The sequence below is a fragment of the Macrobrachium rosenbergii genome, chromosome 25 (genome assembly GCF_040412425.1).
Source record: "Macrobrachium rosenbergii isolate ZJJX-2024 chromosome 25, ASM4041242v1, whole genome shotgun sequence".
Classification (NCBI taxonomy): Eukaryota; Metazoa; Arthropoda; class Malacostraca; order Decapoda; family Palaemonidae; genus Macrobrachium; species Macrobrachium rosenbergii.
This window is the reverse complement of record NC_089765.1, coordinates 4,865,433-5,009,611: the sequence shown is the minus strand read 5'-3', so window position 1 is coordinate 5,009,611 and position 144,179 is coordinate 4,865,433. Positions and strand designations below refer to the sequence as shown.

At 38.7% G+C, this 144,179-nt stretch overlaps 1 protein-coding gene and 1 pseudogene across 1 annotated transcript; both read left to right on the top strand.

Moving 5' to 3' along the window:
• Positions 1-48,092: 48,092 nt before the first annotated feature.
• Positions 48,093-68,901, top strand: CCT6 (chaperonin containing TCP1 subunit 6). Its single transcript, XM_067126787.1, has 11 exons — positions 48,093-48,309; positions 55,949-56,012; positions 59,009-59,188; positions 59,429-59,638; positions 60,162-60,379; positions 63,751-64,006; positions 65,530-65,709; positions 66,177-66,285; positions 68,205-68,376; positions 68,563-68,662; positions 68,792-68,901. Exons 1-10 carry the CDS (start codon positions 48,173-48,175, stop codon positions 68,630-68,632), a joined length of 1,596 nt encoding a protein of 531 aa, XP_066982888.1. The 5' UTR covers positions 48,093-48,172; the 3' UTR covers positions 68,633-68,662; positions 68,792-68,901.
• Positions 68,902-79,557: 10,656 nt separating this feature from the next.
• LOC136852287 (uncharacterized) lies at positions 79,558-140,977 on the top strand (annotated as a pseudogene).
• Positions 140,978-144,179: the final 3,202 nt, after the last annotated feature.

Genomic DNA, 144,179 nt, shown 5'->3' with positions numbered 1-144,179 from the left:
CCTGAGTGAATATTATGGCAGAATCATACAGAGAATATGAGATAATGTTGGTGTCCAACACAGACGAGCACTGTTAATCCCGGTCACAGAGGAAGTTACACAAATGAAGACAGGGAGGCTCCTAGGACTTCTGCATGCAGATGACTTTCTGTTAACAGCCAAATCAGAAAAAAAAAGTGGTATACTGTTTGAAAAATGAAAGACTGGCATAGCAAGCTGAGGGCTGAGAACCAAAGCAAACAAAACTAAGTTTACCATGATGGGAATGGAAGTTTAGGACAAGGCATGGTCTGAAACCTCAAGAAAATTGAGGATGAAAGTATACAATGTGTAAGACAGTGGGGGAAATTCTTCGGACATCTAACCCCATGTGTAGAAATAGACAAAACAGAAATTTTAATAAAGAAAAAATTATTTTCTAAATACTTACCTATCTATTATGATAGCTGTATTTCCCACGTCAGGCAGGAGGGCGATGGTAGGATGTGAAAAGTAAAAAATCAATAGGTAAGTTTGAACCATCCCTTTCAGGTGGTTTGAGCATCTATAGTTTTCCCTTCAGTTTTTTCTTGTCCACATGGATGGGGAAGGATACATAATAGAGGTAAGTACAGTATTTAAAAAATAAATTATAAGAATTTCTTTTATTGAAATGAATCTTACCCCTCTATTATGATAGCTAATTTAATTCCCCAATTCAGCAAAAGAGGTGGGAAAGGCACAAAGACAAATTTAATATCCCAAGAAACCATAAAATTCCACTGGGAATAAGAAGCTATTTACCTAATGATTAGCATTCATCTGCTGGTACAGCACTGTTGCCAAGTGAGGACTAATTCATTGCCAAGTGAGGACTAATTCATTACTTAGCAAGACCTCTGAACAATGCTGGAGGTTCCTTGCTAGGGATACCACTCACACTCCGGTGCAAGAGGGACACAAGGCCTTGTGCTTAGGCCAGCAGAGCAACAACAGTAAAAGAATGAAGGCTCTCAACTAATACAACATAGGTACCTTCATACTCCCCAAAATTCGACAATTTCCTAACTAAATAGGAAAGGTTAGAGTACAGCTATCCTAATTGTTCAGGATATGAGTCCCCCTGCTGTAATGCAGGGCAAAAGAGCTCTGCACAATTCATATTGGATTTCCACACCTCGCAGATAGTGCAAGGCAAATACATTGCGCCTCCACTGCGCCACACTGACAACTTTCTCCAGAGAAAGGTCTTAAGGAAATAAAGTGGTCGCTACCGCTCACACATCGTGAAATCTTACTTTAAGCTGATGGTAAAAGAATCGAGTCTAGATTCGAGTGCGCTTTTCTGACCAGAGCCTTGAATATTCAAGACATACCATTCTTGACAATGGTTAAGGCTGACAAAGGGAAGTCAGGTTACCCAGGAGTGCAAAAAAGGTTGTTGACATTTCGCCTGATTTCCCCTAGTCTTTTGCAAATATATAGTGAGCACTCTGACTGGACACAGAGAAGTTTCTTCCCCATCTGGTATCAAAGAGGACAGACTGGGGATCACAAAAGAGCAAGGCAGAGGATGAGTTAAAATCATTCTGAGCCCTGAAAAGGGGGTAAAAAAAAAAAAAAAAAAAAAAAACTGCTCCTTGGGTAGTAAAGCCAAGGCTAACAAAAACAGTCTTCACTGTCAAATCCTTAAAGAAGATTTTGCTCAAGGGCCCAAAAAGGGGTATGCATAAATACTTAAGCACCACATCCAAATTCCAGCTTAGGGGTTAATTTGAAGACTTGGGAATATCAATTTGGTAGGAGCAGATGGCCTCATTAATATCCATGTTAGACAAAATATCTATGCCAGTATGCCTCAATACAGAGGCTAACATGGATTGATACCCTTTAATGGCTGGGACTGAAAAATGTCTGTTGTAGCATAAGTAAAGAAAGAATTTTTAATTAATGTTATTCACAGAGGTTCGCGTGCAGGAAAGCCTTCTAGTGGAGCACCAAGCCCTATATACTGCCCATCGCCTTTGATAACGTGCATTAGTCAACTCCCTTCTGGGGTTAAGGAGACTTTCTGCATTCCTTTGAAAAACCCCTTGCTGATAAGAGATGGTAGTCTCTCCAAGCAGTCAGCTGAAGCATGGGGGAGGTTTTGGTGAACCTCATACCTCCTGGCTGTTTGAGAAGACCTTTCCTTGGTGGCAGAAGCCTTTGGCTATCTACTAACAGAGGCAGGGGGTCTGGGAACCATTCTCTGGGTGGCCACCTAGGGGTCACTAAAGTCGTGCGTGAATTCACAGCTATACGAAATTGTGCTAGTACTCTTTGTATCATAGCAAAGGGAAGCAGAGCATAGAGGTCTAGATAAGACCAGTCTAAAAGCATTGCGTCAACTGCCCATGCCTGAAGATCTTGAACTGGAAAGCAGTACACTGGCAAGTGACTGTTGGACCTGGTGGCTAACAGGTCCATTAGAGGAGTGTCCAATACCTTCCACAGGTCCTTGCAGACTTGTGGATGCAAGGTCCATTTGGAACACAATTTGGTCCTTCTGCTCAGTTGGTCTGCCAAAGTTCATTTTTTATGCACAAACTTGGGTAGACAAAGAACTTGAAAAATGGTACAAAAGTATAGAAGAAGCTATAAAAATCATATTCCCAAAGCTAAATACACTACACTTCCATACCCCATTAATAGTGAAAGTTAAAATTAATGCAATGGAACATCACCCAAAATACAGTACTTATAACAGGTTGGAACAACACATTAGTAAGATATGTATCACTACAAGAACAGTTATAGCCGATTCACTTAAGGTAGATTCTTGGGCCTACGAGACGTTTGTTTGGCGGCCTCTGACTGGCTGGTACTGGGAGGTATGCAGCTCGCTCACAGTTTCATTTTAAGGTCTGTAGCTCAGAAAACTTGCAATATGTTTATATTTCTTCATTTATCTCATGTTTTACACAAGATAGGAAAGTTTTGGTCATACCATAGGATTCAGTATTAATTTTACAACTAAATCATGATTTCCTGAATCAGTAAGATAAAACACAAAGGAATTACAACGAGTAAAAGTGAAGAGAAGCATTTCATTCTTTATACCTGTTTTTACATATCGTCGGATTGTGCATCATTCATGCGATCAAGATAAAACAAAACTTGTGATTTCATACAATAAATTCACCCTGAATACCCTGGTGCTTTCAGATTTTAGATGCATGTGATATGTGAAGAGAAAATGAAGAATGTCGTATTATGTTGCATCCGTACTTGACTCAGTTTGGCAGTAGTGCCGAGAGAGGTACGGTGACCTGCAAACAGCGAGAGCTTTGAGGCCCCGTTGACAGTTGCCAATTAGCGATATGAGAAGTTTGCAGTTTCGACAATATTTACCGTATTATTATGTCATTACATTTTCTGTACATAAACGCATAGAATTCTCATTATGAATGTCGAACTTTTTCCCTCCAATATCATATATGTCCATATGTCTGGACATATCTGATAAGAAAAAATGAATAATTATATGGATGCATCTGGATGTGCTGGCTTCAATTCAGTCTAGATGAGAAATTTGCATACTGTAGGCTACATGATAAATAACAGGCTAAATAATTATGAGTTCATTATTATGGCCGCTTGCTTCTCTAGTCAATAACACGAAAAGCTGATGGTTTTTATATGTTCATTCAATGAACGAAAATACGTCTTTTTATTTCTTACCATAAAATCTATTGGCGATGTAACGAATATAAAATTCTGTCTTTTTCAAAATTTGTTTGAGCTGCTCTTACACCAGAACGTTTATTCCTCTATATGCATGTTATATTTGATAATTGTGCAGGCCTGTTATTTATCATGTAGCCTACAGTATGCAAATTTCTCACCTAGACTAAACTGAAGCCAGCACATCCAGATGCATCCATATAATTATTCATCTTTTCTTATCAGATATGTCCAGACATAGGGACATATAAGATATTGGTGTGAAAAAGTTCGACATTCATAATGAGAATTCTATGCCTTTATTTACAGAAATTGTAATGACATAACAATACGGTAAATATTGTCGAAACTGCAAAGTTCTCATATTGCTAATTGGCAACTGTCAACAGCGCCTCGGCTTTGCAGATCACCATCTCTCGGTTTCTACTGCCAAACTGAGTCAAGAACGGATGCAACATCATAAGACATATTCTTCATTTTCTCTTCACATATCACACACATCCAAAATCTGAAAGCACCAGGGTATTCAGAGTGAAATTGTTGTATGAAAACACAAGTTTTATTTTATCTTGATCGCATGAATTTTGCAAAATCCGACGACATGTAAAAACACGTATAAAGAATGAAATGCGTCTCTCTTCACTTTTGCTCGTTGTAATTCCTTTGTGTTTTATCTTACTGATTTCAGGAAATCATGATTAAGCTGTACAATTAATACCGAATCCTATGGTATGACAAAAACTTTCCTATCTTGTGTAAAACATGAGATAAATGAAGAAATATAATCATATTTCAAGTTTTCTGAGCTACAGACCTTAAAATGAAACAGTGAGCGAGCTGCATACCTCCCAGTACCAGCCAATCAGAGGCCGACAAACAAACGTCTCGTAGGCCCAAGAATCTACCTTAAGTGAATCGGCTATAGTACAAGAAAACTCAAGATTATATCATCAAAATTGGGAAGACCTAATAAAAAATACACAAACACAGTACAATAATCCAAAACAATTTTGAAGTTCCATTTCAGGACTGATGGGAAGCAAAACTAATGCACTACCTTACATAAAGCATAGGAATGGATAAATATATGATAACCATGAGAAAGAAGTATTGCACAAGGCCTACTGGCAGGAAATATTCCAAACAGCAGAGGAGGATAACCAAAATTTCGACAACCAACACGAGGCAGTAGCTAATGAATTCATTTAACACAGACACACAACAAATTCGCATCATGCAGCAGATATTAGCAGACTTTATGAAGACTGTCCACTAACAAGGAAAATAAGAGTTATGGGAAATGAAAACAATTATTAAAAATTTTAAACACAAGGCACCAGGAAGAAGTGGAATTAATAAGGTTATAGTTCAAAATTTACCAGACAATGCATTTGAAAAATTACAAAAGATATACAATTGGGCTTTCTCAATGGGACATTTTCCAATTATATTCAAGAATGCAATAATGACTTTGATACCCAAACCATGAAGATACATGTCAAGTAGAGAATTATAGACTAATATCATTACTGGAAGCACCTGGTAAAATATTGGAAAAAACAATAACAGATTAGTGATGTTCCTAGAAGGTAATCAGTTGCCCAATACAAATCAATGTGGATTTAGAAAAGGAAGAGGAACCCAAACTGCAATAGCAACACTATATGAAAGCACTGCACTATCACAAAGAAGAAAGTACCTATGCAACCTAGTATGTAGGGATATAACCAAGGCATTAGACAAAGTGTGGATACAAGGACTTCAATACAAAATATGACATCTCAACATTCCAGGCATTTTTTAGAAAATACTATGCAACTTCATTAAAGATCGAAAAGCAGCAATTAAGTCACAAAATTACGTAGGAAATCCATTCCCGTTACTAACTGGAGTCCCACAAGGATCTGTACTAAGTCCAAGATTATTCATTTTATATTTGTACATCAGATGTGACTTCACCACCAGAGTACTGTGCTGATGTCTGTTTTGCAGATGATATAACTCAAAGAGTTATAAACCCTTACAAGAAGAAGGGACCCAACCTTGAAAAATCAAGTAGCACAAAAAAACAAAGGACCAAATTGAAAGAATAAATAAATTTGAAAAGAAGTGGAAGATAAAAACAAAGAAATCTAAACTCCAACTAATATCAGTATCTGCATACAAACCTGCACAAATAACGTTAGATCAACGACCAGTGAATTTTACTAAAAGCACAAGAATACTAGGAATGCAATTCAGACAGAGGAATATCAGGACGTGTATATCAAGACATGGAAGAGAAAGGTTTAGGAACATGAAAACGAAATCACAGTTTTAAAAATTAAATTGTATTTTTCCCAACTATACAAACCTGAGGTCCTTTATATTAGGAATTACTTACAGCGAAGCTGGACACGACCGTTAAACTCTTGAACAAGGTGGTTAGGCAGTAACTACCATCAGGTAGGCGAGAATACCAGCCTGCCCGGATGTAAACATTTCAGTTTGCCTTTCGGCCCAGGTTCAGATTGAGGGGTGGCATAAGGCGGGCATAAAAACGTAATGTAAAGGACCTCAGGTTTGTTTATTTAGGAAAAATACAATTTACTTTTAAAAATTGTGATTTGTTCCTACACGATATACAACCCATTGGTCCTTTACATTAGGAAGACAAGGTGGTTAGGCAGTAACTACCATCAGGTAGGCGAGAATACCCGCCTGCTCGGATGTAAACATTTCAGTTTGCCTTTCGGCCCAGGTTCAGATTGAGGGGTGGCATAAGGCAAGCATAAAAATGTAATGTAAAGGACCTCAGGTTTGTTTAGTTATGAAAAATACAATTTAAGTTTAAAAATTGTGATTTGTTCTGACACGATATACAACCCATTGGTCCTTTACATTAGGAAGACTCACTGGTTGGAGGAAGGAATCTGAGTGAGTCTCTTAAAACTGACTGGAGTTCTGCACACCTGGGCTACTCCTGGTCATAAGAGTGAGGAGTACTACTGTGCCTTTGACATACTGATCGGAGTGTAGGAACTGCAAGATTAAATGTCAGATACTGGACCTTTTCGTATGAGTGAGGAAATGTAACTCATATATATAGGCTGGGAAGAATCTAAGAGTTGGGGGTAGTGAGGAAAACCTGAGATAGGGTTTTCTTTATTGCCAGTCTCTCCATCCTCCCCTTGCTAGAGGAAGGAGCGGAATTGCTTCTATGATTCTAGAATAAAAATAGAACGGGTGCTCAATGTGTAGTCTTGCCACATTAGACACCAGTACCAGCAAGTGTCGGTTCGAGTCCTATTCTCATCCCAAAGGAGGAGAAGTAGGAGGATGAGGAAGGAGGAGGAAGAGAGTCCAGTCACTCTCAGTATCCTTCTAACTTCCAGACCAACACCATAGACAAGATGCTACTTGTCATCTTGAAGGAGCCGGGTAAGAAAACACAACTTGTTGAACAGCCACCACAAGCCCAAGGAAAAAGGTTCCAAGGGCCTGTGGGCAGGACCAAAGGAAGAAGATAAGTGTGTGGTCTATGAGACCACATCTTGCTTCCAGACTGACAGAAACTTCCGGAATGCGAGGGATGGACCAAGCCATTGACTTTGTGAGCTCTTGGGTGGAAACTACCGGTATCGTCATCCCCAGCTGCCAAGTACCTCCTTCGATCGCTTCACAAAGCCAGGTGAAAGATGTGTCCTTAGATACTTCTTCCTTGGGAGAGATAGTTAGTACTAGCGAAAACATCGACTACATCCAGGTTAGGAATGTCGAGCCTTTTCAGATGTCAATGGATCCGGAGTCCACTTAGAACATCCGAGGAGGAGTCGAGGTATTGATCCCCTTCGCCTGTTCTTCCATCTTCTACACCAAGGCCATAAAGATATGAGTGATGGTCCTAAGAGGGCACATCTCTGTCCAACGACTCTCGTAAGGGCGCATGCAGAGCACGGGACAGGAACCTAAATGAGTCACATGCCACCCAGGGAGCAGTTCCCTAGGACAGCAAGACCGAAGAAGCTTCTCATCCATAGCTAAATCCTGACTGAGGAGGAAAAGGCTACTTCGGATAGAAAACCAGGTCGCAAGGGCCTACGTTCTTCACATCTGAAACAGAGAGAAGCAACCCTCGGCGGAGAAGACAAGGAAGTACAGACTTGAAGAGCGACTCTGACCCGAGAAGTAGTTCCGTCAATGACACCAACCAGTGTAGACGGATCCAGTCCCTGGAACAGTGTTGCAGAGGACTTCAAGAGATATCCAGCTATATCCGTTGCCGCTCGGTGAGAAAGCCTATGCTTGCAAGGAAAGCTGGAGGGTCTCCCAGTCCTGAACACACGGGAATGTACTGCCTAAAGAACTGCTTCTTGTGTAGCTGCTACAGGAGGTTGGGCCAAGAACAACTCTTCTCAATGCCTCGGAAGCAGAGCTATCAGGTCAGTGAAAGGCGAAGTCTTCCAGCATTTGTCTGTAACTCAGGGTGGGCAATGCTTGTGAAACCTTAGCAAAACAGACAAATACGGAGGGAAAAACGTAGATATCGATGTTTCTCAAAAAGACAGAATACCTCACCTAGCAGCCACTGGGTCTGGTACAAAGGAGTGAGAAAACTACCAACTTTGTTGTGCCGGGAGGCAAACAGAAAGACGCTAGGGATCTCTCAGTCGAGCAGTCTCTTCGTGAATCTTCATGAAGAAAAGAGTGTTCCGTCCCGATCACTCAAACCCGAGGCCGAGCTCACCTACCAATACATCCCCACCGGGAATGTATCTGGCTAACTGAGCTACCGAGTGTGCTAAAGAACATTAGAGTACCAGCAAGTGCTGACAGATGAAACAGGAGGATAAAACGATTCCCTCGTTTGTCAACTTATGCCACTACTGTGGCTTTGTTGTTCAATGAAACCACTGAGTGTCACAAAACTCATCCTGAATTCTCGTTAGGCCAAAAGGCTGCCTTGAGTTCAGGACGTTGTGGGGAAATACTAATCATCTCGGTCACACACCTTCAAGACAGTCTTACAGGTGTGCACCTATTCCTTGATTGGTGAATCCGGGAGTAGACAGAAGATGTGAGAAAATACAAGCATAATCGAAGGTTCCTTCAATCAAGCATCAGCCTAACTCTTTCCTCATACTTCAAAGAAGAAAGAAGGATGGAGGACTGGCAGCAAACCTCCTTCATTCTCCACCATGGGGAAGCTTCTGCAAGATGACAAGATATCAAGACGATTACCTCTAGCCGGGCTGGCATTTCCCGAATTGGGAGCACGGGAGAGGAAGCAGGATGAAGTTGACGAAAAGAAACGCGGAGACCCAAGGGAAACAGATACTTCTGAAGAAATCCATTCCCAGGTCTTGGCAATGTCACTGCCAGCTCCAGAGACTCGATAAGTATCATTTCATCCAGGAATCTGCAGTAGGAGAACTTCTGCTAATTGACACTTCTTTCTCTCTTCCCTTTTGCCCTCCTTCCTCATGGAAAAGAGGGTGGATAGAGACAGTTATGCACACTTTCCCAGAAGGGAAGAAGAGGGCTATGTTTCCGCGATCTTCTTCCGAAGCCTGGGACTCCTAGGAGTTGAAGAGGGCTGGCTTGAACTCAAGGTCGAGCCAAGATGACTAAGACCCAAAGGTCTTGGCCACTGTCCAATGGATAAGACGGTGCCCCGGTACAAAACTTGATTACTGCGGTATCTGGCAAATCTCTGAAAGAGAAAGGCAGAGCCAAGTAAAGGTTCGTTCCTAAGGGTCAAGCCAACTCAGGACTTATGAAACTGGAGATCTGAATGAGGACAAAGTCCTTCTTCTTAGCACCCAAATTACCCACAGATTGCTGTCTGGTATAGGAAGACCCACACCCGGACAGGACCAGTCTCCAGAGGGCAGGGTTCTCTCCAGGAATGGTTGTATTCGAGGAGACTAAGGTTAAGTATACCTTAGTTTAACCAGACCACTGAGCTGATTAACAGCTCTCCTAGGGCTGGCCCGAAGGATTAGACTTATTTTACGTGGCTAAGAACCATTTAGTTACCTATCAACGGGACCTACAACTTTTGTGGAATCCGAACCTCATTTTGCCAAGAAATGAATTTCTATCACCTGGGAAGAGCAGAAAGCTTACTTGAACAATGCCAAGAACCCAATTTGGAAAAACAGAGCAGGGCAAAGCCGAGCCAGTCTCGCAAACGCGACCAGGGGCTGGGCGGAGCGAGGAAGCCAAGCAAGCTGAGCCAAGCAGAGCCAATCGAGCAAATGCAATTGGAACTGGACAGGGCGGAACTCGTCTGCAGTGAACTAGCACTAATTTCCCGAACTCTAAAATCCTTCAAGACCGAGGTCCCTCAAGAAGAAGGTTTAAAGGGGAATTCTGTCTGCTATCCTACATGCTCGAACCCTAAGGTTCAAGACATGAGGATGAAACCAAGCCAAGCAACCGAAGCAGCTGGCAGGCAGTAACAAGACACTCGGGTTTCAGGACCTTCTCTCACCCTGTGCCTCTCCCCAGGAGAGAGCTCATGATTCATGAAATTCAAGCAACCTACGAGACTCCCAAAAATCAGGAGGGGCTACTTTCAGTTTCCTAAGAAACCAAAAAGAGCCAGGCACAGAACCAGTCTTAGACGCAGACTTCTAAGACTGGCAACGAGGGCGGCCCCCGAAACACGAGACCCCAGGAGAATGCGAATCAGTTCCCACCAGAGGGTGGGAAGAGCCAATGAGAGAAACTTGCCTCCCAGGAGAGAGTCAGTCCCGCATGACTCCCGAAGGGAACCTCTTCCTTGCTTCTTCTGGTGTTCGAACCAATAGGATCCAGACACCAGGGTGGGAACTCGACCAAGCACTGCTAAGCACTCAGGGAGTGCTTGTAGTGATGGCAGGAAGAGCCGAGGCACCTAAGTGCCTCGGCCCCTTCTCTCGTACTGCTCCCAAACTGGGTTGGGGAGAGTACTCTCCAAACCAGATCAGGATACTCAAAATTCCACAGAATCTCGAGCACTCGGAGTTGCTCACGAATGAGCGCCCGAAGCAGTGCCCATCTGGAGGCAGAACCTCCAGAACTGGGAACAGAAGCGCAAACCGAGGTCTACGCGTCCACGGCTCCTGAAACACAAAACCCAGGGGAAGCGAATCAGTTCCCGAACCCAAAAGTCAGGAAAAGCCAACAAGAAACCCACTGCATCCTCAAAAGGAGGCAGTCCCTATGTCCAAAAGGACATCAAATGGGAAGGAGCATCCTTCTTCTCCTTCAGCCGACGTAGGTCTATCCGGTTCCCAGGACCCCCTCGAACTTTGGGAGAGGAAGGGAAGAGGCAGCAGAAGACGAAATAGCAGGTAAGCTGAAGAAGGCGGCAGCTACCTCCACAGGGTGACTTCCTTCACCTTCACTCTGACATCTATAGGATGGTGGACACGAAACATCATTACGATGTTTTGTGTCCGCCATCCAGGGCAGCTAGGCAGGATCACAACGGAAGCAGCCAAGGACACGACCACCAGGAGAAGCAGCAGGCATGATTAGGACAGCCAATGCAGGAGCTACGGAAGTAGTTCGGAAGGCAGGAGCTACAGCAACGGCCAGACAATCAGGACGACTGCGGCGGGAGACCAGGAGCGATAACACAGGAAACACAGCAGGAGCAGATGGACCACAGATACACAAAAGGCAGTGCCACAGTATACATAAAGGCCATCAATGACAGCGATTGATCCACATCGACGGGAACAGTCATGACTTGGATCTATGCCATTCCAACCAGGTACTGTAGTCGATCCCGAAGCAAACACTGCATGAACATCTGGACTCTTTCAGGCAAAGATATCCTAACTGAGATATCCAGCCAGCCAACTACTGCTGTTCCAGCGATGCTCACTGTCAACCTGAAAGAAAAAACAAAGATGATTAGATGAGGGAGACTCCTCTCGCTCCAGGGGTATCTGCCCTATGCAGCGAGAGGAGGCCCCTGAGAAGAGGTCACCCAACCAACCGGCCCATGAGCAAGCAAAGAGGGCAAAGGTGAGTAAGCAAGAACCTACAGGCAAGAGAAGGAAGGAGGGGAAGCCACCAAGGGTGTCGTGGAAGCGAAACTTACCGACGACGTCCACAACCTCCCACCCTCCCCCTCCCACAACTCTTCACAGAGCAGGCAGCGAAAACAACACTCAGCACAAGTAGGAAGGAAGTAGTCAAGCCCTTGTACAAGAAGAGCGGGAGCCCAAGAAGGGGGACGAACTTGTTACGTCCCGATCAATGAAGGGGAGCAAAGATATTACGTCCCAATCTAATATATCCAAACATACTGGGAAATGCCTTCAGTATCTAAATAAAGGGCTACTGGAAGAGAAGTATTACCACTCAGTTATACCCCTGTAAATACACCCTTGGCCATCAAACCCAAGACACAGGTGCAGGGAAACGACAGCCTATGCAAGGCTATCACAAATCATGGGTTCGTATATTAATAAATATCAAACACATGTAATATATACACAAAATACAGAAAAATCCCACCGTGATAATTAAAAGCTTAATGACAGTCAGGCAAACAGATCCAAAAACACGTCTGGAACGCATGACAGCCGAAAGAAAACTGGGATGTTAACATCTGGGCAGGCGGGTATTCCTGCCTACTTGATGGTACTTACAGCCTAACCACCTTATTCAAGAGTTTAACAGCCGTGTCCAGCTTCGCCATAAGTAATTCCTAAAAGTATAATAAGACCAATAATGGAATATCTACCAATACCCACGTGTTTAGCAACCACTTCCAATATAAGGTCATTACAAAAATTCCAAAATAAGATACTAAGGTTCCCAGTGAGAAACAATCAAGATGATGATGATCTGAATATAAAACAAATACACAAAAAATACAAAGTAGAACCAATTAATCCGAGAATGCAAAGACTGGCAACCAAAATATGGAGTAAACTAGTACAATACAATCATCAATTAATGGACGAAATGGAAGCAGAAGAGAGAAACTACCTAAACACAGACCACAGATGGTGGAGAAGAGAATCATCATATATTGCATCGTGATGAACCTCAACCATTATACTATTAAGAAATCTCTTGTGAGAAACATAAATTACAGATTTTACTATGTAAATATCGTAAAATCATTATTATAACAGTTAATATTAAGGTTAAAATAAAAAGAACTGCAACTTTATCTGAATAAAATTACACTATTAAAAAATAAAATTTAAAATATATAATCTGTATGATTCATTGTCAATATAGTGTAAAATCATTTTTGTAATATGTTAATATTAAGATCACAATAAGAAAAATTGTACCTTTATATCTAAATAAATTTGTGGCCAAACTTTACATCACTCTTACTAATACTGTACTTACCTTTTTGTACTATTCCCTACCATGGATAGCTAGCTAACTGCCCTCATTCTTCTTTCACCCAACTTACTCCATTCAAGTAATAAAAAGAAAAAAAAAATTGGGTAACAGAAGGATCTTTCTTTCCTCTGACCAAGTGAGAATGCAACTTGAAAGGCATAACAAAGCTTCTGGCTTTGTGCCTCGTTGATCGCTCAGCTATGTCAGCATTGGTGAACTGTCTGAAAAGAGGGCTATCTTTTGTCCAGTACTAATTCCTCTAATGCTAGCAGGGCCTGCCGATATCCAGTTATCGGCGCCGATAAGCGCCAAAAATTGCCTATTTTTGGTTATCGGCGATTTTTGCTTATTATCATGCTGTCAGAACAGAACCCCCACCGATAACTGGGGACTTTCTACCTAAAGAAGTCCAACTGCCATTCACTAAATCATTAGTTATTCCCTCATTCACAGTTTTCACATAAGTTTGTCCATACAGAAAATTCATTCAAGGCCAATGATAGGACACTGTACAGCTTATAACAAGATCTCCAACTTCCTAGCAATTTTAGTCCCTAGAGACGGCACCTTTCAGCATCTCTCAAATTCATACACACAAGTCTTCCGTAGGCTTTATAAAACAAAACAACTGCGTGACACATGCAGTCAGACTACCCCTTTCCAACTGTACTAACTTCACTTTACCTTCAGAGTATCCTTGATATAGTTCAATTGCTTCTTGCAATCGCAAACCAACACACACAAAGCCTCCAAACCCCACAACACAAAATGGTCCTCACAAGCCCATAGACCAGAGGGCAAACTTCAACAGGGCAAGCTTCAAAAGGTAAACTTCGGAAGGGGGAAAAGTTTGTCGGCTGACCTACCACTCATTCACTCCTGAAAAGACGAACAGAAAAAAAAAAACTTTTCACAACAACCAACCACATCAAAGCACAAAAACAAAAAAACAAGCACACAAAAACACACATCAAGGCCCAAAAACAAAAAAAGCAAACACAAAACTAAACAAAAACATTACAATCGTTCACACAAACCATCGCCTTCCCGGAAACCTACCACATTCCCCCTTTCCAGAGAAGGTAAACTTCTTTACCCTTTTCGCACTAAAAACTCCTCACAATACCCAAGAACCGGACCCTGATTGCGGGTTCATGGTCTCTGTCTCCTATACTCACTTTCATTCTCTCTCTCTTGTACTTCTTATCTCGGACCACTCAGACTTTCTGGATTTGAGGCCGATTCTATCCCCTCAATACCTGACAACACACTCGACATCTCTTCCACATCATCTTCCATCACTCTCATCCTCTGATCCATATCACTGGGAATCTTCCCAACCGCTAGTCCATTCACTCCCAAACTCTCCCTCATTCACACTCACCTTCTCCACCTCCTCACTCAACAGAAAACCACAAATACTGTAGGTTTCCTCAGTACCCGTTAAATCCAACCCCTTTATCAAATTTTCCCTTCCTTCATTTGTGGTCCTACCAGCTATCAGACTAACTCCTTCTGGATCCCAAACAAATCCTTCAAAATCATATTCACCATTTTCAGTACTTTCCCCAAAACAGGATAGCAAAGGTATTCTCCCCAATTCCATTTTCTATTCCTTTATAGATTTTTCCTTTCTCCTACATTTTTTCCTCATAGCAACCATTATACTTGCATATCTCCCAAGAACCTATTGTCTTCTTCTTCTACAACTTCCCTACTTTTCTCTCATGCAAAGAGTTCTACTATCAGATGGATTTTCATGTATTCCAGGGGTTCTCTCCACCTCCTCAACTGACTATGATGTGCTCGGATTTCCTCCTTTTCTCCTTCTTCATTTTCACACTCCACCACATAACCCATTTGACTACATCCTTCCCACCACATATAGTGGTCCTTCATACTTCTCTCACATTTTACTTGCAGCTATTCTTCCCATTTCAACTATACTTTTAATACTTTATCCCCCTACCTTATAACTCTCGAATCTTTCATTTGCTTGACTCCACATCTCCTGCTCCTCCTCACTTAGACCCCACCTTGTTTTCCACAAACCTTTCATAATTCATCACATTCACTCGAAGACATGCCAGTGCTGTTACGAACAGACACATTATACATTGACATATCCTTACCCAAGCACAAGTCCCATGCATTCTCTCTCTTAGTCATCATTTGTAACAGCTCACCTTAAGTCCTAATGGTTCTATCTACTAATCCATTAGTACTAGGCATGCAGGGAGTCGTCAGTACCTGCTCTATTCCACATTCTCTCAACTTTTGTTCAAACAATCTTCCAACAAACTCGGGCTCATTGTCACTCAACATTCATGCACCTTTCTTACACATGCAGGCAACAAACTCACACTGACCAATCTCGCTACATTTGACTTGTCTTACTCTTCACAGATACACAACTCATGAACTTGCTTTTGTGATCCACCATCACAACTGCTCCCACATTTCCTCTTGCAGTTAGTGAAAGAGAAACAAAATCAATAGCCACTAACTCAAATGGCTCTTTCATACTCAACATCAGCACATACGGGCTTGTGTATATTCTCTAATACTTTCCTCTCTGGCACTCCTCACACAGTCGCCATGTCCACACAATTTCTCCTCAACTATGGAAAAACATTCTTTCTTTCATACACTCAACGAACTTAAACCTTCCCATACAGCCGTACCTATCATGTACTAACTTACACATTCCCACAGGCACCACTTACCAAAAAAATAGGCACATACATCAACTCATCTGACCACTCTCTTGAAAAGTACACTACTTATTCACACAAAACAAACCTATCAGCAATTCTTTTACAGTCTCTTAAGACCAAAGGCCACAACCATAGCAGCACCTTACCGTTCACACAACCTCTCAACTCACTCACAGACGAACACCCTCACTGTATCTTTTTAATATCCTCCAAAGTCAGTAAGTCACTGTCACTCTTACAGACTTCTACCACACCCTCATCTTTACTCTGACTCATACCAATCATTCCCACAAACTTAGCCATACAGACTCTCGTTCTGTATCTTCGCTACTACTAACTCCTCCCTCAACAACAACCGCTTCTCCACATCCACAGTCAACTCATTTATCCTAAAAATCTATCCCAAATAGGAAACAACAACGCATCTGTTTGTCTTCTAATACTACGAACTGACACTACTTCCAAATCTCCTACTTTAACCTTTAATTTTACTTCTTCCCATCCAGCTATCCTTCCCGTTATTCCTTTTATTGGGACATTTACAATCCTAACTATATCCAATTTCATTTTCTCAACGTCTCTTACTACTTGCGCATTTACCAAAGAAATTTGTGCTCTGGTATCAACTAATCCACAATACTGACCCTCATTTATACTAACCCTCACTATCATCTTGTCATGCTCACACTGATGCTTCCCTTTTTCACACAAACAAACTTCTTTCTCATCTTCCTCTTCATCATCCACTTCTAACGGCACACATGGTTCTGCTTCATCTGCTTCCTCGTCACACCGTCTTTCATAACTCTTTTTCTCTACAGCCCAATTGCCATGTACTCCACTCAAACACTAAGTGCAAAAAAAAATGATCACATCCTTTCATTCCTTTCTTACGGTACGCTATTGGTTTGTCACCACCAAAGTGCACACAAACACACACACCACCACTTCATTCTTACTGTAAACAACACCTCTTGGAATGGAGCCACACCTGGACACATCATTGCTTTCAAGTCCTTCTTATACTGGGTTACATTCGACATTCCCAAACATCCTTGTCTCTTGCAGACCTCATCTATCACCTCTCTTCTGAGATCATTTACACTAGCAGGCACTCTCGCTTTCAATCCATCACTTACAAATCTTTCAGCCTGTGCCATACACTTTCCAACTGGGAACCTCCATCTCCTTTACTTTCATGGGCAACCATCAACCCCTTCGGCAGATACACTCACTCTCTCTGTCACTTCCCCAGGCAATCTGGACATCATGTCTGCAATCACATTCCTTTTACCCGGGGCATACTCAACTGAGAAATCAAAATCACTCATGTCCTCCAACATTCTTCCAATCCTTCCATCCACGTCTTTCATTCTTTGCAAATACACCAACGGCTGATGATCCATTCTCACCACAAATTTCCCCCCCCCACATAAAAACAGCCTCAACACTTTCACACAAAACCTCAATGCAGCCAACTCTCTCTCAACCACCAATTACTTTCTCTCAGCCACACTGAAGGCCTTGGACACATGGGCCAGCACTATCTTCTCTCAACCATGTTCACAACCTGCTCTTGCATCAAACATCCATCCACTGATGTACCACTGGCATCGGTATACACCTCCAGATTACTTGCATTTGGACTAGAGTCCAGATACGCCAACTCCACATCTTTCACCATCTCTTCTTTCAACCTTTCAACATTCTTTCATCCCACTGTAATATGGTACTCTTCTTGCAACCAGTCCATTCAGTCAGCAGCTTAGATATGCCCGAACAATCCCTCACAAACTCCCTTCCAAACTCACCAACCCAAGAAACCCATGCAACTCACGCACTGTCCTGGGTCTAGGGGAATCTCTCACTTTCCCCACAAACTTTTCATACTTCGTAAGCCAAATGCACTCACCGCGTGTCCCAAAAACTCCACTTCTTCCATAAACCACTCACACTTGATTACTTTCACTTTCATGCCCACTTCTTCCAATTTCCGCAACACCGCATTCACCAACCTCTTATGCTCTTCCACTGTCTTAATCATCACCATAATATCACCCAGAAACACCACCACATTCTCACGAGGAAACTCACTCAACACCACATTCACAGCCCTCTGAAGCGCAGCAGGTGCATTAGCTAATCCAAAGCTGATAGTGCTTTTTCGATGTAGAAAAGGTGGTTATCGGCCAGGAATCTTCAGCCACTGGCATCTGGTAATACCCTCTTACCAGATCCATCTTAAATACTTCCATCCCATGCATGCTGTACACACACTCTAACACTACACACATGGGGAATCGATATTTTACTGTCACCTCATTCACTTTCCGATAATCTATACACAATCTTAACTTCTCATCTGGTTTTCTTATGGGTACTATAGGGCTATTCCATGCACTGTCACTTAGCTACTCATACTGCTGCTCAACCTCTTTACATTACTGAGGCTGGGAAATGACTAGGCCTTAGGTAGATCGAGATTTCATCAGTCTGTTGGATCTTAAACTCTGGTAATCCCGCTGTCCTGAAATTTTCATCACCCTGACTTAACAAACCTCTCCTTTCCCACATCATCTTGTACACCTCTTGCTTCTCCTCGTTACTCAACTTCTCATTCAACCTCACACTATCCTTCAACTTTTCACTTGTTCATCCTTCCAACTTTTCATCACCGACCATCACTTCATACCCATCGACATACCTACTATCACTTAAATCAACAATACTGCTCAAGGTTCCTAACCTATCTTTGAAATGTATTCCTCTCCATCTCTTCTTGCTAGTATTTCCATATACCTGCACACAAACCTTTGGATCTTTGACATCCAGTATCCTATCAAATACATGAGCTATTCCCTTTGTCTTATAGCAGGCAGCACCTCCATCTACCATTAACAATGCCCGTAAGTCAGCTATCTCAATGACATTCTTCCTCCATCCTACTTTTACAATGACCACGTTGCCCACTTCTTTCGGCAGTTTCACGTCCTCAATGGCGTATAACTCCACTCCAAAAATTACCTTTCCCTCTACTTTACCGCCTTCCCTGACATATAATTTCACACTGATTTCTGTCCCCATTCTTTTTTCGATTATTCCCCTATCTGGACATATCTTTATTCGATTCCTTTTCAAAAAGCCATACCCCAACAATATATCATACTTCTCACTGGCCCCTAGACAACACAAAAGTCATCCTCCTCCATCTTTATGCCAGCAATTCTAACTCTCTCTAAACTTGACACCTATCTTTATCTCCAACCCTCCAACACCCTTAACCACTACAGTCTTCTTTTTTTTACTAAACACTCCTTCATTCTCTCATACACTTTCTTATACGCCACGTTTCCTCCACAACCAGTATCCGCCAGCGCTCTCAAAACCACTCCTCCACATTCTACCAACACACAAACAATGGTTCCATCTTTTTCCAGACTTTTCACTTACACTCAACAGGTCTATCCCTTCACACTAGAGGATTCACTACAGTAAACCCCCTTTACATCTAGTTTCCCTGACCCACACTCTTACTTTTACACGACTCCGTTGGATGTCAGTCCTTTCCACAACTCTACAGTGACTCCTGGGGCTCTCACACATTATGGCAAAATGCCCCTTTCCTCCACAATTGCCACATCTAGCCGCATTCGGATTCCCACTCCTACCACTCTGGCAGTTCTTTATTCTATGGCCTGCCTGTCCACAACCAAAACATTGCAATTTTTTCACTCTCTGGCAGTATCTTATCATATGATCATCCTCACCACAGCCAAAACAAGTGCCTGTCGACCACCTACACATTGCTTTCTAAGGCCTACTCTCCCACATCTATAACAGGGTTTTTTCCCCAATACTCATCCTCACTTGAGGCCCACTTACATTCCCATTTAGTCTACTCCCACTTAAGTATCGTCCTCCCACATTTACACTTCTGTATCTTTCTCTACTTCAGCTCCCACTCATATTCCAGTTATTTCCTCCTTTTTTATGCTGACCACCTCTGTCTCTGAATCTCTCATCTCTCTGGTATTCCTCCAACAGCTTTCTTAAAACCTTAATGTCTTCGCTTACTAAGGCATCCTGGTATGGTCTGCCACTTACTACATCCAATCCTGCACATTATTTCTTTTTCTCCTTCCTGATCATTCTGTAAATCTTCCAAGATCTCCAACACATCTTCCCAATTTACACTTCTTCCAGCCCATTTCTTATTATCCTCTCTTTTCCCATTACAGTCCCTACGTACTTCTTCTGGTATGGTAGCCAAAGACTTTTTCATCAACTTTTTGTTCTTCTCTATACCTTCATCCCAGAACTTCTCCTCGCCAACATTTCTAACCAATGTGCATATAACATTATTTCCTCTCCTGGTTTCACTTTTGCTTCCCCAAAGTGATTATCTCCTTAAAAATAACACTCCCCTTCATTCTATGCCCTCGTTTGATTACTCTAGACTTCAAAACTTCATAGAAAGTCTCGCATTCACACATGTCCTTGTAGTACTCTTTTAATCTTCCTTCTAAAACCTCTCGTAACTTGTTCGCCCATATCCTGTCATTGCTGCCGTACTTTTGTTTTTAATATATCTCATAGTGTACAGAATACTTCCCGACATCCTTACCCTTCCTGAAATCATATTTTTCGATTTTCGGGACTTCCCTAAGGAACATGGTGGTTCCTACCATCGTCTCATCTGTTTCTTCCCCCTCTTCCTAATTACTGGTTTCAAAGATATCACTTTCTGTATCTAAACTATCTTTACTAAGTTCATACCCCTTCTGTCTCTTCCCCTTATTCTTCTTCTTGTGTTTCTTATTTTTCTCCTCTGTCCTACCTTTTTCACTATCAACATCATCATCTCCCCAACTATCGTCTCCTTCCAGTGGAGAACCACCTCCAACACCTCCCATGTCTCCATTAGGTACCTTTCTTATAGCTGCCTTACTCTTATCCTCCTCCATTCCTTTAGCTCCATCCACAAATCCTTTCCAAGCATTAGCTATTTTTCTATCCATCAATTCTCCCATCTCTGTCTTCATTCTTTCTCATTTTTCCCTCAAGACACTTACCATAGCAACCACCTCTTCCACGTGCCTACTGACCAACTTCTCCCCCTCCGTCATCCTAACCTCACCCTCCATATATGGAATCCTCCAGGATCTGTCAGATCCAATATTTCGTTATCCAATTCCTGGATTTTCTGTAAATATTCCTTCAAGGAGTCTCTCAATGAAGAAATACTACTGATGTCACCTGCATCAATAGTGGTTTCAACCTTTTCTGACCAGTTAGTTATCACAGACTTAACCACCACCGCCCCGCCCCCCCGCCGTCTCCTCTGTAATTCTTTCAGGTCACACATCTTAGCCTATAATTTACCAACACCAAATACACAAGTTCTTAATTGCTAAAAGTGTACAAACTGCCTGCGCCAAAAAAAATATATATACCACATTAGCAATTATAATATTTAAAAGTTGGCTACACCTCCTCAAATCAATCAATGGTAGATCACTACCAGTTATACATGTGGCCTTCACTACACACACACATACAATGCACAACAGGGATTTATTCCAAATTAAATTTCACTCAAGTATCTTGAAACTTACCATAAACTTTAATCCTTTCAGGCTAGGCTAACACGTGACATTCTAAAATGGCTGCCACCATCAGCCGGTCACATCTTTATCATTATCGCCAAATATCACAATAATCCTTAAAATTTCAAAAACCCTAACTTTATAGATCTCTGCTCTAACAACCAATCACTGGTATCCTGGTCACGGCACCATTTTATTACGACTCACTGGTAGAATCATTTAAGACCATTTCAAACTGCAATTCTAAGTCTTACATTACTTACACCCAGGTTACTTCACTTTATTATATAGTTCAAATTAGACTATATCAGTACATTGCATTGTATATGGAATCCAACAAACTATATTAATTTACTGCTGGCGATTTGACCTTCGTAGCTTGAAATACAGTAGCCAGAGTGGCATGAGCACAATCTTCTATTTCATGACCTCATCCAAAGCACACCTCAAGAAATTCTCCTTACATTTAGATATGCATATCTCCTAAAGGAAGCTTTCCTAAATGTCCTTAAGATGAACAGGAATACTTAAGTGTTGTAGGCACAGACAGTATGGCTACATTCTTGAGTCATATGAGCTCAGGCGACTGTATCAAAGCCGTGAAGAGACTGACACCAAACCTTCAACTAACCACCGGACAACCGATACCGGTAGTTAAGCACTATTACACATATACTTACAATTAAACACACGAAACAGCTAAGACAATGCTTTTCATTACTAAACACAAACACAACAAACATAACATACTTCTTCTACATAATACATACATTCCACTTTACGTAAATTTAAAGAGAATACATAAAACTATACAACTTACGAAAGTACAATCTCTCTTGTGAGTTTTACGACAATGGTCAACGTGGCAATCGTAAATTTATAATAGTCTTTCGCGTAAATTCACTGTCATTGCCATTGCATTCTGGGTGCTGGAAGGAGTTCCGTTATGAAGTGCTGGTACGGACCATGCCCCTGGTGCAGGCTGGAGAGAGGTGGTGTTGGGAGGGATAAAGCGCAAGCTGGACTCCTTTGTAATAAAGGTCGAGAGGGTGGCCACCAGCATTATCCGTGATTAGCAACACCTTGAACTCCATGCCCAAGTCGTTCAGGGATGAAGCTCTAATGGAACCAGTACTCTGTAAGGACTTTGGTGATCCAGGCCTTAGGGTTATGCATCCAGAACACAGGCAGCAATGCCTTGTTCTTATTCTTGAGGGCCCTGAGGTATGCAGCCTTGTAACTGAGGCCTGGTTTAAGCATGAGCACTGCATTCCCACACATGATAGAGGGTAACTATCCTTCTCGGCATAGATCCTGAGGCTTTAGCTGCTCCTTCCATGGATATGTCCGGAAATCTTCTTTAGAACAGGCCAGTCCATCCATATTGAACACCTGTTCTGGATGGTAGCCCTTCTCCTCGAGGATTTTCTTGAAGGTCTGCGGATATTTCGCAGCTGCTTCAGCATCTGCAGAAGCTGATTCCCCACAGTAGAGACTTTAGTCGTACCGCTTTTGAAATCCGATTGGAACCACCCCTTGCTGGCTAGTTAAATTCCTGCTAACCAACACCTTCCTCTGCCTGTACTACGTTGTCGCCTTCCGTAGCAGTTGGTAACTGCTAGTAGAGTTGCTGTGCTTTCTCAAGAATGATGTTGGAGTTAAGGGGCACATGCTTCTTCTGGCAGTTCTTTATCCAGAATGCCAGTGCAGATTCCATCTTCATGACTGTTTTATCCCACACAGTCGCAACTGTCTTTGCACTACCAAAGTAGCTTATGCTCACAGACTTTCGTATCTCCGCTGCTTTCTTTTTTATATATCTCACTGTGCTCTTATTAACATTAAATGGCGGCCAACCGTGGCAAAACTTTTGCCATCCTTTAATATGTCAAGAACTTCCACCTCCTCGAGTTTCATAACCATCTTCTTTCTTTTAGACTCTTTGCCAGAAGCCTTAGAAGAAGCAGGTCATTTTTTAGGAGGCATTCTAGGGCTGATTACCAATGATACACACAATCAGATGCTGCAGACTACACATGAACTGAGAAGGATGCCATAGATGTGGTCTCCCAGAATTCCATGTTCGTGAGTTGGTCTTGAGTGTTCAGCCAATCAACGCCAAGTGAACAGCCAATGAGAGCCAAGGAAAATGAATGGCACTTCTGGATTGGCTGCTTTGAAGATGACAGCCAATAGCGTGCCGAGTATCACTGGTCCTGAGTACACAGCATCCAGCATCTTGAGTTCTTTGTATTTACGGAGAGGCGGCTTGAGTGAAGCACTTTTAAGAAAAACAAATGTATGTTATTGAAATATTGCTGTGTTTACATTAATATATTACAGTACTGAAATATTTGAAAATTAGTAAGTCTTTTTTCATCATACAAAATGTACTTACAGTAGTCATGAATATATACTTAGTATGTACATGAAAATGCTACATACTGCAGATGTAAATATACGTACCCTGCTACTCCTGTTGTCTTACATATTTTAGATATGCTCTACGTACTACTTGTAGTACTATGTATCATCCTAAAACACTTTTTGTATGTAATATTTAAAAATCATCCTACAACAAAACATTTAATTAAATGTACAGTAATGTATGCGCAGAATATCAATGTTAGTACAGTATATGTACGCGCAATACTGTAGTAGCATGTGTATACCGTAGCGGCAAATGACCAAATAGGCTATAACTCATTTCACTGCTATCTCTCATTTGTGTGTTTTGTGCGTACAGTACTATGGACTAAGAATATTTTTTAAATCATGCATTAAGATGTCCTCTAAATGCTCTGCTTCTTCTAAGGCCTCTGACAAAGAGCCTACAATTAATGACTGATGAGAAGAAAGTAGACATGATTGTTATGTTAAGAGAGGGCAAAAGTCACAAAGTAGTAGCCCATTACGGCATGACATCAAGTGCGGTCACCTGCACTGAGCATGAACAAGGTAAAATACTCATGCAGCCCTACCATACCACCTTCGTTGCCATGTTCAAATAAATACCTTAACATGACAGCGTCTCCCGAAACCCACGACAAAGCACCTGAAGGAGGTGAAGAGGCGCCCTCAGACGAGATGTAACTCCTCTGCTTTGCTGTGCAGCCATATCTCCATCGTCATTCATCGTACTGCACAGCTAATTCATCGTCATCATCTACAGTATAATCAACATTCAACACCAATTAGCACCTGTATGATTTAATCCTATTTATTATTATTACAGTATTACATACAGTATTATTATTATTTAATTTTTTTACTATTATGTACCGTAGTATTATTATTAATTAACTATTATTTAATGTTATTATACAATAAACAATATGAAAATACAGAATATTGCCATACAAAAGACAAAAAATCTGCATCCACGAATAGGCAGGTTCCCTGCAAATGTTCTTATAGATATGTTCTACAGAAAAACCCGTGAATACGTGAGTTTTCCCGCGAATAAATTTTAGATAGGTTTCACAGAAAAATTCGCGAATACTGAGACCGCAAATACGGGGGGTTTACTGGTAAACCCCCCGTATTTGCGGGGGATGCGTACCCTTCATGAATAGCTAAAATCCACAAATACTTAAAACCCCTCTTTAGAACACCCTATTTTGATAGTTCAAACAAAAAAAAAAATAAATAAATAAATAAAAATGCTTATGCCTGAGTATTTTAAGTTTTATCAAAAAAAGGGCATTTAGTCATAAAAATTATATGAAAATACAGTAATTAGTGAATATTTCTAGGGCATTTAGTCATAAAAATTATATGAAAATACAGTAATTAGTGAATATTTCTAAGTGAAAAATACCGCAAATGGGCAAATTTTCTGCAAATAATGTGTATATACGTTCCACAGAGAAATCCACGAATAGGCAAGTCTGCGAATCGTGAGACCAGGAATATGAGGGTTCACAGTATAAAACAATTTACATCTGTACTGTACTGTAGAGCAAAGCAAATAAAAAAAAAAAACGATTCCTTACCAGGAGAGGTTGGTGGAGATAATTCTACTATGTCAGGTGCAGTGGAATCAGGATAGGACTTTTCTTCTGCAATAATAAAAATAAAAATGATTGGGTGATTCATAATGTGCTACATACAGTACCGGTACTGTAGTATAAATTACAGTAGTGCTGTACAGTGTACTACAGTACTGCGTATTGTAACAGTTTTACTGTATAAAATTTATTACAATTTATAAAACATTTTATATAAAATGCTATATGTACATACTGTACAGTTGTAAAAAAATAGTGAAAAATTCCTTACTTGGGTTAAGAGTTGCAGGTAGTGCTGGAGACTTTCTCTTGAAGCCAAAAATCTCTAGTTTAGATTGGATGCTTCTTTTCATCTGCTTCTCCCTTACAGTCTCCTTGTAAAAGGTTAGAGCATCCTGCATTACTCTTTGAAACTTCATGAACCTTTCCACTTTAGAGTCCTGTGCCTCGTTCATTACCACCCCTTGCTCAAAGTGGGCCAAAGCTTGTGACAAGCCCGTAACACTTAATGCCCTGGGCTTTGGGGGTGGTGCCTCTTCCTCCTCCTCGATCATCTGCTTCTCAAGCTCAATGAGGTCCTCTGCTGCCAACTCCTCTCCATGAGTTTCCAACAGCTTGTTCACATGCTCTGCTTCCACCTCCAAATTAAGCTTCTTGCTCTAGTGAACAATGTTCCTTCTCACAACGTCAAGACACTCTCCCTCCTCAAAGTCTGAAAAGTCCATCACAAAATTTTGGCACTGCTTCTTCCAGGTCCCATTCAAATTGGATTTCTTGACCTCGTTCCATGAAGACCCAATGTTTTTTACAGCATCTACAATACTGTAGCCCTTCCAGACTCGCTTGACATCCAACTTGTTACTGCTATTTTCGGTGATCCTGAGGACATGGCGAAATGTTCTCCTGGTGTAGTAAGCCTTGAAGCTAGCAATGACTCGCTGGTCCATTGGCTGTAGAAGCGATGTAGTGTTTGGTGTAGGGTAGACTATCTTCACTTCAGGATAAATCTCACCCAAATTAGTAGGGTAACCAGGGGCATTGTCCAACACCAGCGGGACCTAAAATTCCAGACCCTTCTCCTCCAAATACTTCTTAACTGTTGGCATAAAGTGATCATAAAACCATTCCTCGAAGATAGCAACAGTGACCCAGGCTTTCTTGTTAGCATTCCAAATGACAGGGAGCTGAGGCTTGAAAATTCCTTTAAGTGCCCTTGGATTTTCAGCCAAATACACTAACAAGGGCTTCAGCTTGAAGTCACACTGGCATTGCTCCCGGGAAGTAAAGTCAGTCTCTCCTTGCTGACTTTATGGCCTGGTGCTGTCTTCTCCTCCTTGGATATGTACATACCGCTAGGCATACATTTCCAAACTAGGCCTGTCTCATCCACATTGAAAACTTGGTCAGCAGTATAGCCTCCATCCCTGTGATTTCTGCGTGACAAATAGGAAATCCTTGTGCTGCTTCCTCGTCTGCACTAGCAGCCTCACCCTGCAACTTAAGGTTGTGCAAACTTGCACGAACCTTGAAACGATTAAACCAGCCTCTGCTGGCTACAAATGGTTCACTTCCACTACCTTTCCTTTCTTCTGCACTACTGCCTCATACAACCGCCAAGCCTTCTCCTGAATATTACCAAGGCTCACTGGAATGTTTCGTTGGTTTTGGTCTTCGAACCAGACCGTCAATAGCTTCTCCATCTCCATGAGGTTGGAGTTATTTGCTTGCCTAGTCTAGTAGCAGCACCATGAGCAGTAACAACCATCATTGAAGCACCACCTTTCATGTGTTGTACAACACGTTCCTTATCCTTGACTATAGACTGAACAGTAGTTCTGCTAAGTCCAAGGGCACAGCCAATTTCAGTGTTCGCCTTACCTGAAAGAAAAGCATTAGCTTAACCAAGGCCGGGCTTTTGTTATAAAAAATTAGGCTACATGCTGTCCCCCTAATCTGCATACAGTACATACAGCACTGTACTGTAGTAGTATACTGTACATTTAAAAGACTGTGACGTACATATAATCTTTAACAGGGTAAAATATTGTCCATGACACGTCGATTGCTAAATCTAAACCTTTTCAAACAAGAAAAATTAAATTTTTATAATAAAATAAAGTTTTATATATACTTACCCAGTAATTATCTGGCTAAGAGTTTCTACTCAAACGGCAGTTAGAATCCTGAATTTGTGGTAGAGATTCTTTTGTTTGTATAGGTGACTATGCCCAGCCCACTTTCGGGGCACGAAAGAGGAACAACACCGCCAACACAACAAATTGTTTTTGCAAAAAAGAGTCCATGTGCGAGGAAGCGAGTGGGCTCCATCCGTAATTAATGGGTAAGTATATATAAAACTTTATTTTATTATAAAAATGTCATTTTTATATATGTAACTTACCCGGTTAGCTGATTCCACATTGAAAGGAGGAGGGGAATCATGGACAAAATCTTACTTTAAAATCAATAAGATAATTAGTTGTTCCTTACCTGAAGAGAGAGCTGCTGCAAGTAGAAACTGCCTCTGGTGGCGCTCATCTCACCTGTAGCGGCGTGGCAGCATGGCCAGAAGCGCAAGTGCCTCTACTTAAGTGGGACACTTCGCAACGAAGGAGTACTCCGATGGCTGATGAAGTATAAGGTTAAGCTTTGCGACGAAGGTGTACACCGAAGGCCGCCGAAGCATAAATACCACAACAACAATAAAAAACAGAACAAAACACCTATTCCATAATTAAACAATGATTAAAAATAAAAACAAGACCACTACCCAACACACAATTAACTAGTGGGCACTCCAGGTACATCGTACCCTCCTAGGCTCCCCAAGAACTCAACACCATTTTCAAGGCGAAGAGGAAAGGAAAGGAAGGGAGACTTCCTACACTTCCTCACCCATCACTACGCCAGCTAAGGACACAGGTCCTAGGGTACTGAAGTTATCATAATCGTCTCAACATCCCGCAAATAGTGCATTGCGAACACCGACTTGAGCTTCCAATGTGTTGCCTCCAGAATGGCTGGGAGTGAAAGATTGTATTTGAACGCTCCCGAAGTAGCAGCTGCTCTAACCTCGTGTGCTTTAACTTTCAACAGCGTTAAGTCCGTTTCCGCTAATTGAGAGTGTGCCTCGACTATGAGATCCCTCAAGAAAAACAAAATGGCGTTCTTCGAATGGGGTCTAGAAGGGTTTTTAACCGAACACCAGAGATTACTAAACTGGCCTCTAATCTTCTCTGTTCAATGTAAATAATAACGGAGGGCACGAACAGGACACAGCTCTCTCTCTTCTTCCTCCATGCCTGGGATATCCGATAAACTCGGAATTGAAAAAGAACAGGACCAGGGATGTGACGGGTTCTCATTTTTAGCTAGAAAACCAAGCAAAAGGGAGCAGACTGCATTACCTTGCAAAAAACCTATCCTTTTGCTTATAGCTTGCAGCTCGCTTACTTTCTTAGCCATTGCTAAGGCCAAAAGAAAGAGAGTTTTCCGAGTCAAATCCCTTAGAGAAGAAGAGCGCATCGGTTCAAATTGAGGATCGGAAAGCCACTTAAGGACCACATCAAGATTCCAAGATAAGGAAGCCTCTTTCTTGGACTTCGCGATATTAAAAGACTTAATCAGATTGGACAAGTCTAGGTTGTTCGAGATGTCTAGGCCTCTATGACGAAAAATGGAGCTTAGCATAGCTCTGTAACCCTTTATAGTAGTGACCGACAATCCTTTCGAGGATTTCAAATAGAAAAGGAAGTCTGCTATTTGAGTGATAGAAGTTTTAGGACCAGAGAGGGTAGTCCTTGATGAAACCTCCTGACAAGGGGCTGTCTGAGCAGACTCGGAATTTCAGGAAGGAACCTCGGAAAATCTACGAGTAGATTGATCAGGTCCGGGAACCACTCCTCCTGCGGCCAGAAGGGCGCCACGAGAGTCATCTTTACATTTTGGTAAGAGCAAAACTTCCTTAATACTTCCCGTACCATTCCGCAAGGGGGAAAAGCATAAAGGTCTAGGTTGGACCAGTCCAGAATCACTGCATCTGTCGCTCAAGCTAGGGGATACAGGAACGGGGAACAAAACAGAGGAAGACGGTAATTCCTGGAAGTTGCAAATAGGTCTATGCTCAGTTGACCCCAAAGTTTCCAAAGGCTAGCACAGACTCGAAGATCTAACGTCCACTCCGTGGGTAGAATTTGCTTGTGATGGCTCAGCTTGTCAGCCAGGACATTGCACTTGCCCTGTATGAACTGGGTGACTAATTGTGTCTGGTTCCAATCCACCCAACATAGCAGATTTCTCGCTACTTCGCAGAGAGAACAGGAGTGTGCTCCTCCCTGATGTTTGATGTACGCCAGGGCCGTGGTATTGTCCGCATGTACCGCTACAATCTTGCTGTGTACGTACCTTCATTGCAAAGTGTTGCAGACCTAGATGTATAGCCTTCAGCTCTCTCACGTTGATATGTAATCCTTTTTCTTCCGACGACCACTTCCCCGAGACTTCCAGGTTCCCCAGGAGCGCTTCCCAACCTACATCCGACGTGTCAGAAAAGAAGTCTAGGTCGGGGCTCATTGGAGCGAGTGACTTCCCTTCTGAAAGTCTGTCTGTGGACCTCCACCACCGCAGATCCTCCTTTATCTCTGGGGTTATTGGAAAGACGTGGCAGTCCTGATGAACTTTTCGATCCCAGCACGCCCTTAAATAGAACTGGAGAGATCTCATGTGAAGTCTTCCTAGTCTCACGAATTGTTCTACAGAAGCTAACGTCCCCAAAAGACTCATCCACTGGGTGGTGGAGCACGAACGAAGTGAGAGGAAGAGGTTTACTTTCCTCAGACAGTCTTCTACTCTCCTAGGTGACAGAAAAGCCCGAAAACTCAGTCTATCAGAACTCCCAAGTAAAGAGTCCTCTGTGTGGGAGTCATTTGTGACTTCTCGAAGTTGATTGTTAGTCCTAAATCCTGAGTCAAGAGAAGAGTTTTCCTCAAGTCCTTCATGCATGTATCTTCATGGGAGAACGAATTAGCCAATCGTCTAGGTACAATGAGATACTCACTCCCGCTAAACGTAACCAACCCGCCAAAGGGGCCAACACTCGAATGAAAACTTGTGGGGCCATAGAGAGACTGAAGCAAAGTGCTCGAAATTGAAAAATCTGGTCCTCGAAAACTTTACGTAGGTATTTCCTCGAATCCGGATGAAATGGAATATGGAAATAAGCATCCTGCATGTCCAGGGAAACCATCCAATCCCCCTGATGGATGGGTGCCAGAACTGAGTGGATGGTTTCCATGTTGAATTTCGTTTTCTCTACGAAGATGTTCAAGGTACTTAGGTCGAGCACCAGTCTCCAACCTCCTGAAGCTTTGGGAACTACAAAAAGGCGATTGTAAAACTTTTCGCGCGCCATTTTCTCACTATTTCTATAGCCTTTTGTTCAGAAAGACGACACTTCTCTTGAGAAAGCTGAATACTTTCTGAGCCGTATGGAGTAGGCCATCAATCGACGGGCGTGTCGGTCACTGGCAGATCCTCCTTGAAGGATAGAGTATCCCTCCTTTAAAAACTTTTACTATCCACCGATTCGTTCTTTCTCTGCTCCATCTTCCCAAAAGAGACAGTTTGGCCCCTACTGAAGCATGAAGACCAAATCCTCACTTCCGAGGAATGATCTTGAAGATTTTTTGATCGCTGGGGAGCAATCTAACCGAACCCTCGGCCCTGGGGCGCTACTCTGAATTCCCCTCCACGAAATGTCTTAGGATGCTCGAAAAGAGATGGTGGTTGTTGAGAATTCAGGTTGGGTCGATCCTTCTGGCGCTTTCTTTGTTGACTGCGCCAATAAATCCCAGCTGACTTTTGGTGCTGGATCGCTGCAATCTCATTTATGGTGGACTGAGGATTTCTGTGAGGGCCACACCCTTCCAAAGTGCATGAGACCAGAGTTCACGCTTTCTTTCAGACGCCCATGGCATACAGTGCAGTTAATTAACTGGCGAGAGCCATTTCTAACGGGGTTTATCTGCAATACAGAAAATTAGGCAGGTCTGTGAGTTCATTGCACAAAAAAGAGCTGGTTCTTGAATTTTCTGGCAAGCGCCCTAAACACCAGTCGAGAAAACTCAACACTTCAAAGGCCTTAAAATACTTTTCAAAAGATGATCCATCTCCTGTGCCAAGAAGAAGGTTTTTGTTTAAACGAGCCGATCTCCGTGCCGAAATAATGAGCAGAGAAGTCGCCCTGGGAGGAGGCAGCCACTCCCAGGGAAGGAGCTCCTGTTGCATAAACAAACACTTACATAACGCGGAGAGTGCAAGAAGGAGGAACGCTAAACAAGCCCTTCCTTGAACCCCTTCGAAAGCCAGTCCTCCACTAGTCGAAGAGCTTTTTCAAGATTTGAGACAACCACCTCAGTAGTCGAGAAGAATCCACAGACTGAGAGCTCACCAAATAAGACGAACCTGGAGATGACAGAGAGCTCGGAGAGAAAAATTCCGGGAAATGCTGAAGGCACTTGAGGAGAAATACATATGGCGTCGAAGATGTATCCTGCTCCTCTTCTTCATCTGCCGAAGAGATCGAGAAGTCATCGCAACTAAATCAGGGGCAGCCTGACCTGTAGGCATCTGCAGAAGGCTAAGGATGTTATCCAACTTGCGTTACAGCAGTTCAAGAGACGGGTCCAACGCAGGAGAAGGCTGATCGGAAGTTGCAGGGCGCTTGGAGACTTGAGGGGTTTCAAGCGCTATGGGAAGATCAGCAGCTCAGGCGCCCAACAAAAATGTCCAGCTGATCAGGGCGCCTGGTTGCAACAGGGCGCTTTTGTCTGTTCCCATGGTCAACAGACATTCAACGAAACTAAAAAGCTTCGCGGGAACAGGCACTTACTGGAAGACTGACACTGCCCGCCCGAGAGGAGACTCGGCTAGAACCCTGCTCCTGGCGCAGGAGAGGAGAAACGTTCTGGAGTGTCCCACTTGCTGCACGACAGCTGAGGGCTAAAAGAGGGCCTCAATCCCTTGCAAGGGAATTATGGGGACGGGATCCTTACCCAGAATCGCTCTCTTCAGCGGGCAAGATTCATCAGGAAAACTATGAAGATGGCTCTGCGGGCAATGACTCCTCTGAACTAGAAGAAAGCCAATGAACTCTCCAGCACGCCTTCCAGCGGTTGTCTCAGGCCCAACCTGGAATGCAACAGGTTGACCGCGGGATAACTGCTCGCGGCAGACCCTCTGACCTCCCTTGGCTACCTGTACGCCTCCTCCCAGGTAGCGGAGTATGGCAGGACCTGCTTCTAGGAGAATCAGGGACGGAACGCTTCTCCTCTCCACTGACACTTCACCCTTTGCACTATTTTCAAATCTGTCCATCAGACACGCATATGATGCCCTAACTGGGCTGCTGTAATTTACAACAAGATTTAAGCATTGCTCAAATTTATTTTCAAGGCTACACGATCGGGTTCGGAAGTGATGGAGCCAGAGGAGTAGGTGGTTTAGATAATTAATTATGCAGGTGGGGCGGGCTTACAGTTGGAGAAATTAAATAGATAATGTCAACCTTATCTGATCTGGGAGTTAAGCCTGACTAGTTACTTTTCCGCTTAGCTTTAGCAGCTGTTTTCCTTTCCTATCTCTTTCTAGCTTCTCGCTTAAATGAGAATTTAAGATCTTCCATTTCTGTTCCCAATCTCTGCACGTCACAAGTCAAATCTACTGAACAAACCTGACCTCTGCAACCGAACAAAGGGGTGTGAGTCGAGGTCGCTTTTGTCATCCGTATTGCAGCCTTTACTGCAGTATTGAAACTAAACTACTAGTGTCGACATTTCAACTAGTCAAAAAAAGTCAACATACGTGAAAAGTCAATGAAAAATGCCAAACGGCTACAACATACTTCAACCAATTAAAGAAAATACAAAGCCAATACGTATTCCAAAACTCTGAACTGCTAAAAACAACACCAGGTGTCGACGCTACAAGCAGCAGAAACAAATTGTCGTGGTTGGCGTGTGTTGTTCCTCTTCGTGACTCCCAAAAAGTGGGCATAGTCACCTATACAATCAAAAGAATCGCTACCACTTAATTCAGAATTTAACGCCGCTCTGAGTAGAAACCTGGCAAGTAATTACTGGGCTGGTTATATATAAAACGAAACTTAAGAAACCTTTCAAAAGATTGAAGTTTCATTAAAAAAAGTGAGTTACCATAACTGCCAACTGAAATAAAATATAGTAAGCATATGAAGTCTTTGTACAGAACTGTACGTACTGTAAATATATTTTTTTCAATGTTTGTCAAGCACATTTTCATTTAATATTTACTTGGTCAAACCACAAGTAAATGAAACTTTTAGAAACCTTGCAAAAGATTGAAGTTTTAACAAAATGTATCACAATTAACTGCCAATTAATAATATGTAAACATGTGAAGTCTTTGTACATGCATTTTTTGGAAGAGCGTCAGGCGGCGGCAGATATGCTAACACGACTGCCATATGTATTCATAAAACCAGCGTAACTGAACTTCTATTTTTCTTGATCACGCAAATGGACATACATATTGCCTTTGTATCATATTTATATGCAAAAATAAAAAATACCCTGTAATATATTTTTCATACAAATTTTACACACAAAAGCATGAAAACATAAAATACGTAGGGGCAAAATACTGCCTGGACACACCGATCGCTACCTAAATTTGCACGTTTTCATTCAATATTTAATTGGTCAAACCACAAGATAATTAAACTTTCAGAAACCTTGCAAAAGACTGAAGTTTTACGAACAAAATGTGTTATAATTAATTGTCAAACTAATAATGTATAACCATGTGAAGTCTTTGTAAATGCATTTTTTGGAAGAGCGTCAGGTGGTGGCAGACATGCTGGCGTGTCGTTAACAAAGTAATTTTCACAAAACGACCCTAATAAAACTCTTAGTTATGTCTTATATGTTTTAGTATGTTAACAATTCATTTCATCAAATCAGCAAGACTGAATAACCTCATCCCTTGATCACGCGAGCAGGGACTGCGATACGTATTTCATAAAACCAGCGTGACTGAACGACCTCTGTTTTTCTTGATTGTGAATGGGCATATTCATGTACAAAAATAAAAATACAGTACTGTAATACATTTTTCATATAAATTTTACACACAAAGGCATGAGGCTTGGAAACAACTGCAAGAGTTACCTTGGGATGCTTCAATGATTGGGTCAGATCAGAAGTATTTCTTCTGCAGGTCCGAAAGAACTTCAATGGTGTCCTGGGGAAAAAGGTAAGACTTGTCAAGTGGAGTGAATAAGAGAAGCTGACTTCTGGATAGAGGTCACTCCTTTAATAGTACAGTAAACACCCCGTATTCGCGTTCTCATGATTCACGGTTTCTCTGTGAAATATCTAGCCATTATCAAGTGAAAATCTGCCCATTCGCAGTATTTTTCACTGAGAAATATTCACTAATTACTGTATTTTATATAATTTTCATGAATAAATGCACTTTTGTGATAAAACTATTAAAAATACCTGTGTATATGCATTTTTACAGGGTTTTCTGTTTAAACTATCAAAATGGGCATTTCTGTTTTTAGAGGGGTTTTATATTCGAGATTTCAGTTATTTTATGGGGTGGACGATCCCCCGCAAATACGGGGTCTACCATGAACACACAAGCCCATCGTGATATAGAAATGTCACCGAACCATTCCTCACTGCCTTGTTGGGCGCAAGACAGAACATTGGGCCAGTCCAGCAAAGTCTTCACAAGGGCTAGTAGTCTTCACTTTCTCCGTACAAAAGCCCCTGTCCAATCTAGGAACTAAAAATCTCCAAAACCTTGAAAATATTAAGAACAAGATGATCCAGTTCGGAAGGTGAGAAGACTTTCGCTGAGGTGAAAGCAGTACGATGCAATGCATCTATCAAGCTGGTGAAGTCCCCCTGGGAGGAGGCAGAAACTCCCAAGAAAGGTGCAAGCCTCAGTGGCATAAAAACCTGTACTCCTCTTACAGTTTCAAAGGGAGAAAAGGCAAAGCAGCCTTGCCAACAGCTCTTCGAAGTCAACCACTGATCGACCTCTTTCAATGCTTTCTCCGAAGAAGAGGAGAGAACAAGCTTGGCATGAGTCAGAGGCAGGCTTCTTCACCAAAAACATACTCGAATAAACTGAGGCAGGCCGAATCATGGTCTGCTTCTTCCTCCTCTGACGAAATGGGAGAAAACTAAATCCTTGGACTTCAGAACCGTCTTCTTCTTTAAGAAAGTCATCAAATCCTCCAACTGACACTTAAACGGAGCCAAAGAAGAACTTCTCGAGCAACAAGAGGAGAGGCTTTCACTGATGATGAAAGGTCGGAAGAGCCAGCACAGTTGGCGCCAAATCCAGCAGGCGCAGGTGCCTGAGGACTGAGCAGCCAAGCCAGGGTGCTGAGATGGCAGGCACTCACAAGCGTGAGAGCACTCTGGGCTGAGGCGCAAACGCCAGCCACGCAGAGCTTCAGAAGACAGTGACTAGGCAATCTTCGACGCCAAGAGACTCCGGACTATCCCAGGCTGCTTGTCGAACCTGAGATGACAAAGGAGGCTAATCAGCAAAACTGCAAGAAGGTTGGGGACTAACACTGACTTCCTTAAGTCTCTTAAAGGGAGGAGGAGAGCTGTCCGCAGCTGCAGAATGCATCTTCAAAGGACGAGAAACAGAAGACAGAAGCAACAACGCCTTCCATCCAACTACGAATCTTCCGAATCAGACACACGATGCACAATAAATGAGACACCTTTCCCGTGGCACTCATTCGACACCTGGCCTGGGAACGTGCAACAGGCTCGACAGAGGGGACGACTGCCTGTGGGCAAACCCTACCAGCCTCCCTTCAACCTCTGGTACGTCTTCTCCCCAGTGCGGGGGAGCAGGACAGGGACCTTTGTTGAGGAGCACTGATAGGACAGACAGCCACCTCCTCAGAATACACAACACTCTCACTTTGTACTTTACTAGCACTGGGAACACTGGTAGCACAAACACCTGGAACAGAAGCTTTATCAACAAAAGCCTTAAAAGATAAACCAAGATTCATGACCGTATTGGCCAAAAACACTAACTTCTTATTGACCCAAAACTCAAGACTGGTGATGGTGTGGAATCAGAAGCATGGGAAGACGGTAAAGGAGTATATGGTAAATCAGTAGGAGAACTCAAAATTGGAGAAACAGAAGGGATAAGTGGGGAAGAAACAGCGCTACCCTCAGCCAATGAAGGCAAAGGAGTAGCTTCTAAGCTAGTTCTATGCTCTGCTCTAAGAGCAGCCTTCCTCTTCCTATCTTTATCAACTTTATCAGAATGTGAACGATAAACCCTCCACTGCTGCGAATCCCAATCCTGACGTTCTTGACATGTAATCTCCCCATTACAATCTTGTCCCCTACATTTAATACATTTAGTATGAGAATCATACATAATCTTACTTAATCTAGTTTTACATCATTAGGTACAAAACCAAACGCTAAAAGAACTAGAATTTGACATGGCAAAATAATAAAAAATTACAAGATAACCTAATGACTCACTAATTGCAAAAAAGGCCACACAAAATCTGAGTACGTCACCAAATACAGGAAAACAATCCAACAACAAATGACGCAAGGTGCTGCCCAATAACCACCAATGTTGATTGGGAGCTGGCAGTGTGCGGGACCGTCACCTACACTAGCGATGGTAGCACCACTGCAAAATTTGAATTTTTGGTCTGCCATGGTAGGAAGCTGTCAACTATTTAATTGCTTGGTAAGTCACATATAAAATTGTTTGCAAAATGAACCACAGAAACATTCAAAAACATTAAAATGTTGGCAAAATCATATTTTTAAGCCCAGAGGCAGTAACGGTTTAGATTAAAAACTTGCCAGAAATCTAATATCAAACCAGTTCACACCAATTCTGTCGGTAAAATTTTACTTTAAACCATTAGGCTATTACACTTTACAACATATAATTTTCCTGTTTTAACGTTTTGAACGTTTCCGCTGTTCATTTCATTCACAAATGACCTAACCAATCACAGAATATCTAAGGTAAGAAGGTAGAACTAAGTAGTAGCTCTGTGGCGGCAATTTCTTTCTAACTTAACTTTTTCTACAGTTTTTTGGTTTCTAATTATGAATTTAATTTCAATTTTTGTCACTCGATTGTAATTGACCTGTAATTAACCACAGAACTTCATCCAACAAGCTTGGAAACCTGATGGAAAAGCAGGGTTATGGGTGGGGTATACCATCGGAACAGGTGATTTTGCTCCTCTATCCAACATGCTAGGGAACCCAATGGGAAAGCTGGCTAGGTGGGTACACCTCCGACAGGTGATTTGCTCCCCGCTGTTAACATTGACCTACAATTAAGGGTAACCCTAGGCAAAGTGGGGTTATGGGTGGGTAGACCACAGGGGTGAGAAGGCAACCAAACTTTACTGTCACGCAGACACAGAGACGAAAACCCTACACACACAGGAGGAAAACAAGATGACAAAGGTAACTGTTGCAAAGACAAAAACTGGCCGACTCCTTACTGGAAAAAGGGGTTGGGGGATTTCAGGAGTGAACTTGAGAGTTTCTCCCGCTGGAGGTGCGATGGTATTCATACGCCGATCCTCACAGGTTAGACCGCAGTCTTTCCAACTGCTACGCCCGCCTGTTTGCGTTGGAACAGTTCACAAGTATTTCGTTTCATTACACCAGCTGATTTCTTGCCGTGGGGCTTGGTTTCTTAGTGTTTCGAATTGTTTTTTTTTTTCCAGATTATTTTATGAGTTCGGAACTCCTGCGGACTGATCGGTGCCTTGGAAATTGGTTTTCCTTATACTTTTAGGGCTGTTGGTAAACGAGATGTTTTTTTTTTTTTTGCCAGCCTATTATTCTTCCTAATGCTTTCCTACCTACCAACCGCACACCCTCCACATTTCCTCGGTGACAGTAAGTTTTGCCTCTGCGCAAAACCCCCTGCCTCCCCCCACTGCCGCTTCTCACCTTCTCCCGCATTTTGTGGGGATGTGAGCAACACTCTCCCTGCCTTACCCCATGTTCCTCCCCTGCTCTCAGCTGCTCCCTGCAACGAATGGCTTCCTGGCAGTTTACACTTCCAGAGTGTGCTTCCACAATGTAAACATGTCCACTACGTTTGTGCATGTTCTCCCCCACCCAAACCCTGAATTCCCACAGTCCCCCTTTGCTGTTGGGTAGTTAGGGGGCAAATACCACTTGGCAGACAACAAACAAATGTGTTTCCTTTATCAGCAGCCCTAAAAGTATAGGGAAAACCAATTTCCATGGTAAAAACAGGCACGGAGCTAATACTTGGAAATACTGGTAAGGACATGGTACCCTACCTAAGGTTAGGTTAGGTGGTAGGTCAGTCATTGGAACAAATGAAAACGCCAGAAATATTCACACCTATTATTAGCAATTGTCAAATTTCCATATTATTATTTGTTTATTGTTATCATTCATTTTTGAGATGATTCATACGAAATTTTCCATGAAATTTGAAACACGAGATATTCTCCTCATTAGTACCCCATCAAAGCACAATAGTTGCACAAGGTAAGACAATACCAGCACACCCCCTGCCCCTCCATAGCTAACAACACTGCAAAATTGTAACCAGCCTACACCCCTAGGTTATGTGGTGTTATATTTAGGTACCACAGTTTCTGCAAGCTGACTGTTACAATTTTACTGTGTTACCTATGGGGGGAAGGGTATTGTCTTACCTTGTATCTCGTACTTTGATGGGATAACAATATAAGGAACAATATTCATCGGCAAATATCTCCATAACCATTAATTTGCACAACATTCGAGTAAGTTTTTTGTATGGATCATCTCAAAAATGAATGATAAGTAAAAAAGTAATACATATCCGAATTTGACCGAAACTGTAATAATACCCATTCAAAGGATACATTAAAACGTAGGAAAATTATATTTTCATGTCCAAAATGTGATAACGGGAACTTGGGGTTTTGGGTGGGGAAACAGACTGGGTAGATCTAAGCCAGCTGTCGGCGGTGAGCTAGGCTATGGCAGTTGACGTTTTTCTATAGAACTTTAACCTGCTGAACAAGAATTTAACGTAATATTTTGTCGCCGGGTTGTACTGTTTTAAATTATCTTAAAACTGGTGTGGTAAAACCTTTTTGAATAGCTAGCAGTGAAGGGAGACCCATTGGGAATTTGCATTTTTGGTGGGGTAAATAACCTGGAAAAAAGGTTTGGTACCTTATTGTTGTATTTCCTGTTATATATGTCATTTGAACACGAAAACAAGCGTAAAAGAAGGGCTTAATAAATGGATAGGGAGCCATTCCATAGTAATTTTCATTCATTACTAGTACTACTGACTCTATGCCTTAACACACATGCGCTAGCTTTTGGTTCACCAATCGGCAAAAAGTTAAGTATAGTTTAGTTTTACCAGACCACTGAGCTGATTAACAGCTCTCCTAGGGCTGGCCCGAAGGATTAGGCTTATTTTACGTGGCTAAGAACCAATTGGTTACTTAGCAACGGGACCTACAGCTTATTGTAGAATCCGAACCACATCATAGCAGCTGCGGGTTTTCTGCGCTTAGTGAGAACTGCGAGAGACTGACAATTGACGTTTTCCAGAGTTATTTTACTTGCTGAACAAGAATTTAAAATAATTACCTCTTGCCAGAACATATGAGCTTGCAGGAATCTTAAATGCAGATAAGGCACGCAATGCCGCTCTGCACGCGTGCGACTTATAGAGGCCACCTGTTGAAAGCGGAAATGGTAATGTTTTTGTTTCGTTCACTTAAAGTCAATAGTGTGTGGCAGTGAGTTAGACTATATAATTGATGTTTTATGTTATTTACTTGCTTAACAAGAGTTTAAGGTAATATTTGTGCAGGTCTGCCATTGTTAAACTGTAATTTAATCCCTTGATACGATCGACAAAAATATTATTTTAAATTCTTGTAAAGCAAGTAAAATAACATAGGAAAACGTCAATTGCCATAGGCTAGCTCACGTGGACAGCCGGCTTAGATTTGCCGCCATATGTTCAAGAAGAGACTGGCTAAGGCAACCTATAATAAAAGGAACCATACTAACCTAACGTACCTTAACCTAAACTAACCTAGCAGGCCATGTTACTCGGACGAGGGGGGGGGGGCGGCACTCCGTGAAGGAAACTCCACTTTTTACCAAAAGTTCCCCAATAACATTGCGCATGCGCGACAGCATTCCAGGCCAGCATACAATACCATAAGTATACCTTAGTTTTACAATATCATACCAGTTCTGGTTTTAATTATTGTCGACCGACAAAAAATAAAGGTAAATTCTTGATAAGCAACCAAAATACTAGAGAAAATGTCAATTCCCAAGGTAATACCAGGTGCGAAGTTATTCCATATTTCTACCTTCTAAGCTTACGAGTGATTTGGTTATCTACAGCACATGGTAGCCTATGCGGATCTACAACACATTCCTCCTGTTTGTTATTATGAACACGGATTTTCACTGGAGATTGTTTATGCATTAGAAAATACTTTGATATTACAACAAAAACGTACTTAAAAACGGACGATTTACAACAAAATACTCACAGTATATTACTTATATTCTTCGTTCGGAGTGGCTTTTGGCCGGGAGCGGGCGCCATTACGTCACGTTCCTTCACTACAAATTTAAGTTGGTTCCTGTGACTGTAATGAAAAGAAACTCAACACCTAAAAAGTGCAAATCTTCTACAACATTTTGCTTCATTTCGTATTGAATAAATATAACCTAAAATACTATTAACGATATAATATTTCAAGTAAATAATGATAAGAAGCATATAGACTATTTTTAAAAGAAAATGCGGTATCATCAGGATTTTCCGAAATATTTCGATGCATTGTTTTAAAGATATATTTATATTTGACTAAAATAAAATAAGACCGGACCATATTAATTCGGTATCAGTAATATATTACATGATGATTTGCTTTCTTAATAAATAATGTTATTTTATCATAATTTATCAATAAAAAAACGCTTTTATAATTATTTTATAAGCATACGTTTAACGAAAACACGATTTTAATACAGAAAAAGATATTTAACAAAAACAAGGAAATATTTCTATATCCATACACGTGAAATCCTTTGTTTTCTATATAAAATCTGTCATATTAAGACGCCCTTATCGGTGCGAACTAATTAGTAACGAAACAAGCACGTACATTATTTTGACATAACGTATGCTGTCCTCCCGAACCTATCATTATATATATATATATGAATATATATATATATATATATATATATATATATATATATATATATATATATATGATTAGTTTATCACAGAAATGGAAGACTGATGTATGTCCCGACCGGTTTCAGCTTCTGTTTCCAAGCCATTGACAAAAGACCGGCACATAGTGGTATAAATCACAATATATATACAGAGACAGTGCAGAGGAACATACACAACGTTTGAGACTACGAATCCACACCTGTGACTTGACTGGTGTCAAAGATAGAGGTGACAAAAATCATTAGTGCTGGTGATAGAAGAAGTCACAATGCATACTCAAAGGACAGTGTGGAGACTATAAATCAGTTCTCTCTGCTATAAATCCATGCCCGACCGGTGTCAAGGGGAAGGGGCACAAAGCTCATTAGTGTCAGTGCCTCTGTACTGTTTACAATATGTTAATCCTTTTTTCCATACTTATCTACTAACTTTCTTAAAATCTAATTGTACAAACTTCTTTTGAAATTATAAGATCAAATTCATACACACCTTGACTGATATTCGTATAATGGCCATAATTTCCTTTTATGAAACTAGATTCAATTATATTCCTTTCCATTGCATCATTACAATAAGTTATCTTTTTTTAGCCCTTCTGAGTTGATAGTATGATTGTTCTCACTGGCTTGTAAAAAAAAAAAATTCCCTGTTTCGCCTGTGCACATATTACACATTTTTCATGTTTTGTTTTCTTGTCTAGTGTTTTACCAGTTTGCCCAATATAGAAGTTTTCACAAGACTCAGTTCCTCATTGGAAGGGTGGGTACCATTCTCAACTAACACTCTGCTGGCCCCGCGGTTGGTCTTCCGACCGGCAAATGAAGAATTAGAGGAATTTATTTCTGGTGATAGAAATTCATTTCTCGCTATAATGTGGTTCGGATTCCACAATAAGCTGTAGGTCCTGTTAAGTTAGTAACCATTGTTCTGAGCCACGTAAAATAAATCTAATCCTCCGGGCCAGCCCTAGGAGAGCTGTTAATCAGCTCAGTGGTCTGGTTAAACTAAGGTATACTTGCTTTTTCACAAGACTCACATGGAATTTTATGTGCACACCCTTTAGTATTAGCCATTGCTGCACTACTAGCCATGTTTCATAAGTCCTCGAGTAATACATTGTTGCAATAAAACCGTAATTGGCTCATCTGCCTTGTAGATAATATTCTCAGTCATTCTAAGGCCATAGAGCACCTTAAGGAGCTAACTGCTGCATAGAAGAAAGTTATATGATACAGGATAACAGCAAACTACCAACAAAGAATTCATCCCATACAAGCATCGCTGTTGCATAAGATCTTTGCTAGGCTGAAAAGCTAAAAGTTACCTTGATCACTTTTTCAGAGAATTTGAGAATTATCAGCTGCCTATGACATCACCAAACACATTGGTAACATAGTACCCCATTAAGCAATGCCTTTCATTTATCTGTTTTGTGAATTTTGTTGATGTCTCCATCTGTTTGAACATAAAGGAAATTCTTTCTCATTGCTTGGTAGGCACTGAATTTTTATTGCACATAGACTCTGCCTAAACTGTATAGTTTGTTCTGCATCAAATAGAGACGAAGGAAGATAGTGAAATGTCTGTATATATTCTTGTAACTATTAGAAATTTTAAGTGTTTCTTAGCTATTCATTCAAAGAGAAAAAAATTAGTAATGTCACGAAACCCTCGGCTCACAAACTGCGAATGGGATTGCAGATCAAGGCTCCTCCCTCTCGGTGGAAAAATTACACATTCTTCTATCAACGCACACTGCTAACTGCTCCTTTTTTGGGATTAGGCAAGGTTAAAACAAAAGGTTTGTGTATTCCAGGAATGAACATACTGTATTGTAAACCTATTCATATATACAGTATATATGAAATCTACTTTGGTTGGTTCTTATTCAAAAGGGTATTTGCAGGAAAATAAGAATTCCAGGTCGAAACAGGTGCTATTAAGGTAAGATTGTTTATGGGTGATTGCATAATTTTCTTGTATGAAAACATGTCCAAATTGCAACGCTGAATTAATAATTGTCATTTCTTTCAATACAGGTTACTGTTCATATTTGTAAACTGTGGCCTTCCAGTTATGAGTAACTTAATGAAACCACTGAGTAACACTGCTAGATGCATTGGACTTCCTTTGTACTTCTCGCAGAGATTTGTTCTTGAATAAGAATTGTAAATGGAACAAGTTAAAGTAAGAAGAGACCAAAGTAAGCTGAAGAAGAGGTGAGACACTTACTCCATGGATTATGATCATGCATTAAGAAACCTTTCACTCTTCTGCTCGAGGTCGCAAATCTTTACAGTTCCTTTGCCGTATGCCGAAACTGGAATTTATTTCTTTATTGTGTTCGAATTCCCAGTAATTTCTGTTGTAGACAGGGACTTCTTTTTTATTTAGTTGACCGGTTGGCTGTTTCCTTTAATAATGCGACGGTCAAGACAATGAAGGATCTTCAGTGACGAGTGATTTACTGCTTGGAGCATCATCTACACATGCGCACTTTTCGAGAATAAAGAACTTCCATCAGTTTTATCTGCTTGGCTACTCTCTCTTAAATTTTAGAAAGATTTAGACAGGGCTATTTTCTTTAATGGATAAAGATTTAATAAAGGTAAAAGGGATCAAGTTTTATAAATAAATTTGTTTCATACCTGTACCTCTCCTCTTAACATACGGCTGTCTGCTACTGTATGCTAAGTGGGGTTGAAAACCGTTGTCTCTGCTTTCCCTGGATGCTAGTTTACTATCACCTGACTCTGAAATAACATCTTGGATCATAGGAACATCCAAATCTTTCTTAACTGAAGGAGGGGTGTCCCAGTTGCCAGAAGCAATACCCAAGGTTAGGTAATCTGAACACTGCAACTAGAGGCATGATCTGAAGAAGCCGTTTTTCTGAGCAACAAGCGCAAAAGTTTGTTGAGAGTACTTCCTGCTGCATAGCAGACTCAAAGCTTGTGTGCTCATTTTCTGCTGTTTCAGGATTGTCTTGTTGATAATTATATAATGGACACTGTCTGCAGTTGGAAGAATGAGTGCCTCTGCAGTTAGAAACGTGACTTTTAGTACACTGGGTACTCATATCATGAATGCCGGAGCAAATGTTGCAGCTGGCATCATTATTGCAAGTTCCACCTACGCCCCCAATGAAGACGAAGGTGTCTTCAGATCTGTGCATAATGGATTCCCCATGAATCCCGGATTACTCAAATAGTGGTTCCAATAAAGTCAGATATTTTCAGATCTGTGCATGATGGACTCCCCACGGAGCCCCAAAAATTCAAACAGTGGCTCAAATGAAGACAAAGATGTCTTCAGATCTGTGCGTAATGGAGTTCCCATGGAGCCCCAAAGACTCAAACAGTGCCCCCAATGAAGACGAAGGTCGAAGGTGTCTTCTGGTCTGTGCGTAATGGACTTCCCATGAAGCTCCAAATATTCAAACAACGGTTCCAGTGAAGATGAAGATGTGTTCAGATCCGTTTGTAATGGAATCCTCACAAAACCCCAAAGACTCCAACAGTGGCTCTAATGAAGATGAAGATGTCCTCAGATCTGTGCATAATGGACTCCCCATGGAGCCCCAAAGACTCAAACGGTGGCCCCAATGAAGAGGAAGGTGTCTTCAGATCTGTGCGTAATGGACTTCCCACGAAGCTCCAAATATTAAAAAGACGGCTCCAGTGAAGATGAAGGTGTCTTCAGATCGGTGAACAATGGGTTCCCCACGAAGCCCCAAAGACTCAAACAGTAGCTCCAGTGAAGACGAAGATATCTTCAGATCTGTGTAATGGACTCCCCACATGGTTGGTAGGAATCGCTACCACATTTATGCCCGAGTTTCACCAAAATTTTATTTGCAGGCCTACTTTTTACTGTGTTCCTTATTTCCATATCCATTACCACCATTCTGTACTGTGCTGCCACAAACACTCTTCATTTAAAATTTTACAATTTCTCAGCTCTCTCAAGATGTGATCTTCTGCACCTGAGGAAGACAATTTCACTTTCTCTTGCTCCACTTTTGTATATGATGTACTGATTTTCTTTCTTTTCAAACCAGGTGTTGGCAATAGCCAAATCAAAGACACTGTGCAGTCCACAACTCTCTCTCCTTCGTCATTTCCTCTCTAACTCCCCAGTCACCATGCACCCTCTCAATAGTCTACCCACACACACACACACACACACACACACACACACACACACACACACACACACATATATACATATATATATATATATATATATATATATATATATATATATATATATAATATATATATATATATATATATATATATATATATATATATATATATATATATATATATATATATATATATATATATTGAATATGATGGAACTGATTAACAGACAGTCACGTATGTAATAGTAATAAATTTATATCACACTGAGATCAAACACATGGCTCTCAAATGAAAGGCAACACACGTGACGGTGTGTTGCTTATCTCCGTCATATCCACCCAGGAGAGGTAATCCGAAAGAAATGGTATCAGTTGGGTCATCGCTGGATCGGGAAGTTGGGTAAAACTCGGTGGTGTTTTGTAGGTTCCAGATTCTTTTAAAATGACTCGTGAGGGTCAGTTGGTAATGCCCTTGCCTTTTCAGGGTTATCGATTCTATTCTGATGTGAGGCAGAAATTTACAGTACCATTGTTATACCATTCTATGCCCGCACAGTAATACAGATGGTTTTGACTTATGTATAATCTTACTCTAGCTTGCAATATCAGTCCATTTAATTTCAAGATCCCATTCAGCCTGCCCATCGTTTGATCGGTCTTTTATAGTCTTTCACTAAATTCCAACTCAAGAGAACCTGCACTGGACATCATTGTTCCTAAACATTTGAAAGATTCAGCCTCATTAATCCGTTCTCCATTTAATGTTACGTTATCCCTTTGGGCATACTCTGTACTCATTGCGTCTGTTTTTCTTAGGTTTATTTTGAGTCCCATCTCTCCAGAAAAATTATGTATTCTCTTCGTAATTTTTTATTCTTTTGCTGATTAAAGCGGTACCATAGATATATTCTAAGTCTTTCAACTCTCAGTCGTTGCTCGAATATAAATTTCCCTTACATTTTCCACCCCTGTTTTCATGTGAATTCAATGAGAAGGGCAAACAGCAAAGGTTAAACAACATTCCCTTGTAGCACCCTACTATTTACTGCAAATTCACTCAGCACGAACTCATCAAAGTTTACTTTTCATCTACTTCTAAAGCATTTTACATATTTTTAACTGGAGACCTTCCACAATACTGGTCTCCGTAAGTTGTCAAATGTCTTTTGGTAATGGTAATCAACAAAAGTCATCAGAAAGAAATTTTCAGGTTCCTTTCAATGCTGCATAGCATGTATTAACAAATTTTTGATCAGTTCAACCCCAGCATTTTCGAAAGCCACTTCATTTCTATGTATTTTGTCAACTTCTTACTCCAATCTATTGCGAATAAACGTACTGAATATTTTATTACAGGTGACACAAGTGCAACGACTATCAGTGACCACATTGCAGCTTTGCCATGACTTTTAGTTCTTAATCATCAGGATCGTTTCATTCCATATTTTGCAAAAACCGTGTAGGTTGTATGCGAGGTGCCATGTTAGTTTGACCTAAAGTCTCTGTAGTGATTCCATCTTAACCTGGTGTTTCCATCTAAATTTATGTAGGTATGTATGTTGTATGTATGTATATGTATATATATATATATATATATATATATATATATATATATATATATATATACATATACTGTATATGTGTGTATTACTGCTTTCTGTAATTTTAGGGTATACATGCATATATCCATGTGTGCCTGCGTGTGTGTGATGTTAATTACGCTGACACGTGATTTATGTCACAAAACCATAGTTGTGTTACATGTGTGTTTTTTTATTAAGCATATAAAAATATTCTGAATCTCTTGAGCATGTGATAAATTCAGTTACATAATCATTTACCCGTTAGACTGTTAACTCCAGGACCTTGGGCAAGTGCACAAAGATGGCTTTAGTGATGAATCACGGTAAATTTGAAAAGTGATCACTTTATGCTACCTTCGGAACAACCACCATAGTATGAGCAGCTCTACTGACGTCATGAACTCTGCGGAATTATTTTGAAGAATTCTGGTCTCTTCTAGAAGTAGTTTGTTTTTGCGCTGCAAACAAAACATACAATAACCTATTGTAAAAATGAAAATCTGTTTTATATAAAGGATATTTAGATATAATTTATTAAGCTTGGCGATATTTTAAAGAATCAAGTTTGATTTTGTAACTGAAAATAGTGAAATATAAGAAAGTTGAGTTGATAATTTACAAAACGCATGACTCATATGGCATATTGTTGGAACCTGCATTGTAAAAGGCCTGTCGTCTGATCGAGAGCGGGTCTGTGAATCGAAGAGGCGGTACCGTATCAGAAAGGATGGCTGCTATTAAGACCTTAAACCCAAAAGCTGAGGTGGCCAGGGCAGCCCAAGCTCTTGCCATCAATATTTCAGGGGCCAGAGGCATACAGGATGTGTTACGAACAAATCTGGGACCCAAGGGGACGATGAAAATGTAAGTAATTGTGACACGTGCTGTGATTATTTTGACGTTCCTCGAACAACGTACCGTAGTTTCGTGCGTGTGAGAGTACGACTTTGTTCATTTGTACGAGATGTAAACCCGTGCCACCTTCGATGTAATTTGGGTCTAGTAAGCGAAGAACTTTTCGGAATTTTCTGACAATGCGCGCTCGGTCAGACCCGGTCTTTTTTTTTTTTTTCCCCTGCCGAAGGTTGGCCCGCGGGGACCACCATCGACATCCGTCATCGCCGAACAAGGCATCATGGGGTGTGCCGACCCCATACCGGAATGGGAAGAATAAAACGTTCACCAGTCATTGTTGGTTAGAGGAGAAATCATCAACTAAAACCCCAGTAGGCTACAGCGGCCCCAAACTAGGCCATTTAGCAATAGCCCACTACCTAAGCAACCAGTTTGCCTTGTTGAATTTTGTAGGTCCTGTCGGCCCATGTTTGGTCCAGTATCCTGTACACTTCACCCAATGCACTGTGGGCATTACTTGAGGTCTTTTGCAGCATCTCCATATCCTGGCTGCAACCCCTTTCCTTTTGCTGTACCTCTGGTCATATTCTCTTTCTTCCATCGTACTTTCTGCCCTGTATCTTCCAGCCCGAGAAGAACCCTAAAAGAGTTCAGAGGTCTGGTTAAACAAATCATTTATAACTAACTAAGAGACATTTATTAGCGCAGTGCAGCTGCAAGGTTTTCTTTCTGTTAACCTATAAAACCTTGGTATTATTTTATAAGTTGCCAATACACACTGTGAAATTATAACTTACTTTTTTGAAAAGAGCTCTTCATTCTCATTAATTTGAACCCCATAAACACTATTCGCAAATGACAAATAAAACAATTAGAAAATTTCACGACTTATAAGTAAGAATACCCCTCCCCTCCATAGCTAATACGGCAAAATTGTAACCAGTCAACACCACGTTGGTGAAGTTATATTGGTATTTTAAGGTTCTTTTAGTGCCCTATTATTTCATAGTCATTTTTGCATGAAAAACTCAAAATGGTTTTTCGTGCAAAAATGGCTGGCTGGAGTCTTATTGGCAACTTGTAAAATTTTACCAAAACCTTTTTACTCTCAATCTATGGGCTAAATATATAGGCTATTAAACACACCACTAGACTGGGCAAAGTGAGGTTGGCCAATTTAAAAAAAAAAATGCATCAGTTGAAAGGGGATGATATGAAAATGCACATGTTGTAAGAAAAAAAACTCTAAAAATTTTGGTAGAACTAAGCATTAGCTCCGCATTGGGTATTTCCTCAGAAATTAACTTTTCCTATTGCATTTTGGTTGCTTATCAAGAATTTACTGCTGTTTTCTGTGGGTCAATTGTAATTAACCTCAGAACTGATTATATTTTTGTATTCTGGCCATCCTGGAATGGTATCGCGTATACTCAGCGTTATAGGGGAACTTTTGGTAAAAAGTGGTTTCCGATACCGGGGGTCGGGGAAGTGGAGCTCCCTGGCTAAGTAACATGACTAGGTTAGGTTAGGTTAGTATGGTTCCTTTTATAGTAGGTTTCCGTAGCCAATCCCTTCTTGAACATATAGCTCCCTAATGACTCACATTCGTGGAACCGTGCCATACAGTCCGTGTGGAGCTATTACTTAGGAGTACCAAAATTTTTCCCTGCCTTCCACAGGAAGTTGAAAGTGGCTATTTACAACCCTGTGTGGGGCCTCTTTTACAAGACACTCATAAAAATATGGTAATTTTACCAAGTTATACATGTTTTTTATAGTAATTTATTTTATTTTGTGAAATTATAATTACAGCTCACACAATATCATAACAGTTAAGAACTAAAATCAATAACAGATTTTGAGTATAGTGTATTGTAATGAAATATTTACGAGATTTACTGAGGTGGGGAGATGCAGTATCTTTGTGTGAGGTATCCATGTTTTTTTTTTATAGTATTTCTTTGCACTTTTCTTTGCAAAATTACAGTTATAGCTGACACTGTCATAAAAGTTAAGAACCAAAACCACCAGCAATCATTGGGTTTATTTATGAGCAAATAAATAAAAAGATGTCGTGGGATAGAGGAGCAATACATTTCCTCATCAAGTCTTAAGGCACACTGTTCCCCCCTCTGTCCTGTGCTGAGCTATTACAGTTGCCATAAGTCATTTATGGACCATTGAAGTGCTATGAACATCTTTCCCACCAAATTCATCCAAATCATATGGCACATAATATTACTACTTATATGAGTTAGCTCGTTCATCACTCAAAGCCTTGCATAGATCATCATACGATGATGCCCGTCCATTAAGGGTTAAGCGCTGAGTAACCTCAAAGGTCCCAGGACTTGGCCTTTGCCTGAATCTTGTACAGGCAGTCCTTGGTTAATGGCGATCCGGTTTTATGCCGCTTGTCTAGCGGCGAAAATGTGCAATTTTCAGTGCCGAAAATCACCGATTTCCTCTAATCGGCACCGATAATTGGGTATTGGCGCTGATACATACCTAAAAGAGGCACCGATAACTGAAAATCGGCGCGATAAGCTCTGAAAATCGCCAATTTTTGGTTATCGGTGATTTTTTTTTTTATCATCACACCCTCAGAACGGAACCCCCGCCGATAACCAGGGACTGCCTGTATTCCAATTCCATATGGTCCAATATGTGGGCTGTTTGTTTGTCTGCTACAGTGTGTCAACAGTTTTAAGAAAATAATTGGGCTTGCTTGTTCTGAACATACCACTTCTTGTTTTAGATAGCCTAGATAATTCGTCTCTATGCAATTCAACAGTGGGTGCTGAGTATCGAGAGATTCTTTTGCCAGTAACTGTTACTTAAATTTTTCAGATTCAGTAGATTAGGTATTTGGCATGCATTGCCGTTTTCATTTAGTAGGTAGATATAACATTCAAGGAATATTTAATGACTAATTAACAAGGATGAATCTTACCTACTGTTAAAAATAATTATATCTTGGTGCTAACCAGGCACATCAGTATTCAAAATGTAAAAAGATCGCTTGGTTGACCCAGATGACGGTCTAGTTCACCTGTTCTCCAGGTTGGTTTCGAATGTTTTATCTCAGAGTTCCCCTTGCTGATCCAGTGGTTGGTCGTCAGTATTTCATTGTTGTGCCTGTTTTCCTCCTTTCACAGTATTGTAGATTTATTTTTCCAAGGATATCTTCCACAGGAAGCAAGGCTAAGCATATTAGGTTCTGCAGGAATGATTACTGTGTTAGCAAGAGGTTTGATATTTTATTAGACACTCTCTGCTGGCTGCAGGGTTATAGTTTGATCTTGAGAATAGGTTTGAGGAATGTAGGGATTGCCTAATTTTCTTGAAAATAAGAAGAGAAAAGAGGCAGATAGTTAGGTTAGGGCATGGATCTGCCTTATCTTCTATTTCTCATAAACTTAAGATATTAATTCTCTACTGTCACCAGGTCTTTCCTCTGCTAATCCACATTAACTCTCAGCTTTCACCAGGTCTTTTCTCTACAAATCCATTAGCTAGACCTATACCTGAGACTTTATGTCTGCCCCCCACCTTCAACTCCCCTTTCAGTTTAGGAAAAGCATATTGAGGAGTTAGAACAAAACGTGATTTTAGAGTTGGTCAAAGGTTTAACAGGATTCACCTTAGGGAACCATTTTGAGGGAGTTCTCAGGACTGCCCTGCAACAGTTGGGAGAGAGTGCTGCCAGGGAACTGGGTCAGTTCCCAGGTTGCTGGGATTCTGTGCCCTTCATCACTTTCTTCTCATTTATCACACACTGAGCAGCATTTAATGCGATTACCAAAAAGTAATTTTGTTAACCCCGCCCATACGGGACGTTTACATGTAACGTCTTTTACGGTACAGCAATAAAGACAGCGATGCGCCTATCGTCTTTCATCCCTCCTCGAAAAGCAGAGCTGTTTTTCTTCCAGCTTGGATGGGTTTCAGGTTTAGTATTGTGTACGAGAGGGGTGCAAGCTCCACCCACTATTCATTCTAGCCAATGAGTGTCCGATGGTCATCGTGGACGTCATATTCATATGGGATATTATAAGGGTATCGTCAGCAGTACATGCCAGTCGCCTCAAGCTGTTATGTATGAAACATTGTCACGATCTTGTGAGTAAACCATTTGGATTAAGGCTAAACTTTTTCTCCTTTGATTGCAGTTAACACAGGTTTTTTTATTTTTCAGTATCATGATGTCGGATGATAGTATTTCAGATTCTGGTAGGAATACCTGCCAGATCTATCAGATGATTATAGTGATAGTTGTTATGAAGTTGCTAGAGGATGACAGCGACACTGAGATTTTAGAAGACATTGAACCCATTGTCGATGAAGGTTGGCCAGTTCATAACAGATCCATTTTGTGACAGCCCAGACCCACCCCGATTTCACTTGGAGGGTGACAATGGGATCTCTGTTTGCACACCCGACTTCACCTGCCCACGAGATGCATTTTGTTTCTTTTTTGTGATGATAATATTGACAGACTGTGTGAATGGATGAATGCTCGGCCAGAGAGTATTTTCGGTCAACAGGAAAGTGTACTATGTTTTTGAAAACTTCTTTCATTTTTTTACACTAACATGTAATTTTTATTATCATTATTTTTTCTACTACAAGTTGTAGTAGTAGTGGTATTACTTTTGAATTTTTTTTTATTATTATTGTTATTATTATGATGATTATTATTATTATTATTATTATGTTGTATTATTATTATTATTATTATTATTATTATTACCAATGCCATAAACATTCATTGATGTATACTACAGTAACTGTTTCAAAGAAAACTAGTATATACTGTTATTACTACTAGTACTATTTTACTAATACTTTACTACTTTTTCTGCTACTTTATTTCTATTGCTCTACTACTATTTCTATTTCTGCAATTACTTTTTCCACTAAATATTCCTCTTTATATATATATATATATATATATATATATATATATATATATATATATATATATATTATATATATATATATATATATATATATATATCTATAGCCAATGTATGTTGAAAAAATATTCATTGGTGAAAAATATTATTGGTATGTACACAATGTTTTCACATAAGAATATAAACAGAAAATATGAATACCAGAAAGTTTAGTGGGAGCAAATGATGACTGATATACTCGCGGTCTCATGCGGTATGCAAGCGTTATCGGCAGTGCAACAGGCCAGTGGCAAAGGGGTTAAACGTAAATCATTGCCCCAACTGTCAACTTCACCATCTTCGGAATGTTGTATTAATGATGTTAGCACAGATAGGACTAATGATATATGTGTATACACTGGTTTTTATTAACAGTGTCTTTGTAATGATTTGGCTTTAGGATTTTCTAAAGTTTTTAGGCAGCCTTATTCTCAAATCAAGAAAAGGCAACCTTGGCCTTTTAGCAGAGGCAGTAGTTTGCGTACTTCCTGTATTGTTTCATGCGCGGTAGGATAATTCTAATGAACTGGACCTTAAGGACATGTTGAGATTCTTTGAGATTAAAGTCTCTAGAGCTCAGTGTCAGTCTCTCTTGGAATTTAGCCGTAGTTCTAAAATTTTTATTTGCACATCCCTTTGAGCCTTTGGAATTGACACTTTGAAGTATGTGAAAACACTTTTTTGGCAGCTCTGGTGACAACTGAAAAATTAAGGAGTTGCAAGCATTATCTTATAAAGTAGGTTTCTGTAAAGGGGTTGCTGTTTTATCTTTAGGCCATTATTAAGAGCTAAGAATGATGTTGAGGCTAACTATTACCGAGAACAGTAAGAGTCCGAATTTAACTTCATTAGTGGGGAATGTAGAGAAGGCTCCTCTCTGCCCTGTTAGGGCAGTTAAATTTATGTAGATAAGTAAAGCTAATAAGAGGCAAAGTTTACCATTTATATGTTGGTGTTAGCTAACCTAACACTCCCCTTGTCAAAGAATGCAGTCTTTCTCCCTTAAGTATCTTATAAGGCCAGCACATGAGATACTTGCCTTAGATCTATTACTTTTATTGAAGGTAAATATTCGTAGTGTAAGAGTCATGGCTATTTCATTTAGTTTTTTTTTTAAATTACTGCTTGAAGTTATTAATGCAGTGCACTTTGGTCTTTGCTGCTCACTACCTGAAGGATGTTGAAATTGCATTCAAGAACTGTAAAGCCTTCACTCTGCTAGTGGTAGTAGGTAAAATCTTTTCCTGAGCTGAAAGAAAGAGCAAACTTGTAGACTCTGTTTTAAATTCCAATTTGTATTTTTGGGGAGTATGAAGGTACATAAGGGGATACCTTCATATCATTAAGTATTTAATTTAGATGACTCCTTTTTTGGGCTTTTGGACCCAGGCAAAGGGACTTTTCATGCTGCATCTGTTCATTCTGGCTGAAGTTTAAGCAGTTTTGCTGCACACACGAGAGCCTTGCTACTTGAATGGGTGGTATGTAGTAATATCCAGAAAGGATTTCAGATCAGGTAAGAATGTTTTGGGTTTCAAGTGAAAAGCTCTTGTCTAGCTGTACTACCCATCATCTTATTCTTAGTGATCTGTCAAGGAGAATTCTGATGACCTAAAACATTTGAAACAGGTGAACCAGACTGTCTTCTTGGTCAACTAAGCAGTCTGCCCCCCCCTTTTTTTTATATATATATATATTCTGACATGCCTGTTGGCACTGAGATGTAACTATCTTTAAGAGTAGGTACGTATCCAGATAATAAATTTAATCATGATTTTTTTTTTTCCTCGGTCTTGGTTCAAAGAGGGATTTCATGATATATGCTTGTTCCATTAATACAGGCCTTGCTATAAGTATAAATTTGACACTGCAGTATTATAATTCAGTATATGATTAGATTGATTTTACTGGTACAGTGTAGTTTGGAAAAAAAAAAATTGACTTGTATTTTCAAAATGAGGTGAAATAAGACAATGTCTTGAAGTTTGTATATTGTATGCTCATCTTATGGACAGTTATTTCTCAAAAAGTGGCCCTTTTTCTTTTAATGGCACAAGTACCATCCGACTTACAACCTGCTTGACATACGACCATTTGCACTTACAACCGTACTGGCAGCCTGTCTTGGTGAGCTGATGCATAAGAGTACGCACCATATGACATTTGACCACTGAGTTACTCGGCAACGTTCCATCTTGGGAGAGCTCTCTCATCACTCAGGCAGCATCAGTTTGAGTTACCCTGCCATATCAGCAGCATCATACGGTATTAACTATAGTGTAGACTGAATTGCAAACCAATTTATGTTAAAATCGACTTCTGACATGCATTCAAGAACCTAACCCCATTGTAACTCTATGCTTACCTGTACATAATTATACATTACATAAATGATTAAAATATATCAATAGAAGTATGTTATGGTAAAAAGATTGAAATGATGATTGTACTTTACATTACAATACTATGTAGGTACTTTAGGCCTATATGGCAAAGGTTTTACATTATGCCGTACCCAGTATGTCAGTCACTTTCTAAGGTATGACTTGCATCCATTTTGACTTACAACCAGTTGGTTGGAACCAAGCTCAGTTGTAAGCAGGATGGTACTTGTATATACAGTAGTTAAAGACAACATACAGAATAAAGCTGAACGTAGTTCATTTTCATGTGTGCTGAAATATTTTCAGGTTGGTGTCTGGTGCTGGCGATATAAAGATTACAAAAGATGGAAATATTCTCCTCCATGAAATGGTAAGTCCTTCTTTCTTGAAACATAAAGCAAAGTACTCTCTTGTACATTTGGTAGAGGTGAAATTGATTGATTTTTAAAGATGTGGTGTCATTATAGTTAGTGCAAATGTATCGTGGATTTGGAAGCAAAAACAAATACTATTGCAAGGAAAAATTTCCGTATTTGAGTTATTGTAGACATTCAAGGAATTTACTTTGGTATCTTACTTGAGACGCTGTAAAACACACGTGATGAAGAAGTTAATTGTTTAAAAAGGTAAAAATATATCACCCATTGAATTATATAAACAAAAATTAACCAACCTTACGAAGCAGCACAGTGCTTCATAGAAAAAGTTTATCTTTATTCTGACAAATTCCCACTCCTTATTTTAATGTTGAAAAGTATTAGTAATTTCTTTACAGCTTAGGTTTTTATTTTTATAATATATTTAATTTTATATAGTGCTCTGTAGGTGGTACTCAGGGTTCCTGTTTCCCTAGTTGCACTGCACACTTCCATTTATTTTTCATCTGTTCTTTAGTCTCTTGTTACTTAACCTTGCTCCAGTTTTCTTTTTTCATACAGGAGCAAGGAACAGTTCCTTTTGGCGAAGTGGTTGGTTCTAGAAATGACTTGGTCTTATATGAGAGCCGATCCTTTTTGGTGTGTGGCCTGAGTCCAGAAATGACCAAGTGATCCTTACTTTTCATATATGTAACCTTTGGTGAGCTGCATAAGTTAAGAAATGACAGAAGGGTCTGCTCCTCCAAGAAAAAATCTATTTATATGAACTTCCTGATTATAGAAATGGCACAGTAGTCCTCTCTTATGTAAGAACAAATATTTTATGTGAGTTGACTCACTTCCTGAGGATAAAAGTAGCGTGGTGGTCCTCTCTTCTCAGATAAGAACAACTCTTGTATTCGAATTACTCAAATCTGAAAATGACAGTGGCCTCTCTTCACATATAACAGCAAATCGTCTTGGCAAGCCGCATCAGTCCAGAAATGACCTTCTGGTCTTGTCAAAATACTGATAACAATACCTACACTTGGAACAGCTACATTTCACTTATCTAAATGTAGGTTTATTGAGAGAAAATGAATAATGCAGGCAGCATCATGGATGTCATATTTCTTGGAGAATCTCTCTCTCTCTCTCTCTCTCTCTCTCTCTCTCTCTCTCTCTGAGCAATAACAAAACTGCTTACATGGGCCAAAATCAAGTTATATCTGCAGTATATATATTAAAAATAACTCCAAGAATGGAGAAAGCCAAGCAAACATAGAGCAACATGATACATATACACATGCTGGTTATAAATTAAGTGGCTACAGTTTTTTTTTATTAAAATTTGGTACCTCCACATGAAAAATTTAATAAACATTTTATTCAAATGTGTTTATTTGCAGGGGTTTTTAAAGATCCATTACAGCGAAATTGTTATTTATTTTGGATGATATACAAAAATTTTAGGAAATTTTTGTGCCCTATGAAACATAAGCTATTAGAACTAAAGCTATAATTATTGTTTGAAATCTTGGGTAAATGTGTAATGCACAATATTTACTGGCTGGTAACACAGTTATATTAATTACTTTCCATTAAGGGACGGTAACATTATTGTGTACTGTACTGTATACTGATTTCATACTTTGAATACGAACACCTTATAGAAACAGTGGCAAATGCCAAGTTCTCTAAGGTATGAAAATCAACCTGTGAGTATTCATTAAAATTTAGAGAGAGAGAGAGAGAGAGACAAAACTGCAATTGTCATAACCTTTGGTAAGTTTACATTTCATATTTGACTATTGATTACAATAGCTATTAAACCTGCAGAGAGAGAGACCTGTAGATATTTCGTGGTTTTGAAATGATTGCAACTGAATGAGCAGCAAACAAGATTAGATGCTACCTAATCGTTCTATCGTGTCTTGAACGCGTACAGACATTGATCAATCATCCCATCACAAGAATGCATTTGTGGATGCCTGTCAGAGCAATACTCCTCTGTATATTCAGCCCTAGACCAAAATCACAAAATAGCAAATCCAACCACATTTTTCTAACCAAGTGGCACTGATCTCCCATCATGCTAGTACAGTATTGACTTTGAGGAATAAGTAACTGAAAAGGCAGTTAATAACCTTAAAATCACCTCTCCAGCAGTGCCATTAAAATCATGCAAAGCTAAACTGGCAGCTCATCCATCTCCTATGAGGAGAGTCATTTACAAGTAATAACAAAGCAAAAATCTTGGAGTGTGCAATTACATGTCTTGCACTAGAGCCAAACGGTAAAACTGTTTTCCAAAATACAAAATACCATCCTATATCACAAACATCACACCTCATAGAAATCTTGGAGAAAATCATCAGCAAAGTAATCATCAAGCATTTGTCTGATACTGATCAGTTTTAAGCCAAGTAATTGTCAAACATCAGTCCAATAATGATGAACACCTCTCTACTAGTCAACATATTTTACTGGGGATATGAACAATACCACCGCTGATCACCCTAACAACATAATGAGATTCCTAGAATCAGATAGTGAAATTTACTCTGTCAAAACTTCATCAAGACTCTTGCCTAAATTGATCATTTAATCTTACGCAACAAGCTCACAGAAAATTGGATATGTGGACCTGTAAGAAACTGGCTACATAATTTCAGGCTTTCACAAAAACTGAGAAGTGTCAAAATGATATGCTGCAGGGTGTATTAAGCAGTTTCTCGAAAAAGGTGATACTGTATTTGCATGACCAACCTACTCTACAAGACTGAAGGCATTAAGATTAAGTAGCATACAAAGCAGTGTATAAAATTCTATCGGTCTACAAGATCAAAGAGTGCTTGGTATCAAATCTACTACACACCCAGTAGCACAGGAAACTTTTGCCTTTCAGTAAATAGGTGAGATAATCCCCCCCCCCCCTCTCTCTCTCTCTCTCTCTCTCTCTCTTTACCATAAAAGTGTGAAATTTAATTTAGGAACTTCTGTTTTGCAGCAAATCCAGCATCCTACAGCCAGTATGATTGCAAAAGCATGCACTGCTCAAGATGACATTATTGGAGATGGGACTACATCCACAGTACTGTTGATTGGTGAATTACTAAAGCAGGCTGATATTCAGATTCAAGATGGACTGCATCCAAGACTTATAGCAGAGGGCTTTGATCTGGCAAAGGTATGAATTTTATAATAATGCATTATAATTTAAGATTCATTAAGCCAGCTTCATGTAAACTTTTGGGTTTTGTAAGGAACTATGAGATTAGCTGATATTTTACGTTGTAGGATTGTTTGCATAGTAAAATATATCTTGAAAATAGGGAATTTTTTATTATTAGATAAATTGAAGTCTAGAGGAAGAAGTTTGTTACTTTTTGTTTTTGAGGTGAAATTCTTATCACACCTCCTTTTCCAGGTAAAAGCACAAGAAGTCCTTGACCAAGTTAAAATCTCTGACAACCTTGACCGTGAACGTTTATGCCAGGTTGCTCGCACCGCTCTTCGTACTAAAGTTCAGTCAGACCTTGCTGATAAACTTACAGATGTATGTGTTGATGCTGTTCTATCCATAAAGAAAGAAGGGGAACCTCTTGATCTACATATGATTGAAATCATGGAAATGCAGGTACAGTGGCAGCCGAAGGTTTTTTGTACACAGTTATTAATTTTGAAATGGCATTTCACATATTTATACTGTTATATTTTTTTGACAGAATTTATACCAATTTAATCACCTTACCTTGTGAAGAATCATGACCAGAATGAGAGTTATTTAAAACTTCCATTGGGAGCTTGTTCAGGGAAATTACAGTGTGGTAATTTTTTCAAAGATACTACGAGAGATCAAAATATTTATTTACTAGATTAGTTTTCAAATGAGTGCTATAGAAACCTAGTAAATATAAGTTATTGATAAAAAAAATTCAGCAGAATTTAGCATGCGTGTATGCACTCCAGCTGAAATTTCATTAGTATTATGATGAGTGTGTTCTTCGTTTACTTATAATTTGATAGCTCTCTATTTGTCCGGTGTTTGGGTGTAACTTTATTCAATCTCTGCGAGGTGTAACTAAAGAATATATGTGCATTAGTGTAATGCTTGTTTTGCAGATAGTATCTTAACTTTTGTTTCATTGTTATTTTTTCAGCACAAAACTGACATGGATACTCAGTTGGTGAAAGGATTAGTTTTAGATCATGGTAGCCGACATCCTGATATGCCCAAAAGAGCAACAAATGCATACATATTAACCTGCAATGTATCCATGGAATATGAAAAGACAGAAGTTAACAGTGGATTTTTCTACAAGTCTGCTGGTGAGCGTGACAAGCTTGTTGCTGCAGAAAGGGAGTTCATTGAAAACAGGTAATGCAGATACAATTACTCTTCAACATATGTAAAGGTTAAGTTCTAGAACCTCTTAGCTAGGCTGGAAATTTACATTGGTCATTAAAAAAACCTTTGGAACCCATTTATAACTTTGAACCCTGTTCCCTGCATTATGAAAAGCATAAGGAGCAAATATGACAGCAGATACTGTTTATTGCTTTCTTAATTTTTTGTGTGCTTTGTTTGTAAATACTTTAAAGGGCAAATAATGCTCACAAAGTATATTTTAGCCAAGCTTAGACTGCTCTGAACAACTTGATGCAGCAATCGTTATTTCTATGCATCTCCAAACATTTATGTATCTACAGTATTATAGTAGCACCTCAACTTAATGGGTACTTTGGGGATCTGGAATTTTGAGGAGTAACAAATTCTGTAAAATAAGAAAGGCCATGTATTATAAGTCATTTCTAGACATCTTATAGCTAACAGCAGTTCCAAACTTAAACTGACCTGTACTTCACACGCAAGTTTCAGTTTAATAGTTCATTACAATATATGTTGGTAATTTCAAACTGAATAAAATAATCACAGTAAATATTTATGTTGGCAGTAAGTAGAATTTATAGTTCGCAAGTCTGAAAGCATCAAAAGTTTGTATGTTTTTAAACTAAGTTTACATAACTTCCCTTTTTTAAAATTATAAGCCCAATCTGCTTTTACATCCTAATAATGAAATAGTGTGGCAGTACTGTATTTGTAGATGTCCAACAAGTGTGTACAAAGTAAAGTATTATGTAATTAAAAAACAAAGGTATAGTTCCGACAATGGTAAATGTACCAACGATGAGAAACTTGTCCTAATATTTTAACTTTTTTACCAGCATAGAAATGCCTAAGGTAAGCGTAGATGTAAAATTGAAGAGGCATTTATTTTTATCAATAATAAACAGCATAATGTAAATGTAGTGGATATAAACTTGAACACATGTAGCTGATGTTGGAGATATTGTAAGGCTAGGCTTAAAATATCAGTTGTTGGTTGACCTAATAACACAACATAGTTCATATGCGGAACAAACCTAGGTCTTAACGTGAGGGTAAAATCTTCTAGCGCCAGCTGGAAACAAGTAAAAAACATATAAAATTGTAGAACAAGGTATTGGTGGCAACAGGGTTTGGCCAATCAGATGAGAGAGGAGCCATCAGCATAAATACGTCACGGCGCCTTGGGTTAAGGGAGGTCAACTGGTGCCTCCTCTCTCATTTGATTGGCCGAACCCCATTGCCACCAATACCTTGTTCTACAATTTTATGTTTTTTACCTGTCTCCAGCTGGCGCTAGAAGATTTTATCCTCACATTAAGACCATAGGTTTGTTAGCTATGAAAAATACAAATTAATTGAAAATTTATTTTTCTCACCATGTATTATGGTATACAAGTATTCTCTTCCACAATGGTAACAGAGTAGTATTAAACTTCAAAACTTGAAAAAACCACAAATTGGAAAACAAATATATTCAAAGCCACATAAGTTTTCAGAGCAGAGACACTTAAGACCCAACTAACCCAGTGTTTCTAAATTGAAGAAGAAGCATGACCCTCCAAAACGGTGTGGTTTTTATTATATTTGTTCTACAATTTGCGGTTTTTTCAAATCTCTCTCATAACTAGAGTAATGTATCTAAGGCCCTGCCAGATAATGGATTTTCCCAGATATAATGAAAAAATACTGCGGATCTAAAATGACAACTTTTTACGTTATTCTACATATCTTGTCAGACTGCAAAACCATTGATACTAAATATTGTTATAAGCAAGAAAAAGTTTAAATACTTATATAAGCAAGAAAAACGGTTTAAATACTTATAAAGAGCACAAAATACACTGTACAGTAAATCCTTTTAAACAACACAAAATACACTGTACAGTATGTACACACAACAAAACTGAACTAAGGCAGTATGCTTTATGTAAAATGTATAGAAAAATTAAGATGATAGCAATACTGTTTATTTTGTATGGCATACAAAAATTTGTGAAATCTTCTCGCCATCTAAAACGTAGTAAGCTACTAAAACGTAGCCTATCATAAATCATTGCTTGAAACCTTTGGTGAATATGTAATGCACTGCATTTACTGATTAACATGGTTATATTATTTACGTTGCAGTAAGAGATATTAGCTTAATCATGTATTGTGTATCGAGTTCATACTTTGAATATGAGGAACATTTAGAAACAAAGTGACACATGCTGATCTCTTAAGGTATGAAAATCAACCCCTGAGTACTTGTAGTATTTAGAAAGAGTTTCAAAACTGCAATCATCATCACTGATGAAAAGTTTACATTTCACATTTTAAACCTTTACAGAAAGAGAGAGATATTACTCAGTTTTTAGAGAAATTACTCAGTTTTTAAACAGTTAAATGCAAGTTACTATCCTTTAGTAAAATATAATTTAAATAATTCTGTTTATAAGTAAACATTGCATTGCCTGTTTATTCAGTGTTTCAGCCAGTGATGTGTGAATACCTAAGTTGATTTGTGATGTGTTTTGGATGAGTAAATATTCGTAAATTTGCTGATGGCACCATATCAATAAATGCAAGGGCATACTGTAGTTTACTTCAACATGTTGCAAATGTGTACAGTACTTGTACACCTGCACACAGAATAGGACACTGATGGGCAAGAAAAGTTATGACGCAGCACAGTAGGGCAGTTGGTATTGATACTGTTTTCAGTTTGGTGGTACAGTATTTTAACCTCGGAAAATCTTATTTAATATTAAAATCAGTCACTGTGAAGAAACTTGAAACAAAATATTTTCAAGATAAATGAAGTGAAAAATTACAAGATTCAAAACAGACGAAGGCCCACTCTCTCCTGGCCCTCTTACCCTGTAAGCACTAACAAGGCCTCCTCCTCCTCCTATCATGCTGTATTGTTTTATTCAGAAACTATTATTATTGGTTGTTCAGCCAGACCGCTGTGTCTCAGAGCTCTTGACTCATGATACAGTGGCCAAGGTTAAACTACCCAATGAATTATTGCCAACTAAATCAGGCAGCTTGATTATAGAAAAAGTATTAAAATGCTTTCTGTGGCTATCATCTCAGAATATGATTTATGTTTTAACAGTCATTTCTTTCATGCAATTGAAATTTTAACGAGTGGATTGTACCTCTTTAATGTGCATGTAATCTAACTTTATTCCTTCTCAATAACTACAGGGCAATTCAAAATACAGTATATTCCTTTAAGAATTAAATGACCCATGTCTTGTGTCTACATTTTTATTTACAACATACTTCTGTTAAGGTTTAGTTGTGGATATTTTCTCAAGATTTTAAACTTTGATGATCAGACTGAAAGCTACATATCTCATCTTTTGTTTCAGAGTGAAGAAAGTCATCGAGTTGAAAAAGAAAGTTTGTGATGGAACTGATAAGATGTTTGTTGTAATCAATCAGAAGGGCATTGATCCAATGTCTCTTGATATGTTGGCAAAGGAAGGTATCATTGGGCTCCGAAGAGCCAAACGACGTAACATGGAGAGGCTGGCTCTGGCCTGTGGAGGAATGGCAATGAACAGCTTTGATGATTTGGATGAAAGCTGTTTGGGGTATGCTGGAGCTGTTTATGAACATGTGCTGGTAAGTTTATTTAATCTGCTGAAGTCGTGTTCTGTTGAAAGTACCTCAGATCTCACTTCCAAAGTAAGACAAATTGAGATAGCATCTGCAATGGCAAATTTAGAATTGCCACCTACCCACCTAACACTCTCTCTCCTTGTTATTTTTTTTCTATTTCATGGAGGAGTGTGTTCATTGGTGCTTTAGTGTTTATCTAAATATATGTCTTTTTTAAGGCAATGTAGTTGCATTATAGTAAGAGCTATTTTGCACATGTAATTTGAAATTAAAGTGTGATCAGTTAAAAATAGAGCCAAATAAATTACGAACTTTATTAATTTCTTAATCTATTATACTTCAGGGCATCCTACAGTAGAAGGATACTCTCTCACCTTGCTGTCCAACTTCACTTTTTTCTTCTATCTATTTTTACCACAGAAAAAATTATTGGGCGTATTTGTTAATGAAAAAAAAATTTTGTTTTCTGATTATTGATGTGATTGTTCTACTTTATGATAATCAACAATTATGCTCAAATTACATTGCAAATACCCTTTCTGCATATGCATATCATTCATTTGACATCAGGAAAGATGTATTTAATGGTCAAGATTATAAATCTCTTCTGTCCTTTCCCCATCATCTTTTCACTTGGTTTGCATACAATAATATCTGTAGTTACATTGTTTCAATTGTTGCCATTTTTGACACTACAGCAGTGTGTTCCAGTAGAAATACAAACATCCTCAGTTTGAGCTGGAGTTGTCATTGTACTTGGTAACAAGGTGGTTAACTGTTTTTGAAGGGGGTGGAGTGAAGGAATACCTCCCACTCTTGTCACAATTAACAATTCACTTTTCATTTTTTTAATCTTGTAGATGATGGAGAAAAAAATAGAACCATTTCATTGTGAGAGATGTGAGCGCTTCATGTCACTTGTGGCAGTTGACCCCCATAATTACTGTTCCTTATGTAGGGGGAAGGCATGTGCTTGTTCTTAATCCTGCTAGGAGTGTGTTGGTTGGGCATAAGGTTCAGAAATCTGGGTATTAAGAAAGGAGGAACGGAAGCCAGAGCAAAGAGAGATAGGATGCTGAGGTGGAATTTGGGGATCTCACTTCTTTAGAGGCTAGAATGAAGAAATTAGGAGTGCAGGACTGGTAAGGGTTACTGATATGATAAGAGAGGAGATATTGGAATGGGTTGGGCATGTGATGAGGGTGATTGAGGAACCTGTTAGGGATAGAGGGTCAAAAGGGAGGCAAAGGATATGTCAAGGCATCCAACCCCTTAGCATAGTGAGTCATGATAGCAGTGGGCATGAAGATGATGACTGACTCATTTTTCTCCCCGTCATTGTTAGGACCCATGATTTTTAAATAACTGTCAGGTACTAAACTCTGTATTTATGGTAACAGTTGCAATAGATTAGCATGAATGGAACCAAGTTGCCCTGATCCCCCCTATTTCCTGCTCTGCACTTGGGTAAAAGTTTTCACAAGGTATTTTATTGCACAAGATTTTAAAATTTGTCTAATTTGCAGGGGGAAACCAAGTACACCTTTGTAGAAGAATTGAAGCATCCTCAGAGCGTAACTGTCCTTATAAAAGGACCTTTTAAACATACACTAGTCCAGACAAAAGACGCAGTGCGAGATGGTCTAAGGGCTATAAAAAATGCTCTGGATGATGAATCCCTAATCCCAGGTGCTGGTGCTTTTGAGGTGAGTGTATTATTAGTTTTACCAACCTCTCTACTCCTGAAGTATGTAGTACCAATGTTCTTTGATGGATTATACTAATTCTGTTTCAAGGTACTTGACTGTTGAATATCAAGGCTTGTGCTTATGTTGATATGTAGTTGGTGGTATTTACTACTTAATTTCAACTTTCCTTACAATATATTGGTAATGTTTAGCATGTAAATTTTTTAAAATTCATAACACGGAGTGGATATGTATCATTCTAGGGCATGAAAGCCTTGAAAGTAAGAAAAATGTCAATTATAAGTATGAAGGATTTTGACCATTACTGAGAATTTTAAGAGTATGTAAGCCCACCGATAATTATATTCTGGTAATTTTGTTTTGGCAGTATTATTCTGATGTGGTTTTTCAGCCTTCGTAGAATGTGGGTATTTAAAGAGACCGTAGAATTTGGGTATTTAAAGAGACCCCACTTCTCATTACAGGTGGCTGCTTATGATGCCCTCATCAAGTATGAAAGTGAAGTGAAAGGTCGTGCTCGATATGGAGTACGTGCATTTGCTGATGCGCTATTGGTTATTCCAAAGACTCTTGGTAAGTGATTATACTGTATATGTAATTCATGATAGATTTAGATTGGATAAATAAACTGTTGTTTTATTTGGTATAGGTCAATTATAAATGTTGAAATTCATCTATGGCGTTTAGCATTTTCATAGGTCGTTGTTGCTAGTCTACAATAGTTTGCACCATTTCTTATGCTGTTATTTCTCTCTCTCTCTCTCTCTCTCTCTCTCTCTCTCTCTCTCTCTCTCTCTCTCTCTCTCAACAAGATTTGAAAAATTGTCCAGCAAGTATTTTGTCTTTCACCATCACCACCATCACAGTATTGGTAGTCAAGGTTTACGAACTATTTTTTATTAATCTTGTTACAGTATACTGTTGTGGTAAAAATTTTCCCGAGACATTTATAAATGGTGTACCATTATGTTATGAAGTGATCAAACCTGACTTCTAAATTGAATCCACTGATGCTTAGGGTTGGCCAGAATGCAGCGGGCAAAAATTGGCTATTGCAGTCCTCCACGGCTGTTGTCTGCTTTTAACTTTGTGCCTCATTCCAGTTTTCACTCTGTTATATTATATGACAAACCTTTTATTAACCCTATGAGGATCTAGAAATGTGATAATGAAACTCCAAAAGTTGATAATCTTTCATTCCTTAGGACGGAAGGAAGCAATGAGGAATTGAGAAAATGTAAAAAGCTTTAGAGAAATTGCAAAGAACCTTCAGTAGGGGCTGTAGTGAAACATGAAACACACTTTAGGTACAGTAGTATCTGCTTGCAAAATCAGTGAGCAAGAGACCTGCTAAGCTGGTACAAAGCCACCATAATCCAGTAACAGTGTTAACTGTAAATAGTAACACAGACTTACTGTACTGTTGTGATATAATTGCTGTTAGATACTGGTGTCAGTTGATTACAAAATTAGCAACTGAGAATTTTTCCTTTTAATTTTATTCTGGTACAGTTGTCTTGCAAGGGGTTGATACAGTTAGTGCACCTCACATGGTGTACTATAGGAATTACTAAATGGTGTTTGCAGTGTTCCTTTGGCCTTAACTGCACCCTCTTTTGAAACCTTTTATTACCTCTAGTTTCCTCATTCTTTTTTTCAGTCTTGCTGTTGAATGTCTAACTATGACTTCTAAATGCAAGTGTGGGGTTTCGCCTAGTTTGTGCTGTTGAATATGTAACTATTACTTCTAAATGCAAGTGTGGGGTGTTCGCTTAGTTCCATCTTTAAATCCATTTACTTCATTCCCTCTTGAATTTGCAGTCCAATCACTCCCGACTCCCAGAATTGCCCCAGCACTTGGCTTAACACATAACTGCCAGATGTTGGATTGTGGATGAGACTAATTCTAAATTTTTTTTTTTTTGTCATAACTATATGCACCCTACACTAAAAAAAAAAAAAAATCAAATAGAGCTGAATACCCCACCTGCCCCAGTCATTAGAATTGCCTTGGTTACAGCCACTAGTGATTAGGTAGTCTCAGACACAGGTTCTCCAAGGAAATTTTGTCAGGCTATTTTCATTTGCGTAATTTTTCTCCTTGTTAGACATTCCCGACAGTGTCCCACAGGTGGTTCATTTAAGGTACCCTATACAGTGTTGTGCCATTCAAACATGTCTCAATATTGGCAGCATAAAAGGCATGAACCCCATATGTATGGCTCTCTGCACCCCCCCTTTTTTATCCCTTTCTTTTGGTGTTTTCCCCATGTATTTAGTCAACATCTTTTGTCATATTTTGTATGAGATACTTTGTCAATGATAGCATCCCACCTTGCTAGCCATGCACTAATTAATCATATTTTTTTTGGTTGAGTTACTTAAAATAAACTTCAAACATTTTGGAGAGAAGTCAGAAACTGCTGTTGATCGTTTTCAAAATGTCTGTTTTTTTATAAGCTTATAATAGTAAGTTTTGTACTATTTTTCAGCATCAAATAGTGGGTATGATCCCATGGACAGCCTGGTGAAACTCAGGGAGGAATACAAAAATGGAGGTGGCATTCCTATTGGTCTGGATATTAATACTGGAGAAGCTTTAAATCCTTGTGATGTTGGAATCTATGATAATTACTGTGTCAAGAAGCATATGTTGGATGCATGGTTAGTATGAGCATAAAAATGTGGTGTTGGGTTCTTATAAGTAAAACACTTAATTGCCCGCTGTTGCAGATTTTAAAGGAAATGAAAATATTTAGTGTAGTAATAAACTAAACAGAAACTGTGAAAATATTGCACAATATTTATTAATCTTATTTTTAACTGTAACTCTTCTGTGTTTATTTTCAGTTCTGTTATTGCTCGCAACTTGTTGATAGTTGATGAAATTATGCGAGCTGGTTTGTCACAGCTGAAATAAATGAACAAGTTAGAGCCATAACAAAGAAAGGTAAGTTCTACATTGATAGTGGAGAAAATGCAGTAATATGTAAATGTGAGAATTTTGTTAGTATGTTTCTATATTTTATGAAATTCACATACTCAATTCACATACTCATTTTATTTTCTTTGATTTCAGCACCTAACCGAACTCCAGCAGTGGTCATTTACTTACACGCAGCAAAGTCGCCTTTAATTGTAAGCCTAACTGCTTTCATAATTTTTTTTCTAATAAATTATTAATATTCATTCATGTGTTATTTCTCCTTTAAGTTAATCTTCAGTTTTAAAAGTATAGTATTGTGGTTTGAAGATGAGTTATGTCAGTTATGATTGTAAATGTTTTGGTTTACATTGTAACTCGGACTCCTCTCTTGAAAAGTGGTGGCTGCTTGCAGCGTTCAATTTGGTCAGAATAATACAGTAATGTGTTTCTGTTCTTTGCTCCTCTTTGAGTACTTTATATAATGGTTAAGTTCTTAGAGTTGTAATTGTTCGTAGGTTTCAAGTCATTTAGTGTTTTGGTTTTCGTGAAGTATTGCACTATAGGGGTCTGGAATATACTTCCCAATTTTTACCTTGCTCTAGCAAAATTTTCTTATTGTTTACAATTGTATTTCAGCTCATGTTTATTAAATCTTCAAAACTGAGAAAGCTAGTAAAGAATATGATTTATAGCAGTTGAAAAGTTTAGTGCGCTAGATCAGATATATATACTTGATTTGTTTATAGCAAACATATTGGCTATGTTTTACACCTTAATCCAAAATGCTGAAGTGGCTCTTTCACAAATCTTGTCAGTTCAGAACTGCTCTTTTCAGCTGTTTCCTCATGTTGGAATTTGTGATAATGAGGCAGTAGACAGGGAACCAAATGAAGTCCGTAAAAGTGACCAAGTCTTGAAATTTGTCACCTTTTGATAGGAGAAGACCAAGTTGGTCATACATTTTAAGGAAATGGCTAGAGAGAGGCTGTGTCCCCTCCTAGTCAGTATTAGCCCTTGGCCTGCAACTTACAATAACTAAATGTTGAAGTTACACAAAATCGGCTGAGGATTGGACATACCTGCTTCATTTATAAGTAAATATGGTAATATTTTCACAAAATTTTCTATGTTCATTGCTGTTGTGGTGCTGAAAGGCCTCCCCAGTCCCAGCACCAACCCATATGGCCCAAATTCCTTTTCATTCACTTGAGAATTTTGCATGAGCAAAATTTTCATGCAACATGTTTAACATGAAAATCAGGGAGCAATCAACATTTGCAGTTTTGCATGTTAAGCAGAGTAGGGCAATGTTTTCTATGTATATTGGGATACGTTACTCTGGAGATAGGTTTCATTTGTCCTGATGGAAAGAATGCAATCATAACTTTGACTGGAAATTTCTTTTCTTTTTTGTGTGCTTGTTTACCCTTGTAGACAATTTCTAGGGTTTTGTTTTAACCTGCATTGTTAGTATTGAAGGCAAACCAATATTATCTAGTTCTCCTCATTCGGCTGTAGTCTTCAAATGCGATTTTTACTCGGGTATAGTTTCCCAAATTACTTGTTTCATGATTGTATGGCTTTAGATAAATCGAAGCTTGCCAATAGCTGCAAAAAACCCTGGGTAATGTTTTGTTTTGTTTTGTGTGTTGGCTGATTGTAGAAGCATGATGCTGGAAATCTTTCATTACTTTTTGATTTTGATGAGAAGCACCCTTTGGTGAGTGCGGAGCTCATCAGGTGACCAAAAGCAAGGTCACTCACCCTTCAGCTTCCTTGATCCCATATGGTTTTGGGCTCCTTTTGAGTGGTGACCTTATCAGGTGCTTTTTCCATCTTCCTGTGGAGGTCAGAAAAGCCAGAGTTGGATTCTCTCATGCTGAGAGTGGGGACTTTTGCTTCTGTGGAGAGGTCCTACCTCACTTTTGTGACATGTTGGCTCTTCTGTTCTCATTAATCAAGAATGTTTCCTCTGCAGCTGCTCCATTCACAATGGAAAAGGTTTGGGAACAAAAGGAGGAAGGCTGAAGAGAGCTTACCATTGTTGTCAGGAGAAAATACTCCCTTTTATAGCCAAACCTGTTAGCATTGTCTCCTAGAAAGCAACAGTGGGATCATGTACTCCACTCCAGTGGAAGGAACTCACGAATGAACAGAGACGACAGTGTCCCCCCAAACACAAGCTGCACTGTGTTCCTTAACACACGAGCTTCTGGCAAAACTCGAGTAACATCTCTTAAAGTTTCAGACAAATATTTTTATCACAAGTAAGTAAATGCAGTGTATGATGTGTTGAAAGCCTCTCATACTCTAATTACATAATGACCCATTAAAGCAAGATGGTCTGGAACATATCTGTGAATGCATTAAGCAAATGACCATCCAAATTTAGACTGAAAAAGCTGTTGTTAAGAAAGGAATTAAAGGTAGTGAAAGGAATAACGTAACCACAAATGAAACCTCATTTGAATGTGAAAATGAATTGAGTAAATGTATGAAATAGAGTTGCATTAGATATATATCTATGACCATCCAGATACTGAGGAACTTTGATTAGGATTTATAAAAAATATGTTTTCCTTGAAGATGAAGAACTTTTATGATAATACAGAGATGATAAATAAATGCCAAGGAAAGAACTGAAGAAGAGGCTCTTCGGTAAATTGATTGATGTGCTGTCAAAAAGTATTCTATGGACTACCCTTTTGTCCACAGCTTCAACCCGTCATATCTTTTACTATACCTCCGTTCATATTCTCTTCCACTTTACTTTCCACCCTCTCCTAACAATATTGTTTCATAGTGCAACTGCAAGGTTTTTCCTCCCTTTCCACCTCTAAAACTTTTTTACTTGCAATTTCCCTTTCAGCGCTGAATGACTTCATGGGTCCCAGTGTTTTGGCCTTTGTCCTAAATCTTATATTCCTTTCCACTCCATTCCATTCCTAATTTGGGGAAGAAAAATAATGTAGTGGAATCTCACGCTGAATCATGGATGAAATGTTTTGGTAGCGGTTAACCTTGTCAATTTTTTTCTCAGTAAATTGTCACCAGGTTAGTCCCTCAGTCTCAAAACACTAAAGCTGTTACTGTTCGGCTCTGTCTTTCTGGACCGTGAGCATAGCAGCCAATGACCATACCACATTGAAAACCACTTCTTGTCTGATCAGCCAAGTTTAGCAACAATTAAGTCTGGTCAATACTTGGATAGGTGACCTGGGAACTTCAGATGCTGTTGGCGTCTAGGAGACATCTTTTGGATCCATGATTCAAGTCTTGGGCTTGTGACTTCCTGTCGTTATGCGTGATTCACCGGGAGATCAACAGGGTATAAGCAATCAGTTTCTAAGGACCCTAAAGGTACCAAGTACCCGAAAGCCTTTTGCGTTACCACTTACGAACTTCACCTCAAAATTAGGTGCCGACAACTTATTAGTTCTGGCTTGTCCAAAAAGTTGGTGTCCAAGAGCTCCATTTCTTTGACTTTATGTAATGATCAAATGGATGTACTCCACAGCTGACGTGGTGGACAACAATACATTCCATGCGAGATTTCACAAGGTCAAGAAGAACCTGTCGGACAGGTACTAAGGATGGGAATGCCATCACAACAGACCACATTCTCCTTTTTGCCCTCATGACGTTGCCCATAACTCCTCTGACTTTTTTTTTTTTTTTTTCTTGGTTTCTGTGGTGGCTGCTCAACATTCATGAAGCTCACCCAGCCCTTGAGGACAGGTGGCATCTTGCCTAAGGTGTATGGCTGCAAAAGAGGGTGTGTGTGTGTGTGTGGGACTGGCCTCTTACCATCTCTTTTATACCCTTCTAAGGGATGATTAGCAAGCTGTCCTGCTGGATGGTTGTGCATGCAAGTGTTCTAGATGATTACGTATCCTGTCCATAATCTAGCTCTTTTTGGATTATTAGATGTAACTACTACCCTATCTCTAGCGAGGGGAGAGAGGGACTGACAATGAACAGTCCCGCTGGTTATCTTCAGGTTTATTGTCCCCGACAATGTGGGTTCATCCAAGCCTATCATCGAATCAATGATGTTACATTCCATTTATTCGAAAGGCCCAGAAGTTTGGCAGTTGAACATCACACATGTTCAACAGATCAGAGGCTTGGGTCTCCTTCCTTTGCTCTTACAGGACCAGGAAAGAGCCTCCAGGTGAGGCAAACTACCAGTCAGTTCAGAGATTTGCTCAGAATCCTCCCACCAAGAAGTAAGTCTTCCCTGTGTAAAGACCGAAGGTTAATATACATGTAGGAACAAACGACAAATTTTTAAGTAATTTGTATTTTTTCCTAACATGCAAACCTGAGGTCTTTACATAAATGGCCCACCTCTAGCCACCCCTCATTCTGCTTCCTAGGCCAAAAGGTAAAGTGAATACGTATCCAACTTGTTTTTAGTTAAAAGGCTGGCACCAGCTTGTGCTGAAAGTAAATCCCCTATGTAAAAACCTCAGGTTTGTATGTTAGGAAAAATACAAATTACTAAAAAATTTGTCATATTCATGCTGTACATTGTGAAATACTGATAGAAGGAAAACAGTTTAAAATTCTCTGTAGATGTTGCTGGCATCTACTGATGTAGTGAATCTGGCCTGGAGATTGGAGAATGCCAGAGTTGTGGTGGTTGCCACTATGTCTTTGGTGGCTTTAAAGGGAACATCAGGGTAGTGGCGGTTGCCAGGGTATCTGCGACTTTGAAAGTGTCACTTTGGGCAGCAGAGGGCATTGTAAAAAAAAAAAGTATATCTTAGTTTTACCAGACCACTGAGCTGATTAACAGCTCTCCTAGTGCTAATGAAGGATTAGACTTATTTTACGTGGCTAAGAACCAATTGGTTACTTAGCAACGGACCTACAGCTTATTGGGGAATCCGAACCACATTTTAGCGAGTGGAATGAATTTCTATCACCAGAAATAAATTCCTCTAACTCTTCATCAGCGACGTTTGGAATTGAACTCGGGCCCATCGAGCGACAGTCGGAAGCTCAACCGAGTCGGCCAACAAAGGGCTTTAGAGGGCATTGTAGATTGGGGCCATGGTTTGTGCTATGTTTGGTAAGAATAAGTGGTAGCAGTTTACCATTCCCATGAAATACTCTAGGCTTTTATTGGCAGTTGAATTTGGGTATTTCCTGACAGCTGATACTTTGGAGTGCAGGGCCAGACAGGATTGCCAAGACTTGATGGCTGAAGAATTCAACTGAGGCAACCTCAGTGACCAATCTGTTAGGGTGGACCACTAAGCCATTATCCCGAAGTAAATACAGGATAGCTCTGATGTGTTTTTGGTGGTCGTCATGATTCTATGAGAAGATGAGGAAGTCATTGACATAGATGCAGAAGGGGAGGTCGCGGAGAATGTTATCCATCAGCCTATGGAATATAGCCCCTGAGATCTGGAGGCAGAATGTTGATTAGTAGTTAAGTATATCTTAGTTTAACCAGACCACTGAGCTGATTAACAGCTCTCCTAGGGCTTTTTATGGTGAACCATAACTTTGATGTACCCCTCATTAGGTGAACTTGGAGAATATTCTAGCCCCATGGGGGTAGAGGTGGTGTCTGCCATGTTGGGGAGTAAGTTGTGGTTGGGGTTTGTTTGTAGGTTGAGTTGCCTGTAGTCTCTGTAGGGACACCAAGAACTTTCCATTTTCTTCACCATATGGAGTGGTGAGGCCTAAGTGCTGGAGACCTGGCAGAGCCCCATCAATTCCATTTCCTTGAAGTTCTTTGTGACAAACAGTTTTTCTGAGGGTAGGCAGCAGAATTTTGAATAGCCAGGGCCCGTTTTCATGATAGATGATGTATGCCGTGGTTTGCTGGTATCCTGGGGGTTTGCTTGAGTTTGGGTCGGGACATGTCAGAGACCTCCTGTAGGAGGAGATATAGGTCTGTGGGGCCTACAGTAGAGATGGACAGCTGCCTGGAGCTGTTGGTAATTGATGCTGTCTGGAAACGGGTCAAGTCCGGTAGGCAACATTGAGTGACATCCACCAGCAACCCAAAGGACCTGAGGAAATGAGCCAATAAGAAAGGTGTCTGGGTTGTTAATGATGAAGTCTTACTGGTATTTCTTCCCTGGCAGGTGAAGGGTGCTGGTTGGTGTATTTTGGTGTGGAGCCATAGGTGGCCACTTGGTCACTGTCTGGGAACCTCTGGCAGTCTTAAAGGTGGCTGTGTCTACCAGGAACTTTCTGCAGGATGCACAATTGGTGGAATTTGGGGCATGCACTGTTATTTCTTTGGGTAGCCACCCTGCAGTTTTTATCCAGTTGTATCTGGGGCTCAACTCTTGGCCGCTTTCTTAAATCTTTGGTGGTATATATACATGACGTGGCTGGGGCACCCTTATTTTCATGGCATATACGGGAACTTCTGCGCATACTGCCCTGCGTCTTGTTGTCTAAGTCTTGCTCCTGGAGGCAGACAGAGGTTGATTCATGCGTGTTTGCTGTGGAAATCCTGTGATCTTTGCCTTACATGATCATTTTTATAGTGGTAAACATGGCCATACTGAGTCTGTTAGTGTCAGGGGTTGTTTGTGAGAACCATGTTAGGTCTGCTGTGCTACTGGGGATGATCTTAAGCTCTTAGGAGAGAGCTGAGTCTATAGGTGGGTTTTTGTATTGCTGGACATGGTCCTACTGTGTCCATTAAGTGATGGGGTTGATATGAAGTCTGCAGGATCTACCAAGGATGTCCTTAAGCTCTCGAGGGAAAGCAAGCCAGAGCTTTTAGTGCTGTATTTAGTCTGTTAGTAGCCTTTTGTATCTGTCATGGCTGTAGTGAGTCTGTGAATCACCAGGGCTGTCTAGCAACTTAGTGAAGGAGAACCTTGTGCTCTTTCTAGAGTGCAGCCAGAACTTGAGGACCATAATTAATCCATTAGTGGCCATTGTTGGTAGGTCATGATTGTTTTTAGTCCTTTAGTCACCAGGGCGTTAATGCAAGAATCATATGCTAGTATGCCTGGTTGCACTAAGAGGTCACCAGTGCAAGGAAAGACATACACAGGAGTCTGGAAACACCAGGCTCCATTTCCAGGTTCTGACTCGTTTTCCCGTTACCTGCAAGCAAAAATGTTGTTGCAGGAAGTCGACCGGGCATGTGGATGGGAACCTGGTGACAGGTAAAGGACTAACTAATAAGCATGTGACTTCGAGGTTGTTCGATGATTGGTTGCTGAATCTAGCAGCTAAACCTGGGTTCAGCAATGAAGCTTGAAGCTTGACAACATAAGCACATCAGGTGCTTTCAATTGAAAATTTTATTCCCTTGAAAGAGACTACGGGGGTATTTACTCAAATGATGACGTAGGAAGTACAGCTTAATTATGCTAAAAAACGCACACACACACACAGACACAACATGCACGTTACTTTAGCTTAAGTGCATAAAATGGGAAAATAACAGGCAGAAGCTCAGTACCACTTCACGCATCAGGACAATTATGTCAAACTACTGTCAATATAGGGCCATTCAGAAATTACACAACGCCTTAGGGGGGAGGGGGTAATGGTAAATTATAAGGGTGACTGTGGGGGGGAGAGTGGTGCCATAAATTACATAACATACTCAGATTTTTTCCCTTTGCTTCTTCTGAAAAGATGTAAATGTGGAAGGACAAAAGAGAGATAGTAAAGAATCTGCTATTGACTTGTATTATATTTAAGTAAATATTAAGAATATGGTATTTAATTTTTTTGCAAATTACATGTTTAAAAAATATCACAAACTCAACCCTTGTTGGTACTTCGGTTACATGACAGAATAATATTACAAACTCGTCCCTTTTCTGAGCTCCGACATTCTCTATATGACTTAGAAAAATATCACAAATTAAATTAATCCTCTTCTAAACATGGCATAAGAGAACATTTTCATTGGAAATTTATCTGTGATTCTTTAACATCATAACAAAAGTATTAAGAAAACCCAAAGATGTTAATTCCCAGGTATTAGGCTAGACTTTAATATATTATTGCATTAAAAAAGGGGGGAAAATACTAATTCGGTGGGGCGGGGAAGCTAGCTGATGTTACATAATTTTCTAGGGGTGTCTGGACATGTGTTATGAGGCGTGACAAGGTAGGGGGGCGTGAAAGTTTACCAAAAAAAAAGGGTTACGTGATTTTTGAACGCCCCTATGCCAATGTACGCAAGTGAGATTTTTAGGCTCGGTACAGCAAAACTCAGCTTCTGTTAGGTCAGTAAGGGAGGCAATTGGATTTATAATATGAAATTGCAAGTCATGTGCCTTATTCTTTGTAATAGATCTCACAACTATGGTCTGAGGAACCGTTGGCTTGAACAGCTAGAATTGAATCCCACATGATGGACCCACTGTGTTTTCTGAATGCACGGAGCAAGAAGGGTAAGGAATTGTGGAGCTGTCACTGACACTGGCTTATTCTTTTTGATAACCATTCAGTACTTGCTTGTGCTCGAGATATTTCCATTTCTTTATCAGTCAGCTTATGGTGACTGAGTAGCAGGGAAATTAGGAAGCTGATAAAATGAATAAGGTTGATGTTAAGCTTTTCTTTCTTTCTTTGCTCTGTCAAGCGTTGCCTTGAGTAGCGCTATTTGGTAACGCGCTGTGTCGACCCCCTTGCTAAAGATAAGGGATAAGACTGATGCAATGGTTAAGAAAGTTTTTCTACGGGGAGACGAAATTTGGAGAATATGAGAGGCCCACTTCAGAGTAAAACAAGACAGAAGTTGTGAAGATGTTGTAGGTTATAAAAAAAAATCTTGACACAATCAAATCCTTAAAAAATAAGAAGGAAAGAAAGGGTTGAGTTGCTGATAAGAAGTTTGTACTAAGAACATTCCTTGTCCTTTGTTGCAATTTACTTACATATTGCCAGTGAAAAAGAGAATAACACCTCACGTTGATGAGAGAGAGAGAGAGAGAGAGAGAGAGAGAGGGGAGAGAGAGAGAGAGAGAGAGAGAGAGAGAGAGAGAGAGAGAGAGAGAGAGAGAGATAGGATGTAGGCAAAATAACGGTATAGGCCAATGATTAAATGAATGACAATATATCCATTCCAACTGAAAAAACTGTAGTAATCATAATTAAAAAAATATAATACTAAATTTTATAGAGAGGTCTAGCAATTCGAGTAGTGCCTTATCTCCAAGAAAAATTAAACTTAAAAAATTAAAAGAATTGACATTTTAATTTAAATTAAGATTCAAAATTAAAATAAAGATTAAACATTGGCTAGAGGAAGGATGAGTTGCAATTTCATATAACGAAAGAGATGGAAGTGAGTGGACAGAAGTAAGTTGACGTTGTATAGGAGGCTCTTAAGATTTTTAACACAGGCGGGAACGTGAACTTAAATAACCAAGGGTAAGACCTCGCCAGCACAAGGAACTGCAAGACCAGTGTTGTGGATATATAGGAAAGCAATAGCAACTCCAAGAAAAATCAAAGAGAAGCTTACATGTCAGGAATATTCAAATAATATAATTTTGATTGTTCACAATGAATCGCTAGGGAAACGTGTAGTTATGTCACACAAACTGGAAGAGGGGGTGATAATTCGTAGAGTAGTTTTTAGGAGGCACGATTATGCCCATTTTCATCATGCTTTGGATGCTGAAGTATTTATTCCATTTTTCCGGTAACATAAAAGGTAAGTTTAGGTTATTTCCCCTCATAAGGCAGAGTGAAATGGAAATGTTTAGTGAGGTGTATTTTGGAATCTCATTTATGGAGTACCTCAGTAAGAGGGTGGGAAGACAACAAATACCACTATCGGGAAACAAGGTAGTGGGATACAGAACAGCTATGTAGAATCTAATTAACATTATCAAACGCAGAGAACAGTACTAAAACTCAGAATAAGAATTTTTCATTGGCATAATGTTACAAGACACAAGTCTAGCTGTTTTCAGATTTTCCTTACAGGTATTCGAGGCTAGAGCTGAGATTGGCAGGAAAATAGGGGGTAACAGTTTTCATGGAAATTTGAAGAAGGTAAATATCATTATGCTGAAAAAATTTTCAAATTTGGTAAGCGGACTAACCTGTTAATTTTACGAATTGGTTGTCATTCGTGCACTTATATTTCAATTACCCCAGTCTCATAAAAGGAACCGAGGAGTACATCGTCCTCTTATGACATGACATTAAACAAAGCGTAGTGGGTGAAGCCATGCATGCATCTCGGAAAGGGAACGTCTATCAATACAACAGCCAGGTTAATATAGCTCTGTCTTCACCAATAACCTAGCAGTTCTTGATAATGTTACACTTGCTTTAATAAGTTTTCTTCGAACAAATATTATGTGACTGTGGACTGCGGGTACCAATTCTGTCTTAATAATGTATGATCGTTGATCGTGTGTTACGTAACAAAAATAGATTTTCAGGAAGTAAGTGTACGATAACAGCAAAGAGTTTGGGAGCAGCCTCAACAATACTTGTCAATGGACTTTTGATCACAAAGTTTAAGCACATAATTCGATTTTATAAAAGGAGATTTTTAAAAATCAAGTTTAAACAAACACACTTACAACATTTTTTCATCAAGGAGTAAGTTTTGTCAAGAAATTTGTGATGTGGTAAATCACGAAAATGGCAACATGCTTGTTGCCGGCGGATGGAAGGAAGATACTTGGTTAAATGCTTAAAGCTCTTGAGTATGGTTATTGGTCAAGTTAATTTGTCATAACTTGCCGTCTATGAAAATATTCAGAAGGCGAAATTTCTAGCAGGACTGAGGAAAGTAATCATATGTAGCTCGTTTATAACAGGTCTATTTTGCGGACACGTTCAAATTTCCCGCTGCGAAATAAAATTTATTTTACGTCTATCTTCGTGGAACAGAATAAATGCTGCATTTGTGGCCATAAATTTCTTATGAGGTTCTTTACTTGTGCGTAAACAGCAGTTCATACTTTTAACATCCCAAAACATCGTTAAAGCTTCTTTTGAGAGTATTGTAGTAATATAACCAGTTTGTCATTTGTCTGTTTTAATCGAGCGGGCTCAAGGGGACGCCATTTGCATCGTTCAACATGGATTTTGGTTTAAGCGAAGAGTAAGCCCAGACCTTCTACTTTGTTTGTATTCTTAGTTCGAAATGTCATTGCATATGTTCAGGTCTGTCACCTGGGACATTTCCCAGGCGTCGAGTGACACGACTCACTCAAATTTCCCCTGTGGAGGTTTGAGCAGAAATGCCCGAGATTTGGGTGGGTTAGGGGGGGACGGGAAGGGACAGTGGTACATAGCATGTATGTTTGCCGAACCATTCCATGTCGTTAATGCTGTGGCGTGATTCCGGGTCTCCCGGTTGAGCATTTCGTGAAGGAGGCTCCAGTTTTGTCGTTCGGCAGGAGCTCGTTCCATTTCGAGTCGGGGGAACGAGAGGCTGTCCTGGTCGGGCGAACAACGACGGTCGCCATGAATTGTCGATCTGTAGCCTGTGGCGTCGATTCCTCTGGTCTACGCTTTTAAATATACCTAAACGCTTAAAAGATATAACGTACCGGTAGCATGCAGTGGTCGGTCACGTTTCCTAGCCCTTAGTCTAAGCTTCGAGACTCTGTGTCTTGCGTAGGACGTCGGCATGGGGTAGCCGAGTGGGCCTATTCCCTCGAGGCTCCTAATGGTAGAGGAGGCTTTTCCTAATGGTATTTATACCCTCGTTGGGCAGCAGCAGCAGCAGCAGCGATCGCAGTAACAAAATGGGTTTATTAGTCATTTGTGGGGCGGGTAGGCGGCAGTTAGAAATAGGGTAGGTCTAATTTCGGGAGTTTTGACCAGCCTTCTTTCACCCTAAGCTAGGACTGTTGTATAGTTTGTCTGCGTCATTTCAGCATTCTGGGCCAATGGCTTTGGCACGGGGTTAGCTTTATGTATATAATATATATATATGTATAATTTATATATATATATATACATTTTATATATAATTTGTATATATATACATATATAATATATATATATAAAGATGGCCATCAAATTTATCATTTATTAATGTATTTTTTTGCTAAATAGTAAATGGTATATATAATGCAGTATAGGTGAGATAATCTGTAAAATGTGCTGAGGTAATGAGAAATTTATCATCATTGTTTTACTTTTATTTGGGGGGGGGAGGTTGCGGCTTGCTCCATAGAGGGGAGATCATGCCACCGTTGCACTTCATTTGGTGCACTGTAGGCATTACTTGAGATTGTTTGCAGTGTCCCTTTGGCCCTTCACTGGAGCCCCTTTCATTCATTTTACTGTACCTCCGTTCACATTCTCTTCCATCTTCCTTTCCACCACCTTCTCCAAACAGTTGTTTCATATTGCAATTGGAGGTTTTCCTCCCTCTACACCTTTCAAACCTTCTTACTGTCAGTTTCCCTTACAGTGCTGAATGCCCTCGTAGGTCCCAGCACTTGGCCCTTAACCATCTTTAGCGATTCACCAAGTTCAATAAATGCAATAAACTCTTATACTCCAAAATAATAAAACTGTAAATGAAATTAGACATACATTACATGAAATGAAAATGCAAAAGATATCTGTTACTCTGTGTTGATACCATCTCACATAGGATTAAAGGCAATGAAAAAAGTTGACACCTATGCAAAAAGAGGCTAGAACATTCCCAATATCAGCAGAATTATTACCATTAGAAGATTTATAGATACAGTAAAAAGGGTGATTAAGAAAGAAATGGCAAAATAACTGGAGGGAAAGCAGTCTTAACAATAAATTAGAGAAATAAAAGAAACTGTAGGTGGGCCATCATCCTATCGGAATTGCCGTGAGGTTTTCAGTAATGTTGATTACATCGCTAAGAATTGGTCACACTAAACTGACACATGGTTACCTGATGAGTAACCCCCATGCCCCTATACCTGTAAAAGTAAATATGTAATGTACAAATAACAGTAAAGCATATTTTAAAGGTATGTCCAAAATATAGAATTTATTTAGAAGATATTCCTTTAAAGATATACTGTCAGAAAATGACAAATGTTCACTTTTTAATACTTTAAAATTCCTTAAATTTAATCGTTTATATGGTAAAATATAAGATTCATAGAATAATCTATAATATATTCCTAATTAAGTTAATTAGTTCTTAGATTAACATATGTCGCTAGTTTTAATTAAATTCTTAGAGAGTTTAAATAGCTTGTCTAATCCTTCGGGCCAGCCCTAGGAGAGTTAATATCAACTCAGTGGTCTGGATAAACTAATGTTTAAAAAAAAAAAAAAAAAAAAAAAGACTTGGCCCTTGGACTAAATTCTGTATTCCAGAACATAGTGGAAGTTCTGCAGTTCCCCTGTTTAGTATCAACCCCACAGTGACGAAAATAAAGCAGCAAGAGACGATAAATTTCACATTGTCTGTGTACAGTACTGTAATTTCTCAATCTCATTTGTACTGCATAATATGTACCCTTTTCTATATTCATTGAAAAAAATACAGCCATCTCCTTTACATTTACATATGTATGTATGTATATAGTATATATACATACAGTTTTTAGACATATTTATTTAATTTATATGTACATATATTTATTTAATTTATATGTAAATAAGTTTTTGAATAATTTAGGGGAAACTTAATTTGGAACAGTTATAGACTAACGGACATGTGTGCTTTGGTGAAGGAAATGCAACAAAAATCACTATTATTGCTGTGTATTTGTTGTGCTAATTCAGAATCAGAAGTGCAGCAAAAAGCACTCATTTTAGCTGAATGCTGAGGCTAGCTTTGTCACCAAGTGGTGATACACACTTTATGCAACACCCATATCTGAATAAGCATTAAGAATGAAGTTCAAAAATTTATGATGATTTATGGTCTGTTTCTTCTCAGAATGACACTTGTTCTGTTGATGTACAAAGAACACGCACTGACCCATTTCACTGTGCCACAGTAACTTACTCTGGACTGTTTGAACATGTGCTTTGGCTTTGGCTTCCATCTCGGTCAAAAAATAATCCGCAAAGATAGATTTCAATAGCGATACATCCTAACCTAACTCTCTCTTACTTTAAGTTAGGGCACCGTGCCCTAAACCTCTCATATGCAATAGTGAAATTACTATCCTCTTGAGTATTCTGATGCTACAGCCCAACCTCTTGATTCTGGTGCCCCATGGTCTGCCAGCTCCCATGATTTGGGAATTTTTTTTTCTAATGAGCTGCTATTAGTTCTAGAGCAGCTGAGGGTGGTGCCACGTTTCAGTTTTTGGATTTTTTTTTTAATTTCAGAACTGACATTTGCTTAGTAAATACACAAGCACAGTTTATTTCCAACAAAAGCATTCTGAATCTAAAAAATATAAAGCATACAGAAAGATGCTCATTTATCATCCAATCTTGTGCATCATGCAATCATTAAAATTTCTTCAAAAAACATGATTTTATCATTTACATCGTGTTTAGTGCGAGATGTGTTTTCAGTAGATTACACTAGGTTAGGATTTCTATGCCTGTCTCAGTTTCAGTAGTTACCAATGGTAATGTATATTTGTATCTGAGTTAGCTTTCAAGTAATAAATAGGCCTAAAAACAAAAGTTCATCAAGTCAAATGTGAATCTTCATATATTAAATCAGGCTTACAACCTTGTGACTTGTCTAAGAATTCATTACTGACATAGACATTTGAATTGAGAAACAGCTGTTTGCCAATGCCAGTAACCTTAATGGACACACATGTAATAAGGGTTGTTACAGTTGTCAACTTGTTAAAAGTTTGCTAATTTTCGATGGTGACTTTAAAATAAAACTTTATTCATCCTTCATGCAGTGGAGAATAAAGTGTTATGAAAGTATGCCTCTAAATTTACGGTTGGAAGAGGCTAAAGTAACATCCAATGCTGGCAAAATCACACCTTTACTTCATGTAATTTACTGCATTTCGAAATAAAGTAAGTTGCAGTTTTAAACCCAGCTTTGATCATTTACAGAAAAAAAAAATCTCAGAAATCTGTTTTATGTACCAACTAATGGCTGTGGTGATGTCTGCAAAATGCAGTCAGCTGATTATTTGAAGAATGTAAAAATTAACAGAATGTAAATGGTGCCTGATTACAATGTTCATAAATTATAATACAATGACAGTATGACATAATGCATTAAATATATTTGCCTATGCAGTAATACCTCGATCTTACATGCTTCAATTTGTGTGAATTCACATGCACACGAACTTTTCATTGGAACCTAACTAATTGGCATATGCGAATTTTTCACAGACACGTGACATTTGCAAGATCCTCGAGAAACCCTGCAGTAGTGTTTATTTAATTTTGTATGTAATTTATAAGTTTCCATGCTTTTATGTGTAAAATTGGTATGAAAAATTTGTATTTTTATTTTTGTACATAAATATTGGGTAGATCTAAGTAATAGATACACAGCGGGTATTTGGCGAGAAACGGCAGTTGCTTATAGTATTTTGGTTGCTTATTTACAATTTAACGTTATTATTGGGGGTCGAATGTAATTAACCTGTAATTAACCCCTGAAGTCCACCCAACAAGGAGTTTCCATACGCGATCTTCACAAGACAGAGCACGGGTACGTCTGTTTGGAACGGTTCATATCCCGTCTGGCAAGTGCAATAACTTGTTAGCGTAGGGGTAACCCCCCCCCCAGGCTAGTACCAAACACAGCGAAGGGACATTCCATTTGGCTGACAACAAACAAATGCACCACCAGTATCAGAAGCCTTAAAAGTATAGAAAAAACCAGTTTCCAAGGTAAAAACAGGTGTGGAGCTCTAATACTTAAAAATACCAAGTACTGTATGATATTAAAATCACAAAACAGCTGTTGATGTAAACATGTCTCGCTCTCTCTTTGGTACTCTACTTTGGTATTTGCTAAAGCTTCGCAGCAAGGATGGGTGTAACCTAACTGTCAACTATCTTGAAATATTTACCGCAAAGGATAGAAAATGTTGCCCACTAGATGATCAAATATATATGTACCGCTACGAAGGATATTGAAAACTCTCTCTCTCTCTCTCTCTCTCTCTCTCTCTCTCTCTCTCTCTCTCTCTCTCTCTCTCTCTCTCTCTCTACGAAGATATTGAAAACTCTCTCTCTCTCTCTCTCTCTCTCTCTCTCTCTAATGCCAAGTAGAAGCAACCCAAGGCCATTGAAAGCCTGCTCTCTCTCTCTCTCTCTCTCTCTCTCATGCCAAGTAGAAGCAACTCAAGGCCATTGAAAGCCTGCTTCTCTCAAACCCAGGGAATCTTCCCAATCCTCTTGAGGCACAGCTAGAAAGGGAAGAAAGGGTGGAAAGATAGTGGGTCACTAAAGGTGACAATTTCCTCCTCTGTTGTCACAGTGGGGGAGTGGGGCAATGTCAGTGTGTGGAGCCCTGTGTATTGTCATTTCCATTTCCCTGGGATGGATACAGGGTTCTGTTCAAGTACTGTCTTCCTCCCCCATTTCCAGCCATACCCCTCTGGATTTGCCAAAGTCTTTGAACCTGTCAGCGGAGGTGGAGGCAAAGAAGGAGAGAGGCGCCATAGAAATTATGAGCCCAGTCTCTAGGGTTTTAGTCCATTATTAACGAGTTTGCCTCCAGACTTGTTTCTAGATGAAAAGAGCGAATTCAGTACTGGAGTACATTGGAGATGGCAACTTAATGCTTTTGATAGACCTAAAGGATGCTTGCATTTGAATACACACCCATCAGTACTCTTAAAAGTTCTCTTCTTCTGCAGAGGGATCTTATACCAATTTGAAGGTTTTTGCTTTGGACTGGCAAAGACCGGTTTTTTTGTATATACCCACTTGAAGGGTATATGCTTGCTGCATTACCTAGATGACTGGTTAGTCCTGTTGTCTTTCGAGGTGTGCTTGCAGTAGAACTGAGTTTGCCGTGCTTTTATACTCGAGCAGCAGACTTAACGTAGCTTTGCATGTTCATAGACTCAGTAGCGGTGAGAGTTTGCCACTCAGACTCTTGAGTGATTAAGTTCCATACCGATTTTACACTTAAAAGCATGAAAACTTATCAGATACTTCAAAAATTAAACAAACACTTTCTGCAGGGCTATCATATCTTTGAAAAGTGCAGTAACTTTGCGTAATGTGGGTATCACATTTTGTAAAAGTACACAAACTGTATGCGGAGCTGTAATTACGTGTAATACAGATTGCACCAGCACTTTTCTCCGAAGTTAACAAAGTAATTTTCACAGAACACAGCTCTTGGTTATGTCTCTGATATATTCTAGTATGTTAACGAATTCATTTTATCAAACCAGCGCAACTGAACAACCTCATCTCGAGGTCGTGTGAGGTCCTAGTGACAAAGACTTTGCAAATGGGCATAATACAGTAACTGTACAGTACTGCCTTTGTATCATATTTATGTACAAAAATTAAATAATACAAATTTTTCATACTGATTTTACACTTAAAATCATGAAAACTTATAAATGTACTTCAAAAATTAAACACTTTCTGCAGGGGTATCATGTTTGAAAAGTGTAGTAACTTTGCAAATGGTTATCACATATTGTAAAAGTATGCTAACTGTACGTACGGTAATTACTTTTGTATCATATTTATGCATGTACAAAAAGTTAATACATTTTTCATACAGATTTTATACATAAAAGAATGAAAACTTATAAAATATTTCAAAAATTAAACATATATAAACACTTTTGCCAGGTTTCTCGAGGATTTCACAAATGTCGCATGTCTGTGAAAAAATTGCGTATGCCACTTAGTTAGATTCCAACAAAAGTTCATGTGTCTGTGAATTCTTGCTACTCGAAGCTTGTAAGATCGAGGTATTGCTGTATATGAAAATAAGATGTGTTAATGCTAAACTAAAATTTACATAACAGCTTCTCTATTATATTCTTCTTAGTTGAAGATATACCCCAGGAACAATGTTCCAGTGGAGTCATAAGAAGTTCACTTGATACCATTGTACTTATTCACTAAGTTACAAAACTGGTATTGCTCTTTGAAAGAAGTCTTGTACTGAAATCCTAGTGACCCATTCTCAAATCTGACTTCCACAAGTGTTTCCAAGTATGGCAAAGCACCAGTTACTGTACCCTCTTGTGACCTTGTTGTTTTATGAGTATTGATTGCTGGAATGTTGAAGAAACGTTCCTTGTTACTGATACCAAGAACCTTTAGTCACTTGGCAGAGGTTCGAACTGCATCTTTCAGGTCTTCTAAATCCTATGTCTCCTTTTTGCCTCAAGGTCCGTTCAGATGGCCATGAATACCATCAGCTACCATGAAGGTATGGCCTGCAGTCAGGTATATACTTAAAACTGATGTTATTGACTTGGTTTTCAGAGTAGATCAGAATTACCATGATGTTATAGAGACAAATATATGTTCTGAGCAGCACAATTATCTGCCCAGAAAAGAAGGTCAGTGCATCATCTTTCCCTCTTAATAAGGGATAAAAATGAATTAGCTATACAGGCAGTCCCCGGTTTACGAAGGGGGTTCCATTTTTAGCCAGATAAAGAAACAAAAAATGGCTGAAAATCATAAGAAAACCTTACTTTAATGCTGTGCATTGAAAATGATGTAAACTGCATTTTTATCGAGTTTTTCATAAAAAACTCCAAATTATGATTATTCTGCTGTTTTGGAGCCATATTTCTTCCGGCCGGATTGTCTGACGTCATAACTCCGAACATGCGCGCCAGAAACCGAAATAATTTCTGATGAATATATTTGAAAAGCGTTGTAACCCTCGAACGCCGTTTTCGGACCATCGTAAACCGGGGACTGCCTGTATATTCCTTATTTCTGCCCTCAGGGTTTGTCCTCTTACCCGGACTTACCGTAGAAATGTTTCCTTCCTTCAGTTCTTTTTCCTTCATACTGGCAAATGCTTCATTGAAGACAATCAGTAAAGGTGTGAAGATGCAGCTTGTCAGTTCCCCGATGATTTGCAGCAACAGGACTTATCAGCACATTGACAGCATAAACACAGCTTTGTAGAGTTCCATGCTTTTGAATGATCTTTATATGTTTGGCAGGCTTCTAGCACTATTGCAGTATGATTTTATCATTTTGCAGTGGACAAACTTCATGTAATTTCATCCTGGAGCTTTTTGTAGACAGCACATGTATCACAAATGTCACCCTTAGGCTCATCAAACCCAGTATTTTCTTCATATTTGTTTCGTAAAGTGGTTACAGATGAGATATATCTTCTGTTTGGAGCATGTTCCCACCTATAGTGAGATACTTGTGGGTTATGCTTCCTTATAAGTTTTGCAAAATAGGGTAATCTTTCTTATTTGTGGGAATATGCTGGTCCTGTTTATGAGGCTGTGCTGTCATCCCATCTGTAGACTAGATATTTTCAGCAGTTCAACAATGTCTTGGTAACTGCTTTTTCCAAGACTTTGCACATAGAATGTCTGACAAACCTGTATTTCTATCCCAGAGTTAAGGGTGGAGTATATGAGGGAGGAAGATTCTGTCTTTGCTGATGGTGATGGCCATTATCTCTGGACAGGTCTTTTTTGAATGCCAGAAAAGTGTGTAATGTTGCATGTTCCAAAATACTACATGGATTTTGCTTCTCGCCTCTTCTCTGTAAACTGTGTTCTACATATTTTCCAGCAGGTGTCAGCACAGGATAAAAGAAGTGGATGTTTCTTTCTGAGAGTGTTGTCTGCAGAAGTTGTGTAGGTCGTATACTGGGGTTTCTATCCTTAGCAGAAGTTGCTGGCTTACAATAGAAATGTTTGTGAGTTCTTACTTCAGTCACATAATCATAAAGGTTTTTGTTAATTAAATCAGCTGATTCTGCCATGCTTTGGATTAGATCAACGTCTTGAGGTGTTGATACCACCCCTTCATTCTCAGGACAGCTGCTGCTGATCCTCTCATCATCAAGAGGGGCCATAATACCTCTTCAGGGGAAGTAAATTTATTGATGCTAAAGACAAATGGGAAAAATTAATAATCAGATATATATTTCTTGCCTTTCTCTTAATTGCTTGAAAGCTTTCTGTGTCCTAGAAAACATAATCCTTCATACTACTTGACCGAGCTCCCTTGTTGTTCTGGGCAAGAGTAGAGCACGTCCTGTTCTGGAGATGCTCAAAGTTTTACTAAAACCAAAATATTCTAAACAGTTAACATTGTGGAGGATGACAAGATTCAACCTGCTGAATCAAAGCACAATGTATCTAGTTTATGAAAGAAACATTTAACTCCCTTATGCACTTACCACAGTTCTAATCAGCAGGGAGTTGATGCTTTCTGACACGTAAACTCACTTGAAGTGCGTTTTGCCTTCCAGTAGTAGAGAAAAACTGTTGAATTGATGTAAATTGCCTCTTGAGAACTCAGTATAATGAAAGGGTAGGCGTAACCCACCATAGTGGCTACATTTATCTCTTTCTAGTGATTCTGTAGATACCAAATTTGCGAAAATCGTATTTTTTTAGACCAAATTTTTGAAAATCTTATTTTTGGAGTTATGGTTGACCCCCTGTATATTTGCGGTTCAGGATTTGTGGCTTCACCTATTCACGGATTTTGCTGTGGAACTTATCACCGAATTATTCGCGAAAAATTCAGTAATTCGCGGATTTTTTCGTCAAGAAATACTCGCTAAATACAGTTTTCATGTTATTTTCGTGACTACAGTACATTTTTTTTATGATAAATAAGTTATATACTAATTTTCAAACAATATTATTGTAAACACGGCAGACTATCAGTAAAATGTACGGTATTCTTTTTGTCAATGCTTATTAAATATTAAGTTACTGTTTATAGTAATTGACTTCCCAGTGTTCCCTAATGTACTATACAAAGAAAACTACTGCTTCAATACTGTATGAGAGAAGATGTATGTACTTAGAAATAGGCGTAACTTGAATAGTTTTCGCACTTAGCTGTAAGCCATATATATTTAAGGGTAATGTTTTAAGGTGACTTTGAAATGATATTAAAGTGTTTTAGATAATAGATTAAGGTATATGCTGTGTAGGATGATTGTTTAAGGTATGAGAGAAAATGGATGGCCTTGAAAATGGGGTTAACTTAAATAGTTTTCACACTTAGCTGTAAACCATATATTTTTAAGGGTAATGTTATAACTTGACTTTGAAATGATATTAAAGTGTTTTAGATGATAGTATAAGGTATACTGTAATCAGTGTAGGATGATAGTTTAAGGTATACATTTGGTGTTTGAACTATTAAAATAAGCAGTTATAAACATTTGTAGAGGGGGGTCTGGTTTTTGAACTATTTAAATAGCCAGTTATAAGCAGATTTTATCTATTAGCGGGTATTTGTGATTCCCATCCCTGAGAATCCCAGGGGTTGACTAATGTGTTCTGCCTTTTTAAGGAAGAATATCTCCTATTTGTTTAAACACATGTACCAAGGGACTTTTATCTAAGTCATTTGGCTTTACTTAGCTTTGTGTGTGTGTGGATGTGCTTTCCCCTCAATACCAAGTACTGTACTATATCTTCAGCATCTCAGTTTGCACTTCTGATACAGTGGGCCCCTCCCTATTCGCGGCTTTGGAACATATACTGTACATTATTCATGGAAAGTTCGCACTTTCTCAGTATTTTTCATAGAGAAATATTCACAAATTACCGTATTCTCATATCATTTTCGTGAGTAAATACACTTTTTGTGATAAAACTGATAAGATACAGTATTCAGGTACAGTATAAGGATTTTTAGAGGGTTTTTTGGTGTTTTGAACTATCAAAATAGGTAGCTATAAGTGTCGATAGAGGGGTTTTAAGTATTCGCCGATTTTAGCTATTATGGGGGTTAGTGGTACGCATCCCCCACGAATACCGGGGTTTGACTGTAGAACTTTTGCTTTGCCATTATTCATTTACATATAGCCTTCTATATACAGCATTATACTTCCATCACTAGTTGTCCACTCTCCTGACCTCCAAAATTTGTTTTTAATTTTGTTTAAAAGATTTTTATTGTAGTCTGACCATCTTGGTTGTATGTCATCTTCATTCATACTGTATCTCCGTTCATCTTCTCTTTCTTCCATCTATCCCCTCCTAACAGTTGTTTCAAAATACATTTGTGAGGTTTTCCTCCTGTTACATCTTTCAAACTTTCTTACTGTTATTTCCCCTTCGACTTCATAGGTCCCAGCACTTGGCCTTTGGCCTAAATTGTATATTCTGTTCTATTCTACTGTATTCTATTATCCATTTTCAAGATTTGTCCTTCTCTGTATTTGATGACACCTGACCGCCCCAGATCTTGTCTTTGCTTTTTCCTTGAGTTTGATATGCCTCATGGATACTGATATTGAGTGAACTTATTCAGGAGCTTGCCATCAGTGAGGTTTGTATCCTGAACAGCCTTCATCCAAAGTGTTTTAAGTGTAATGACAGTCCCACAGGTTGAAGAGACTGGTATCTCTTTTACATTTGGAGCATTATCCAGAAGTTCATTACTGTACACCCTTTTGAAGGCTGTCTTTGAGTGGGTGTTTCTTAAAAGTGAAGTACCCTATTCAAAAACAATCAAGTTACTCTATCTGGCATAAGTTCAATTCATCACTATAGTTCTGTAGTGTTTATGGTCACCTGTTTAGCATATTGATTAGTAACAAATTCTGTCACCTCCCTCTTTGTGTTCTGTTGTTATAGGGAAAAAAATGGTAAAGCTCTTAGAGTAACTTCAAGGTGTTATTGTTTTAAATTTTTTTTACCTGAGTTCTCACCTTAATTCTGTGCAGTTAAATTAAGTTAATCTACATGTGGTGATTCCTTTATTTTGTAGGGCATTCATTGTACAAGCAGGCAAAATACCACCTATCCAGATCATTGGAGTTCTTTATTTATTTATACTTCATTCCCAGTTAGCTTTGGTATTAAGGCTCTTATAAAATGATGGGTTGTTTGCTGTGAAATTGTGAATGGATCTGAATTTGATTGATAATCTGTGTATCTACCAGCATGAATTAATGTACAGTATATCCATCTTCTTCATGGTCAAGTGATTAATATTACATATACAGTACAACTTATGAAGCATAGTAAAAAATCATGACATGGGCATCAGAATTTCTTCATAAGTTCATTTGGATCTTAGGCTATGTAGTGACAAGCATTCCAAAGTGTTGAGAAATCAAGAAGTTGAAAGGTTGTTATTGTTACAAATACAGTACATACCAATCTGGTAAAAAATTTGACCAGTATATTATATATATATATTTGCCTAAAAAGAAGTAAATGCTTAAACACTTGGCAGTGATGGGAGGATGGGTCTTGTGTTCTAGCTCTAGTAAATACTATTATCTGAATTTGACATTTTTATTCACACTGTATACATTTTATATGTATACAACCTCTCTCCGATGGTCAGCAACACTGCGCGGGTCTAAGGAGAGGTTGGTAACGCTGCTGACATTCATAAACAGACTGAGAAAGGGTTTGAGGGGTGGATTGGGAGGCCAGGGAAAGTTTCCAAGGGGAAAGTGGGGTCAGAAGGCTGGGCTGGATGGGAGGGAAGAGGCAGTAAGGCTGTTTACAGGAAGAATCATCCAGAGAAAAAGGGTTATTTGGGAAGATGGGTGGCTGGAGAAGGAGTTTCCTGTTCTGGGAAGAGGTGGGAATGCAAGCATTTTACTTCATAAGAGTCTTTTTGTCATTATGTTTTTTATGTTTATGCTTTTCCACATTATATTAAAATATATTGCATCATTGTACTGCTGCTTGTAATGAAATAATTAATTATTTCATTACAAGCTGCTTAAGCACAATGCAAAATAAAAAAAGATAACTGATACTGTGTTAAGAAATACCCCTTCATACTTACACTCTATAATACAAATACACTACACATACCTACATCCCTTTCTCCCCTGTCATTTCTCATTTCGTCATATTTTGTCGTGCAATAATTTTCACTGCATAAAATGACAATGCATGAAAAAAATGAAAAACCAATAAAAATGGCTGAGCAAAAGAGGGAGAGAGACGAGCAAGCTTCCTGATTGTGTTAGGTGTTTTAGGCTTAAAAGCATGACTTTACTGAACTTGTCACCACATGTCATTTTGTTTATTGCTTTTAATTGGTTGATACAGATATGTTATCAGTTCAGGAGTGTGTAGTGGAAGGTGTATGGATGGTGAAGCACGTGTGTTTTTTGTAAGATTTATTGCTCTTAAGGGGAAATGTATACATCATTACACGTTATTGATTTTTTGCTTTTTAATGGCAGATAGGCATATGTGTCATAAACTATCTTTTTTGCTCTCTCGAATTGGCTACATCTGGAAAGTACTAATGCACTCGGTAACAAAGAAAATTTTTTTTCTGTACAGTTGAGGATGATCAGTTGCTTGTTAAAATTGTTTGTGGATATTTGTGATTTACGACGTATTACCCCCAACATGTGGGTTTTGTTGCAGTTTCTGTAGAATTGCAGTTGCTGTGAGTTATTTGTATGGCCCCACCTCATTCTAAGAAGGCAAGGAAGGTTTTGACCCATCAAAAGAAACTAGAAATCTTGACCGCTAAGTTGAACTTGTGTTTGCCTGTTTTACCGAGTTTTTCTCTCAATTTTCATATGTTGCAAAGCATTGAAGGATTAATTCCCTTATCCCCTTTGTTTTTATTATTCACGATTCCCATATTTTGTTATTTATCTTCCTTGAAGTTTCATCAATTTTATGGTTGTAGGGGAGATAGTATTGGTGGGGGGGGTGAAAGGTGTCAGTTTTTGTGGTGAACCTAATCCTCAAACTGCATCTCAAGGACATGATCAGTGTCTGGCTCATGCATGCCTGTGAAAACAGGTGGTAGGGAAGTTACTTGAGTTGTGGGCCTGGAAGGATGCTTGGAGGCCACCGGGAAGATCATCAGGTAGCAGGAGATATTCATCTCTCCTAAGGTGTCATGTAAGTTAACTGGAACTCCTGGCAGTCTTGCCGTCTCAGAAAATTGATGCCTCTGAAAGTGACCAACAATAGTCATGCTGTGTATCTTAAGGATGGCTTAAAGCCGCCACTAACATTCAGTTATACCTGCACAGTTATGCTGCACGGCCGGCCTGTGCAGGAAAATCTTCACCACTAACGATACAGTCTTCTTCCTCAGTCCTCCGTAGCAGCCATGGTGTCAACAGACAATGCCATACCTGTAATTGACATAATGATAGCATAAAAAAATTGATAAGCAGGAAGTAAGATGTCCAGTGAAAAAGTGGTTGAAAAAACCAATTCAGTACTCCAACCTGAATTTTTTCAAAAGAATTTAAATTTGTCCTCTAGGTTTTTTATAATGTTTATTGAATGTCTTAAGAACGAAGGAAGAGTTCCATGGCAAGATAATTGTGTTAAGTTAATAATTCAGTTTCAAAACTGACTTACATAGGATGTGAGCAGTGAATAAACTTACATAGTCAAATATTGTTGTATTTTTGTTTTATCAGAAAGTAGAATATTATTTTTTGCTAATTTTAAAATGAATTACATATATGATGCTTAATCATGAGTAGATACGTATGGGCCTGTATTCTTATTTCACATTATTTTGCCATAATTTAATATTTATTCTCTCTTAAAAACTGACTTGCGTGTACTGTATGGATTATAACCGCAAATAAACATACGGAGGCTTAATCTGGTATGATAGCCTTTGGATAATAGTTGCCCAAGTCAAGTCTCATTCGTATAGATTTCAGTATAATCTATAAGACATTCAGGAATGATGCTGCCACTTCCAACCTTCAGGCAGTCTCCGGTTACCAACAATCTGGTTTTTCGGTCCTTGTCTAGCGACGAAAATTGGCAGTTTTCAGTGCTGATACATACCTAACAGGGGTGCCGATAACCAAAAATCACTGGTTTTGGCGCTTAGCGCCGAGAAGTACTGGATTTTTAGCTATCGTCACTAATAGAACAGCACACCCCGCGATAACTTGTTGACTGCTTGTACACAATTCATATTCCTTTGGAAAAGTTGCCAAATTCTTAATATATATTCTGACATCCGTATCAGTTATTAAAAAGACAAGTGAGTCCAGTACATCAATAGTTTTGGTACAAACACTTTTGAATTTAGTAAAACTCTACGGGAAGTGAATTGAGCCCGAAAAGTTGCCTCCCCACATTAATGTTCTAGTGTGCCTGAACAGGCTGTTTGGCTGGAGGCTTATTGATTGAGGTAAGCTATTTGCTTAGGTTGCCTGCGCAGGCTGTAAAAGCTATGCAGGTTGTTCACATTAACGTTCAGGTTTGCCTGTACAGGCCTACTGTGCAGGCATAACTATGCAGGTATACCAGAATGTTAGTGGAGGCCTTTAGGCACATGCCAGCAGTCCACCTCACAGGATCACTTGGTGGGACAGGAGACTCCCTTCTGAGGCAGTCAGTGTCTTTGACTTAGTGGATGTTGAACAACTCACCTTCCAACTGGTTGCTAACCTACTTCCAGATTTGGAAGTGGGTGTGTTTGCAGTATGGGATAACCATCAGCTTCCAGTGTATGTGTCTCAACCTGGATATTCAGGCAACAGTAAAGAGATGCATTTCTACAGGACTGGAACAGATGGATTGCATTCTGCCTCTTCTCAATTGTCCCATATATTGAAGGAGTTGAATAGACTGCTAACCTTCAACGAAACCACTTACCTAGTGGGCCCAAATTGCCCTAACAGTTGTTGGTTGGTTCTGCTGAAAGAACAGTTGAGGTAATCAATTTGTTGCCATCCGTGGGTCTGTCCCAGACTGCAGGAGGGAAAGTTGTTAACTTGTCTCTTCCTTAGCTCCACCCTCCACTCTTGTACACAACAAAGACCTTGGCTTAGGCTCTTTGGCTCTTGTCACCTCCTCAGTTCAGTGGTCCCAATACAGTTAAAACCTGTATGGTCAAAAGGTGATGAAGAAGACTTCTTTGGCGTCAGGAGCCTGGATTAGCAAACCTTGCTCCTTAAATTGGGACAGTGGCACAATTCTTCATCATCCACACGACTCATCTGTCATTTGCTGTTGTCCCCTGGCCTGTCATTCCTGGCAAAGAGTTAGGACCCATTGAAGAGAAAATCATTCTTCTATGTGAACTCGGAAAAAAACATTATGCCTGGTCTTGTCAATACAGATGGTCCTTCTTTCTTACATTCTACCATAAGTTGCTGGGATGGAGTAGCCTAGTTAGCCTTCATCCCATCATTTGTGGTTAGGTAAGAAGTCACCTGTTTCATAAAATTAACACAAGACAAGTTCGTTCCCCTTCCTTATTCATTTCTAATCCTTCAAGGGAATCCTGAATAGGAGAGGTGATCCCTTGCAAGAAATTATCATGGACTTTTTTCATCTGGGTAGTTGGGGTTCATATCTCAGGAGGTAGCCATTTGTCATCCGTCAGTTTCTTTTTTATGGTCTTCTGAGGACAAGACAGTGGATCTAGCCAAATCTGGGCACTGTAGCCACGTGTGGGAGAATAGTCTGTAGTAATCCTTCAGTATCTAAAAGAGCCTTCCTTCTTAGAATCTTTTTATACAAAACCAATATGCCAACAGGCACTGTGCTGGTAAAGACCAGAGAATTTTGGTACAGATAGGCATCAACTTACTGCAAGCTGCACATACTACAGCAAAAAAAATTACGAATATAAGAAAAATAAATAAAAATATAAAAACTTGGAAAAATCGTGCAGCAGGCAGCACTTGTGAGTAACAGTCCTAGCGATTGTGTAAAGCAGGCCACACGCCAACAGTCATTTATGTCCAACGTGGCATATGATCATACAATTAAACAATTGAAGAACATCTGGCTTGGTTGGAAGTCTTGACTAAGTGTGATATTTGTCCATTTAAAATGTTTATGCCAAAGATCTCTGACACAGTGACATTTAATTGTACACCATCTGCAGTCTTTAACAGTGTAAGATCAGACATAATTGCTAGTTTTTGGCCCACCTAACATGCATGTACACGCACACATCTGCTTTCATTTCTCTGTCTAAACATTCTGTCGTGTGCTAGTGTCAGTCCCGAGAACAATAGCTGTCAATTGCACTTCATTTACTATTGGAAAAGTTTTTATTAAGCTGCAATATGTTGATAGAAGGGCCACTTTCATTGTCAACAACTTGGCCAACCAAAAAGGCAGGAAAGGATATCAACTTGGAATTAAAACTGAATGTAATTAATCCGTATGAAGGATGAAAAAGAATAAACACAATACCACTGCCCTAGAACTTCCATGTTCAATAGTGGTGACGGTTCTTAAGGATTGAGATCACAAATGTGAAGCTGTGAAAAGCTTTGCTTTAGTGAACTCTACTGTAATTACAAAACAAAGGCAAGGGCCAATCCAATAAATGGAACAGTTAGTACTGTTGTGGATAGAAGACCAGATTAAAAGACAAACACCATTAAGCCTTATTACCATCCAGACAAAGGCTGGAAGTCTTTCAGAACCTTAAGGAATGTGCAGGTGATGACTATCAACAAGAAATTGTCACAAGTACTGGATGGTTCAAAAGACGATTTAGTGTGCACAATGTTCAAGGAACAGGAGAGGCAGCAAGAAAGTTCGTTGATAGTTTTGATGCATTTATAAAAGAAAAAGGATCTCTTTAGACTTCCCATGCAGAAACTGAGTTAATAACCATTCCTGGAATTAACTTTAAAAAAACTAGAGTAAATGCAAAAGCATAAACATCATGAAATGCATGTGCACCAAACGTGATATGCAAACACTGTAAAAATGTTTTGTAACATCAGTATGAAATGGAAATTAGTTGAGATCAAATTAGAGATCAATAATGGTAAAGTACTTTCCAGTAGTGTTTAGAATTACTATGGTGCGATATTCATCAGAGTCAGTAGAAACAAGGTCAAACTGATTTTATTTTGGGTGCAATTACCACTGGCCTACCATTGAAACATGTGAAATGTAGATGTAAACTTGGGGCAGGTTACAAAAAATTGAGATGAATTGGAAGGTTAATTAGTGAAATGAAATATAATAACAGTGATAAAATATTTTCCTGTTTACTGGAAATTTATAAGTAGGATACCCAGTTAAAAAAAAAAAAAAGCTAAACAATGTCTGCGTATGCTGTAATACATGATGAAACTCCATATATAGATGTATTTTATTATTATAAAAATAGTTTAACCAAAATGTAGTGTAAACACGTGGCAGGTTGCATACACAAGGTTTCCATGATATTAAAGGCGAAATGGGAGATCGATGAGTACAGTAAAACAAAAGATTAATAATACTATACCTTTTTAATACATTTTGTAAAAACAACATATTAAAAGTCTACCTACAGCAGAATATGAATGATGCAATACATGCTATGTATAATTCGCAGTACGGAACACAAAGTAAACAAGTAAAAAATGCGTCAGTTTCTTCGGTGTAATCGAGTTTTCTGTACAGCGTATAATGCCGTATGAAACTCTCAGCCGTGGCCCATGAAACTTTCAGCCACTCCCCCAGTGGTGGCCTGTGTTTTTGGTATACCTTTAGCGGTGCCAGACACACAATGATGGCTAACTTTAACCTTTACTAAATTAAAAACTACTGAGGCTCAACACCTGCAATTTGGTATATTTGATGATTGGAGGGTGGATGATCAACATACCAATTTACAGCCCTCTACCCTCAGTAGTTTTTACTATCCAAGGGCGGACAGAAAAAGTGCAGACTGACGGACAAAAAGCCATCTCAGTAGTTTTTTTTTACAGAAAACTAAAAAGCTAATTTACTAAATTCTAAGTAAAACAAGTAAAGACATATACTAATCATTGTTGTAAAGAATGATAAGACAGTTACTGTATAACAATATACAGTACTCATGGTGATAAACCATGGTAGGCTGTAGGTAATAGGAGTTAGACTATGGGGTAGCATACTATAGTATATATATACCTGTAGAGTAAATTGCAAACCGATTTCCATCAAAATTCGACTTCCGACATGCATGGAAGAACCTAACCCCGTCATAACTTGGCGACTACCTGTTTTAAGTTGTCTGTCTTACAGCTCCTGGCAGGTACATAAGGGTAACTCCTTTGAGGACTCATGGTGACGACCAAAGATATGTTGTTCCTAGGTCTAAATCTGTTTTATATATGTATGTACACAGTATATATATGATTATAATCACTTACACATGATTTATAAATTTCTCATTACACGAAGGAAATTAAAGGTTGGGTTAAATCCTGACTGTTTTCACTTTATTATTAAGCCATTATTGAAGGACTGATACTTAGCGTTGAAATTTGCAATATATATGCTAGGGGAACCGTGCAAACAAGCATACAGACCATTGGAACCAAAAATCCACATCTGACAGGTGCTAGGGAGTGTAGCCCTATACAGGCGTACTCATTTATGGGTGGGGTCAGGTACTCCATTTACAAATGTGTTTATTTTTTTTTTTCTGTCTATATCAACTATTATCCTTAAAAATGTATATATTTTGTGTATTTTTTTTTAATTAATAGACCAAGTACCATATATACATGCCTTATGTATTGATTTCAAAAGAAGTATGCAAAATTTATACTGTACATGTAAAGGTAGATAGTTGATTTGGATGAAAAAAGGATAAACAAATACTCAGCCCCTAGCACCTGTCAGGTTTGGATTTTTGGTTTCAGTGGTTTTCGTTCCCCTAACATTTCTATTGTGAATTTCTGCAACTATTTATTATTGTTATTACAGTATTATTTATTTTTATTTTAGTGTTATTGTTGTTATTAATTATTAATTATTTAGTAGATGAAACCAATGCGTATGGAACAAGCCCATGGGGGCCATTGACTTGAAATTCAAGCTTCCAAAGAATATGGTGTTCATTAGGAAGAAGTAAGAGGCAGTAAAGGGAAATACAGAAAGAGATCCCACATATTCAAAAGGAAAAAATAAATTAATAAATAGAGAAATACATAAAAATGTATTAAAATGCCAAAGAATAGTATTAGGGTTGTAATGCATTGCATCTTTGCTTGAACTTTTGAAGTTCCAGTTGCAGGACATCCTCTGGGAGGCTGTTCCACAGTGCAGCGGTGTGAGGAAGTTCGACAGCAAGGCACATACTGCATATTGGTGCTGCTGTTCAGTGAATCTGGTTGCTCCTGGCAGTTAAAAGGGATCAGGGATCAATTGTGAAAGTGAAAGATCTCTGTTGAAATACAGTGATGAGACCATCTGTCAATGGTCCAAGTCATAACTGCAACTGTTAGGAAACAGACACCTACCACCATGAACCACTCTATCTAGAAAGAGATAAATCTCTGGCAGAAGCAGACATCCACACTGGAGAACAGCATTCCAGTATATAAAGGAAGTACTGTACCAATGACGTAAAACACGTTGCATTGTTTTTATCACTGTTATAAGTGTATGAGGCAGTAGGAACAATGCCCAGTTTTCATGCAGCATTTGCTGAAACTTTCATTTGATGTTTCTCGAAAGTTAGATGTGAGTCAAAAGTTACACCTAGAATAGTTAAAGCTTCAGACTCAATCGGCAAAGTTCTATCCACCTGAAGGGGAGGATTGGGTGGGAAATCTGTATAAGATCTGCTAATCAATAGGGTTTTCATTTTACTCTAGTTGGAAATCTTTATGAGATCTGCCAATCAATAATGTTTTTTGTTTTACTGGAGTTCAGCCTCATACCCCACCAACTACAGTACACCATTCCCTGATCCAGTCCATGTCCTGATTGAGGCTGAGGGTGGCTTCGTTTCTCATCAGTGGAGACTACTACATCCACAAGTGTTGCATCATCAGCATACTGAACAATCTTGTTTTCCAGGCCAACAACCGTATCACTTACACTACTAAAAATAAGAAGTTCTTATTAGTGGAGACTTTACTACATCCACAATTGTTGTATCATCAGCACACTGAACAATCTTGTTTTCAAGGCCAACAACCATATCACTTACATATACTAAAAATAACAAGTGGTCCAAGAACACTGCCCTGTGGAACTCCAGACACAACTTGCTGCTGCCTGTAAGGAAATTTTGAAGTGATCTTAAAGCATCCACCCACTCCAAGATTCTGAAGTTTATAATATAAGTGCTTTGTGATTTACTAAATTGAAAGCAGCACCAAAATCTATTTGAATGACTGCACTCAAAACCCTTATCAAGGAACATCGCAGGTACCTAACTGCTTCCTGTATGCATATTGACTGTCAGCTAACAATCCTCCAGATTCCACATACTGTACTTCTATACAATAGTGACTTAAAAATAAGTTTTTCAGGAACTTTGGAGAGCACAGGGAGAATAGAGATTGGCATGTAGTTACTGCAGTCTTTAGGTATGCCGCTCTTTGGAACAGGCACTGTATTACGAGGCTTGCGCTCATCCAAAAGATGCTGCATCAACATAAAAATCTATAGAATCTAGAAACTTTTTTAAAGAACAAAGGGAAGAAATCATCAGGATCTTCACCCCAGCTATCAAGATTTATCCAGAATTTTCTTAACATCCCTGGAGTGAAATGCAAATTTTGTAAGAATAGGTTCAGGATGACAAGTATCAAAGAGGGACATCCTCAGCTCATTGCTTATACTTCAAAAGCTCGATGAAGCAGTTCAGCCTTTTCCCTATGGCCAGTAACCAATCTACCATCATCTGTTAGCAATGGTGGAATGGATGAAGAGCCTAACCCAATGATAGGTGACGCCAATTCGGTCCAACACAGGTGAGGCTGAGTAATTCCTTCAAGTTTCCTCTTCAAGGAATTATTGTAATTTCTCTTGGCTGTATGGTGATGCAGCATGGCAAGACTCAACAAAAGTGGTGTCATTTTCTTTTGAACGATTTTGTCTTGCGATGAAATTGGTCTGTGTTGAATGGTAGACTCGTTTACATGTATCATCAAACCATGGCTGGTCATTTGTCCTAAATTTGATGACCTTTCTAGGAACATATCTTATTAAAATAGCCATTAGCATTTCATTTAGCTGCTTCTTGGGATCAGGATCTGATATAGCAACTGAAATATTAAGTGCCTGACAAGCTTCAGTAATGCGATCCCATTTGGTTCTGGATTTCAACCAGACTGTTTTTCCAGTGGTGGAATTAGGAATACAGTACTGACTGACAGATATGTCCATCTCAATGGTGCAGTGATCAGAAGTGCCTCGATATTCACAGACCTTGGACTTGACAATAGCTGAAACGTCTGTGAATGAGGTCTAATCTATTACCAGAAATGTGGGTGGGTTCATCAATTAGCTGGACAGAATTGGAGAATACTGTACACAGAACTCAAGAGCAGACCGACCATGTTGATATGTGGAATTTGAATTTAGCCACTCACTGTGCACTGCATTACAGTCTCCACAAATAATTAATGAAGCTTTTGAATCCTGTGACTGAACCATACCAATCTTATGCGAATGGCACGTCACGTTTAAAAGAACTTGTCGACATTTGGATTGTGGTAAACAGCAAATACGTATACTTTGTAGAACTTGCTGAAAATTTTATAACGAAGAACTTCATGCAGCTACACTCCAAATTTTTCTAACAGTAAATAGGTCGTCCAGATTTAGTGTATACAGCCATACCTTGCGCATGTGGGATGTAACGATGATAAATAAAATCAGGGCCATCAAACCCCGGGATTAAAAACTCAGCCTTTGACTTGTTACTACTTACAAGAGCCTCAGATAAAAAAATAAAAAATAAAATCGTAGTTACGGGCACAACCCTGGAGATTAAGAAAGTTTGACCTTAAGCCCCGAATATTTGAATAAAGTACTGTATTTTGCAATTTTTCTTACTGTAATGAGTAACTGCCCAGGGTTTAGCTCAGCACCTCCTGAAAGAATTAAAATTAACAAAAAATTATTATAAAAACTAACAAATAGGCTCATAACAACAGTAACATCGTAAAAATCAACTGAACAGTAAATAACAGTATCACCAACAACAACAGTATTCACATTATTTACAAAAAATTCTGTTGAGAGCATAAATAAACGTCACCATTCGTCATTGAAAAACGCGCCGGAAGCAACCGGTCAACAAGGTGGGGCCGGCACACCTTTTAAGGCAAAGGAAATCTGCCAGTTTTGCCACAACAACTGGGCGAGGACAGTCAGGATAGATTTAGAAATACAAAACACTCAGAAGGAAAAGATTAGGTAAAGACGAAGGCACGTTTCTGATAATCCCCCAAGCAACTTATTCTTTCTCATCAGCCTGTCCCACACACTTTTCAAAAAAAAAAAAAACAAAGTGAACAAAGAGGAGGATAAATGCCTGATTGTACCCTCAGGCAGGGGAACTCAAGCCCAAGACCATGGAAGGTCATGGTACAATGGCTGGTGGCACAGTCCAAGGTTGGAGAGCAAGGTTTGCATTCAAGAGTAACCTTCTCTTAGAAGGGTTGTTACCAAGGCTTGAAGAGTTCTTCTACCCACTGGTTTGATTTTGGAGTGTCCTCCTAAAAGAGGTGTTTGCCAGCTAAAGAGTCTTGGACCTTCAAAAATTGCATAGTAATAAAGCAGAAACTATGTAGGTAGGATTTACACCCATTTTAATTTTCCCAGAGGTAAAATTGTATAATGGAAATTTCCAGATACAGGATAGTGAAAATACATTCTGGGTGTAAAATGGCAACTTTTTACCCTTCTGCCCATTACCTTGTCAGTACCACATAACTGCATACACTAAACATGCTTATAAACAACCATCAAAACTCTAAATTGAAAACTTTATATTAAACACAATAACTCCCTTATTTTCCCTTATATATAACAAGATGTACTGTATATTCCCTTTGTGCTTATACATAATGTGGTGGGTATTTCATGTAAGGTATAATACACTACCATACTGTAAAATATTTTTTGCAAAAGATGATTTGCACCTTTTTCCTGTTTTGTTTTGTAAAAGTACTATGCCTTGATGAAATGATAAATAAAAGCTAAATAAAAAATAAAAAAGGGGACTCTCTCCATTGAGGTTCTGTACTGCCTCTACCTCCTTGAGGTCATAAGGTGGCAAAGTGGTTGGAAGAAGCGCTGAAGTACCTAGAAGGTCCTGGTCTTCAAGACATGGCAGGGAGACATCAGATTCATGGCCGAATAAGTCTTGCACATCATGTTTCTGAGCTGAGGAGTGGATGGTGGTGGGCTTAGCCACAAGGCGGTTAGCATTCTGAAGAAGCTGTAAAGGGTGCTCTGACCGTAAGAATGATAATTCTCCATTGCAATCACTGTCCACCACATTTCTTGAATGCTTTTAGCAAATTCTTGCTCGCTGGAAATGGTGTTGTGGTCAGTATTGGGATCCTCTATTCAGTACTTTCAATAAACATATTGAAGACCATCCTTGTGTTCATATAAAGGCTCTGGTTGTGATGGAGATTCCTCGGTGTTGTCATTGTCTTATGGGGCTTTGTACTCCATCTCATCTGTCTTGCTGTTGGACGAATGTCGGAAACCAGGATTGCCACTGTTGTTGTCCAGCTACATCATGTGTCGTCATTGAGAACATCATTGCATCCCTTGACGAGTTGGACATGAAAGTCTTCCCATGTTACAGGCTTTGAAGTCAATCATACCCCCATTCCCCTTCAGGACATAGTTCCAAGTGTGCTTCAGGGTATGTACTGTGACACCCTTCCAAGCATCTGCAAAATTGTAGATGGCAGATTTCAGTAAATACTTTTGCAAATTCTCCTGAGTCTGTTCCCCCTCCATGCATCCAAGCCTTGCTCTTTCTCATGTTCATCTTTGAACACCACCATCACCTCCTCCAGGAATTTCCTCCAGTATAGCTGTTTTGTTACACACCATGGTTAATTGGTTGAATGAGTGCAGTTGTATTAGGAGGCAAGAACATGTGCAGATGCGTTGTCTGAAGAAGCAAAGCCTTCACCAATGTCTAGCAATGCCAAGGTACTGTGCCTGATGATGAACAACCTCCTCAAAAAAGTGTTTTTGGAACTAGTTAAAAATGATCTTGGAAGTGAACTAAGCCTTTCCCAAACAGTACCAAATCACTGGGAGATTATCCATCAAACAATGCCTTGTATGTGGTTGCATTGCTTGTCTAACTACCACTGGTTTGCAACCATGGCCACCAGGAACATTTGCACATAAGAAAGCAGACATGCATGACTTCAAAAGTTTTCTATTGGGAAAATTCTTTCTCTTCTTGTCAGCAAAGGTGTTAGTGGTCAAGGAGAGATAGAATGAACCAGTTTTGTCAGCATTGTAGAGTTGACTTGAAATAAGGCCTTCCTTTTTCATCAAATCTTTCAGCATCTGCCAAAATTCCTCTATTCCATCCTTAGAAACATCCAAAGCTTTGTGATGAAGTTTCTTGTTGGAATGCCCATGTCAAATCTTGAACAGAAAGTCAACTTTTGTTGTCTTAACCCTGTGCAGACCTGTGACTTCCGTGCAGCAGTCTTCAGTTCAGCACTGCATGTTCCAGACAGCTACCTTTTTGAGACCAGATCAGGGTTAGCTGTTCAATTTCCTCATAACAGGGTTTCACCATCACTTTTGAAGCCTGACTCCTGTACATCTTCCCAAAGTTCTCTGCACACTACTTGTACTTTGCTGCTTTGATGCCCTACAGGGTAGACCAGGCAGTGCCATACTCCTCCAGGATGTGTGCCATCGAATAGGGCTTCGATTCTCCCAAAGATTTCCAGCTTCTGAAGTGTCGGCACCTTCCTCGCCCATTTAGTAGTAGCTGAGGTCATGCACTACTCACAGCACCAGATACAGCAATAGCAACATTAGCAGTGCTGCAGGCACCAAAACAAGGCCATATGTTGAGGGTAAAGCATTGCAACACATGAGCACACAGCAACTTTTCTGAACATGCACAGTTAGGACTGACACACAACTGGACAAAGGAGCCAAGCGCACTTTGCTACAAAGTGCATTGCTACTGTCTGAATTTAACCAATTAGTTAAGGAATTTTCTATGTTATCTTGATACAGATCTGTATCAGCCATTCAAAAGCAAAAAACATAATGACGTGCATTTTCACTGATAGCATGAAAGTTTATAAAAAACAAGAGTACTCATCCACCCACGCACTTCGTACCATAAGATATTGTACTGATGACGTGTACTGTATCTGTTTCAGCCAATTAAAAGTGATAAACAGTGGTGTGATGACATTTCCAATGGCATAGTGCCTTTAAGCCAATAATGGTAGCAAAAGCTCTCAAGAAGTCAAGTGTCCACCTAACTCTTTGCCACCCCCAAAAAAAAATCTGGCTTACCACCCCCACAATAACCCACTCTCACCCTGCTTAAGACTGTAAGTGTGTTACCAATGCTTCTTTCTGCCTTCATAGCATTGCGAACCGTCCCAGTGCAGGCTTTTAATTTTTATGAAATTGCACATTTATATATACGTACTGTACATTGTGGTGGTGGCGACCCTCCGGATGACATTCAGTTCCAGATAAGGTGAAGACATATATATATATATATATATATATATATATATTATATATATTGTGTATATATATGAATTGCATTTATTTCCCCAGTTTGAATTAGCATGGATTGGCCACGTAGTTATCCTAGAATGTTTGTATTTGTAATTGTAGTTGTCATTAATATTCTAAGAATATTTTTAAAAGGTTTGTAGAATTTCATTTTTAATATTAATCTTGATTTTACTCTTACTCCTAGTGGCCAAAACAGGCCTATTGTTTCCAGAAAGTTATAAGTATTAAGTTTATTTGGTTAAGGTTATTTTGATTTAGGTTTTGTTTGTTACATGTTGGAAAATGTCTACAGTACATAACAATGAGGTAGTTTCATTTATTTCATGTTGCAAAGAAAATGTCTTTTATTAGTTGAGCTCTATGATGTAATCACTTTTGGAAATTACAGTGAGTTCCATGTATGGGATGATATTGTACTATGATTGTAAGAATAATTTGGTTGGCATTTTAAATTTTAGAAAAGTTTTATTGGTAATTGGCAGTCAGAGCCTCTTCAAGATTTTTTTTTGTATACTATTATGATAATTTTTTTCTACAAATACTTACGTTCTTATGATGTCTGAAAGACTTATTTAAAGCCTATTATTCTTCATAGAGAAATTGATAACCTGAAATGAAATTATAAAACCTGAAGTGAAATTATACTAGATGTTTGAAACATTATTGGCTGTAACACTTGATTTTTCCATTTTCCTTGAAATTTCATAAAGTAACTAGTTGGAAAAGTAACTACAAATTTTGCTTGCATAACATTGCTTATACTGTATGTACAGTTTTGACACCTGAGGACTCCTTGAATAACTGAAAATGTGAAACTCCTTACAACAGGCCACATGAAAAGATGTCGCAGTCACATCAGCTTTCTGAAGAAATTAACGGTCATGGGCAAAGGTAAAGTGAAATTGAAGTTAATAGTACGGATGGTTGGATGAATCTTAGTTCTGCTATGAAAGTCATGTAATTGTTGAACTTATCTTTTGGGCAGTACTGTAACCCTTTTTGACCTTCTGTTATGAAATGGTGGTTAGAATAAATCAATGTTCATTATGATAGTGACTCGAAATGTGAAGGAGAGATTAATGTAGTTTATAGGTATGTTTCATGTACTGATTGTTTATACAAATTACAAATCATTGATATACAAATGCCTTTTCATCACTTTCATCGGTCAGAACAAGTCCAGAATCCTCTACAGTACATTGGTGGTGTTTAACTAGATTAAATTGCTTTCAACATTATTCTTACTCACCACTTGAGTATACATGTTTAGGTTTTTTAAATGCTCACAAGATTTTTTAAATGTTCATAAGATGTATTTCCATTTAATCCGATAATTTATCAAAAGTTGTTACCCATATTAGGTGTTTTAATACTTTTCAGTGTTTCACAGTAATCAGTATTCATCATCATAAACAATTTGTACATATTTTCTCTTCTGCACTTTCTGCATGAATTTGTATCTGGTTTGGGTCTACATTATGCTAATTCTTCATGGTTTTTCTGGGTCTTCTCATTGGTCTTTGTGTACACACTCCCATATCTGCTATTATTCACTCATTTTTTGTGCAAAGGATCTTCTGTGGCAGCAGCAGCAGTGGCAGGATTCTTCTCAATGTATATAGTCTGGTCCCCATGGTCACAACATCTTCATCAAACTATTTTACTCACAAATGCCATTTTAAGGTTCTGACCATTTGGGATGTGCTGAAGGTCTGATACCTCAGCCATACAATGTCAAAATTATTATTATCAATATATTTTGGTGTTAGTAATGCTCCAGAGTAAGGATAGTGATATATTTCCATGTTGCATCCTTGTTGAAGGATTCTTCAGGTTTCATTCCCAATTTTTATTTTACTCGGGGTCATTTTCTTCTTCATTTTAAATATTTCATCCGGGAACCTCCATAGGTAATCCCTGTAGGCATGGCACTGATAATATCTTGGTTTATTATTGAGTGATATACACGTGTACTGTATATATATAATGTATATACACACTCAGCCACAGGACAATAAATACCAAGCAATTTTGTTTTATTTCCAACATATTTTTGAGGTACATACCTTGAAAAGTGTTGGAATAATATGAAAGCAATATATATATATATATATATATATATATATATATATATATATATATATATATATATATATATATATATATATATATATATATATATATATATATATATGATGTGTGTGTGTATGTATATATAACACATACATATATACATACACACTATAAAATCACAAGCATTGAGCCAAAAATGTCATTTGATATCCAATTCACTATAGCTTGGGAGTAAATTACACTCAAGGAAAATTATATTTGATGAGTGCATTACTTCAGCCACCCACTCAATAATAAAAATTGCCTGATTACCCAGGCTTTTTTGTTAGCTTTCCACCTTATATTATTTTATTTATATTTTTCTTAAGAACCCTTGGGACCTCTGATTCACAGACAGGCAAAGGTTTCAGTTTTAAGTCCCCACTTACATTCCTACAGAATGCCCTGGCAGTTACTTCTCTGGAATGATATAAACCCTGTTTGGCATTTTCTTCCAACAGGCCTGTCTCATTACAGTTGAACACTTCTTGGTAACAAAACCTTCAGCCTCTACATGGTGCTTGGATTATTTAACACATTTCGTGGATGCATCTTTGCCAGAACTGGCAGCCTCCCCATGCCTCACCACACTGTGTATGCCACTTCTCTTCTTGAATTTCTCAAACCACTCATGACTGGCTTTAAAATCTTTTAAATTCTGCCTGTATCAGCCCTTGTTCTAGGAGTCGTTTTCAAGAGCTCAGCATGCAGTTGGCTTTCCTTTTCACATTAGATGACCTCAGAAACTCTACCATTGGCTAACTGTTTTTCATTTCTCCATGTTAATTTCTCAACCTCTTCAGTTGTCTGAAGCACTTACAGTATTTTATTACAGATTTCACTCTGCATTGATAACTGCCTTACATTTTATTTTTGTAGAAATTGTTCTATACTCCTTTGCCAGATCAACCACTAGGACACCATTTTCATGTTTTTCTATCATTTCCTTTTGAATCTAGATTTTCTCTCTCTCTGTGCCCTTTTGGCATCATAGCCATCATAGGGGCCATGATGATTTATGTACACTAAAATTATTTTGTAGCAGAATTGCAAAAACAAAGACACAGTGGCCAGCTTAGCAGAGATGTGAACTGGGCATGACCCACATGTAGATTGAACCCTTCTCTTTGTTTCAGCTGGGAACACTCGCGTGGCATGCCTAATCAGATACAAGGTTTAGCCGGTTGTCTTTGTCCATCCTTAAGCTGAGCAAAAGCAATGGAGTGGATTTTTCCTTAGATAAAATATATTGTTTGCATGCATGTGTCCATGCAGGTGACTTTACGAGACGGAAAAGGAAAGGCTATGCAAATCCCGACTGGTTTTGTCTTTACATCAAAGGTATTCTTAAAGGACTGTTATATAGTGGTAGAAACTTTCAATTCGAATGCTAGAATGCCACAAATGAGCTTGCAGATGGTTGGCAACTAAATAATCACCTAACAGGCAGGAGAGGTTGGAGCTATACACTTCTTGGCATCTGAGACAAGCACTGTATTTACAAATCTGTTTATGCGGTGCCCTCTCACCTGTTTGTCATCCTTACCAACTACCTTTCTGAACATCTGTACATTTTACATAATTGTTTTGCAATTAATGGATCAAGGTTGTACCAGCCTTGGCTGATGTTCATATATTTACTAAAGTAAACTTTCTTTTATAAAACTAGACTTTGTGATGTTTCTTTCCAGTACATTGTTAGAATAAACATTTTTGACATTTCCAATTAATTGTATGATTGGTTTCACTGTCATGTACAAATATTCCACTTTGCACCTGTGCATACAGTATTGTCTGTGCTGTTCTGTTCCCTTTTTCTGATGTTTTTTCAGTTTGGCCAATCTAAAAGTTGTCACAAGACTTACATGGTATTTGATGTACACATCCTTTAGTATTGTTTGGAGGTTCTTTGTAAGTGCTTGTTTAATATTATTATTGTTATTAAACACTACATTAATCCTCAAATTCTTAAGCAGGTTGGGAATTTTTTTAAGAATTAGTATCTTTTTGTCTGTACTGTATTCATAATAATGTCTGCTTCATCATCAGTGTATTCAGAGTCAGTGTTATTATGCACATATACAGTATAGGCTATATGGCACATGTAATGTAATCAGTTCAATTATTAGAAAGCAGACAACTGGATATTCCATTTTCCAAGGACACTAATGGAACTGATTAAGTTGTGTAAAAGAATGTAAGTTTGAATTCAGTGGGAATTTCACTAACAAAATTGTGGAATGGCAATGGATAACCCTCTGTCTTCAGTGTTAAGTAATTTGTATTTGGAATTTTTTGAAAGCACCATATTAAGTAAAATCATTCCGTGCAATGTAGTGTGGTTCAGGTATGTTAAACCGGTTAGCACCATAGAATAAAATAACTATGGAAATGGATAATGATGGGTGCCTACCCTTTCTAGATTGCCTAATACAGTACGTGAAATTAAATGATATGCGTAGATCCAGTGCGTACAGAAAACCTATTAATATTTCTGATAGTGTGCATTTTTCTAGTCAAGTCAAAGCCATAAGGTTAAGAAATCAGTGTTTACATGTCTTTTCAAGAGCATTGCTTATACATAGCCCTGAATATATCGATGATGAAATAGATGAGGTTAGGAATACAGGCAAGAAAATGAAATACTGTATACATATCACAATTGTGTATTAGACAATGCATTAGAAATGGCAAAAAGAACCCTTATCCAAACAAAAATATAACGTACAAAAACTGCTTATAATACCATATAATGATAATGTGAAGATATCCCCAATCTTCTGAAGAATTTTGGAGTTAATATAGCGTTGAAAAGAATAAAACAATGAAGTTTACTTACAAAGAACTCTTCCAACCGTACTAAAGGATGTATATATAACATTCCTTAGAAGTCTTGTGATAAACTTTTGCATTGGTCAAACTATAAAAACAGAAGAAGATAATGTATAAAAATGTTAAAGATATGTACAGATAAACAGTGGAATTTTTATACATTTTAGTGAGGACAGTTATACAATCAACTGGGTAGGGGCAAAAGAGGAATATCACTGAGCCTAGTTTTATAAAAGAAAGCTATAGCCATAACATGAATATCAGTCAAGGCATTTGTAAACTTGATCCTTTAATTTCAAAAGAAATTGTTAAAATTTAAAATTGTAAGGAAGGCAGTAGTTATGTGTGTGGAAAAAGGATGATCATATTTTTAAACAGAGTATGGGGCCCCAACACTAATGAGTTTTGTCACCCCTTTCTGTTTTACACCTGTCAGGTGCAGATTTTTATTCTCCAACAGTTTTCTATGTTTGTCCATAACGTCCCTTTAGTGTATGTGCTTTGAGAGAGAGAATATGGAACTTCATATCATCCTTAAAGATGTTTAGGGCCTCCCAATTATCAAGCCTATATTGGATATTGAAGTGGAAGAACCAGCCCTCAGAAATTAGCCCAATCAGCTTCTTTAAACGTGAAACAAGACATGACTTTGCTTCTGTCTACCATTAATGTACTGTATTCTGCTTTCTAATAGACTTCGCATACTTTTGTTGCTTACTTGTATTAATAAAATTGTGTTGCTTTGTTCAGGCACAATTGAAGTAGAGTCAAGTAGATGTTGCCTTGTTCTTTTGCACTTAATGCTTTGACCAGTCAGCACACAGCAGCTCCTCATGCTTGTTGCAAGTTGGACGGTTTGGTGGTGCATCATGATATCAGGTACACTGGACCATATCAATTTATGTATAATAAGTCATTTCCTGTTGACTTGTATCAAAACAATTGATTGGTTGATTGCAAAACTTGCTCAGGTCAAGAAGGGATTTGATAGCAGTTGCACAGATATCAGAGGTATTTTTGCAGTGCATACATTACTTTGTGATGTGTGTCCGTGTACACTGTATGCATGTTCTTTTCTTTTTGAATGTTATATCACACATTTGTACATCCATAGGAGGCATTTCATAAACTGCCAAAATAAGAAATCACTGTACGTTGGCTATACAAAGGCAAAGGGATCAGAAAGATGTATTTTGTGAATGATGTTAATATAATGTAAAGTAGCATTATCACACTAGAAGAATTTGAGATAAATATTGATGTCCACCAAGGATTTACTCCTAATCTTTTATTGCTTATCATTGTATGGAGGAAGGTACAGGAAAGGAGAAAAAAGGTTCCAGTGAACTGCAGTATACAGATAGTAGAGTCAGAAGAAGATTTTACATAATGTTGAGAGTACACTATATAAAAGTGGAATGGAAAAGATTATTGAGAAGCATTAAAAGCCAAACAAAGCTTACAGTGACAGAAAGATAGTGAATGGAAAATCTGCAACTGTTGGGAATGCGACCATACAGTTACCCTAAGAGAGGTATAGGGTTATTAAATGTAACATAATAAGACAGGTCATGATTGCAAAATGTATTTGTAATGGATTTCAAGTTTTGCATATTTACATGAAAAGCTAACAGTGATGAAATGATGATGGACCATGAGATGTTTTGGAGCTAAAAATTTCAGAGATCTTTATAGCCTTCTGGATTGTGTCAATGGCATTGAGAGGGCAATACAGATTAAAGCGCTCTGGATGAAGTGGAATTATAGTTGTAGTGCTTATATATGAATATCCCCAAAGTGAATAGAAACGTAAGTGAGCTGCTTGTTTAATGCCCAGGTGCTGTAATGCAAATAAGAGCTCAGCAGATGATGTGGAAATGGTGGAACAAAGAGAAGTCCCAAAATTGTTGAGTAAGGACTCACGTGAAGACCTGAACCAGGTGGGAATTGAGACAGGCAGTGCACAAAAGTGAAGACAGTTGAGAGAACTTGTTTTGTGAAACCTAGTAAAGGGAAATCCTGATGTCAGTGCCTGTGATAATATATGTACATCAAGGGTAACCACTAAACTGTATTGATGTTTATAATTATATGAAAAGCTGCCAAAGTTTGCAGGCAGGTGACTTCTAAGAGCTGCTGTATGCAATGACTTGGTGTTTACAATATTGTTGGTGAATAGATCCTGGAAATGTTAGAAGGATGAGAGTGGAGTGTGTAAGAGAAGACTGAGAGCAAGTGAAACAAAAACTAAAATTATTTTTATTGGAAATGGAGGAAGGAAAAAGTTATTGCAAAGTGACCATGCAGTGCTACAAGGGAGGTTGAGGGGCAAATGCTGTTTTATGTATTGAGTGTAACGGTACCATGGAAGATGCGTGGACTTGAGAATGGAGAAGTATTTATCAATACTAGAAATGAATGAGAAGAGCTGATGGTGCTCTTTCTCTCAGTAAGTAGCAGAAATCTGTGAATGTTGTTTAACCTTTTAATGTCTGAACCAAGAATATTATGGTAATTCTTGTAACGAAACTTGATCATTTATGACCCAAAGGCCTGTCTGTTCAAGTTATAAAAACCAAAATATTTTTGTTGAAAATATAAGGAAAAGATATGTTCTCATATGAGAACTTAAGGAGCATGAAGCAGAGAAATTAGCTTGAGTCTGGATAAATGAAAGTCAGTTTTATTTATTCCTATGAACAGCAAACTCATACTAAGGTTCATTATACATAGGTATATCCATATAGGCCTATATGATGATGCAACTTACATCACACTATTACATTACAAAATAACTAAAAAATGCTTGAAAATGAAATGATTTTATGTGGTAGTTTATGAAACATAGTTTCCATGTTGTAATGGAAATGCAGATTGCATTTTCAGTGCATTGATCTTGTATTGTGCATGCAATGCCTCTAATTTAGCTTCAAGAGGTTGGTTCATGATTTTGACCATCATATACAGTAGATGAGTTAGGCAAATCTGAATGGTTTCTTCCTGTTGATTGCAGTTTACTTTTGGAAGATCTTATCAGAAGAAATGCAGTTTCTCTTGAGAATTCAAGATGTATTATCTTTTTTGTCTTTTGGGTTTAAGGCAGAATAAGATTTCCAAGCTGGAAATATTTTTTCCTCTGGTCATTGATCTGTAAGATCCTGGCAGCCCATCAAATCAGTGCCTCCCATTTCCTTACACAGCAATTGTATTGGACTGTGTAACTTAAGTTTTACCCCTCGTTAACATATCGCCTCACTTCACAAACGGGTTCATGTGTAAAACAGTTGCCTGCAATGTGCGTGATACTACTGTATTATCATGCACTAGTACCATTTCAGTGATAATTGCAACTGCCTGTATATCTTTTCTTTGTTTATTTGAAACCATTGATTTACAAGCCCCATTAATTCTTTTCTCAAACTGTACCAATTGCAATAAAGTTAGTTTCGGTAATTCTAACAATCTTGCTTTTGTGAAGAAATCAAAACATCTCATGGTACTTTGGCATTGATTTCTTCATTGCCATCAACAAAATTGACAACACTGCCCTAAAGGTTCCTCAGGTTGTCAAGTAGGATTTTTTTTTGTGGAGATAACTAGCTGTATGGATCGATCATCTCTGCATAGCATCCATATAGCGCAACTGTCATATGGGTGTATATTTTATGTACATCCTGGCACTGTGCTTACTAAAACATGGCACCAAGGAATCATCAAAACATTTTTTTTGTGAAATATGTCCTGCTGTCACAGCATTTCATTCATTGATTAATATAGGAATGAAAGTTTGGCAACCTTATTTCATTTCTCTAAATTTTGATTATCATCAAGGTAAAAGTATTCAACTTACTGTTTCTGAAACAAATGGAACATATAGATGTGGTTGGTTACCTCAGTAATCTCGCTTTGGTGTTGCATTGTGATATCTAGAGAAAATTAGAATTCCAATATGTTTTTCATCAATGGAAACCTAAAACTTTACATCATTTTTATCTTTGCCAGCATCCAATGTAGGTGGCGCTGATATTTAGTAAAAAATGTCTTCTCGGAAACAAGTTATGTTTCATAGCATGATTTCATAAGTACCCTAGGAAATTGCTCACTGACAGTGCTTGGCATCTCAGAAATTATAGTTTGTGCAAATGAACTATTTTTCTTCAATCTTGAAGTACCATACTTAGTCCAAGTTTAAAGACACATCATCGTCATCATTTTTAGATAATATAACTTCCATTTCTCCACTTGGTTTCAAATAATTGCCTCTTGCTCTTTCCATTCTTCTTCTTCACTCAAATTGTCTGATCACCACTTTCAGGCCGAAGAAGAGTCAAGGTGCCGAAGCATCCCCATTGCGTGTTTCAACAACATCTAGTCTTGTGCTAAGTAACAAAATGGAAGGGCTTTGCATCTGGTTCCAAAAATTGTTTTTTGGTAACCATGTTTTTGTAACCTGCAAGTCACTTGGGAGGACTGAACTCCTGAGTGACTTGCAGTTTCTTTTATAGGGTGGAAACATGTTGCAGTTGTTTAGAAAACATGGTGCAACACACGTACACACGTGTGGATTTACTGCACTGTTACCCGCTTTACAGTGCTATTACCCAGACCTACGGTGCTTATGGTGCCGTTAATGGCGCTGTAGGTGCTATTTATTCCCATTATAATTATGATATGATGCTTCGGGTTACAGCGATTTTTGGCTTACGGCGCACCGCTGGGGGCAGAACCCATCCTGTAAACCGGGGGTTGCCTATTCAGTTTACAGTACAACATATGATTTTTAAAGTTTGGTACATTTCAAGGGGTCAAAATTCAAAATTTTTATGATGGGAGCATTAGGTGGTCTAAGGTTTAGGCTCATGTGTATGCAGCAGTGAAATGGATGCTTGAAAAGTTATTGGATTTGGTATTACAAGATGCTGATATGTTCATTACTTAATACAAGCAGGTTCCTGAGAGGTGTGGCATCTAAAAGCTGGAAAGCAGGCCTTCGATTTCAGAAATCAGCATGGTTTGTAAATAGGATGATAGAGAGCAAGGATAAGTCAAGAGAAGTAGCAGAAACCATCAGAAGAGTAACAGAGGGAAAGGGTAAATCAGTCGGAGAAGAACAGACTCAGATTCAAAATTACCAGGTCTAAGACCATTGAGAATACCCAGAAAATCATGAAGGACATAAACTATTGTATAAATTCAGGCAAAGAGTGTACAGGATTGGAATAAAGAGAACTTCAATAGGAAAATGCATATGAATGAATATATAATATTTATATGCTTGATAAGACAGAATACATACCATATGCATTATATTGTATGTTGTTTGCAGTGGTTAAATTAATACGCCTGCATTTCAAAGTAGTATTCCAGTCTCACTTGAAGTTATGTGCATAGCATTATTTGTACACCCAGATGAACATACTGAGAGTACTTCAGTTTCTACAGCCTCCAGAGACTAGTTATGCAGTAGTTCAAGTCATGCTCTTGAGTGGTACGTGAGACACACTCCAATATCAAGGACTTAATCTCTCTGTATAGTAAGTTAATTTTAAGCAAAATAACAGTTTCCTGATTGAACTTGATGAAGGTGTTGAGTAGAATGAGTGTATGAAGGAATTTTGCCACAAAGAGCCTGGAAAAAATCCCCAACTGAACAAGGAACAGTTGCTAATCAGACAGGTTTTGTTTTATTATCAGCCTTATCACCTTGGAGTACGTTGGCGCAAACATTACCAGTGGTGCTCATGACTACTGCGAAATTACCAGCTTCTAAGTTTTTCACTTACTGTTAACTATTATCAGTTGTGACTGAAATTTCAGCTTTGTTAAGTTATTAATTTTGGATGAAACTTTCACCATGATATTCTCCCTTTGCCTTTTCTTGTGAAATGTTAAAAAATTTTCCCTCATTCTGATTCTGGGAGATAGGCAACAAGTAGATTTCCAAACTTTAGGTTTGAAGGGATGAAAGGTGGGTGAAATAAGTAGATATAAATTTCTCCTACTTCTGTCGTTTTGTGTGACAATGAGGGTAAGTGTACTTTCACACACCTTGCAATGCACATGAACAGGTGTACACCTTTGATTGGTAATGTTGTTTTATCAGGTCACCCATACATCCAGATGCTGACTATTTTGTTGTTGTTTCCCTTAGAGCTGTGCGTAGGAATCTTAGAGGTAAATTTCAAGATAGCACTGCTCAGCCAGGCTTTTGATATGGTATCTCCCAGTTATATTTTGTCCTTTGCTGAGTAATTTCAGCCACTAAATTATCCTGGAAAAAGTTGCTTGGACATCTCCCACTCACCATCCCAGGGAGAAGAGTATATGATAGTGTTAGCTGGGATCCTGTGGGTACTAGAAGAGTTTGAAGGCCCAGATCTACTTAGATGAGAGTTATGAGATGGGAGACTGGAGATTTGTGCAAGTTAAAACACAGGAAAAATATGGTTGGCAAAGTTACTCTTGAGGTACTTCACATCACAGTGAGCTAGCAAACAGCCTTGAACCTGATATGGGAACAACTCAGGCCAGAGCTAAGGTCACTGAAGACTTGGACTTGACTCGATGAAGTATCTCCATTATGTTCTAAGGGTGGTTATGGTAAAAGCTACTAAATTTAAAGATGGATAATTACCTTGTTCCACCAGAGTTGAGTAGATTCCTTCCATTGCTACTCATTTGGGTGTGTATAGAAGCCATCTGTGGTTCTGTAATCTGTCCAGCTGCTGTGATTAGCCTTACAGGAAAAGGTTTCTCAGTGCATCATACTTCCTTTATCTGCCTTCCATTCCTCTTTGAAAGGGAGCAAGTCCCAGCATCTGTATCTGAGGGTTCACTGGTACAGATTGGCATCTCTTATCCTGTATCTCCTAATACCCGACTTTGAGCCTTCTTCCAGAAATTTGAGATTTTCACCAGATTTTTAGAAGGACCATTTTTTGGGTAGTCACACATGACACCAAGAGAGCTTAAAAGAAAATGGCAGGTAATCCTTGAAGCTGTACCATCAATAGAAGACTATGCAATGACCTGTGTACAATTTTTTTCGTGCGTCCTTTCTCCTAAAGCAAGTCATGGTCCATTGCTTAGCCTTCACTGTAAATTGATGCTACTTTGTTTTCTCTGCTGCAGATGTGTTGGATGACCAGTCATTTATGGAGTCATCCTCTTTGAACAGATTTATTATAGTTGTCTTATTGTAGTGGTGTGTGAAGGTTTTGTTGTAAATGAGGGTCAGAATAGGAGTAGAAGTGTTGAAGTTGGAGAGCAAGTTTAAAAAACAATGAAGTAATAGATTAAAATGGAAAAATCATTTGAGATCTGATGGGAGGCTGCTTAGTACAGTGGCACTCTACAGTCAGAACTTTCAGATCTCAGGCATTTAGACTTATTCTGGTGCTCGATTGGGCTGTCACTTGTGTCAGCAAAGGTACTGTATTTCTTGGTGTCAAAAAAGTTAAGTATACTTTAGTTTTACCAGACCACTGAGCTGATTAACATCTCTCCTAGGGTTGGCCCGAAGGATTAGACTTATTTAACGTGGCTAAGAACCAATTGGTTACTTAAGCAACGGGATCTAACTTATTGTGGAATCGAACCACATTATTATGCGAGAAATGAATTTCTATCGCCAAATAAATTCCTCTAACTCATTAGCGGCCGAGAGTCGAACTCGGGCCTGAAGCGAGTCTGAGCCATAGCTCTACCGACTCGCCCAAGGAAGAGCTTTAAGTTTCTTGGTGTCGAGGAGACACTAACCTTGGAGGGGCACCCAAATTTTGACTAGAAAAATCAGAAAAAAAAAAATTCATGAATATATAGTTGTTTTCATATTTGCAGTGCGCGCATTCGACTGCCGCAGTGCATTGAAATAGTATGGCTTCAGCTGGTACAGCATGGCATTATGGTTTTTTGTAGTTCATTTATTTATATCAATTTTTCAGAATTTTATTTATATCAATTTTTCAGAATTTTATGTACCAGTAAACTGAAAAATGTTAACAGATTACCAAGTAATGCATACAGTATTAACTGCCCCGTCTTATTTAGTCAGAAAATTTTTAGGCCAACTGTCTCATTGATTGCAAATGGTGAGGGCTTTAGCTGGTGCAGTTTATTAAGATTTCCGTTGCAGTTGATGTAGACTCGTGAGGCAATTTTTTCATTACAGTATTCGCAGATAATGGAAAAATAAACATGAAGGGGAGACTGTAAATTTCCGAAACGTATTTCAAGAAAAACATTGCGTTTGATGCCAGGAAATACAGTACAGTAATAGTCATGTAATACATGATATTTTAATGCCTTACTTGAATTACTTAAGGACATATGTGTGTTTTGTAATCCACATGACTCCAAAATTTTTAAACATCTCTCAGACAATCATTAATAGCAATTAAAAGTAACTGGATTGTAGCATCAAGGCTCAGTTCACCTGAGTAGCTTTTCAAGATTTGTTTGGTAATGGATTGGACTTTTTTTAACTCTTAGGTGCTGAAAGTATTCATAATTCATATTCATTTACATAATTTCTGTACAAGGAATTAATTTCTTATCACTGCTGATTGATTGCCAGTGAAAATGGAGCGAATTACACCCTTGTCACTAGAGTTCTCACATGCCAGTTGAGCACCACTAATATACAGCAATTTGGAATTTGGACTTGGATGACCCACTGAGGTTGTGGAAAGATGTTTGTGAAATAATGGTTTGCTAGGTCAGTTCATGATGTAAAGTTTATGCATTATTTCTTGGTGCTCTTGTTTTATTTGAATGTTTTACAGTGAAATTTAAGAGGGGTGATGTAATTGAGATAACTTTTATTTGAATTTGGGAACAAAGTATGCCTTGGAAGTTTATTGTCAGTAATTTTGCTCATTAAAGTTCCTGCAGGCTGGGCACATTACCCATAACTGGAGAACTTCAAGTTGCCGCCTTCTTGATGAGTGTTATAACTTTGCTTCTGATGTGTCTGTTTAACATTGAGCAGCAATCATATCTTCTTTAGTATTCTTAATTTTATCAGTTGTTCCTTAGAATGAGATTCCCTTTTCCTTCATTTATACATTATAGCTAGGTGCTTGGAATCAGAAGTAATATTTGTTAATTATTGTCCGAACGATATTGCATTTTAAGAAACAATTATGGATATGGCCTGAATGGATATTCTTAGGTCTTTGCGCTAGTGAAATTATTAGGCAGGAAGAGTTTATGTGGATTTTATATGTTAGGAAAAATATAATTACTTTAAAAATTTGTCATTTTTGAAAGGAACAAAGTTAATCATTACATACAGTACTTTGAAATTTTAAGTTACTGAGTATTTCCTAAGCACATGCCCTAAAGTGAATATTTCCTTTTAAGAATAGGGTTGAATTTAGCTCCTAAATTTATATTTGAATTGTCAATGTAATATTTTTATGCAATGAAGCCTACAGACTTTTTTTATTGTGTTATCCTTAGTGGTTATATAAAAGAATAGAGAAACGGTCAGGTATTTTTTCTTTATGCTCCAATTTAATCCTCTGCAATTTTTCATTTTTCTCGGTTGGCATTGGATACTAGAATTTCCCAAATGATGTTGTGTTCGATGTTGTGCTCATGTGATAGTATAGAAAAATTCTCTTTGTTGAATACTGTCTTTGTTAGTGGTTACAACAAGAGGATTTCTATCCTTTGCTGTGAGTTGTTACAACTTTTGGCTTTACGTTAACCAGAACTGTAATAGTAGTTTAATGTGTTGGAAAGGAAAAAGTAGAGTACACTATTTAAATATTAGTGTAATTGAGACATTTTATGGAGGAGGTTTATCAGTGCACAGTAGAATAACACAAAATTGTGGGTTTCCATGTTGGTGGATTGGTAGATTTATTATTTACATTTCTTTTTCTTTTGATGCTAGCTTTTGAACCAATGTGAAGTAAGACTGGAAATACATTAAAATATTTCAAGTGTATTAAAAGAAGCATAGAAGTGGTTACCTTGGGTTTGTTGCATTGCCAAGAGCACTTGAAGGTAGCATGGACCCAATATTCATGAAAGGGGGCCATTGCTATACAGTTACAGGAACATCACCCTAAGCATTTGTCAGGTCTTCTTGATTAATACAGCTAAGTCATTTTTGGGCCTTGTTAGAATTCATTTAGTAGCTGGCTGTAGTAAATAGAATGACAATTTATGCTGTTAGGTTAGTGTGAAAACTAGAATTTTTTAAACCAATAACTATGCTAAAGTGTAATCTATCAGATCAAACCTTGCAAAAGGTTTGGTAGTACAAGAGAATCAGATTTAAGGTTACGGTCTATCCTAGGAATTATTGGGAAGTAGCATAGAAAATTTGTGCAAAGGAATTATTCAGGGACTATGCTTTCATTGTAACCCTGTGTAATTGGATTGCATGGAGTGTGATACAGACAGTTAGTGGCCCTTCCGGGACTGATTAGGGAGATGCAGTTTCTTTAAATTTCAAAATATAAATTTTTGGTCTTACAATTCAGAGGTCTCAAATGGTATTGACAAAAGACACAAAGGAAAGTTGTTGTGAGAATACCGAAATTTATTATGTCATGTTCTCCCTACGTCTACATTAGTATCAGACAAGAAAGTGTCAGATTGAGCTTCCATAATAGGCTGAGGATTAATGAAAGGTACAGGAAAGTGAAATTGCAAATGTTGGGTAAGATAGAGGTGTTGGTAGAGGGATGAAATGTATGACATGTAGAACAGAAACCATGGGAAAAATTATGAGTACCAATATTAATTAGAATGGAAATGAAGCTGTCAGATGTGGAATTTGCAACAACTAAAGATTGAGGAGTGAAGATCACAAGGAGGGACTTTGGTTAATTAGGACTGTAACCAGACCCATCGAAAAGTTAAGTACATTGATAAAATTACACGGAAGTTTATGAGCATAAGGGGCTGCATAGAAATAAAGTAGGACAGGGTGCATTTATTGCTGTTCCCCATCTACTGTGAGGCTTATACTATATGAAAGTATTTGTAGCTATGGCTTTTCATTTAGGTTCCCCTCTGGGTGTACGTTAGGGGGATGATAACTATCTTCAGAAGAACAGTGAGTTTTGAGTTATTTATGGTTACTGACCATTTTCATAAGGTGTAGCTGCCTGATTAGTGTTTTTCCTTTTTTGATGTGAAGTACATTTATTATCAGAAGTTACCATATAAGTAGGTATTTGAATATAGATTTCCTCGTAAATATTTATTTTAAGAGACTGCTCTTGAATTTGAGAAAGTTATACTTCTTAGTGTTGAAAGTAGTTGTGATGCCACTAAATGGCAGCGAATTAGTCAATCAGTCTGGTTCTACTTGATGGAAAAATCTGAAAGATGTTTGTGATATTCTTTTTGCTGTAAAATGCAACCATTGAATGGTTTTTAATTATCATGCTATAGTAGAATTAACAATCAGAAGGAAGGCATGAAAAGACCATACAGAAATCTCTCTTCTTTGGAGTAAGTATTATTATTGCCTTCAGCAATGATAATACTTATAGGTTGTAAAAAATTTTATAGATGGGATGAGAGACTTTATCTTAGACATGTTCAGCCAACTTAGAAACCAAGAAGAGTTACTAAACAACACCCACAAGGCTTTTTCTTTTTTTGAGTTATATTATTAATAAAAATAGCTTAGGATTAGCTTCTTTGGAATATTAAGCTAATTAGCTCACAAATGTAGAGCAGTGTACATTTAGTACAAAAAGCCTTTCTTTTTATGTTGATCACTGGCAGGCTCTAGTGACCCTTAAACTAAAGTAAAAAGAAGGGTAAGTTGAAATCGAAAGGATGCAAATCACAGCCCTATTAATTTTATATACATAAACTATATTTTGTGTTGAATGGCCTCCACTGCTACAGTGCCAGGCCACATGGTGCACATTTCATATATTCGTTCATTCAAATGCTCCTGAGCTCATTAGTCTTGCCTGCAGAAGAAGAAGAAGGTAGTCTTACTATGCACGCATCCTCTAAATCCACATATGCACAGTAACTAAGAGCTTCCTATTATGTGGTCATGTGGTACTTGTTACACCTCTTATTCTTTCCAGGTAGTTACTTAACAGAGGGTTACTTTTCCAGCTTGTGTTACTAATATTTTCCAGTTTTCTTATTTATATACTGTATATGAATGCTATTATCATTAGTTTGTGGTATCATAAGTATTTGGAATGTGCATTTAATCAGAAAGCAACTATTCCTCCTAGTCATTATTCCATACAAAATGTCTTTTACCCTTACATGCTGATTTTCTATGATGTAAGAATGATTTTACTTTCATAGAAAATAGTAGAAATTACTTTCATAGAAAATAGTAGAAACAGCAATTTGATTACTCCTTTACTATGCTAATAAGAAAAACTTATACATATGACATTTTTAGTGACTTAAGCAGAAGATATTGTAAGTGACAAGTTTGAGCTTGTCTCTCACAATCCACAGGTTGGTGGTACTCTTCAGTGTCATGCTGTCACCTGCATCCTAAGTATAACTGTTGTCAGTGAATGAACGCCTTATTTATCTTGTGAGGCTGTAGCTTTTGCAGCGTTGCTTCATTCCAGAGTGTTATTATTTTATTTATTTAGTACATAGTTCTCAATCTTTTGTATATAATTTATTAAAGGTTGTTTTAAGGGACATGTGTGATGCTAACGGGCCAAGTAATTAACTAATTAGCACTTAGGAGTTTGTTGGCTTTAGTTTCTCTTTTTTTTATTCTGTAAAACTGCAAAAAGTAGGCTTGTTTTGCTTCTTTCTATAATTTCAGTTATTTATTAGTGTTATCACTTCTTTAATTATATTTTACTGTCTTTCCTAGAATGAGCAAGTTTGTTTTCTCCTGGTGGAATTTTTTATTTTTTCATTTCATCACAAACTCATTAATTGTATATTGCCTTGTATCAGTGAATGCAGAAATATCCTTTTACAGTACACCAATTTACTCTGTTCAGGGCTGGGTCTCCTTCACATACCCAACCCTTCATATGACTTCTCCTGTAGTACTTAATATTCATGTGACTTCTTTGTGCTGTCATTATTTTATTTCTACGTTTTCACTGTGGTCATTTTTGTCATCAGTTTTAAAGTAATTTTAAGTATTTGTGTTTATTGTAAGTGCACATTTGGAAACCAGTTCCGAAGTGTTAACTTTGCTGTTGGCTTGGGTTTCTTGTAAATTCACAAGATTGTTTATTTTGAATTCTGCTATGCAGTCTGCTTATTTGTAGCATGTAGCATAGGCCAAGTTGTCATGGATTGTCTGGTTGAGCTTGTGACACTTGTATGTCATTACTTGACAAAGACCATTATGTCTTTTGTCCATCTTGCTAAGGTGGTATTTGTTCTAATTGGTCAGTGGATTAGTGTTTTCTCCTTGGCAAGAAGAGTTTGTAATAATCCTAGTTCATATGAAGACTGCACTTCAAAGAAGTCTCATAAAGGATGTTGATGTGACTCATAAAGGATGTTGGTGTCTATTTCTGTCAGCTGTAAATGCCAAAACTCTATTGTAACACTAGATGTGTTGTGGCGAGTGGTAAGATTTTGTGATAAAGGTTGGTGTCCATTAAGAATCAGTGGCAAGCTCTTCCCGTTTGTCATCATAATGCAAACTAGAGAGGAGTGCAGAAGGGGGTTCCTCATGTGAGTCACTTTATGGAGATGACCTATGTTAATAGGAAAATCTGAGGAAGTTGCTGGAAATATTTAACCCTTTGAGTCTGGCAGACCTCATATGGGGACCTATACTAACTGGTGTCATATCCCACCATCATGTTGAGTATTTTTTGCCATGGTATTTGAATAGAATTGCAGAAAATAATATGGCATAAATGGGGTTAAAATAAATAACCAACTATTTAGACCATAGCTCAGTAAGTAGATGAATGGGTAGTTGTCCATGAAATTTCTTGATATGGTACTGTTGGTAATCCCAATCTCCATGTGATTGTGAGCCATATTTGAATCAGCAGGGTTGGATGATGATGAAGTTAATTGGCAACTTGCTAGGCCTTAGCTCAGTGAGTAATGTAGAAGGCCAGCTGTCCATAGAATTTCATGAGGAAAAGTGATGCTGCTGCTGATGATGATCCAATGAATCAGCAAGAATGTAGAGATGCTGGAAGTGATTTAAGTGTGCTGTATGATTGGGGATAGAGCAGACTCACTAGAAGAAAGTCTTATTGGTGATGTTTTATCTTTTTTTGTGATTTTTGTGAAGAAACCACATCATAGGCCAAACCCCAGCCAGCTGCTTCGCTGCTAGCAGAACATTGTAAGCTCAATTCACTGTGTTAAGTGCAAAAAAATATTCTTAGAATTTTGATTAAACCTTGTTTGTGTGTGTCATCCTCTTTATTTTTTTTTATATATAATTAGCCAACCTTAAAAAGGGGATGACATGCACATAAACAAGGGTTAAAATTTCTATGGAGAGGACTGAAACAAAGAAAAAAGTAACTAATGTAACTAACGTTGCAAGAGGTGCTGAGGATTACGAAATATACCTGGAATAGTTGATTTAAAAGGTCTGAAATGTTTTACAAGTGGAGTAAGAGATTTTAAATGTTTGAAATCTGTGTTACAAGTGCCAATGGGGAAGATATGGTAATTGAGAAACTGCTGTGATAGATGGGCAGGTCTTACGCAAGACTCGAGAGCAATAAGAAGAAAGTAGCTGTGGTGAATTAAAAATGTCCCATTGGCAGAGAGAGAAGAAATTTTTTTTATTGTTACATAGGCCTATAATATTTTGAGTTTGAACAGGTCTGCTGAGAAGGTTGGAGTACCATGAGAAGATTAATTAATTAATTAATGGGGAGATGTGTTGTCCAAAGGCTGGAAAAAAGTCTGATTGAAGAGGTTTGGACACAAAGAGAAAGGATGAGGTTAGCCGGTGAGGAAAGAAGTGGATATGGAAGTAGCAGGACAAAGACTTTTAGAAAGACCAGAAGATCATGGAAAAGGGTCTACAGTAGGTGAAGACCGAGACCAAATTGGATATCAGGCAGAAAGTACACAAGATCAAGGACAGGGGTCTCTCTGCTCTTGGGATTACACCCCAGTAGCTGAAGATTTATTATCATCATGTGTTGTTCGGCTGGTATAATAATGACTTTGCCGGTGTGCCAACTTTTGAGAAGAATAAAGAGGCGAACAATTCTTGTATTATTTCGTGTTCTCACATCAATATTTCATGCCTTCATCTGTAAAGGGAAAAGCTGATGTATAAATATCTCTGATGATGGGATCCCACGGCCACACCTTGAACCCTTGCTCAGACTCCATTGCCTGCTGTTGTAGATGCTCCTTGTTGCCTTCACCTGAAGGTAGACTTGCTGTTCTATCATAACTTCATTTCATACTAGAGTTGCCATGTCGCAACTTGAGTGTATCTTTTCCTAGCCTCATTATGTTTGTTGTTATAGTGACTCGTGATCGTGGGTGGACTTGTCCTTTCAGGATTATTAGACCTTTAATGAGCCCTCTCCTTGTGTGTATGCTTGTGAACTGTATGATATTCTGTGTTCATGTCCATAGCTTGCTCCTGTAGTGACTCGGCCTCCTTGCTAGGAGACATTCTTCTTTGTCTGTCATCTGCCCAGCCCTAACAGCTCCTGTTACTTCACTCTCCTCCACCACTTATTCCCTTGAGACTTTCAAGACCTACAAATATTTCTGGTATTCCTTTCGCCTTTAAAGACTGGTTATTTCTGCATCTCTTGCACCCATTTAAGATCTCCAACTCTTCCTGGCATTCCTTGCACCCTTGCTAAGATGCTTCTCTGCAGGATCAAGTCTTAAGAAGAACCAGCAGAAGATCCTCATGCCCTTCAAGGTTAATCATCTTTTTGGAAGGTACTTAATTGTGTTTGATGGATTTAACCTCAGACACCCATCTTACCTCAAGAAGTTTCTCTGTGTGAATTGCAAAGGTAAAGTAAATAGGCTTCTTCCTGGGAATGTGATCTTCCAATGGTATGATCAGCTTCCACTTCAAAGATGTGTTACTTCAAATGCAAGGCTGGGAACTAGTTGACTGTGAATGTCCAGAGGGATCTCATTTTTCTTGCCAGATTAACTCAAAAGATTTTACAATCCAAGATTGATCATAACAAACATGGCACCCCTCTTTTGCAGGAAGGATCATTGCTAAGGACAAGCTGGCCCACTTTTCTCCTGGTCCTGCTTCCTTGTCACCCTTGGAATTTGTCTCTTAAAAGCATTTCTGTATAGAGGGCATTGTCCATGTGAATTTCTAAGCAAGAGTTGGGGGGGTGCTCATACTTGTCAGATGGTTGTTTCCATGGGAAGAGTGTGTATTCCTGACAGTAAAGCTTACTTAATACCTGCTCACTGACATCCTACTTGAGGAGAGGTCTTCTTCCTCTTCTTCTTCTTCTTCTTCTTCTTCTTCTTCTTCTTCTTCTTCTTCTTCTTCTTCTTCTTCAATTTCCATCATGATGGACATCATCATCATTGCTGGACATAAGCCCCATGTTGTCACTTAACCGAGAACCCTTTATATTCTGTTCACAGCATATACAACTGTTGGATATGCAAGTAAAGTTGATTTTATTAGTGAGATGCAGTTGAGGAAGTGAGTTTAGTCACCAGTATTCCACAGTCACCCTTTTGTAGTCCTAAAGGCTTTCAGTGGTCCAGCCATACTGCTAAGGCCAGTTCAGAATACCCAAGCCAGAGACTGGTAGAATATTTTTTATCTTGCTTATGGAATCATTTTAATGGTTGACGAATGGTATTGGTCCTGTATTCTAAAAGATAAAAAGTACATTTTATTGCTATTCTTGTAACTATCCTCATTCTTATATTTTCAAATAATCTCTGCTTTGACAATATGTATGGGCTTCCCAACTAGGCTTCTTAGTTGGCATCTCTGAATTTTTCATTAAGGGAGTTCTGGTGGACTAGAGTTGATGTAACTATGTATTTGTAATTGGCTGAGTTGATGGAGTGCATCCGGTAAGAGGTACCACTTTCAAGGGATCGAAAGGGTAAGATGAGCAATTGATGGCTTTTTGGGTTTGCTGTGTTCTTATATTTTTCATGCCTTGGCTGTGCATTCAAAGAATGGTTATGCGAGCTCCATATTATATGGAACAAAAGTAAAAAAGGACTAATCTGGCTGTGAAAGTTACTATTCATTTCTGAGACCTTTTCATGAAAATGGTCATATACCAGCGTTTCTAATCCTGTAAGGGCTTTGTTCATAGTCTGAGTATTATATGAAACTATTGTAATACCTTCTGTGAAATTTATTTTTGTGATATAAATAAAAAGTTTAGTGCAAATTCCTTTGATGTTTTTTGTCTTGACAACATTAGTTTGTTTTAATAGATGACCCAGAAGCTAACTATTAACCCCCTGTTAATGACCTTCGCATTGCCGAGGCTTCTACAACAAACCATCCCCCCTCCAGTGTTTCTGCATTGGTACACTATACCCATTCTTACATGATAGTGCACAGAAAGGTATGGGTGTATGGGTAAATTAATGCTAATAATGTAGACCTCATTTTAGTCTGTAAAGAGTTGGCCAAGTGCTGTGGTAGGAGATGTAAAGAATTCCCTGTAGAGCAATACTAAAATGCTGAACAGAGTGCTCCTTTTGAGTGTTGGCCCCAATTTATTTAAACCACCTGAAGGGCTTAATGTATGCACCTCAATCATTAGCATTAAGAAGAGCTACAAGGAAAACCACATACACATAGTACAGACTTGGGGCATAGCATAAACATCTTTTGTTGCTGATGGTGCCTTAATTCTCCATAGCATATACATCTTTTGTTGCTGATGGTGCCTTAATTCTCCAGAAACCACTTACTAAATAGTACTGGTACTTCATTGCCAAGTGCAGTAAGTATCAAGGTGCCTAATATGATGTCTTATTGCCAAGTATGTATATTGTGGCATAACCATTGATTGTGTTAAATTTTAAAGGCCTCAGAGTCATGTGGTACTGCTCATGCTTTAGGGTCACAGTGAAGCTTTCTTCCCACCCAAATAGCAATTCAGGCAGTTGTAATTAAAAAGCAGATTTTTAAAGCACACAGTAAGGTTTATCATACAAACCCAGCAATCTCATAAGGCACTGGTAAGCAAGATGTCTTGTGCTGTGAGTATTTTCATGACTTGGCTAACACTAATCTATTGAGACAGGAATTTCTGTCCATGGAAATAAGATGGAATATGTTTACTGTGCTTGTATGGAAAAAAAGTTGTTCTAAAAATATGACTGGTTAACCACGGTAGCGTAATCGTGATACCAGGTTTTGCATTATTTGCAGTAATTTTTTTTTTTTAAGAATTGCAAGGAAATGATCAGAAAGTTAATTTTGGATATTAGCAATTTTTGGTTATCCTGTTGCACTGAGATAATGCTTGTCAAGGAAAGAAATTTGAGAGCTCCATAGATATTTTTAATTTTGTTACTGTACTTTGGTAATTACATCTTTTCATTTATTAGAATTTGTCTAAAAATATCTTGTTCATGATGAGTTGTGCAGCATAATACCCTTGTTTAACCTAGGGATGATTGAAGTAAGAATAGAGAGCAAGAAATAAAAAATTCTTTAATTATATTTTCATTTTATTTAATTTATTTCTAATTAAAACTGAATTATCTGTAATTAAAACTTGAAATTATTTAGTGTTCATGCTAGTCTGCCTCACGTAAATATGTTTTTCCCAAGACGTTTTATGTAAATTAGATGGACTCCTGAAACCATTTTTTCTGTGAATAATTCACAGTAAAGGTGCTTGACCTTGCAAGGAGCATACACTTACCCTGAATTGTGTTTTGTATAGAAAAATATGACAATGGGAAGTTTTATCTAAATGAATAGAAAGGATAAAAGTGCTTGTGAAAAATTTATGCTGGCACCATGAACAGAAATTTTCCACATGAGCAATAAATCATTGTTATAGGAATTTACAATATGTTAGGAAGTCATTGCATTATAATTTTGTGATTAGATATTCAATTATAAAAGAGAGGGAGAGAGGAAGATTCATTAGCACAAAGTATTATTCGTAAGATTATTAATTATTTGGGATGAATCTTACCTACTGTTAAAGGTAGCTTATATCTCCGCACCGATAGCCGAGTTGGCATTCAAACAAAAGATTGAATGGATGACTGTCTAGAATACCTGTTCTCCACCAGGTGTGTTTCAAATGCTTTAACTCTTGTCAGAATTCGCCTTGCTGCCTATGTGTATAGGCGCTTGTTGGTAATTCATGGCTGTTTGCTACTATCACTGTACTGTACATTTATTTTTCCTTGGTTGTCTCTACTGGAATCAAGGCTAAGAACATCATGTTCTGTAGGAATGTCTACTGTGTTAGCAGGATGTTGATTTTTCAGGAGGTGCACAGTTTGTGCCAGCTGCTATGGTTTAAAGTGTGATCTTTAGAATAGATGTGAGGAAATAGGGATTTTCGAAGGACTATCTTTAAGTTCGTTTAAGTTCATTTGTCTATAGTTATCCTTACTCAGTCTAGACTTTTCCTTTGCTAATGCTTAAGTTAGTACTGAGACTAACTCTTTAGCTCCGCCTTCCACTCCCCTTTCGGTTCAGGAAAAGCATTTTCAGGGCATACTGTAAACCTTATTTATTTTGGTTAGCACAAGGTTTTACTGAATTGTTGGGGAACCAGTCCGGGTCCCCCCATAGTGTGCGATCATTAACGCATTCCCTTATATGTAGCCTGAGCCTGGGACTGCCCTGTGACAGTTGGAAGAGTCTGCTGCCAGGGAACCGGGTCGGTTCTCAGGCTGATGTGGTTCTATGCCCTCCATCACCTGCCTCTCTGGTTTTTCATGCTCTGAGCCTCATGTAATGCGTTAGCTAAAAGGTCGTTTTGGTAAACGTTAATCTTTGCTACATATGTGACTTTTACCATCATCAGCACCTAGGTTGTTAGCACCGATAGGACTGATTATGTAGATGTAGACAGTGTTATTAATATTAATGTGTCTATAGTGAGTTGTACTTATTCGGATGTTATGTCGACTCAGTCAATTGTTTAACCACTTGCTTCATCTTTTGCTCATTCTGAATCCTTGTCTGCTAGCCTGTTCCTCTTTCTCCATCGAAATGCACTTGCTCATTCTTTACATGCTTTTTCTTTGGCTATCAGCGAATCTCTTACTTCTGCCTTGATTAATGTTTCTCTTTCCAAATCTACTATGATTACAGTATCTACTGTTGTTTCCAAGCTGGATATTATTCTAGCTACTTAGCTTCCTAAGGGTGTGTCATATGGGAATGCTTTCAAGTCTTGCCTTTGGACAGGGTGGGAGAGTCCTTGTCTCTCTCTCTCTCTCTCTCTCTCTCTCTCTCTCTCTCTCTCTCTCTCTCTCTCTCTCTCTCTCTCTCTAAAGCCTCCAACATGTCCCATTTTCTTTGGCACCTCGTTCTTTTACACTCGGCTAACTAGTGTAGACTCAGGTGAGTGGCTTCAGACTGCGTTTCCATGTCTCCTTTTCATTGAGTCGCGGATGCAATGCTGGTATTTGGCTGCTGTCACCTCATGTCGCCTCTTGTTGCAAGAAGTGTTTAAATTGGTGGATCTCCTTCAGTTTTGATCCACGTTTGCTGGAGCTTTATGCTTTGCTGTATCCTCATTTAGTTGAGGAAAGAGACCACACAGAGAATAGATCTAAGTTGTCTTTGAGTATTTCAGCACCCTTTAAGTATTTGGAAAAGAGAACCCAAGCTTTCTCCTTCAGTTGTAGAGTGTTTTGTAAGTTTTCTTGCACTGTGGTGCAAAAGCTCCCTTTAAGTCTGCCGGGGCATGTCTTCTGATTTTTTATGAAGTCACAGAGCACTACCCCTTGTGATACAGGCTCTTAATCGGCGCTCAAACCACCTTCGGTTGAAGATTCAGTTTTCTTTATCTCTTTCTTGTGAAGAGATGAACCCAAGACTGACAAGTGCTTTGGACATGCTGAAATGGAGTCTCTGTTTAGATTGTTTTAAGATTTCATCTTTTATTGAACTTCTGCTCAGTATAATTGCCTCTGCTCTGCATCAGCTTAGGGAGTTTGTAAAGCCAGCTTTAAGGGTTTTTGGCGCCAGCGGGAATTAGCAAGGAAGAGTGTTAGTTTTTAACTTACACAGTCAAACCCATTTCTGATGCTGCAGGCTCATGTTTTCATGCTTAAACGAACTCGGTTTGGAAGAAGTGAGAATACTTATGCTTCTGTCTGTAGTAAAGGTTTATGCTGTATAGGTTAAGGCAATAAGGGAGGATATATTGGTACAAGTCGTATTTTATACCTTTCAGGGATCAGTTCAGCCTTCAGGTTCTGGTAGGTGACCAATTGCAGGCCTCCTGGCATGTTTGTAGAGACTTAGGAGCAGAACCTTAAATGTTGGAGGCACTGAAGGAGAGTTATGATTGATGCCTTTTAGGTTACCCCTCAATGGTTTAGTTTCTTATAGCTGTTCCTTTGTCTTCTCCAGCAGAAGTCTCTCATTCTTTAATAGGAGGTTGTAAATTAGACAGAATGAAATGGTCCAGGCGGTAATACACTGGGATTTTACCGCTTAACTTTTTCTTAGCTCAATCAGCAACTGGGGATTGGCACCCAGTGTTGGATGCATCAAGACTGCCATGCTTTTTGGTTTTTCCAGCATGGTTTTAGTGACTAGCCAAAAGAACGATCAGATGTTTCGTTGGATATGCAGGTGATGTGGGGATATTTGCAGACGTGTCTGTCAGAGGACGAATAAGCACTTTCTTGAAGAATTTTAACCATGAAGGAAGCTTTCTTGAAGAATTTTAACCATGAAGGAAGCTTCCTGCACGGCAAGGGCTTTCTTTGTTAGGAAATATGGCCTCGGGGAATTTATTGGAATAATCAGGCTTAATCACAGTACTGTCCCAGCATAAGACCACTGTTGTTACACTTACATACACTATAGAATGGTCAACACTACACCTGGTAAAGGTTACAAGACATCAGGGTGGTGGAAATACCATTGAAGATGCCTAACAGGTGTATCCCTAGTCAGAAACCAAGTCATAGTGCAAAGATGGCTTCTTTGAGTGAAATGAACAACATGATATTGGTTTGATAGTTAATGCTGTGGAATGACAGTGTTTTGACAGTTGAGAATACAGGAAGGACAAAACTACCTATAGAGTGGCCATTACATCCGTAAATTCGACAGTTGCTATGGGATTAGAGGAGCACTCAATGTGTACTTGAACAGGAATGACCAATTGATTACTACTCCTTTGAGGGCCCTCAGGCATAAGCAGTGGATGTGTTTCTTTCAAGTTTGGCCTAATTCAGACTCATACGCCTTCCCCCCCTCTGTTAACTCTAAAGGAGTAATTGGGAAAATTTCAAGTTTGAGAATTGCTGAATGACTCCTGTAGAGCCCTAGTAGCCTTAGAACAATGATTTTCGGGTTTTCTAGTTCTCTCAGTAGATCTCTCATATTCTTCTGTTATTGGGGAATCGACTCAAACTATAGAATTCTATGCACTTCCACTAATTTATGCATTTCAAACTTAACCACTTGGAGATGCTCAACTGTCTCCTCCCAATACATAGGGGATTTTCGAGGGTATTATGAATTCTGTTCTTAAGTTGAAAACAACCATGGCCTTGTGTGAGAAACAGCGGTTTGTGTTTTGGTCAGGGTGCCGTTCTATAGGAATTTCCAGCACCTGTAACCTGTAGACATCATAAGTTTCTCTGCTTTCATAGATATAGTAGAGTTTTTTGCTGTCTACTTTCAAGGTTATCGTTCCATGCTTTCCTCGGTATTGCATCATGTGCTATTAGATCTGGCTAATGATCAGCACCTTAAGTCGTTGAGATCATTTGAGATGGAAGCCCTTACAACTCAGTACTGTATCAGTCTCTCTCAGGAATTTAGATGCAGGTCTAAATTTTATCTGCAGATTCTTTGGAACCTGTGGAATGAGTTCCATTGGATTAGTTACTATGAAACACTTTTATTTAGCACGATTGGCAGTTAAAAGAGTAAATATATTGCAAGCACTTTCCTTAAGGCTGTTGTAAAGAGAATGCTATTTTATCTTTCTGCTGTAGAGCTGAGAATGATGTTGATGCTAAATTTTTCCAAGGACTAAGAATTCAAGAATTCCAATTTAATCTCTTTGGTTGGGAAGAAGAGGGAACACTTCTCTGTCCTGTTGGGGTAGTTAAAACTTTATTTTGGTAGGTTAAGCCTGGAAGAGACAGTTAACCTTTTGTTTTTTAATTTTAGAAACGTAGAACATCTTTGGCAAAGATTATGTTTGGAGGAGGCAGAGTTAACCTTTTGTTTTGTGGTTTTAGAGAACCTAGAATGTCTTTGTCAAAGGTTAAACCTGGAAGAGGCAAAGTTAACCTTTTGTTTTGTGGTTTTAGAAACCTAGAATGTCTTTATGGATGGGATTCATGCAGCACAGTAGAAGTGCAATTTTGTGTAGGCTGCTCACTACCTAAAGTGTGCAGAGTCGTGTTTGTAAACAGTAAAGCCCTTAGTCCGCTACTAGTAGCGGGTAGTCTTTTTTTGATCCAAAGAAAGGACAATCTTTTTTAGGCTCTTTATTTTAAATCCCAGTTTTTAATATTTGGGGAGCATGAAGGTACATAATAATAGTGTACCTTTATATCATAAAGGTATTTATTTTTAGTGATTGTCATTTTATAGGGCTTTTGGACTCAGGCACAGGGGTTCCCTCACACTGCTTCTGTTTCATTCGGGCTGAATTGAAGCAATTTCCTCCGCAAGGCTGCTCCTTACTGCACACGTATGAGAGCCATGCTCCCTGTGTGGAATCCAACTTCTGGCAGCGGTAAGTTCCAGAAAAGATTCCAGGTCAGTTAGAATGTTTTGAGTTTCATGCAAGAAATCTTTAGCCTGATTGGCTGAGCAGATTTTGCTTAGCTGCACTACCCACAATCCTCTTCTCAATGTGGGGATCAGCTATCTTTAACAGTAGGTAAGATTCATCCCAAATAATATAAATTTTCATAAGATTTTTATTTGGATACTTCTACTGTCAAGGAGTATTCTGACGAGCTAAAACATTTGAAACACTCTTGGATGAGAACAGGTGTAGTAGACAGTCATATGGGCAGCCATTTAATCTTTTGTTTGAATGCCAACTTGCATGTCAGCATGGAGATATAAGCTATCTTATAGCAGTAGGTATTCAATAAATTTTAGCATAAAAATTTATATTTTTTTATGGATAAAGAGGAAGTGGTGATTTGTTGGGGAGTATTAAAAGGGCATAGCTGTCAGTGTGGTAAGTGATCACCAAATTGTAACAAATTGTGCTAAACTTGCTTCACAGTTAGTAGTCATAAAATTGTAGAATATTTGATGTTTTAAGATAGAAAGGTAGGTCTTTTGTAGTTGTCACTTTAAGTTGTGAAGTTTGTATTAGCTTAGGCCACATTTTAATGTGATTTTTTTTCTATGTTTCAGTAAGACGAAGAACACACGAGTGTTCCTAGAGCATCTACCAAAAGACATACGGAAAGATCAAGTTGACAAGACGTTTTCCAGATATGGAAAGATAGCAAAAGTTTATCTTATCTACGACCCACCAGGTTCAGGCTTTGTTGAATATGTTGATGCACGGGATGCAGAATATGCAGCAAACCAGATGGACGGAGCAGATTTCATGGGCTCTCGAGTGTCTGCACGCGTAACAAGAGGAGGCATTGCCCGAGGACGAGGTCGAGGGCGAGGTGGCCGTGGTATTAGTAGAGGGGGCTATGACAGAGGTGGTAGAGGAGGAGGGTATCATTCAAGCAGTTATGGTGGGGCCAGGGTTACTATCCTGGGGGTGGTGGTTATAGGAGTTATTGAGGGGATATAGAGGTTCTGACAGAGGTGGTTATGGAGGTCGAGGTGGATATTCACGTGGTGGCGGCAGTTACTCAAGAGGAGGTGGCGGTTATTCCCGAGGAGGCGGAGGTTATTCCCGAGGCAGTAACTACTCAAGAGGAAGCGGCTACTCCAGAGGCTTTTCTCGTGGAGGTTACAGCAGCTCCAGCAACTACGACAATTATGAGAAGTACGAAAAATCTAGTCAAAAGCCAGCTGAGAACGGCTACTCTCGCTACCCCTCGGGTGACAAGTACAAGTCTCACTATTCAGATGACAAGTATGAGAGCTACAGCGGGTCGCGCCGGGAGGAGTACCAGCGCAGCCGTTCACCAGTCAGCCAATCACCTGATCACTATCGTACTGCCTCTCCTGGCTACCAGCGCACCAGGTACCCTGCTAACGCCACTCCAGGAGCTGTCACGTGATGATGTTGGCTAATGCAGTAATTCATTAAATAAACACATCTAAAATGAAATGAAAACAAATGCAGGGCCTCTTGATTATTCAGTTAGCACGTATTTCTGTACTTGGCCAGTTTCTTGAATGAAAATATGTAAAAAATTCAGTTAACCTTTGTATAAAAGGAGTGGAATTTAAGAAATAACAATGGGAGATATAAATAACAGAAAAAATCCTTCAAGATTTAAAGAATATAAAGGATCATATGTCAGTTCCTGGATATGCAGACTATGAATATATAAGAAGTACAGTACAGTAATTGTTCAGTAGTCCTAGAAAACTTCCTGCTTATGATAAATTTTTCTTTTTCAGAATTTTGCCATTGTTCTTGCTAACAGTCCTCAGTTGCAGGGAAAAGGAAGAACGAATAGGAAGCTGGTTCACAATGAAATTACTTTTCAGAAAAGGCAGCTGAGCTGAAATCCCAAATCAGTTGTTCGGAGTGACGGAAAAGGGATATGTCCAGCTTTGTTAATTGAAATGATTTAAATTGTTATTTAGTTGGAAGTTTTCTGATTTTGATGTTGTGTTTTCTGTCTATTTTTGTTTGCATGCTTTTGAGTGCAACCCAACAAGTTGACAAGGAAAGGAAGTAAGGAAAATATGAAAAGTTAGTAAACTGGTGCCAAGGAAAGTTTGTCTTTGTGTTGCTTGAAAATTTCTTTAGAAAACTTGAAAAATGTAGATGATACAATGGAAATTTACTGTAAAAAGGATTAAGAGTATTTTATAATAAAAAAAGCAAACAAATGATATTACTTTTCAACGGTGGCATAATTTAAAGCTGTTTGAAAGTTGAGAGGCAGACGATATGAGAAATTGGTGTTGGCTTTATTGGCAGTTTTAGAATTTAGTAATTAGTTCAGTATCTTTTCAATATGATATTAGTTGAGACTAAAATTTGTTGCAAATAAGGTACTACCTTTAGGGAATAACACACAAATATTTTATATTTGATTGGCTAATGAAATTTTATGATATTGCTGATAAAATGGTTATGATGGTGGTGGGTTGATAAATTTCAAACTTAGTGTTAAGTATTCAGAGTTTACATAAAGGAAATGTCCTTAACTTTGGTAAGGTATTGCAAGCCAAGAAAATTTTCAGCTTGACAAGAAAAAAATTGGGAGTTTCTCTGAACAAATTTTAATGCGATAATACTGTCGTTTATTTGAAAAAGACCGAATTAACATAGAAAAATGCACATCTTTTGAAATGGTTCTTGAGACATTTTGGAAAATGAGGATAAAAACTTAAATTTTCAGAAGATAAGAGTTGACTAAATGCTGGCACAGAACGTCGTATCCATAGTAAAGGATGTGAATCGTGGTGAAAAATTCAAGTTGAAAATGAACTGGTAACACATGATGAGAAAATTATGTTGTCCTAATAAAATTTCAAACATTGAAAGGTCAGAAAAGAAATGCATGAGGTAATTAGAAAATCACCATTTTCACGTCTGATTAAAATGATGAAAGGATAAGAAAGCTGTAATGGAAAATCCTTTGAGGAAGATATCTGAAGTTTGGCATCTACGTAGTAAGAAGAATTGAAAATTTTCCAATTATAGATTGATACTTCAGAAAATGCAATCGATAAAACGTTTTGAGGACTCAAATGAGATTTACAGAAGGATCTGAATCATGCGCGGAAATCATAAATTTTTTGAAAAGTACTGAAAAGATTGTGAGAACAAATTAAAATTTGCTGCATTGGAAAAAAGTTCACAAACTGGAGAAAAGTATTGTAAAATAACTAGAATATGAATTATCTCTTCCCAGTCAAGTAAAATGTGTAGAAAATGTTACTGAAAAAGGATAGCTTAAAAGAAGAAGTTGAGCTTTTCAAACGGAATTTGTAGGAATGGAAAATATCAGTTCTTTGTTCTGAAAAGAAAGTAAAGTAAAAGCAACACATCAAGCTCATTAAAGACACGTATCATGGAAGTGGTTAACAATGACATCATACTGCTGCCATTCACTCTCCAGTAAGCCAACAACTAGCAGGTGAATGAGAGCCTACAGCAAATGGAATTGTGCGGGTGAGTCTTTGTAGCACGAATGATTGTCAACTTCAACTTTGCATCCATCTTTAAAGTCATCTTAAACGGAAGTCCTTGCCTACTTATGTTAGCTTCTTGGGTTGCCTAATAAACATTTTAGTTCTCATTCCTTATCATTTTTGAAGAGAAATAAAAGTGGAGAGCTAAGAAGTATCCGCTGCTGTGCTTGGCGGCGGAGTTCTATTACAGCGGTTAAATAGCTAGCATGGTTGCAGGTCTCGGTCTCCAATTGGTGGTGGGTATGGCAGCTCTTCTCGCCACTATCCCTCTTCTTCGTCGCCTCCCTCATCCAGGGAGGTTGTACGAACCTCACGCTCTCGTGATTCACGTGGCTATAGCCCAGACCGGTCATACTCTCACTCACGCAAAGGATACACCAGGTAGAATGACATTTCTCCATCGTTCTCATGTCAACTTGAGAAAATCTGATAGATGGCAAATATGTGACGGAAAACTGACTTGAAAAGTGTGTAAAAGTGAATATAACCATTGCAACCTAACACTTAATATGAATAAGAATAAATGATAATAGATTCAGAAGCTAATTGCAAATTATGACGGTATCTGCTAAAGAAAAGGGCTGTTGTTTTACATATGGGAAGTGTCAGTAGAATGTTTAGTTCTTATTTATTAAGTAAGGAATTTAATCTCTCTACTTTCAGGATGATTTATTATCGTATTAGCTTTTTGACAGAATTTTATCTTTCCTTTGCCTAGTTCATCTTACGGAGGACGTCGCAGCCCTGTTGATGCCAGCTACTAGAAAACAGGGCAGTTGGGATCGTTGTACGTCGGTTCCTTTGTGAAGCAGAGAAATAAGGATGCCAGAATATCTTAGTAAATATATGATAAAAACTATAACTGTAAAAGTGGAAAATGCTGTGTAGCGAGTAGCAGTTGGAAATAGATGTTTATCATGTCGGTCTTTTCAGAAAATTGTGGATGTACTGTAATATATGTTTTGTTTGAAAATAATGGTATTTTTGAAAAGTTTTACAGCCTTAAAAGTCTGAAAAAAGGAAAATAATATCAGCAATGAAAAATTTCCCTCCCCACCCTGGAACGCACAACCTTGATAAAAGTATCATGAAGTAAATGAAATTTGATTAAGGAAGATAATTTGAAATAGTGCAGATAAGCAAAGACTGCCATATATGTATTAAGATATGTGGGAGAAAAAAGCTAATATAATAAAAAAAGTTGTAGAACCAAGGGTTGTTGGTGCATTTCAGGTGACACTGAAACGGGTGGTTGTTTTTGGACGATTTATGCAGCTGTGGAACTTTTCTCACCAGAGGCTAGAACCATTCTCTTGTTTATTTGGTGAAAATCACAGTAAATCTGTCCAATGGGAATAAAAAGAAAATAAAAGAGTACAGTACTATAATATTAATATAGAAACAAGAAATGGCATTAGCACTCGAGAATGGTTTAAAGGCTTTTTGGGTCTAATAATAATTATAATATAAAGGTTTTTGAAATAGAGTAACAATACAATTGATAGTAACTAGTGAATCAGAAATATTGTATTAAGTTCATTTTGGATAAAATAGTTTTAAATGTGCTTCTATAACCTGTTGCATTCAAAATGAAGTATGTGTCAATTGAAATGTGTGAACTTGAAATAGTTTTGCCATATATTCATAGTTACAATGGAATGAGTTTCCTGATGTTTCATGGTTTTCAGAATACTGTACCAGTACCTGTCGACTGAAATGTGCATTTGAACTTGAAATTATTTCAACTTTTCTTCAGAGAACTTGTTTTTTCTCATGTTTCATTGTTTCCTTGTGTAAGAGGAGTTCTGTAGAAATATTGCTAATGCTAAAAGAAGGAAAAGCTAATACTTGATGCAAACACAGAGGAAAAAATATATAAGGCTGTCACTGAAGGTCAGGGTGAGGAAAGGTGGGGAGAGACACTGGAAGGGGCATGTCCTCACATACACTGCCAAAATACTATTACTGTTGTTGTCTGGGTTTCAGCTGTAATCAGTATCCAGTAACTTGTGATGATGATACATCCATATTTTTGATATGGCTAAAAGACTTCTCTACGTACAAGGTAATATAGCTGCCTTGTTCATCCAAGTATGACGTTCTACAGTATTTGTCACATTAGATGCAGCGAGGTCTGTCAGTATGTTTAGTATGCAGATCTTCATATACAAGGAAAAAGTGCAATGTTACATTTTGTATAAGGCTTCAGGTGGAGAATCCATTTTATCTGGGTGTTTAGTGAGAATTTTTGATAGATAGTACTATAAACTTTTTATATCTTGACACCTCCTTTCATGAATGTTGGTCACAAACTTGCAGAAAACAGAAAGGAGTAGATTTCTACTTTTGAAAAAGAAAGGTACTTCCACATTGAAGTCAAGCTTAGCAAGTTACTGGTCTGATTTTAGAGTATATTTCCACCTTCAAATTGTACACATTTAATAAACTGTTCCAAAAACTTGGAAAGTGGTATTATTTTAATGAATGGTCCTTATATTCACTGGCCTGGCAGGTTTTTCTCTTGCTTTATGTGAGTTGACTGTTGTCTCATTAACAAGGAAAATTTTATGTGAGGTACTGTAGTTTGTCACTGTACAGTATCATTTGTGGCACTGTATGCATTTGTTTATGACCTGTAATAGAAAGTTTTTTGGATTGTGAATTATATGTTGTGACCACGCCAGGGTCGAACTGCAGTATTATTATTAGATTTTTTAATAATATGTATGAAAGGTGCATTGAAATCATAATTGGGGTCCTTGAGATGGAGGCTGGTTTTGAAATGAGGTGAGGTTCTGCATTTGGAAAATTAAATCCTTGTTTTTGTTTTTCTGCTTTCCCTTTCAGGATCACTCTGCACAAAAGGATATCCCCTTGAGAATGGAGATGTGTGCAGTGCTTTCTCAGTAACTCATTTGAAATGTCTTGAAGCGTAATGTACAATTTTTAGAATTTACTGCCTTGATTATGTTTGAATATAGGAAGAGCTTGTGTTCCCACAGAACTAGAAACCACCAAATTTTACATAGGAGTATCCTTCCATGCAGCCTGAAGATTGTTGTTGACTTTGGTAACAGGTAGGTAACTGGTGGTTAGGGGGATAAGTTGGGGAATACCCCTCACTTACTCACCATCATCATGAGAATGTCTTGCTGTACTCGACTGCTAAGTTGAAATTTTTGTTTTTCGTTTTTGGAGAATGGTGTTATTTGGGAAGTGTTAAAGGACTTGGTGATTGGAACCTTCATCCATTTTGGTTTCCCTAGGGTGAATTCCCACTTTTGTTTATTAATTTTCCTTTCGGATTCAGCAGTGTTACCTTTGTAGGGGAGAATTATACTGTTGGGAGAGTTTTACCAGAAGAGGTAGCCTTCCTGTGTTTGCCCACCTCTTCCTCCGTGGTGCTGAAGACCTTCTTTCTTTTCTCTTAAGTACACCACCACCTGGGTCAGAGGTGGGTATGGTAAGAGCTAGGGGATCGTACACCTACTCTTATGATGTTGGTGCCATGTCTACAGCAAGCACTAGGAGCTCAATGCTGGTGATTTTTCATTAGCTGACAGCAAGGGTCTATTCAAGAGGCAAAGCTGCTGTTCTGATTTCTTTGGTTGGGGTTGCTTCTGATGCTATAGATCTGCTATCAAGCTCTCCTGCATATCAGAGGGTTCCATATCATCCAGCAATCAAGCAAACCATTTCTAACTACTGTGAGAGGTGCCCCAGCAGTATCAGTCATGGCTTCCTTGGCAAACATAGCCCATTTCAGTTCTCTTGCGATGGGGATGCAGGGCTCGAGTCTGGCAGTAAGGAGTCTCGAGCTTTTCCTTACTTATCGTTGAATGCTTTTCCATCATCCTCCATCTTTCTTCTTAAGAAAGAAGAAACCTCTGAGGCCTCTGACAGAAAGGGGTTGGTGTCAAGCTCACTGTTACTCCTTTCTAAGGTTGATGGAGGTGGCGGTGGAGGAGAAAAAGTTGCAGTCTCAAGACTTTAATCCAACTTGCTGTGTTTTTCAGATCCTCACCGGGGCAATGCCACTTATAGCTAAACCTTTGGGTGCAGGTAGGCCTTTCAGCTTATGGGTTGAAGGAAATCTGCTCTAAACCCAAACCAGTAGTTCAATCTTATTCCTCTAGAGAGGGAGGGGAACCTTCCCAGCCCTTTTGCACTCCTTCTTCAGCTAAAGCTAGGAAGGCAGGGAAGGGGAAGAAGAAGGAAGGGGTCACTTATAGTGGCAATCTCCCTCGGTTGCTACAGGTAGAGGGATCCCTACCCAGCCATTTGACAGTTTGGCAGAGGCAGGGAGCAGAGCTCCGGATATTTTGGGGCCTCTAGGGCAACTACATCATTCCTTTTAAGGACTACTGCCATCCCTTCTCAAAAACCAACACTGTCCATTCTATCCCCCCAGAATATCTGGTCTTGTAAGTGGAGGTGAAGGTGATGATGGAGAAAGACCTTAAAAGTTATAGAAGACCAGTCTCTCGGTTAATTTTGTCACCTTTCTACTGCAGTTGGTAACTAGGGTCTGGAGACTGGTCATAAACCTCTCACTGTTGAACAGGTTTGTGTTGCTGACTCTTTTAGATCGAAACAACACATGCTGGGCTGTATGTGACTGTAGAGGACAGCAGTGTTTTTGATATACAGTATATATATGAGATGTTTATTTCAATGTACCCATCCGTCAGGTATTTACAATGGGGCTGTACTAGTTCAAAGCTCTGTTTTCAGGCAATGACAGCCTCAGAAGTGTATCTCAAGGGTTCTCACCTTGGTGTCTGCTTCGGAACATTCACAAGGTACTATACACTTGTTGCATCACCTGGATGATTCTTGCGTGAGCAAACTCGGAGAGGTATTTAGTACTGGTTCCTGTCCTGGCAGAAACATCCAGCTGAACTTAGAAGGTTGTTTTTGGCCACATGCTGCCATGGGAAAATTTTAAGTGTAGGCAGATCCATCTGCTCTTGGATCTTTGATTGTTTAAGCACCACTGGCCAGCTTCACACAACCTCTACACTCATCTCATGCCATGGTGTTAAGAAGTGGGAGGTTCTAACGTTGGTGATGGTGTGGGCGCATAGTGACGGACTCAGTATTTAGTTCTAATAAAAAATTTAGCAAACAAAAGGCTTGTTCTTGATGTGGTCTTTACATCTTAATCTATTGTAAATGTGTAGCTATGATTTATGTATTGAATAAATGCTTACCGATGAATTTTTCAAGTATTTCATGTCTGGAAGTCTGAACTCCCCTCCCAAAATGCAGCCTTTCACAGATGCATTGAAAGAGGGATATTCTGGAAATGGAAGAATCGCTAGTCCAAGTTTTGCAGTAACAGTTGATAGGTCAATTTAGTGTTGCTAAAGTGATAATGCAACCATAGTGGCATGTATCAAAGCAAAAGAAAATGGTTTCACTTACTTGCAAATTGTCATTTGCAGCTGTATGAGAGGATGGTATGCCACACTGTTAAGCTGTCTGCCAGGTACATTCCCAACAGGCAAAACATTCTTGCTGACCAGCTCAGTCGCCAGGGGCAGGTTGTAGGGACGGAATGGTCCTTACTTCCTCAAATAGCTGAGGCTGTCCAAGCTCGGGTTGTCTTATGCTCAACTAGTTTGCTTCCATGCTGACCAAGAAGTTTCCAGTTACACTTTTACAC

Excerpts from the sequence above, each read along its gene's own strand:
- CCT6 (XM_067126787.1), top strand. The coding sequence starts at position 48,173 with ATGGCTGCTATTAAGACCTTAAACCCAAAAGCTGAGGTGGCCAGGGCA. Across the intron at positions 60,380-63,750 it reads AGGGAGTTCATTGAAAACAG|AGTGAAGAAAGTCATCGAGT; the intron begins GTAATGCAGATA and ends CTTTTGTTTCAG. Across the intron at positions 66,286-68,204 it reads GGTTATTCCAAAGACTCTTG|CATCAAATAGTGGGTATGAT; the intron begins GTAAGTGATTAT and ends ACTATTTTTCAG.